A 144,179-nucleotide genomic window follows, 5' to 3' on the forward strand; every position below is an offset into this window, starting at 1 on the left:
TTACTACATATGAACATTTCCCTCATTCTTCAGTGCAACTCGGCTGCTAGTCCTACTTTCATGCAGAATCTTAAGGTCCTAGCTCATGTCCAAGGTACCAAAGCCAGCTAAAAAGTCAATAATCGATACCTAAAACTTGAATTGTACTACTTCTTACTGGCTATTACATCAACTTAGAAGCTTCATCTGTGTTCTACTATGGTGCATTTAGTGTCTCCGCACACCGCAGCACGCGACATAGCTTTGCAGACGATATGTACAACCGTTTCAGAGAGAAGAGCGGCCAATGTGACGATCGGGCTTTAAGTCGATTCGATAACAAATGAAGAAAACGGACGGATTTCTCAGGTTTTTACTACATATGAACATTTTTCACATTCTCCCGTGTAACTCGGCTGCTAGTCCTCCTTTCATGCAGAAACTTAAGGTCCTAGCTCATGTCCAAGGCACCAAAGTAAGCTAAAAAGTAAATAATCAGTACCTAAAACTTGAATTGCACTACTTCTTACTGGCTATTACATCAACTTAGAAGCTTCATCTGTGTTCTACTATGGTGCTTTTAGTGTCTCCGCACACCGCAGCACGCGACATAGCTTTGCAGACGATAAGTACAACCGTTTCAGAGAAAAGAGGGGCCAATGTGACGATCTGGCTTTAAGTCGATTCGATAACAAATGAAGAAAACGGACAGCTTTCTCAGGTTTTTACTACATATGAACACTTTTCACACTCTCCCGTGCAGCTCGGCTGCTAGTCCTCCTTTCATGCAAATCTTAACTTCCTAGCTCATGTCCAAGGCACCAAAGCCAGCTAAAAAGTAAATAATCAGTACCTAAAACTTGAATTGTACTACCCCTTACTGGCTATTACATCAACTTAGAAGCTTCATCTGTGTTCTACTATGGTGCTTTTAGTGTCTCCGCATACCGCAGCACGCGACATAGCTTTGCAGACGATAAGTACAACCGTTTCAGAGGGAAGAGCGGCCATTGTGACGATCGGGCTTTAAGTCGATTCGATAACAAATGACGAAAACTGACGTATTTCTCCGGTTTTTACTACATATGAACACTTTTCACATTGTCCCGTGCAACTCGGCTGCTAGTCCTCCTTTCATGCAGAATCTTAATGTCCTAGCTCATGTCCAAGGCACCAAAGCCAGCTAAAAAGTCAATAATCACTACATAAAACTTGAATTGTACTACTTCTTACTGGCTATTACATCAACTTAGAAGCTTCATCTGTGTTCTACTATGGTGCTTTTAGTGTCTCCGCATACCGAAGCACGCGACATAGCTTTGCAGACGATAAGTACAACCGTTTCAGAGAGAAGAGCGGCCAATGTGACGATCTGGCTTTAAATCGATTCGATAACAAATGACGAAAACGGACGGATTTCTCAGGTTTTTACAACATATGAACACTTTTCACATTCTCCCGTGCAACTCGGCTGCTAGTCCTCCTTTCATGCAGATTCGTAAGGGCCTAGCTCATTTCCAAGGCACCAAAGCCAGCTAAAAAGTCAATAATCAATACCTAAAATTTGAATTGTACTACTTCTTACTGGCTATCACATCAACTTAGAAGCTTCATCTGTGTTCTATTGTGGTGGTTTTAGTGTCTCCACATACAGCAGCATACGACATAGCTTTGCAGACGATAAGTACAACCGTTTCAGAGAGAAGAGCGGCCAATGTGACGATCGGGCTTTAAGTCGATTCGATAACAAATGACGAAAACGGACGGATTTCTCAGGTTTTTACTACATATGAACACATTTCACATTCTCCCGTGCAACGCGGCTGCTAGTCCTCCTTTCATGCAGAATCTTAAGGTCCTAGCTCATGTCCCTGGCACCAAAGCCAGCTAAAAAGTCAATAATCGATACCTAAAACTTGAATTGTACTACTTCTTACTGGCTATTACATCAACTTAGAAGGTTCATCTGTGTTCTACTATGGTGCATTTAGTGTCTCCGCACACCGCAGCACGAGACATAGCTTTGCAGACGATAAGTACAACCGTTTCAGGGATAAGATCGGCCAAGTGACGATCTGGCTTTAAGTCGATTCGATAACAAATGACGAAAACTGACGGATTTCTCAAGTTTTTACTACATATGAACACGTTTCACATTCTCCCGTGCAACTCGGCTGCTAGTCCTCCTTTCATGGAGAATCTTAAGGTCCTAGATCATGTCCAAGGCACCAAAGCCAGCAAAAAAGTAAATAATCAGTACCTAAAACTTGAATTGTACTACTCCTTACTGGCTATTACATCAACTTAGAAGCTTCATCTGTGTTCTACTATGGTGCTTTTAGTGTCTCCGCATACCGCAGCACGCGACATAGCTTTGCAGACGATAAGTACAACCGTTTCAGAGGGAAGAGCGGCCATTGTGACGATCGGGCTTTAAGTCGATTCGATAACAAATGACGAAAACGGACGGATTTCTCAGGTTTTTACTACATATGAACACGTTTCACATTCTCGCGTGCAACTCGGCAGCTAGTCCTCCCTTCATGGTGAATCTTAGGGTCCTAGATTATGTCTAAGGCACCAAAGCCAGCTAAACAGTCAATAATCGATACCTAAAACTTGAACTGTACTACTTCTTACTGGCTATTACATCAACTTAGAAGCTTCATCTGTGTTCTGCTATGGTGCTTTTAGAGTCTCCGCGTACCGCAGCACGCGAAATAGCTTTGCAGACGATAAGTACAACCGTTTCAGAGAGAAGAGCGGCCAATGTTACGATCTGGCTTTAAGTAGATTCGATAACAAATGACGAAAACGGACGATTTCTCAGGTTTTTACTGCATATGAACACTTTTTACATTCTCCCGTGCAACTCGGCTGCTAGTCCTCCTTTCATGCAGATTCTTAAGGTCCTAGCTCATGTCCAAGGCACCAAAGCCAGCTAAAAAGTCAATAATCAATACCTAAAACTTGAATTGTACTACTTCTTACTGGGTATTACATCAACTTAGAAGCTTCATCTGTGTTCTACTGTGGTGGTTTTAGTGTCTCCGCATACCGCAGCATACGACATAGCTTTGCAAACGATAAGTACAACCGTTTCAGAGAGAAGAGCGGCCAATGTGACGATCGGGCTTTAAGTCGATTCGATAACAAATGACGAAAACGAACGGATTTCTCAGGTTTCTACTACATATGAACACATTTCACATTCTCCCGTGCAACGCGGCTGCTAGTCCTCCTTCTATGCAGAATCTTAAGGTCCTAACTCATGTCCAAGGCACCAAAGCCAGCTAAAAAGTCAATAATCGATACCTAAAACTTGAATTGTACTACTTCTTACTGGCTATTACATCAACTTAGAAGCTTCATCTGTGTTCTACTATGGTGCTTTTAGTGTCTCCGCACACCGCAGCACGCGACATAGCTTTGCAGACGATAAGTACAACCGTTTCAGAGAAAAGAGGGGCCAATGTGACGATGTGGCTTTAAGTCGATTCGATAACAAATGACGAAAACGGACGGATTTCTCAGGTTTTTACTACATATGAACACATTTCACATTCCCCCGTGCAACGCGGCTGCTAGTCCTCCTTTCATGCAGAATCTTAAGGTCCTAGCTCATGTCCAAGGCACCAAAGCCAGCTAAAAAGTCAATAATGGATACCTAAAACTTGAATTGTACTACTTCTTACTGGCTATTACATCAACTTAGAAGCTTCATCTGTGTTCTACTATGGTGCATTTAGTGTCTCCGCACACCGCAGCACGCGACATAGCTTTGCAGACGATATGTACAACCGTTTCAGAGAGAAGAGCGGCCAATGTGACGATCTGGCTTTAAGTCGATTCGATAACAAATGACGAAAACGGACGGATTTCTCAGGTTTTTACTACATATGAGCATTTTTCACATTCTCCCGTGTAACTCGGCTGCTAGTCCTCCTTTCAAGCAGAAACGTAAGGTCCTAGCGCATGTCCAAGCCACCAAAGTAAGCTAAAAAGTAAATAATCAGTACCTAAAACTTGAATTGTACTACTTCTTACTGGCTATTACATCAACTTAGAAGCTTCATCTGTGTTCTACTATGGTGCTTTTAGTGTCTCCGCATACCGCAGCACGAGACATAGCTTTGCAGACGATAAGTACAACCGTTTCAGGGATAAGATCGGCCAAGTGACGATCTGGCTTTAAGTCGATTCGATAACAAATGACGAAAACTGACGGAGTTCTCAAGTTTTTACTACATATGAACACGTTTCACATTCTCCCGTGCAACTCGGCTGCTAGTCCTCCTTTCAAGGAGAATCTTAAGGTCCTAGATCATGTCCAAGGCACCAAAGCCAGCTAAACAGTCAATAATCGATACCTAAAACTTGAACTGTACTACTTCTTACTGGCTATTACATCAACTTAGAAGCTTCATCTGTGTTCTACTATGGTGCTTTTAGAGTCTCCGCGTACCGCAGCACGCGAAATAGCTTTGCAGACGATAAGTACAACCGTTTCAGAGAGAAGAGCGGCCAATGTTACGATCTGGCTTTAAGTCGATTCGATAACAAATGACGAAAACGGACGGATTTCTCAGGTTTTTACTGCATATGAACACTTTTTACATTCTCCCGTGCAACTCGGCTGCTAGTCCTCCTTTCATGCAGATTCTTAAGGTCCTAGCTCATGTCCAAGGCACCAAAGCCAGCTAAAAAGTCAATAATCAATACCTAAAACTTGAATTGTACTACTTCTTACTGGGTATTACATCAACTTAGAAGCTTCATCTGTGTTCTACTGTGGTGGTTTTAGTGTCTCCGCATACCGCAGCATACGACATAGCTTTGCAAACGATAAGTACAACCGTTTCAGAGAGAAGAGCGGCCAATGTGACGATCGGGCTTTAAGTCGATTCGATAACAAATGACGAAAACGAACGGATTTCTCAGGTTTCTACTACATATGAACACATTTCACATTCTCCCGTGCAACGCGGCTGCTAGTCCTCCTTCTATGCAGAATCTTAAGGTCCTAACTCATGTCCAAGGCACCAAAGCCAGCTAAAAAGTCAATAATCGATACCTAAAACTTGAATTGTACTACTTCTTACTGGCTATTACATCAACTTAGAAGCTTCATCTGTGTTCTACTATGGTGCTTTTAGTGTCTCCGCACACCGCAGCACGCGACATAGCTTTGCAGACGATAAGTACAACCGTTTCAGAGAAAAGAGGGGCCAATGTGACGATGTGGCTTTAAGTCGATTCGATAACAAATGACGAAAACGGACGGATTTCTCAGGTTTTTACTACATATGAACACATTTCACATTCCCCCGTGCAACGCGGCTGCTAGTCCTCCTTTCATGCAGAATCTTAAGGTCACAGCTCATGTCCAAGGCACCAAAGCCAGCTAAAAAGTCAATAATCGATACCTAAAACTTGAATTGTACTACTTCTTACTGGCTATTACATCAACTTAGAAGCTTCATCTGTGTTCTACTATGGTGCTTTTAGTGTCTCCGCATACCGCAGCACGAGACATAGCTTTGCAGACGATAAGTACAACCGTTTCAGGGATAAGATCGGCCAAGTGACGATCTGGCTTTAAGTCGATTCGATAACAAATGACGAAAACTGACGGATTTCTCAAGTTTTTACTACATATGAACACGTTTCACATTCTCCCGTGCAACTCGGCTGCTAGTCCTCCTTTCAAGGAGAATCTTAAGGTCCTAGATCATGTCCAAGGCACCAAAGCCAGCTAAACAGTCAATAATCACTACCTAAAACTTGAATTGTACTACTTCTTACTGCCTATTACATCAACTTAGAAGCTTCATCTGTGTTCTACTATGGTGGTTTTAGAGTCTCCGCGTACCGCAGCACGCGAAATAGCTTTGCAGACGATTAGTACAACCGTTTCAGAGAGAAGAGCGGCCAAGTGACGATCTGGCTTTAAGTCGATTCGATAACAAATGACGAAAACGGACGGATTTCTCAGGTTTTTACTACATATGAACACTTTTTACATTCTCCCGTGCAACTCGGCTGCTAGTCCTCCTTTCATGCAGATTCTTAAGGTCCTAGCTCATGTCCAAGGCACCAAAGCCAGCTAAAAAGTCAATAATCGATACCTAAAACTTGAATTGTAGTACTTCTTACTGGCTATTACATCAACTTAGAAGCTTCATCTGTGTTCTACTATGGTGCTTTTAGTGTCTCCGCACACCGCAGCACGCGACATAGCTTTGCAGACGATAAGTACAACCGTTTCAGAGAAAAGACTGGCCAATGTGACGATGTGGCTTTAAGTCGATTCGATAACAAATGACGAAAACGGACGGATTTCTCAGGTTTTTACTACATATGAACACATTTCACATTCCCCCGTGCAACGCGGCTGCTAGTCCTCCTTTCATGCAGAATCTTAAGGTCACAGCTCATGTCCAAGGCACCAAAGCCAGCTAAAAAGTCAATAATCGATACCTAAAACTTGAATTGTACTACTTCTTACTGGCTATTACATCAACTTAGAAGCTTCATCTGTGTTCTACTATGGTGCATTTAGTGTCTCCGCACACCGCAGCACGCGACATAGCTTTGCAGACGATATGTACAACCGTTTCAGAGAGAAGAGCGGCCAATGTGACGATCTGGCTTTAAGTCGATTCGATAACAAATGACGAAAACGGACGGATTTCTCAGGTTTTTACTACATATGAGCATTTTTCACATTCTCCCGTGTAACTCGGCTGCTAGTCCTCCTTTCAAGCAGAAACGTAAGGTCCTAGCGCATGTCCAAGCCACCAAAGTAAGCTAAAAAGTAAATAATCAGTACCTAAAACTTGAATTGTACTACTTCTTACTGGCTATTACATCAACTTAGAAGCTTCATCTGTGTTCTACTATGGTGCTTTTAGTGTCTCCGCATACCGCAGCACGAGACATAGCTTTGCAGACGATAAGTACAACCGTTTCAGGGATAAGATCGGCCAAGTGACGATCTGGCTTTAAGTCGATTCGATAACAAATGACGAAAACTGACGGATTTCTCAAGTTTTTACTACATATGAACACGTTTCACATTCTCCCGTGCAACTCGGCTGCTAGTCCTCCTTTCAAGGAGAATCTTAAGGTCCTAGATCATGTCCAAGGCACCAAAGCCAGCTAAACAGTCAATAATCACTACCTAAAACTTGAATTGTACTACTTCTTACTGCCTATTACATCAACTTAGAAGCTTCATCTGTGTTCTACTATGGTGGTTTTAGAGTCTCCGCGTACCGCAGCACGCGAAATAGCTTTGCAGACGATTAGTACAACCGTTTCAGAGAGAAGAGCGGCCAAGTGACGATCTGGCTTTAAGTCGATTCGATAACAAATGACGAAAACGGACGGATTTCTCAGGTTTTTACTACATATGAACACTTTTTACATTCTCCCGTGCAACTCGGCTGCTAGTCCCCCTTTCATGCAGATTCTTAAGGTCCTAGCTCATGTCCAAGGCACCAAAGCCAGCTAAAAAGTCAATAATCGATACCTAAAACTTGAATTGTAGTACTTCTTACTGGCTATTACATCAACTTAGAAGCTTCATCTGTGTTCTACTATGGTGCTTTTAGAGTCTCCGCGTACCGCAGCACGCGAAATAGCTTTGCAGACGATAAGTACAACCGTTTCAGAGAGAAGAGCGGCCAATGTTACGATCTGGCTTTAAGTCGATTCGATAACAAATGACGAAAACGGACGGATTTCTCAGGTTTTTACTACATATGAACACTTTTTACATTCTCCCGTGCAACTCGGCTGCTAGTCCTCCTTTCATGCAGATTCTTAAGGTCCTAGCACATGTCCAAGGCACCAAAGCCAGCTAAAAAGTCAATAATCGATACCTAAAACTTGAATTGTACTACTTCTTACTGGCTATTACATCAACTTAGAAGCTTCATCTGTGTTCTACTATGGTGCTTTTAGTGTCTCCGCACACCGCAGCACGCGACATAGCTTTGCAGACGATAAGTACAACCGTTTCAGAGAAAAGAGGGGCCAATGTGACGATGTGGCTTTAAGTCGATTCGATAACAAATGACGAAAACGGACGGATTTCTCAGGTTTTTACTACATATGAACACATTTCACATTCCCCCGTGCAACGCGGCTGCTAGTCCTCCTTTCATGCAGAATCTTAAGGTCCTAGCTCATGTCCAAGGCACCAAAGCCAGCTAAAAAGTCAATAATCGATACCTAAAACTTGAATTGTACTACTTCTTACTGGCTATTACATCAACTTAGAAGCTTCATCTGTGTTCTACTATGGTGCATTTAGTGTCTCCGCACACCGCAGCACGCGACATAGCTTTGCAGACGATATGTACAACCGTTTCAGAGAGAAGAGCGGCCAATGTGACGATCTGGCTTTAAGTCGATTCGATAACAAATGACGAAAACGGACGGATTTCTCAGGTTTTTACTACATATGAGCATTTTTCACATTCTCCCGTGTAACTCGGCTGCTAGTCCTCCTTTCAAGCAGAAACGTAAGGTCCTAGCGCATGTCCAAGCCACCAAAGTAAGCTAAAAAGTAAATAATCAGTACCTAAAACTTGAATTGTACTACTTCTTACTGGCTATTACTTCAACTTAGAAGCTTCATCTGTGTTCTACTATGGTGCTTTTAGTGTCTCCGCATACCGCAGCACGAGACATAGCTTTGCAGACGATAAGTACAACCGTTTCAGGGATAAGATCGGCCAAGTGACGATCTGGCTTTAAGTCGATTCGATAACAAATGACGAAAACTGACGGATTTCTCAAGTTTTTACTACATATGAACACGTTTCACATTCTCCCGTGCAACTCGGCTGCTAGTCCTCCTTTCAAGGAGAATCTTAAGGTCCTAGATCATGTCCAAGGCACCAAAGCCAGCTAAACAGTCAATAATCACTACCTAAAACTTGAATTGTACTACTTCTTACTGCCTATTACATCAACTTAGAAGCTTCATCTGTGTTCTACTATGGTGGTTTTAGAGTCTCCGCGTACCGCAGCACGCGAAATAGCTTTGCAGACGATTAGTACAACCGTTTCAGAGAGAAGAGCGGCCAAGTGACGATCTGGCTTTAAGTCGATTCGATAACAAATGACGAAAACGGACGGATTTCTCAGGTTTTTACTACATATGAACACTTTTTACATTCTCCCGTGCAACTCGGCTGCTAGTCCTCCTTTCATGCAGATTCTTAAGGTCCTAGCTCATGTCCAAGGCACCAAAGCCAGCTAAAAAGTCAATAATCGATACCTAAAACTTGAATTGTAGTACTTCTTACTGGCTATTACATCAACTTAGAAGCTTCATCTGTGTTCTACTATGGTGCTTTTAGAGTCTCCGCGTACCGCAGCACGCGAAATAGCTTTGCAGACGATAAGTACAACCGTTTCAGAGAGAAGAGCGGCCAATGTTACGATCTGGCTTTAAGTCGATTCGATAACAAATGACGAAAACGGACGGATTTCTCAGGTTTTTACTACATATGAACACTTTTTACATTCTCCCGTGCAACTCGGCTGCTAGTCCTCCTTTCATGCAGATTCTTAAGGTCCTAGCTCATGTCCAAGGCACCAAAGCCAGCTAAAAAGTCAATAATCGATACCTAAAACTTGAATTGTACTACTTCTTACTGGCTATTACATCAACTTAGAAGCTTCATATGTGTTCTACTGTGGTGGTTTTAGTGTCTCCGCATACCGCAGCATACGACATAGCTTTGCAAACGATAAGTACAACCGTTTCAGAGAGAAGAGCGGCCAATGTGACGATCGGGCTTTAAGTCGATTCGATAACAAATGACGAAAACGGACGGATTTCTCAGGTTTCTACTACATATGAACACGTTTCACATTCTCCCGTGCAACGCGGCTGCTAGTCCTCCTTCTATGCAGAATCTTAAGGTCCTAGCTCATGTCCAAGGCACCAAAGCCAGCTAAAAAGTCAATAACTGATACCTAAAACTTGAATTGTACTACTTCTTACTGGCTATTACATCAACTTAGAAGCTTCATCTGTGTTCTACTATGGTGCTTTTAGTGTCTCCGCACACCGCAGCACGCGACATAGCTTTGCAGACGATAAGTACAACCGTTTCAGAGAAAAGAGGGGCCAATGTGACGATCTGGCTTTAAGTTGATTCGATAACAAATGAAGAAAACGGACAGCTTTCTCAGGTTTTTACTACATATGGACACATTTCACACTCTCCCGTGCAGCTCGGCTGCTAGTCCTCCTTTCATGCAAATCTTAACTTCCTAGCTCATGTCCAAGGCACCAAAGCCAGCAAAAAAGTAAATAATCAGTACCTAAAACTTGAATTCTACTACTCCTTACTGGCTATTACATCAACTTAGAAGCTTCATCTGTGTTCTACTATGGTGCTTTTAGTGTCTCCGCATACCGCAGCACGCGACATATCTTTGCAGACGATAAGTACAACCGTTTCAGAGGGAAGAGCGGCCATTGTGACGATCGGGCTTTAAGTCGATTCGATAACAAATGACGAAAACGGACGGATTTCTCAGGTTTTTACTACATATGAACACTTTTCACATTGTCGCGTGCAACTCGGCTGCTAGTCCTCCTTTCATGCAGAATCTGAAGGTCCTAGCTCATGTCCAAGGCAACAAAGCCAGCTAAAAAGTCAATAATCAGTACCAAAAACTTGAATTTTACTACTTCTTACTTGCTATTACATTTACTTAAAAGCTTCATCTGTGTTCTACTATGGTGCTTTTCGTGTCTCCGCATACCGCAGCACGCGAAATAGCTTTGCAGACGATAAGTACAACCGTTTCAGAGAGAAGAGCGACCAATGTTACGATCTGGCTTTAAGTCGATTCGATAACAAATGACGAAAACGGACAGATTTCTCAGGTTTTTACTACATATGAACACTTTTTACATTCTCCCGTGCAACTCGGCTGCTAGTCCTCCTTTCATGCAGAATCTTAAGGTCCTAGCTCATGTCCAAGGCACCAAAGCCAGCTAAAAAGTCAATAATCAATACCTAAAACTTGAATTGTACTACTTCTTACTGGCTATTACATCAACTTAGAAGCTTCATCTGTGTTCTACTGTGGTGGTTTTAGTGTCTCCGTATACCGCAGCATACGATATAGCTTTGCAAACGATAAGTACAACCGTTTCAGAGAGAAGAGCGGCCAATGTGACGATCGGGCTTTAAGTCGATTCGATAACAAATGACGAAAACGAACGGATTTCTCAGGTTTCTACTACATATGAACACATTTCACATTCTCCCGTGCAACGCGGCTACTAGTCCTCCTTCTATGCAGAATCTTAAGGTCCTAGCCCATGTCCAAGGCACCAAAGCCAGCTAAAAAGTCAATAATCGATAGCTAAATCTTGAATTGTACTACTTCTTACTGGCTATTACATCAACTTAGAAGCTTCATCTGTGTTCTACTATGGTGCTTTTAGTGTCTCCGCACACCGCAGCACGCGACATAGCTTTGCAGACGATAAGTACAACCGTTTCAGGGATAAGAGCGGCCAAGTGACGATCTGGCTTTAAGTCGATTCGATAACAAATGACGAAAACTGACGGATTTCTCAGGTTTTTACTACATATGAACACGTTTCACATTCTCGCGTGCAACTCGGCAGCTAGTCCTCCTTTCATGGTGAATCTTAGGGTCCTAGATTGTGTCTAAGGCACCAAAGCCAGCTAAACAGTCAATAATCGATACCTAAAACTTGAATTGTACTACTTCTTACTGGCTATTACATCAACTTAGAAGCTTCATCTGTGTTCTACTATGGTGCTTTTAGAGTCTCCGCGTACCGCAGCACGCGAAATAGCTTTGCAGACGATAAGTACAACCGTTTCAGAGAGAAGAGCGGCCAATGTTACGATCTGGCTTTAAGTCGATTCGATAACAAATGACGAAAACGGACGGATTTCTCAGGTTTTTACTACATATGAACACTTTTTACATTCTCCCGTGCAACTCGGCTGCTAGTCCTCCTTTCATGCAGATTCTTAAGGTCCTAGCTCATGTCCAAGGCACCAAAGCCAGCTAAAAAGTCAATAATCAATACCTAAAACTTGAATTGTACTACTTCTTACTGGGTATTACATCAACTTAGAAGCTTCATCTGTGTTCTACTGTGGTGGTTTTAGTGTCTCCGCATACCGCAGCATACGACATAGCTTTGCAAACGATAAGTACAACCGTTTCAGAGAGAAGAGCGGCCAATGTGACGATCTGGCTTTAAGTCGATTCGATCACAAATGACGAAAACGGACGGATTTCTCAGGTTTTTACTACATATGAACACTTTTCACATTCTCCCGTGCAACTCGGCTGCTAGTCCTCCTTTCATGCTGAATCTTAAGGTCGTAGCTCATGTCCAACGCACCAAAGCCAGCTAAAAAGTCAATAATCGATACCTAAAACTTGAATTGTACTACTTCTTACTGGCTATTACATCGACTTAAAACTTCATCTGTGTTCTACTATGGTGATTTTATTGTCTCCACATACCGCAGCACGCGACATAGCTTTGCAGACGATAAGTACAACCGTTCCAGAGAGAAGAGCGGCCAATGTGACGATCGGGCTTTAAGTCGATTCGATAACAAATGACGAAAACGTACGGATTTCTCAGGTTTCTACTACATATGAACACATTTCTCATTCTCCCGTGCAACGCGGCTACTAGTCCTCCTTTCATGCAGAATCTTAAGGTCCTAGCTCATGTCCAAGGCACCAAAGCCAGCTAAAAAGTCAATAATCGATACCTAAAACTTGAATTGTACTACTTCTTACTGGCTCTTACATCAACTTAGAAGCTTCATCTGTGTTCTACTATGGTGCTTTTAGTGTCTCCGCATACCGCAGCACGCGACATAGCTTTGAAGACGATAAGTACAACCGTTACGGAGAGAAGAGCGGCCAATGTGACGATCTGGCTTTAAGTCGATTCGAAAACAAATGACGAAAACGGACGGATTTCTCAGGTTTTTACTACATATGAATACTTTTCACATTCACCCGTGCAACTCAGCTGCTAGTCCTCCTTTAAAGCAGAATCTTAAGGTCCTAGCTCATGTCCAAGGCACCAAAGCCAGCTAAAAAGTCAATAATCGATAAATAAAACTTGAATTGTACTACTTCTTACTGGCTATTACATCAACTTAGAAGCTTCATCTGTGTTCTACTATGGTGCTTTTAGAGTCTCCGCATACCGCAGCACGCGACATAGCTTTGCAGACGATAAGTACAACCGTTTCAGAGAGAAGAGCGGCCAATGTGACGATCTTTCTTTAAGTCGATTCGATAACAAATGACGAAAACGGACGGATTTCTCAGGCTTTTACTACATATGAACACTTTTCACATTCTTCCCTGCAACTCGGCTGCTAGTCCTCCTTTCATGCAGATTCTTAAGGTCCTAGCTCATGTCCAAGGCACCAAAGCCAGCTAAAAAGTCAATAATCGATACCTAAAACTTGAATTGTACTATTTCTTACTGGCTATTACATCAAATTAGAAGCTTCATCTGTGTTCTACTGTGGTGGTTTCAGTGTCTCCGCCTACCGCAGCATACGACATAGCTTTGCAGACGATAAGTACAACCGTTTCAGTGAGAAGAGCGGCCAATGTGACGATCTGGCTTTAAGTCGATTCGATAACAAATGACGAAAACGGACGGATTTCTCAGGTTTTTACTACATATGAACACTTTTCACATTCTCCCGTGCAACTCGGCTGCTAGTCCTCCTTTCATGCAGAATCTTAAGGTCCTAGCTCACGTCCAAGGCTCCAAATCCATCTAAGAAGTCAATAATCGATACCTAAAACTTGAATTGTACTACTTCTTACTGGCTATTACATCGACTTAGAAGTTTCATCTGTGTTCTACTATGGTGATTTTATTGTCTCCGCATACCGCAGCACGCGACTTAGCTTTGCAGACGATAAGTACAACCGTTTCAGAGAGAAGAGCGGCCAATGTGACGATCGGGCTTTAAGTCGATTCGATAACAAATGACGAAAACGTACGGATTTCTCAGGTTTCTACTACATATTAACACATTTCACATTCTCCCGTGGAACTCGGCTGCTAGTCCTCCTTTCATGCAGAATCTTAAGGTCCTAGCTCATGTCCAAGGCACCAAAGCCAGCTAAAAAGTCAATAATCGATACCTAAAACTTGAATTGTACTACTTCTTACTGGCTATTACATCAACTTAGAAGCTTCATCTGTGTTCTACTGTGGTGGTTTTAGTGTCTCCGCATACCGCAGCATACGATATAGCTTTGCAAACGATAAGTACAACCGTTTCAGAGAGAAGAGCGGCCAATGTGACGATCGGGCTTTAAGTCGATTCGATAACAAATGACGAAAACGAACGGATTTCTCAGGTTTCTACTACATATGAACACATTTCACATTCTCCCGTGCAACGCGGCTACTAGTCCTCCTTCTATGCAGAATCTTAAGGTCCTAGCCCATGTCCAAGGCACCAAAGCCAGCTAAAAAGTCAATAATCGATAGCTAAATCTTGAATTGTACTACTTCTTACTGGCTATTACATCAACTTAGAAGCTTCATCTGTGTTCTACTATGGTGCTTTTAGTGTCTCCGCACACCGCAGCACGCGACATAGCTTTGCAGACGATAAGTACAACCGTTTCAGGGATAAGAGCGGCCAAGTGACGATCTGGCTTTAAGTCGATTCGATAACAAATGACGAAAACTGACGGATTTCTCAGGTTTTTACTACATATGAACACGTTTCACATTCTCGCGTGCAACTCGGCAGCTAGTCCTCCTTTCATGGTGAATCTTAGGGTCCTAGATTATGTCTAAGGCACCAAAGCCAGCTAAACAGTCAATAATCGATACCTAAAACTTGAATTGTACTACTTCTTACTGGCTATTACATCAACTTAGAAGCTTCATCTGTGTTCTACTATGGTGCTTTTAGAGTCTCCGCGTACCGCAGCACGCGAAATAGCTTTGCAGACGATAAGTACAACCGTTTCAGAGAGAAGAGCGGCCAATGTTACGATCTGGCTTTAAGTCGATTCGATAACAAATGACGAAAACGGACGGATTTCTCAGGTTTTTACTACATATGAACACTTTTTACATTCTCCCGTGCAACTCGGCTGCTAGTCCTCCTTTCATGCAGATTCTTAAGGTCCTAGCTCATGTCCAAGGCACCAAAGCCAGCTAAAAAGTCAATAATCAATACCTAAAACTTGAATTGTACTACTTCTTACTGGGTATTACATCAACTTAGAAGCTTCATCTGTGTTCTACTGTGGTGGTTTTAGTGTCTCCGCATACCGCAGCATACGACATAGCTTTGCAGACGATAAGTACAACCGTTTCAGAGAGAAGAGCGGCCAATGTTACGAACTGGCTTTAAGTCGATTCGATAACAAATGACGAAAACGAACGGATTTCTCAGGTTTCTACTACATATGAACACATTTCACATTCTCCCGTGCAACGCGGCTGCTAGTCCTCCTTCTATGCAGAATCTTAAGGTCCTAACTCATGTCCAAGGCACCAAAGCCAGCTAAAAAGTCAATAATCGATGCCTAAAACTTGTATTGTACTACTTCTTACAGGCTATTACATCAACTTAGAAGCTTCATCCGTGTTCTACTATGGTGCTTTTAGTGTCTCCGCATACCGCAGCACGCGACATAGCTTTGCAGACGATAAGTACAACCGTTCCAGAGAGAAGAGCGGCCAATGTGACGATCTGGCTTTAAGTCGATTCGATCACAAATGACGAAAACGGACGGATTTCTCAGGTTTTTACTACATATGAACACTTTTCACATTCTCCCGTGCAACTCGGCTGCTAGTCCTCCTATCATGCTGAATCTTAAGGTCGTAGCTCATGTCCAACGCACCAAAGCCAGCTAAAAAGTCAATAATCGATACCTAAAACTTGAATTGTACTACTTCTTACTGGCTATTACATCGACTTAAAACTTCATCTGTGTTCTACTATGGTGATTTTATTGTCTCCACATACCGCAGCACGCGACATAGCTTTGCAGACGATAAGTACAACCGTTCCAGAGAGAAGAGCGGCCAATGTGACGATCGGGCTTTAAGTCGATTCGATAACAAATGACGAAAACGTACGGATTTCTCAGGTTTCTACTACATATGAACACATTTCTCATTCTCCCGTGCAACGCGGCTACTAGTCCTCCTTTCATGCAGAATCTTAAGGTCCTAGCTCATGTCCAAGGCACCAAAGCCAGCTAAAAAGTCAATAATCGATACCTAAAACTTGAATTGTACTACTTCTTACTGGCTCTTACATCAACTTAGAAGCTTCATCTGTGTTCTACTATGGTGCTTTTAGTGTCTCCGCATACCGCAGCACGCGACATAGCTTTGAAGACGATAAGTACAACCGTTACGGAGAGAAGAGCGGCCAATGTGACGATCTGGCTTTAAGTCGATTCGAAAACAAATGACGAAAACGGACGGATTTCTCAGGTTTTTACTACATATGAATACTTTTCACATTCACCCGTGCAACTCAGCTGCTAGTCCTCCTTTAAAGCAGAATCTTAAGGTCCTAGCTCATGTCCAAGGCACCAAAGCCAGCTAAAAAGTCAATAATCGATAAATAAAACTTGAATTGTACTACTTCTTACTGGCTATTACATCAACTTAGAAGCTTCATCTGTGTTCTACTATGGTGCTTTTAGAGTCTCCGCATACCGCAGCACGTGACATAGCTTTGCAGACGATAAGTACAACCGTTTCAGAGAGAAGAGCGGCCAATGTGACGATCTTTCTTTAAGTCGATTCGATAACAAATGACGAAAACGGACGGATTTCTCAGGCTTTTACTACATATGAACACTTTTCACATTCTTCCCTGCAACTCGGCTGCTAGTCCTCCTTTCATGCAGATTGTTAAGGTCCTAGCTCATGTCCAAGGCACCAAAGCCAGCTAAAAAGTCAATAATCGATACCTAAAACTTGAATTGTACTATTTCTTACTGGCTATTACATCAAATTAGAAGCTTCATCTGTGTTCTACTGTGGTGGTTTCAGTGTCTCCGCCTACCGCAGCATACGACATAGCTTTGCAGACGATAAGTACAACCGTTTCAGTGAGAAGAGCGGCCAATGTGACGATCTGGCTTTAAGTCGATTCGATAACAAATGACGAAAACGGACGGATTTCTCAGGTTTTTACTACATATGAACACTTTTCACATTCTCCCGTGCAACTCGGCTGCTAGTCCTCCTATCATGCAGAATCTTAAGGTCCTAGCTCACGTCCAAGGCTCCAAATCCATCTAAGAAGTCAATAATCGATACCTAAAACTTGAATTGTACTACTTCTTACTGGCTATTACATCGACTTAGAAGCTTCATCTGTGTTCTACTATGGTGATTTTATTGTCTCCGCATACCGCAGCACGCGACTTAGCTTTGCAGACGATAAGTACAACCGTTTCAGAGAGAAGAGCGGCCAATGTGACGATCGGGCTTTAAGTCGATTCGATAACAAATTACGAAAACGGACGGATTTCTCAGGTTTCTACTACATATGAACACATTTCACCTTCTCCCGTGCAACGCGGCAGCTAGTCCTCCTGTCATGCAGAATCTTAAGGTCCTAGCTCATGTCCAAGGCACCAAAGCCAGCTAAAAAGTCAATAATCGATACCTAAAACTTAAATTGTACTACTTCTTACTGGCTATTACATCAACTTAGAAGCTTCATCTGTGTTCTACTATGGTGCTTTTAGTGTCTCCACATACCGCAGCACGCGACATAGCTTTGCAGACGATAAGTACAACCGTTTCAGAGAGAAGAGCGGCCAATGTGACGATCGGGCTTTAAGTCGATTCGATAACAAATGACGAAAACGTACGGATTTCTCAGGTTTCTACTACATATTAACACATTTCACGTTCTCCCGTGCAACGCGGCTGCTATTCCTCCTATCATGCAGAATCTTAAGGTCCTAGCTCATGTCCAAGGCACCAAAGCCAGCTAAAAAGTCAATAATCGATACCTAAAACTTGAATTGTACTACTTCTTACTGGCTATTACATCAAATTAGAAGCTTCATCTGTGTTCTACTGTGGTGGTTTCAGTGTCTCCGCCTACCGCAGCACGCGACATAGCTTTGCAGACGATAAGTACAACCGTTTCAGAGAGAAGAGCGGCCAATGTGACGATCTGGCTTTAAGCCGATTCGATAACAAATGACGAAAACGGACGGATTTCTCAGGTTTTTACTACATATGAACACTTTTCACATTCTCCCGTGGAACTCGGCTGCTAGTCCTCCTTTCATGCAGAATCTTAAGGTCCTAGCTCATGTCCAAGGCACCAAAGCCAGCTAAAAAGTCAATAATCGATACCTAAAACTTGAATTGTACTACTTCTTACTGGCTATTACATCAACTTAGAAGCTTCATCTGTGTTCTACTATGGTGCTTTTAGTGTCTCCGCATACCGCATCACGCGACATAGCTTTGCAGGCGATAAGTACTACCGTTTCAGAGAGAAGAGCGGCCAAGTGACCATCGGGCTTTAAGTCGATTCGATAACAAATGACGAAAACGGACGGATTTCTCAGGTTTCTACTACATATGAACACATTTCACATTCTCCCGTGCAACGCGGCTGCTAGTCCTCCTTCTATGCAGAATCTTAAGGTCCTAGCTCATGTCCAAGGCACCAAAGCCAGCTAAAAAGTCAATAATCGATAGCTAAAACTCGAATTGTACTACTTCTTACTGGCTATTACATCAACTTAGAAGCTTCATCTGTGTTCTACTATGGTGCTTTTAGTGTCTCCGCACACCGCAGCACGCGACATAGCTTTGCAGACGATAAGTACAACCGTTTCAGGGATAAGAGCGGCCAAGTGACGATCTGGCTTTAAGTCGATTCGATAACAAATGACGAAAACTGACGGATTTCTCAGGTTTTTACTACATATGAACACGTTTCACATTCTCGCGTGCAACTCGGCAGCTAGTCCTCCTTTCATGGTGAATCTTAGGGTCCTAGATTATGTCCAAGGCACCAAAGTCAGCTAAACAGTCAATAATCGATACCTAAAACTTGAATTGTACTACTTCTTACTGGCTATTACATCAACTTAGAAGCTTCATCTGTGTTCTACTATGGTGCTTTTAGAGTCTCCGCGTACCGCAGCACGCGAAATAGCTTTGCAGACGATAAGTACAACCGAATCAGAGAGAAGAGCGGCCAATGTTACGATCTGGCTTTAAGTCGATTCGATAACAAATGACGAAAACGGACGGATTTCTCAGGTTTTTACAACATATGAACACTTTTTACATTCTCCCGTGCAACTCGGCTGCTAGTCCTCCTTTCATGCAGATTCTTAAGGTCCTAGCTCATGTCCAAGGCACCAAAGCCAGCTAAAAAGTCAATAATCGATACCTAAAACTTGAATTGTACTACTTCTTACTGGCTATTACATCAACTTAGAAGCTTCATATGTGTTCTACTGTGGTGGTTTTAGTGTCTCCGCATACCGCAGCATACGACATAGCTTTGCAAACGATAAGTACAACCGTTTCAGAGAGAAGAGCGGCCAATGTGACGATCGGGCTTTAAGTCGATTAGATAACAAATGACGAAAACGGACGGATTTCTCAGGTTTCTACTACATATGAACACGTTTCACATTCTCCCGTGCAACGCGGCTGCTAGTCCTCCTTCTATGCAGAATCTTAAGGTCCTAGCTCATGTCCAAGGCACCAAAGCCAGCTAAAAAGTCAATAACTGATACCTAAAACTTGAATTGTACTACTTCTTACTGGCTATTACATCAACTTAGAAGCTTCATCTGTGTTCTACTATGGTGCTTTTAGTGTCTCCGCACACCGCAGCACGCGACATAGCTTTGCAGACGATAAGTACAACCGCTTCAGAGAAAAGAGGGGCCAATGTGACGATCTGGCTTTAAGTTGATTCGATAACAAATGAAGAAAACGGACATCATTCTCAGGTTTTTACTACATATGAACACATTTCACACTCTCCCGTGCAGCTCGGCTGCTAGTCCTCCTTTCATGCAAATCTTAACTTCCTAGCTCATGTCCAAGGCACCAAAGCCAGCTAAAAAGTCAATAATCAGTACCAAAAACTTGAATTTTACTACTTCTTACTTGCTATTACATTTACTTAAAAGCTTCATCTGTGTTCTACTATGGTGCTTTTCGTGTCTCCGCATACCGCAGCACGCGAAATAGCTTTGCAGACGATAAGTACAACCGTTTCAGAGAGAAGAGCGACCAATGTTACGATCTGGCTTTAAGTCGATTCGATAACAAATGACGAAAACGGACGGATTTCTCAGGTTTTTACTACATATGAACACATTTCACCTTCTCCCGTGCAACGCGGCTGCTAGTCCTCCTTTCATGCAGAATCTTAAGGTCCTAGCTCATGTCCAAGGCACCAAAGCCAGCTAAAAAGTCAATAATCAATACCTAAAACTTGAATTGTACTACTTCTTACTGGCTATTACATCAACTTAGAAGCTTCATCTGTGTTCTACTGTGGTGGTTTTAGTGTCTCCGCATACCGCAGCATACGATATAGCTTTGCAAACGATAAGTACAACCGTTTCAGAGAGAAGAGCGGCCAATGTGACGATCGGGCTTTAAGTCGATTCGATAACAAATGACGAAAACGAACGGATTTCTCAGGTTTCTACTACATATGAACACATTTCACATTCTCCCGTGCAACGCGGCTACTAGTCTTCTTTCTATGCAGAATCTTAAGGTCCTAGCCCATGTCCAAGGCACCAAAGCCAGCTAAAAAGTCAATAATCGATAGCTAAATCTTGAATTGTACTACTTCTTACTGGCTATTACATCAACTTAGAAGCTTCATCTGTGTTCTACTATGGTGCTTTTAGTGTCTCCGCACACCGCAGCACGCGACATAGCTTTGCAGACGATAAGTACAACCGTTTGAGGGATAAGAGCGGCCAAGTGACGATCTGGCTTTAAGTCGATTCGATAACAAATGACGAAAACTGACGGATTTCTCAGGTTTTTACTACATATGAACACGTTTCACATTCTCGCGTGCAACTCGGCAGCTAGTCCTCCTTTCATGGTGAATCTTAGGGTCCTAGATTATGTCTAAGGCACCAAAGCCAGCTAAACAGTCAATAATCGATACCTAAAACTTGAATTGTACTACTTCTTACTGGCTATTACATCAACTTAGAAGCTTCATCTGTGTTCTACTATGGTGCTTTTAGAGTCTCCGCGTACCGCAGCACGCGAAATAGCTTTGCAGACGATAAATACAACCGTTTCAGAGAGAAGAGCAGCCAATGTTACGATCTGGCTTTAAGTCGATTCGATAACAAATGACGAAAACGGACGGATTTCTCAGGTTTTTACTACATATGAACACTTTTTACATTCTCCCGTGCAACTCGGCTGCTAGTCCTCCTTTCATGCAGATTCTTAAGGTCCTAGCTCATGTCCAAGGCACCAAAGCCAGCTAAAAAGTCAATAATCAATACCTAAAACTTGAATTGTACTACTTCTTACTGGGTATTACATCAACTTAGAAGCTTCATCTGTGTTCTACTGTGGTGGTTTTAGTGTCTCCGCATACCGCAGCATACGACATAGCTTTGCAAACGATAAGTACAACCGTTTCAGAGAGAAGAGCGGCCAATGTCACGATCGGGCTTTAAGTCGATTCGATAACAAATGACGAAAACGAACGGATTTCTCAGGTTTCTACTACATATGAACACATTTCACATTCTCCCGTGCAACGCGGCTGCTAGTCCTCCTTCTATGCAGAATCTTAAGGTCCTAACTCATGTCCAAGGCACCAAAGCCAGCTAAAAAGTCAATAATCGATACCTAAAACTTGAATTGTACTACTTCTTACTGGCTATTCCATCAACTTAGAAGCTTCATCTGTGTTCTACTATGGTGCTTTTAGTGTCTCCGCACACCGCAGCACGCGACATAGCTTTGCAGACGATAAGTACAACCGTTTCAGAGAAAAGAGGGGCCAATGTGACGATCTGGCTTTAAGTCGATTCGATAACAAATGACGAAAACGGACGGATTTCTCAGGTTTTTACTACATATGAACACATTTCACATTCCCCCGTGCAACGCGACTGCTAGTCCTCCTTTCATGCAGAATCTTAAGGTCCTAGCTCATGTCCAAGGCACCAAAGCCAGCTAAAAAGTCAATAATCGATACCTAAAACTTGAATTGTACTACTTCTTACTGGCTATTACATCAACTTAGAAGCTTCATCTGTGTTCTACTATGGTGCATTTAGTGTCTCCGCACACCGCAGCACGCGACATAGCTTTGCAGACGATATGTACAACCGTTTCAGAGAAAAGAGGGGCCAATGTGACGATGTGGCTTTAAGTCGATTCGATAACAAATGACGAAAACGGACGGATTTCTCAGGTTTTTACTACATACAAACACTTTTCACATTCTCCCGTGCAACTCGGCTGCTAGTCCTCCTTTCATGCAGAATCTTAAGGTCGTAGCTCATGTCCAACGCACCAAAGCCAGCTAAAAAGTCAATAATCGATACCTAAAACTTGAATTGTACTACTTCTTACTGGCTATTACATCGACTTAAAACTTCATCTGTGTTCTACTATGGTGATTTTATTGTCTCCACATACCGCAGCACGCGACATAGCTTTGCAGACGATAAGTACAACCGTTTCAGAGAGAAGAGCGGCCAATGTGACGATCGGGCTTTAAGTCGATTCGATAACAAATGACGAAAACGTACGGATTTCTCAGGTTTCTACTACATATGAACACATTTCTCATTCTCCCGTGCAACGCGGCTACTAGTCCTCCTTTCATGCAGAATCTTAAGGTCCTAGCTCATGTCCAAGGCACCAAAGCCAGCTAAAAAGTCAATAATCGATACCTAAAACTTGAATTGTACTACTTCTTACTGGCTCTTACATCAACTTAGAAGCTTCATCTGTGTTCTACTATGGTGCTTTTAGTGTCTCCGCATACCGCAGCACGCGACATAGCTTTGAAGACGATAAGTACAACCGTTACGGAGAGAAGAGCGGCCAATGTGACGATCTGGCTTTAAGTCGATTCGATAACAAATGACGAAAACGCACGGATTTCTTAGGTTTTTACTACATATGAATACTTTTCACATTCACCCGTGCAACTCAGCTGCTAGTCCTCCTTTAAAGCAGAATCTTAAGGTCCTAGCTCATGTCCAAGGCACCAAAGCCAGCTAAAAAGTCAATAATCGATAAATAAAACTTGAATTGTACTACTTCTTACTGGCTATTACATCAACTTAGAAGCTTCATCTGTGTTCTACTATGGTGCTTTTAGAGTCTCCGCATACCGCAGCACGCGACATAGCTTTGCAGACGATAAGTACAACCGTTTCAGAGAGAAGAGCGGCCAATGTGACGATCTGGCTTTAAGTCGATTCGATAACAAATGACGAAAACGGACGGATTTCTTAGGTTTTTACTACATATGAATACTTTTCACATTCACCCGTGCAACTCAGCTGCTAGTCCTCCTTTAAAGCAGAATCTTAAGGTCCTAGCTCATGTCCAAGGCACCAAAGCCAGCTAAAAAGTCAATAATCGATAAATAAAACTTGAATTGTACTACTTCTTACTGGCTATTACATCAACTTAGAAGCTTCATCTGTGTTCTACTATGGTGCTTTTAGAGTCTCCGCATACCGCAGCACGCGACATAGCTTTGCAGACGATAAGTACAACCGTTTCAGAGAGAAGAGCGGCCAATGTGACGATCTGGCCATAAGTCGATTCGATAACAAATGACGAAAACGGATGGTTTTCTCAGGTTTTTACTACATATGAACACTTTTCACATTCTCCCGTGCAACTCGGCTGCTAGTCCTCCTTTCATGCAGAATCTTTAGGTCCTAGCTCATGTCCAAGGCACCAAAGCCAGCTAAAAAGTCAATAATCGATACCTAAAACTTGAATTGTACTACTTCTTACTGGCTATTACATCAACTTAGAAGCTTCATCTGTGTTCTACTATGGTGCTTTTAGTGTCTCCGCATACCGCAGCACGCGACATAGCTTTGCAGACGATAAGTACAACCGTTTCAGAGAGAAGAGCGGCCAATGTGACGATCGGGCTTTAAGTCGATTCGATAACAAATGACGAAAACGGACGGATTTCTCAGGTTTCTACTACATATGAACACATTTCACATTCTCCCGTGCAACGCGGCTGCTAGTCCTCCTATCATGCAGAATCTTAATGTCCTAGCTCATGTCCAAGGCACCAAAGCCAGCTAAAAAGTAAATAATCAGTACCTAAAACTTGAATTGTACTACTTCTTACTGGCTATTACATCAACTTAGAAGCTTCATCTGTGTTCTACTATGGTGCTTTTAGAGTCTCCGCATACCGCAGCACGCGACATAGCTTTGCAGACGATAAGTACAACCGTTTCAGAGAGAAGAGCGGCCAATGTGACGATCTGGCTTTAAGTCGATTCGATAACAAATGACGAAAACGGACGGATTTCTCAGGTTTTTACTACATATGAACACTTTTCACATTCTTCCCTGCAACTCGGCTGCTAGTCCCCCTTTCATGCAGATTCTTAAGGTCCTAGCTCATGTCCAAGGCATCAAAGCCAGCTAAAAAGTCAATAATCGATACCTAAAACTTGAATTGTACTACTTCTTACTGGCTATTACATCAAATTAGAAGCTTCATCTGTGTTCTACTGTGGTGGTTTCAGTGTCTCCGCCTACCGCAGCATACGACATAGCTTTGCAGACGATAAGTACAACCGTTTCAGTGAGAAGAGCGGCCAATGTGACGATCTGGCTTTAAGTCGATTCGATAACAAATGACGAAAACGGACGGATTTCTCAGGTTTTTACTACATACGAACACTTTTCACATTCTCCCGTGCAACTCGGCTGCTAGTCCTCCTTTCATGCAGAATCTTAAGGTCCTAGATCATGTCCAAGGCTCCAAATCCATCTAAGAAGTCAATAATCGATACCTAAAACTTGAATTGTACTACTTCTTACTGGCTATTACATCGACTTAGAAGCTTCATCTGTGTTCTACTATGGTGATTTTATTGTCTCCGCATACCGCAGCACGCGACTTAGCTTTGCAGACGATAAGTACAACCGTTTCAGAGAGAAGAGCGGCCAATGTGACGATCTGGCTTTAAGTCGATTCGATAACAAATGACGAAAACGGACGGATTTCTCAGGTTTCTACTACATATGAACACATTTCACCTTCTCCCGTGCAACGCGGCTGCTAATCCTCCTTTCATGCAGAATCTTAAGGTCCTAGCTCATGTCCAAGGCACCAAAGCCAGCTAAAAAGTCAATAATCGATACCTAAAACTTGAATTGTACTACTTCTTACTGGCTATTACATCAACTTAGAAGCTTCATCTGTGTTCTACTATGGTGCTTTTAGTGTCTCCGCATACCGCAGCACGCGACATAGCTTTGCAGACGATAAGTACAACCGTTTCAGAGAGAAGAGCGGCCAATGTGACGATCGGGCTTTAAGTCGATTCGATAACAAATGACGAAAACGGACGGATTTCTCAGGTTTCTACTACATATGAACACATTTCACGTTCTCCCGTGCAACGCGGCTGCTATTCCTCCTATCATGCAGAATCTTAAGGTCCTAGCTCATGTCCAAGGCACCAAAGCCAGCTAAAAAGTCAATAATCGATACCTAAAACTTGAATTGTACTATTTCTTACTGGCTATTACATCAAATTAGAAGCTTCATCTGTGTTCTACTGTGGTGGTTTCAGTGTCTCCGCCTACCGCAGCACGCGACATAGCTTTGCAGACGATAAGTACAACCGTTTCAGAGAGAAGAGCGGCCAATGTGACGATCTGGCTTTAAGCCGATTCGATAACAAATGACGAAAACGGACGGATTTCTCAGGTTTTTACTACATATGAACACTTTTCACATTCTCCCGTGGAACTCGGCTGCTAGTCCTCCTTTCATGCAGAATCTTAAGGTCCTAGCTCATGTCCAAGGCACCAAAGCCAGCTAAAAAGTCAATAATCGATACCTAAAACTTGAATTGTACTACTTCTTACTGGCTATTACATCAACTTAGAAGCTTCATCTGTGTTCTACTATGGTGCTTTTAGTGTCTCCGCATACCGCATCACGCGACATAGCTTTGCAGGCGATAAGTACAACCGTTTCAGAGAGAAGAGCGGCCAATGTGACGATCTGGCTTTAAGTCGATTCGATAACAAATGACGAAAACGCACGAATTTCTCAGGTTTTTACTACATATGAACACTTTTCACATTCTCCCGTGCAACTCGGCTGCTAGTCCTCCTTTCATGCAGAATCTTAAGGTCCTAGCTCATGTCCAAGGCACCAAAGCCAGCTAAAAAGTCAATAATCAGCACCTAAAACTTGAATTGTACCACTTCTTACTGGCTATTACATCAACTTAGAAGCTTCATCTGTGTTCTACTATGGTGCGTTTAGTGTCTGCGCATACCGCAGCACGCCACATAGCTTTGCAGACGATAAGTACAGCCTTTTCAGAGAGAAGAGCGGCCAAGTGACGATCTGGCTTTACGGCGATTCGATAACAAATGACGAAAACGGACGGATTTCTCAGGTTGTTACTACATATGAACACTTTTCATATTGTCCCGTGCAACTCGGCTGCTAGTCCTCCTTTCATGCAGAATCTTAAGGTCCTAGCTCATGTCCAAGGCACCAAATCCATCTAAGAAGTCAATAATCGATACCTAAAACTTGAATTGTACTACTTCTTGCTGGCTATTACATCGACTTAGAAGCTTCATCTGTGTTCTACTATGGTGATTTTATTGACACCGCATACCGCAGCACGCGACTTAGCTTTGCAGACGATAAATACAACCGTTTCAGAGAGAAGAGCGGCCAATGTGACGATCTGGCTTTAAGTCGATTCGATAACAAATGACGAAAACGGACGGATTTCTCAGGTTTCTACTACATATGAACACATTTCACCTTCTCCCGTGCAACGCGGCTGCTAGTCCTCCTTTCATGCAGAATCTTAAGGTCCTAGCTCATGTCCAAGGCACCAAAGCCAGCTAAAAAGTCAATAATCGATACCTAAAACTTGAATTGTACTACTTCTTACTGGCTATTACATCAACTTAGAAGCTTCATCTGTGTTCTACTATGGTGCTTTTAGTGTCTCCGCATACCGCAGCACGCGACATAGCTTTGCAGACGATAAGTACAACCGTTTCAGAGAGAAGAGCGGCCAATGTGACGATCGGGCTTTAAGTCGATTCGATAACAAATGACGATAACGGACGGATTTCTCAGGTTTCTACTACATATGAACACATTTCACGTTCTCCCGTGCAACGCGGCTGCTATTCCTCCTATCATGCAGAATCTTAAGGTCCTAGCTCATGTCCAAGGCACCAAAGCCAGCTAAAAAGTCAATAATCGATACCTAAAACTTGAATTGTACTATTTCTTACTGGCTATTACATCAAATTAGAAGCTTCATCTGTGTTCTACTGTGGTGGTTTCAGTGTCTCCGCCTACCGCAGCACGCGACATAGCTTTGCAGACGATAAGTACAACCGTTTCAGAGAGAAGAGCGGCCAATGTGACGATCTGGCTTTAAGCCGATTCGATAACAAATGACGAAAACGGACGGATTTCTCAGGTTTTTACTACATATGAACACTTTTCACATTCTCCCGTGGAACTCGGCTGCTAGTCCTCCTTTCATGCAGAATCTTAAGGTCCTAGCTCATGTCCAAGGCACAAAAGCCAGCTAAAAAGTCAATAATCGATACCTAAAACTTGAATTGTACTACTTCTTACTGGCTATTACATCAACTTAGAAGCTTCATCTGTGTTCTACTATGGTGCTTTTAGTGTCTTCGCATACCGCATCACGCGACATAGCTTTGCAGACGATAAGTACAACCGTTTCAGAGAGAAGAGCGGCCAATGTGACGATCTGGCTTTAAGTCGATTCGATAACAAATGACGAAAACGGACGGATTTCTCAGGTTTTTACTACTTATGAACACTTTTCACATTCTTCCCTGCAACTCGGCTGCTAGTCCTCCTTTCATGCAGATTCTTAAGGTCCTAGCTCATGTCCAAGGCATCAAAGCCAGCTAAAAAGTCAATAATCGATACCTAAAACTTGAATTGTACTATTTCTTACTGGCTATTACATCAAATTAGAAGCTTCATCTGTGTTCTACTGTGGTGGTTTCAGTGTCTCCGCCTACCGCAGCATACGACATAGCTTTGCAGACGATAAGAACAACCGTTTCAGTGAGAAGAGCGGCCAATGTGACGATCTGGCTTTAAGTCGATTCGATAACAAATGACGAAAACGGACGGATTTCTCAGGTTTTTACTACATACGAACACTTTTCACATTCTCCCGTGCAACTCGGCTGCTAGTCCTCCTTTCATGCAGAATCTTAAGGTCCTAGCTCATGTCCAAGGCTCCAAATCCATCTAAGAAGTCAATAATCGATACCTAAAACTTGAATTGTACTACTTCTTACTGGCTATTACATCGACTTAGAAGCTTCATCTGTGTTCTACTATGGTGATTTTATTGTCTCCGCATACCGCAGCACGCGACTTAGCTTTGCAGACGATAAGTACAACCGTTTCAGAGAGAAGAGCGGCCAATGTGACGATCTGGCTTTAAGTCGATTCGATAACAAATGACGAAAACGGACGGATTTCTCAGGTTTCTACTACATATGAACACATTTCACCTTCTCCCGTGCAACGCGGCTGCTAGTCCTCCTTTCATGCAGAATCTTAAGGTCCTAGCTCATGTCCAAGGCACCAAAGCCAGCTAAAAAGTCAATAATCGATACCTAAAACTTGAATTGTACTACTTCTTACTGGCTATTACATCAACTTAGAAGCTTCATCTGTGTTCTACTATGGTGCTTTTAGTGTCTCCGCATACCGCAGCACGCGACATAGCTTTGCAGACGATAAGTACAACCGTTTCAGAGAGAAGAGCGGCCAATGTGACGATCGGGCTTTAAGTCGATTCGATAACAAATGACGAAAACGGACGGATTTCTCAGGTTTCTACTACATATGAACACATTTCACGTTCTCCCGTGCAACGCGGCTGCTATTCCTCCTATCATGCAGAATCTTAAGGTCCTAGCTCATGTCCAAGGCACCAAAGCCAGCTAAAAAGTCAATAATCGATACCTAAAACTTGAATTGTACTATTTCTTACTGGCTATTACATCAAATTAGAAGCTTCATCTGTGTTCTACTGTGGTGGTTTCAGTGTCTCCGCCTACCGCAGCACGCGACATAGCTTTGCAGACGATAAGTACAACCGTTTCAGAGAGAAGAGCGGCCAATGTGACGATCTGGCTTTAAGTCGATTCGATAACAAATGACGAAAACGGACGGATTTCTCAGGTTTTTACTACATATGAACACTTTTCACATTCTCCCGTGGAACTCGGCTGCTAGTCCTCCTTTCATGCAGAATCTTAAGGTCCTAGCTCATGTCCAAGGCACCAAAGCCAGCTAAAAAGTCAATAATCGATACCTAAAACTTGAATTGTACTACTTCTTACTGGCTATTACATCAACTTAGAAGCTTCATCTGTGTTCTACTGTGGTGGTTTCAGTGTCTCCGCCTACCGCAGCACGCGACATAGCTTTGCAGACGATAAGTACAACCGTTTCAGAGAGAAGAGCGGCCAATGTGACGATCTGGCTTTAAGCCGATTCGATAACAAATGACGAAAACGGACGGATTTCTCAGGTTTTTACTACATATGAACACTTTTCACATTCTCCCGTGGAACTCGGCTGCTAGTCCTCCTTTCATGCAGAATCTTAAGGTCCTAGCTCATGTCCAAGGCACAAAAGCCAGCTAAAAAGTCAATAATCGATACCTAAAACTTGAATTGTACTACTTCTTACTGGCTATTACATCAACTTAGAAGCTTCATCTGTGTTCTACTATGGTGCTTTTAGTGTCTTCGCATACCGCATCACGCGACATAGCTTTGCAGACGATAAGTACAACCGTTTCAGAGAGAAGAGCGGCCAATGTGACGATCTGGCTTTAAGCCGATTCGATAACAAATGACGAAAACGGACGGATTTCTCAGGTTTTTACTACATATGAACACTTTTCACATTCTCCCGTGGAACTCGGCTGCTAGTCCTCCTTTCATGCAGAATCTTAAGGTCCTAGCTCATGTCCAAGGCACAAAAGCCAGCTAAAAAGTCAATAATCGATACCTAAAACTTGAATTGTACTACTTCTTACTGGCTATTACATCAACTTAGAAGCTTCATCTGTGTTCTACTATGGTGCTTTTAGTGTCTTCGCATACCGCATCACGCGACATAGCTTTGCAGACGATAAGTACAACCGTTTCAGAGAGAAGAGCGGCCAATGTGACGATCTGGCTTTAAGTCGATTCGATAACAAATGACGAAAACGGACGGATTTCTCAGGTTTTTACTACATATGAACACTTTTCACATTCTTCCCTGCAACTCGGCTGCTAGTCCTCCTTTCATGCAGATTCTTAAGGTCCTAGCTCATGTCCAAGGCATCAAAGCCAGCTAAAAAGTCAATAATCGATACCTAAAACTTGAATTGTACTATTTCTTACTGGCTATTACATCAAATTAGAAGCTTCATCTGTGTTCTACTGTGGTGGTTTCAGTGTCTCCGCCTACCGCAGCATACGACATAGCTTTGCAGACGATAAGAACAACCGTTTCAGTGAGAAGAGCGGCCAATGTGACGATCTGGCTTTAAGTCGATTCGATAACAAATGACGAAAACGGACGGATTTCTCAGGTTTTTACTACATACGAACACTTTTCACATTCTCCCGTGCAACTCGGCTGCTAGTCCTCCTTTCATGCAGAATCTTAAGGTCCTAGCTCATGTCCAAGGCTCCAAATCCATCTAAGAAGTCAATAATCGATACCTAAAACTTGAATTGTACTACTTCTTACTGGCTATTACATCGACTTAGAAGCTTCATCTGTGTTCTACTATGGTGATTTTATTGTCTCCGCATACCGCAGCACGCGACTTAGCTTTGCAGACGATAAGTACAACCGTTTCAGAGAGAAGAGCGGCCAATGTGACGATCTGGCTTTAAGTCGATTCGATAACAAATGACGAAAACGGACGGATTTCTCAGGTTTCTACTACATATGAACACATTTCACCTTCTCCCGTGCAACGCGGCTGCTAGTCCTCCTTTCATGCAGAATCTTAAGGTCCTAGCTCATGTCCAAGGCACCAAAGCCAGCTAAAAAGTCAATAATCGATACCTAAAACTTGAATTGTACTACTTCTTACTGGCTATTACATCAACTTAGAAGCTTCATCTGTGTTCTACTATGGTGCTTTTAGTGTCTCCGCATACCGCAGCACGCGACATAGCTTTGCAGACGATAAGTACAACCGTTTCAGAGAGAAGAGCGGCCAATGTGACGATCGGGCTTTAAGTCGATTCGATAACAAATGACGAAAACGGACGGATTTCTCAGGTTTCTACTACATATGAACACATTTCACGTTCTCCCGTGCAACGCGGCTGCTATTCCTCCTATCATGCAGAATCTTAAGGTCCTAGCTCATGTCCAAGGCACCAAAGCCAGCTAAAAAGTCAATAATCGATACCTAAAACTTGAATTGTACTATTTCTTACTGGCTATTACATCAAATTAGAAGCTTCATCTGTGTTCTACTGTGGTGGTTTCAGTGTCTCCGCCTACCGCAGCACGCGACATAGCTTTGCAGACGATAAGTACAACCGTTTCAGAGAGAAGAGCGGCCAATGTGACGATCTGGCTTTAAGTCGATTCGATAACAAATGACGAAAACGGACGGATTTCTCAGGTTTTTACTACATATGAACACTTTTCACATTCTCCCGTGGAACTCGGCTGCTAGTCCTCCTTTCATGCAGAATCTTAAGGTCCTAGCTCATGTCCAAGGCACCAAAGCCAGCTAAAAAGTCAATAATCGATACCTAAAACTTGAATTGTACTACTTCTTACTGGCTATTACATCAACTTAGAAGCTTCATCTGTGTTCTACTATGGTGCTTTTAGTGTCTTCGCATACCGCATCACGCGACATAGCTTTGCAGACGATAAGTACAACCGTTTCAGAGAGAAGAGCGGCCAATGTGACGATCTGGCTTTAAGTCGATTCGATAACAAATGACGAAAACGGACGGATTTCTCAGGTTTTTACTACATATGAACACTTTTCACATTCTTCCCTGCAACTCGGCTGCTAGTCCTCCTTTCATGCAGATTCTTAAGGTCCTAGCTCATGTCCAAGGCATCAAAGCCAGCTAAAAAGTCAATAATCGATACCTAAAACTTGAATTGTACTATTTCTTACTGGCTATTACATCAAATTAGAAGCTTCATCTGTGTTCTACTGTGGTGGTTTCAGTGTCTCCGCCTACCGCAGCATACGACATAGCTTTGCAGACGATAAGAACAACCGTTTCAGTGAGAAGAGCGGCCAATGTGACGATCTGGCTTTAAGACGATTCGATAACAAATGACGAAAACGGACGGATTTCTCAGGTTTTTACTACATACGAACACTTTTCACATTCTCCCGTGCAACTCGGCTGCTAGTCCTCCTTTCATGCAGAATCTTAAGGTCCTAGCTCATGTCCAAGGCTCCAAATCCATCTAAGAAGTCAATAATCGATACCTAAAACTTGAATTGTACTACTTCTTACTGGCTATTACATCGACTTAGAAGCTTCATCTGTGTTCTACTATGGTGATTTTATTGTCTCCGCATACCGCAGCACGCGACTTAGCTTTGCAGACGATAAGTACAACCGTTTCAGAGAGAAGAGCGGCCAATGTGACGATCTGGCTTTAAGTCGATTCGATAACAAATGACGAAAACGGACGGATTTCTCAGGTTTCTACTACATATGAACACATTTCACGTTCTCCCGTGCAACGCGGCTGCTATTCCTCCTATCATGCAGAATCTTAAGGTCCTAGCTCATGTCCAAGGCACCAAAGCCAGCTAAAAAGTCAATAATCGATACCTAAAACTTGAATTGTACTATTTCTTACTGGCTATTACATCAAATTAGAAGCTTCATCTGTGTTCTACTGTGGTGGTTTCAGTGTCTCCGCCTACCGCAGCACGCGACATAGCTTTGCAGACGATAAGTACAACCGTTTCAGAGAGAAGAGCGGCCAATGTGACGATCTGGCTTTAAGTCGATTCGATAACAAATGACGAAAACGGACGGATTTCTCAGGTTTTTACTACATATGAACACTTTTCACATTCTCCCGTGGAACTCGGCTGCTAGTCCTCCTTTCATGCAGAATCTTAAGGTCCTAGCTCATGTCCAAGGCACCAAAGCCAGCTAAAAAGTCAATAATCGATACCTAAAACTTGAATTGTACTACTTCTTACTGGCTATTACATCAACTTAGAAGCTTCATCTGTGTTCTACTATGGTGCTTTTAGTGTCTTCGCATACCGCATCACGCGACATAGCTTTGCAGACGATAAGTACAACCGTTTCAGAGAGAAGAGCGGCCAATGTGACGATCTGGCTTTAAGTCGATTCGATAACAAATGACGAAAACGGACGGATTTCTCAGGTTTTTACTACATATGAACACTTTTCACATTCTTCCCTGCAACTCGGCTGCTAGTCCTCCTTTCATGCAGATTCTTAAGGTCCTAGCTCATGTCCAAGGCATCAAAGCCAGCTAAAAAGTCAATAATCGATACCTAAAACTTGAATTGTACTATTTCTTACTGGCTATTACATCAAATTAGAAGCTTCATCTGTGTTCTACTGTGGTGGTTTCAGTGTCTCCGCCTACCGCAGCATACGACATAGCTTTGCAGACGATAAGAACAACCGTTTCAGTGAGAAGAGCGGCCAATGTGACGATCTGGCTTTAAGTCGATTCGATAACAAATGACGAAAACGGACGGATTTCTCAGGTTTTTACTACATACGAACACTTTTCACATTCTCCCGTGCAACTCGGCTGCTAGTCCTCCTTTCATGCAGAATCTTAAGGTCCTAGCTCATGTCCAAGGCTCCAAATCCATCTAAGAAGTCAATAATCGATACCTAAAACTTGAATTGTACTACTTCTTACTGGCTATTACATCGACTTAGAAGCTTCATCTGTGTTCTACTATGGTGATTTTATTGTCTCCGCATACCGCAGCACGCGACTTAGCTTTGCAGACGATAAGTACAACCGTTTCAGAGAGAAGAGCAGCCAATGTGACGATCTGGCTTTAAGTCGATTCGATAACAAATGACGAAAACGGACGGATTTCTCAGGTTTTTACTACATATGAACACTTTTCACATTCTCCCGTGGAACTCGGCTGCTAGTCCTCCTTTCATGCAGAATCTTAAGGTCCTAGCTCATGTCCAAGGCACCAAAGCCAGCTAAAAAGTCAATAATCGATACCTAAAACTTGAATTGTACTACTTCTTACTGGCTATTACATCAACTTAGAAGCTTCATCTGTGTTCTACTATGGTGCTTTTAGTGTCTTCGCATACCGCATCACGCGACATAGCTTTGCAGACGATAAGTACAACCGTTTCAGAGAGAAGAGCGGCCAATGTGACGATCTGGCTTTAAGTCGATTCGATAACAAATGACGAAAACGGACGGATTTCTCAGGTTTTTACTACATATGAACACTTTTCACATTCTCCCGTGGAACTCGGCTGCTAGTCCTCCTTTCATGCAGAATCTTAAGGTCCTAGCTCATGTCCAAGGCACCAAAGCCAGCTAAAAAGTCAATAATCGATACCTAAAACTTGAATTGTACTACTTCTTACTGGCTATTACATCAACTTAGAAGCTTCATCTGTGTTCTACTATGGTGCTTTTAGTGTCTTCGCATACCGCATCACGCGACATAGCTTTGCAGACGATAAGTACAACCGTTTCAGAGAGAAGAGCGGCCAATGTGACGATCTGGCTTTAAGTCGATTCGATAACAAATGACGAAAACGGACGGATTTCTCAGGTTTTTACTACATATGAACACTTTTCACATTCTTCCCTGCAACTCGGCTGCTAGTCCTCCTTTCATGCAGATTCTTAAGGTCCTAGCTCATGTCCAAGGCATCAAAGCCAGCTAAAAAGTCAATAATCGATACCTAAAACTTGAATTGTACTATTTCTTACTGGCTATTACATCAAATTAGAAGCTTCATCTGTGTTCTACTGTGGTGGTTTCAGTGTCTCCGCCTACCGCAGCATACGACATAGCTTTGCAGACGATAAGAACAACCGTTTCAGTGAGAAGAGCGGCCAATGTGACGATCTGGCTTTAAGTCGATTCGATAACAAATGACGAAAACGGACGGATTTCTCAGGTTTTTACTACATACGAACACTTTTCACATTCTCCCGTGCAACTCGGCTGCTAGTCCTCCTTTCATGCAGAATCTTAAGGTCCTAGCTCATGTCCAAGGCTCCAAATCCATCTAAGAAGTCAATAATCGATACCTAAAACTTGAATTGTACTACTTCTTACTGGCTATTACATCGACTTAGAAGCTTCATCTGTGTTCTACTATGGTGATTTTATTGTCTCCGCATACCGCAGCACGCGACTTAGCTTTGCAGACGATAAGTACAACCGTTTCAGAGAGAAGAGCGGCCAATGTGACGATCTGGCTTTAAGTCGATTCGATAACAAATGACGAAAACGGACGGATTTCTCAGGTTTCTACTACATATGAACACATTTCACCTTCTCCCGTGCAACGCGGCTGCTAGTCCTCCTTTCATGCAGAATCTTAAGGTCCTAGCTCATGTCCAAGGCACCAAAGCCAGCTAAAAAGTCAATAATCGATACCTAAAACTTGAATTGTACTACTTCTTACTGGCTATTACATCAACTTAGAAGCTTCATCTGTGTTCTACTATGGTGCTTTTAGTGTCTCCGCATACCGCAGCACGCGACATAGCTTTGCAGACGATAAGTACAACCGTTTCAGAGAGAAGAGCGGCCAATGTGACGATCGGGCTTTAAGTCGATTCGATAACAAATGACGAAAACGGACGGATTTCTCAGGTTTCTACTACATATGAACACATTTCACGTTCTCCCGTGCAACGCGGCTGCTATTCCTCCTATCATGCAGAATCTTAAGGTCCTAGCTCATGTCCAAGGCACCAAAGCCAGCTAAAAAGTCAATAATCGATACCTAAAACTTGAATTGTACTATTTCTTACTGGCTATTACATCAAATTAGAAGCTTCATCTGTGTTCTACTGTGGTGGTTTCAGTGTCTCCGCCTACCGCAGCACGCGACATAGCTTTGCAGACGATAAGTACAACCGTTTCAGAGAGAAGAGCGGCCAATGTGACGATCTGGCTTTAAGTCGATTCGATAACAAATGACGAAAACGGACGGATTTCTCAGGTTTTTACTACATATGAACACTTTTCACATTCTCCCGTGGAACTCGGCTGCTAGTCCTCCTTTCATGCAGAATCTTAAGGTCCTAGCTCATGTCCAAGGCACCAAAGCCAGCTAAAAAGTCAATAATCGATACCTAAAACTTGAATTGTACTACTTCTTACTGGCTATTACATCAACTTAGAAGCTTCATCTGTGTTCTACTATGGTGCTTTTAGTGTCTCCGCATACCGCATCACGCGACATAGCTTTGCAGGCGATAAGTACAACCGTTTCAGAGAGAAGAGCGGCCAATGTGACGATCTGGCTTTAAGTCGATTCGATAACAAATGACGAAAACGCACGGATTTCTCAGGTTTTTACTACATATGAACACTTTTCACATTCTCCCGTGCAACTCGGCTGCTAGTCCTCCTTTCATGCAGAATCTTAAGGTCTTAGCTCATGTCCAAGGCACCAAAGCCAGCTAAAAAGTCAATAATCAGCACCTAAAACTTGAATTGTACTACTTCTTACTGGCTATTACATCAACTTAGAAGCTTAATCTGTGTTCTACTATGGTGCGTTTAGTGTCTGCGCATACCGCAGCACGCCACATAGCTTTGCAGACGATAAGTACAGCCGTTTCAGAGAGAAGAGCGGCCAAGTGACGATCTGGCTTTACGGCGATTCGATAACAAATGACGAAAACGGACGGATTTCTCAGGTTGTTACTACATATGAACACTTTTCATATTGTCCCGTGCAACTCGGCTGCTAGTCCTCCTTTCATGCAGAATCTTAAGGTCCTAGCTCATGTCCAAGGCACCAAAGCCAGCTAAAAAGTCAATAATCAGCACCTAAAACTTGAATTGTACTACTTCTTACTGGCTATTAAATCAACTTAGAAGCTTCATCTGTGTTCTACTATGGTGCGTTTAGTGTCTGCGCATACCGCAGCACGCCACATAGCTTTGCAGACGATAAGTACAACTGTTTCAGAGAGAAGAGCGGCCAATGTGACGATCGGGCTTTAAGTCGATTCGATAACAAATGACGAAAACGGACGGATTTCTCAGGTTTCTACTACATATGAACACATTTCACATTCTCCCGTGCAACGCGGCTGCTATTCCTCCTATCATGCAGAATCTTAAGGTCCTAGCTCATGTCCAAGGCACCAAAGCCAGCTAAAAAGTCAATAATCGATACCTAAAACTTGAATTGTACTATTTCTTACTGGCTATTACATCAAATTAGAAGCTTCATCTGTGTTCTACTGTGGTGGTTTCAGTGTCTCCGCCTACCGCAGCACGCGACATAGCTTTGCAGACGATAAGTACAACCGTTTCAGAGAGAAGAGCGGCCAATGTGACGATCTGGCTTTAAGCCGATTCGATAACAAATGACGAAAACGGACGGATTTCTCAGGTTTTTACTACATATGAACACTTTTCACATTCTCCCGTGCAACTCGGCTGCTAGTCCTCCTTTCATGCAGAATCTTAAGGTCCTAGCTCATGTCCAAGGCACCAAAGCCAGCTAAAAAGTCAATAATCGATACCTAAAACTTGAATTGTACTACTTCTTACTGGCTATTACATCAACTTAGAAGCTTCATCTGTGTTCTACTATGGTGCTTTTAGTGTCTCCGCATACCGCATCACGCGACATAGCTTTGCAGGCGATAAGTACAACCGTTTCAGAAAGAAGAGCGGCCAATGTGACGATCTGGCTTTAAGTCGATTCGATAACAAATGACGAAAACGGACGGATTTCTCAGGTTTTTACTACATATGAACACTATTCACATTCTCCCGTGCAACTCGGCTGCTAGTCCTCCTTTCATGCAGAATCTTAAGGTCCTAGCTCATGTCCAAGGCACCAAAGCCAGCTAAAAAGTCAATAATCAGTACCTAAAACTTGAATTGTACTACTTCTTACTGGCTATTACATCAACTTAGAAGCTTAATCTGTGTTCTACTATGGTGATTTTATTGACTCCGCATACCGCAGCATGCGACATAGCTTTGCAGACGATAAGTACAACCGTTTCAGAGAGAAGAGCGGCTAATGTGACGATCGGGCTTTAAGTCGATTCGATAACAAATGACGAAAACGGACGGATTTCTCAGGTTTCTACTACATATGAACACATTTCACATTCTCCCGTGCAACGCGGCTGCTAGTCCTCCTTTCATGCAGAATCTTAAGGTCCTAGCTCATGTCCAAGGCACCAAAGCCAGCTAAAAAGTCAATAATCGATACCTAAAACTTGAGTTGTACTACATCTTACTGGCTATTACATCAACTTAGAAGCTTCATCTGTGTTCTACTATGGTGCTTTTAGTGTCTCCGCATACCGCAGCACGCGACATAGCTTTGCAGACAATAAGTACAACCGTTTCAGAGAGAAGAGCGGCCAATGTGACGATCGGGCTTTAAGTCGATTCGATAACAAATGACGAAAACGGACGGATTTCTCAGGTTTCTACTACATATGAACACATTTCACCTTCTCCCGTGCAACGCGGCTGCTAGTCCTCCTTTCATGCAGAATCTTAAGGTCCTAGCTCATGTCCAATGCACCAAAGCCAGCTAAAAAGTCAATAATCGATACCTAAAACTTGAATTGTACTACTTCTTACTGGCTATTACATCAACTTAGAAGCTTCATCTGTGTTCTACTATGGTGCTTTTAGTGTCTCCGCATACCGCAGCACGCGACATAGCTTTGCAGACGATAAGTACAACCGTTTCAGAGAGAAGAGCGGCCAATGTGACGATTGGGCTTTAAGTCGATTCGATAACAAATGACGAAAACGGACGGATTTCTCAGGTTTCTACTACATATGATCACATTTCACGGTCTCCCGTGCAACGCGGCTGCTATTCCTCCTATCATGCAGAATCTTAAGGTCCTAGCTCATGTCCAAGGCACCAAAGCCAGCTAAAAAGTCAATAATCGATACCTAAATCTTGAATTGTACTATTTCTTACTGGCTATTACATCAAATTAGAAGCTTCATCTGTGTTCTACTGTGGTGGTTTCAGTGTCTCCGCCTACCGCAGCACGCACCATAGCTTTGCAGACGATAAGTACAACCGTTTCAGAGAGAAGAGCGGCCAATGTGACGATCTGGCTTTAAGCCGATTCGATAACAAATGACGAAAACGGACGGATTTCTCAGGTTTTTACTACATATGAACACTTTTCACATTCTCCCGTGCAACTCGGCTGCTAGTCCTCCTTTCATGCAGAATCTTAAGGTCCTAGCTCATGTCCAAGGCACCAAAGCCAGCTAAAAAGTCAATAATCAGTACCTAAAACTTGAATTGTACTACTTCTTACTGGCTATTACATCAACTTAGAAGCTTAATCTGTGTTCTACTATGGTGCTTTTAGTGTCTGCGCATACCGCAGCACGCCACATAGCTTTGCAGACGATAAGTACAGCCGTTTCAGAGAGAAGAGCGGCCAAGTGACGATCTGGCTTTACGGCGATTCAATAACAAATGACGAAAACGGACGGATTTCTCAGGTTGTTACTACATATGAACACTTTTCATATTGTCCCGTGCAACTCGGCTGCTAGTCCTCCTTTCATGCAGAATCTTAAGGTCCTAGCTAATGTCCAAGGCACCAAATCCATCTAAGAAGTCAATAATCGATACCTAAAACTTGAATTGTACTACTTCTTGCTGGCTATAACATCGACTTAGAAGCTTCATCTTTGTTCTACTATGGTGATTTTATTGACTCCGCATACCGCAGCACGCGACTTAGCTTTGCAGACGATAAGTACAACCGTTTCAGAGAGAAGAGCGGCCAATGTGACGATCGGGCTTTAAGTCGATTCGATAACAAATGACGAAAACGGACGGATTTCTCAGGTTTCTACTACATATGAACACATTTCACATTCTCCCGTGCAACGCGGCTGCTAGTCCTCCTTTCATGCAGAATCTTAAGGTCCTAGCTCATGTCCAAGGCACCAAAGCCAGCTAAAAAGTCAATAACCGATACCTAAAACTTGAGTTGTACTACTTCTTACTGGCTATTACATCAACTTAGAAGCTTCATCTGTGTTCTACTATGGTGCTTTTAGTGTCTCCGCATACCGCAGCACGCGACATAGCTTTGCAGACGATAAGTACAACCGTTTCAGAGAGAAGAGGGGCCAATGTGACGATCTGGCTTTAAGTCGATTCGATAACAAATGACGAAAACGGACGGATTTCTCAGGTTTTTACTACATATGAACACTTTTCACATTCTCCCGTGCAACTCGGCTGCTAGTCCTCCTTTCATTCTGAATCTTAAGGTCCTAGCTCATGTCCAAGGCACCAAAACCAGCTAAAAAGTCAATAATCGATACCTAAAACTTGAATTGTACTATATATTACTGGCTATTACATCAACTTAGAAGCTTCATCTGTGTTCTACTATGGTGCTTTTAGTGTCTCCGCATACCGCAGCACGCGACACAGCTTGTAAGACGATACGTACAACAGTTTCAGAGAGAAGAGCGGCCAATGTAACGATCTGGCTTTAAGTCGATTCGATAACAAATGACGAAAACGGACGGATTTCTCAGGTTTTTACTACATACAAACACTTTTCACATTCTCCCGTGCAACTCGGCTGCTAGTCCTCCTTTCATGCAGAATCTTAAGGTCGTAGCTCATGCCCAAGGCACCAAAGCCAGCTAAAAAGTCAATAATCGATACCTAAAACTTGAATTGTACTACTTCTTACTGGCTATTACATCAACTTAGAAGCTTCATCTGTGTTCTACTATGGTGCTTTTAGTGTCTCCGCATACCGCAGCACGCGACATAGCTTTGAAGACGATACGTACAACCGTTTCAGAGAGAAGAGCGGCCAATGTGACGATCGGGCTTTAAGTCGATTCGATAACAAATGACGAAAACGAACGGATTTCTCAGGTTTCTACTACATATGAACACATTTCACATTCTCCCGTGCAACGCGGCTGCTAGTCCTCCTTCTATGCAGAATCTTAAGGTCCTAACTCATGTCCAAGGCACCAAAGCCAGCTAAAAAGTCAATAATCGATACCTAAAACTTGAATTGTACTACTTCTTACTGGCTATTACATCGACTTAAAACTTCATCTGTGTTCTACTATGGTGATTTTATTGTCTCCACATACCGCAGCACGCGACATAGCTTTGCAGACGATAAGTACAACCGTTTCAGAGAGAAGAGCGGCCAATGTGACGATCGGGCTTTAAGTCGATTCGATAACAAATGACGAAAACGTACGGATTTCTCAGGTTTCTACTACATATGAACACATTTCTCATTCTCCCGTGCAACGCGGCTACTAGTCCTCCTTTCATGCAGAATCTTAAGGTCCTAGCTCATGTCCAAGGCACCAAAGCCAGCTAAAAAGTCAATAATCGATACCTAAAACTTGAATTGTACTACTTCTTACTGGCTCTTACATCAACTTAGAAGCTTCATCTGTGTTCTACTATGGTGCTTTTAGTGTCTCCGCATACCGCAGCACGCGACATAGCTTTGAAGACGATAAGTACAACCGTTACGGAGAGAAGAGAGGCCAATGTGACGATCTGGCTTTAAGTCGATTCGATAACAAATGACGAAAACGGACGGATTTCTCAGGTTTTTACTACATATGAATACTTTTCACATTCACCCGTGCAACTCAGCTGCTAGTCCTCCTTTAAAGCAGAATCTTAAGGTCCTAGCTCATGTCCAAGGCACCAAAGCCAGCTAAAAAGTCAATAATCGATAAATAAAACTTGAATTGTACTACTTCTTACTGGCTATTACATCAACTTAGAAGCTTCATCTGTGTTCTACTATGGTGCTTTTAGAGTCTCCGCATACCGCAGCACGCGACATAGCTTTGCAGACGATAAGTACAACCGTTTCAGAGGGAAGAGCGGCCAATGTGACGATCTGGCTTTAAGTCGATTCGATAACAAATGGCGAAAACGGACGGATTTCTCAGGTTTTTACTACATATGAACACTTTTCAGATTCTGCCCTGCAACTCGGCTGCTAGTCCTCCTTTCATGCAGATTCTTAAGGTCCTAGCTCATGTCCAAGGCATCAAAGCCAGCTAAAAAGTCAATAATCGATACCTAAAACTTGAATTGTACTACTTCTTACTGGCTATTACATCAAATTAGAAGCTTCATCTGTGTTCTACTGTGGTGGTTTCAGTGTCTCCGCCTACCGCAGCATACGACATAGCTTTGCAGACGATAAGTACAACCGTTTCAGAGAGAAGAGCGGCCAATGTGACGATCTGGCTATAAGTCGATTCGATAACAAATGACGAAAACGGATGGATTTCTCAGGTTTTTACTACATATGAACACTTTTCACATTCTCCCGTGCAACTCGGCTGCTAGTCCTCCTTTCATGCAGAATCTTTAGGTCCTAGCTCATGTCCAAGGCACCAAAGCCAGCTAAAAAGTCAATAATCGAACCTAAAACTTGAATTGTACTACTTCTTACTGGCTATTGCATCAACTTAGAAGCTTCATCTGTTTTATACTATGGTGCTTTTAGTGTCTCCGCATACCGCAGCACGCGACATAGCTTTGCAGACGATAAGTACAACCGTTTCAGAGAGAAGAGCGGCCAATGTGACGATCGGGCTTTAAGTCGATTCGATAACAAATGACGAAAACGGACGGATTTCTCAGGTTTCTACTACATATGAACACATTTCACATTCTCCCGTGCAACGCGGCTGCTAGTCCTCCTATCATGCAGAATCTTAAAGTCCTAGATCATGTCCAAGGCACCAAAGCCAGCTAAAAAGTAAATAATCAGTACCTAAAACTTGAATTGTACTACTTCTTACTGGCTATTACATCAACTTAGAAGCTTCATCTGTGTTCTACTATGGTGCTTTTAGAGTCTCCGCATACCGCAGCACGCGACATAGCTTTGCAGACGATAAGTACAACCGTTTCAGAGAGAAGAGCGGCCAATGTGACGATCTGGCTTTAAGTCGATTCGATAACAAATGACGAAAACGGACGGATTTCTCAGGTTTTTACTACATATGAACACTTTTCACATTCTTCCCTGCAACTCGGCTGCTAGTCCTCCTTTCATGCAGATTCTTAAGGTCCTAGCTCATGTCCAAGGCATCAAAGCCAGCTAAAAAGTCAATAATCGATACCTAAAACTTGAATTGTACTATTTCTTACTGGCTATTACATCAAATTAGAAGCTTCATCTGTGTTCTACTGTGGTGGTTTCAGTGTCTCCGCCTACCGCAGCATACGACATAGCTTTGCAGACGATAAGTACAACCGTTTCAGTGAGAAGAGCGGCCAATGTGACGATCTGGCTTTAAGTCGATTCGATAACAAATGACGAAAACGGACGGATTTCTCAGGTTTTTACTACATATGAACACTTTTCACATTCTCCCGTGCAACTCGGCTGCTAGTCCTCCTTTCATGCAGAATCTTAAGGTCCTAGCTCATGTCCAAGGCTCCAAATCCATCTAAGAAGTCAATAATCGATACCTAAAACGTGAATTGTACTACTTCTTACTGGCTATTACATCGACTTAGAAGCTTCATCTGTGTTCTACTATGGTGATTTTATTGTCTCCGCATACCGCAGCACGCGACTTAGCTTTGCAGACGATAAGTACAACCGTTTCAGAGAGAAGAGCGGCCAATGTGACGATCTGGCTTTAAGTCGATTCGATAACAAATGACGAAAACGGACGGATTTCTCAGGTTTCTACTACATATGAACACATTTCACCTTCTCCCGTGCAACGCGGCTGCTAGTCCTCCTTTCATGCAGAATCTTAAGGTCCTAGCTCATGTCCAAGGCACCAAAGCCAGCTAAAAAGTCAATAATCGATACCTAAAACTTGAATTGTACTACTTCTTACTGGCTATTACATCAACTTAGAAGCTTCATCTGTGTTCTACTATGGTGCTTTTAGTGTCTCCGCATACCGCAGCACGCGACATAGCTTTGCAGACGATAAGTACAACCGTTTCAGAGAGAAGAGCGGCCAATGTGTCGATCGGGCTTTAAGTCGATTCGATAACAAATGACGAAAACGGACGGATTTCTCAGGTTTCTACTACATATGAACACATTTCACGTTCTCCCGTGCAACGCGGCTGTAATTCCTCCTATCATGCAGAATCTTAAGGTCCTAGCTCATGTCCAAGGCACCAAAGCCAGCTAAAAAGTCAATAATCGATACCTAAAACTTGAATTGTACTATTTCTTACTGGCTATTACATCAAATTAGAAGCTTCATCTGTGTTCTACTGTGGTGGTTTCAGTGTCTCCGCCTACCGCAGCACGCGACATAGCTTTGCAGACGATAAGTACAACCGTTTCAGAGAGAAGAGCGGCCAATGTGACGATCTGGCTTTAAGCCGATTCGATAACAAATGACGAAAACGGACGGATTTCTCAGGTTTTTACTACATATGAACACTTTTCACATTCTCCCGTGGAACTCGGCTGCTAGTCCTCCTTTCATGCAGAATCTTAAGGTCCTAGCTCATGTCCAAGGCACCAAAGCCAGCTAAAAAGTCAATAATCGATACCTAAAACTTGAATTGTACTACTTCTTACTGGCTATTACATCAACTTAGAAGCTTCATCTGTGTTCTACTATGGTGCTTTTAGTATCTCCGCATACCGCATCACGCGACATAGCTTTGCAGGCGATAAGTACAACCGTTTCAGAGAGAAGAGCGGCCAATGTGACGATCTGGCTTTAAGTCGATTCGATAACAAATGACGAAAACGCACGGATTTCTCAGGTTTTTACTACATATGAACACTTTTCACATTCTCCCGTGCAACTCGGCTGCTAGTCCTCCTTTCATGCAGAATCTTAAGGTCCTAGCTCATGTCCAAGGCACCAAAGCCAGCTAAAAAGTCAATAATCAGCACCTAAAACTTGAATTGTACTACTTCTTACTGGCTATTACATCAACTTAGAAGCTTAATCTGTGTTCTACTATGGTGCGTTTAGTGTCTGCGCATACCGCAGCACGCCACATAGCTTTGCAGACGATAAGTACAGCCGTTTCAGAGAGAAGAGCGGCCAAGTGACGATCTGGCTTTACGGCGATTCGATAACAAATGACGAAAACGGACGGATTTCTCAGGTTGTTACTACATATGAACACTTTTCATATTGTCCCGTGCAACTCGGCTGCTAGTCCTCCTTTCATGCAGAATCTTAAGGTCCTAGCTCATGTCCAAGGCACCAAATCCATCTAAGAAGTCAATAATCGATACCTAAAACTTGAATTGTACTACTTCTTGCTGGCTATTACATCGACTTAGAAGCTTCATCTGTGTTCTACTATGGTGATTTTATTGACTCCGCATACCGCAGCACGCGACTTAGCTTTGCAGACGATAAATACAACCGTTTCAGAGAGAAGAGCGGCCAATGTGACGATCGGGCTTTAAGTCGATTCGATAACAAATGACGAAAACGGACGGATTTCTCAGGTTTCTACTACATATGAACACATTTCACATTCTCCCGTGCAACGCGGCTGCTATTCCTCCTATCATGCAGAATCTTAAGGTCCTAGCTCATGTCCAAGGCACCAAAGCCAGCTAAAAAGTCAATAATCGATACCTAAAACTTGAATTGTACTATTTCTTACTGGCTATTACATCAAATTAGAAGCTTCATCTGTGTTCTACTGTGGTGGTTTCAGTGTCTCCGCCTACCGCAGCACGCGACATAGCTTTGCAGACGATAAGTACAACCGTTTCAGAGAGAAGAGCGGCCAATTTGACGATCTGGCTTTAAGCCGATTCGATAAAATATGACGAAAACGGACGGATTTCTCAGGTTTTTACTACATATGAACACTTTTCACATTCTCCCGTGCAACTCGGCTGCTAGTCCTCCTTTCATGCAGAATCTTAAGGTCCTAGCTCATGTCCAAGGCACCAAAGCCAGCTAAAAAGTCAATAATCGATACCTAAAACTTGAATTGTACTACTTCTTACTGGCTATTACATCAACTTAGAAGCTTCATCTGTGTTCTACTATGGTGCTTTTAGTGTCTCCGCATACCGCATCACGCGACATAGCTTTGCAGGCGATAAGTACAACCGTTTCAGAGAGAAGAGCGGCCAATGTGACGATCTGGCTTTAAGTCGATTCGATAACAAATGACGAAAACGGACGGATTTCTCAGGTTTTTACTACTGAACACTATTCACATTCTCCCGTGCAATTCGGCTGCTAGTCCTCCTTTCATGCAGAATCTTAAGGTCCTAGCTCATGTCCAAGGCACCAAAGCCAGCTAAAAAGTCAATAATCAGTACCTAAAACTTGAATTGTACTACTTCTTACTGGCTATTACATCAACTTAGAAGCTTAATCTGTGTTCTACTATGGTGCTTTTAGTGTCTCCGCATACCGCAGCACGCGACATAGCTTTGCAGACGATAAGTACAACCGTTTCAGAGAGAAGAGCGGCCAATGTGACGATCTGGCTTTAAGCCGATTCGATAACAAATGACGAAAACGGACGGATTTCTCAGGTTTTTACTACATATGAACACTTTTCACATTCTCCCGTGCAACTCGGCTGCTAGTCCTCCTTTCATGCAGAATCTTAAGGTCCTAGCTCATGTCCAAGGCACCAAAGCCAGCTAAAAAGTCAATAATCGATACCTAAAACTTGAATTGTACTATTTCTTACTGGCTATTACATCAACTTAGAAGCTTCATCTGTGTTCTACTATGGTGCTTTTAGTGTCTCCGCATACCGCATCACGCGACATAGCTTTGCAGGCGATAAGTACAACCGTTTCAGAGAGAAGAGCGGCCAATGTGACGATCTGGCTTTAAGCCGATTCGATAACAAATGACGAAAACGGACGGATTTCTCAGGTTTCTACTACATATGAACACATTTCACCTTCTCCCGTGCAACGCGGCTGCTAGTCCTCCTTTCATGCAGAATCTTAAGGTCCTAGCTCATGTCCAAGGCACCAAAGCCAGCTAAAAAGTCAATAATCGATACCTAAAACTTGAATTGTACTATTTCTTACTGGCTATTACATCAAATTAGAAGCTTCATCTGTGTTCTACTGTGGTGGTTTCAGTGTCTCCGCCTACCGCAGCACGCGACATAGCTTTGCAGACGATAAGTACAACCGTTTCAGAGAGAAGAGCGGCCAATGTGACGATCTGGCTTTAAGCCGATTCGATAACAAATGACGAAAACGGACGGATTTCTCAGGTTTTTACTACATATGAACACTTTTCACATTCTCCCGTGGAACTCGGCTGCTAGTCCTCCTTTCATGCAGAATCTTAAGGTCCTAGCTCATGTCCAAGGCACCAAAGCCAGCTAAAAAGTCAATAATCGATACCTAAAACTTGAATTGTACTACTTCTTACTGGCTATTACATCAACTTAGAAGCTTCATCTGTGTTCTACTATGGTGCTTTTAGTATCTCCGCATACCGCATCACGCGACATAGCTTTGCAGGCGATAAGTACAACCGTTTCAGAGAGAAGAGCGGCCAATGTGACGATCTGGCTTTAAGTCGATTCGATAACAAATGACGAAAACGCACGGATTTCTCAGGTTTTTACTACATATGAACACTTTTCACATTCTCCCGTGCAACTCGGCTGCTAGTCCTCCTTTCATGCAGAATCTTAAGGTCCTAGCTCATGTCCAAGGCACCAAAGCCAGCTAAAAAGTCAATAATCAGCACCTAAAACTTGAATTGTACTACTTCTTACTGGCTATTACATCAACTTAGAAGCTTAATCTGTGTTCTACTATGGTGCGTTTAGTGTCTGCGCATACCGCAGCACGCCACATAGCTTTGCAGACGATAAGTACAGCCGTTTCAGAGAGAAGAGCGGCCAAGTGACGATCTGGCTTTACGGCGATTCGATAACAAATGACGAAAACGGACGGATTTCTCAGGTTGTTACTACATATGAACACTTTTCATATTGTCCCGTGCAACTCGGCTGCTAGTCCTCCTTTCAGGCAGAATCTTAAGGTCCTAGCTCATGTCCAAGGCACCAAATCCATCTAAGAATTCAATAATCGATACCTAAAACTTGAATTGTACTACTTCTTGCTGGCTATTACATCGACTTAGAAGCTTCATCTGTGTTCTACTATGGTGATTTTATTGACTCCGCATACCGCAGCACGCGACTTAGCTTTGCAGACGATAAATACAACCGTTTCAGAGAGAAGAGCGGCCAATGTGACGATCGGGCTTTAAGTCGATTCGATAACAAATGACGAAAACGGACGGATTTCTCAGGTTTCTACTACATATGAACACATTTCACATTCTCCCGTGCAACGCGGCTGCTATTCCTCCTATCATGCAGAATCTTAAGGTCCTAGCTCATGTCCAAGGCACCAAAGCCAGCTAAAAAGTCAATAATCGATACCTAAAACTTGAATTGTACTATTTCTTACTGGCTATTACATCAAATTAGAAGCTTCATCTGTGTTCTACTGTGGTGGTTTCAGTGTCTCCGCCTACCGCAGCACGCGACATAGCTTTGCAGACGATAAGTACAACCGTTTCAGAGAGAAGAGCGGCCAATTTGACGATCTGGCTTTAAGCCGATTCGATAAAATATGACGAAAACGGACGGATTTCTCAGGTTTTTACTACATATGAACACTTTTCACATTCTCCCGTGCAACTCGGCTGCTAGTCCTCCTTTCATGCAGAATCTTAAGGTCCTAGCTCATGTCCAAGGCACCAAAGCCAGCTAAAAAGTCAATAATCGATACCTAAAACTTGAATTGTACTACTTCTTACTGGCTATTACATCAACTTAGAAGCTTCATCTGTGTTCTACTATGGTGCTTTTAGTGTCTCCGCATACCGCATCACGCGACATAGCTTTGCAGGCGATAAGTACAACCGTTTCAGAGAGAAGAGCGGCCAATGTGACGATCTGGCTTTAAGTCGATTCGATAACAAATGACGAAAACGGACGGATTTCTCAGGTTTTTACTACTGAACACTATTCACATTCTCCCGTGCAACTCGGCTGCTAGTCCTCCTTTCATGCAGAATCTTAAGGTCCTAGCTCATGTCCAAGGCACCAAAGCCAGCTAAAAAGTCAATAATCAGTACCTAAAACTTGAATTGTACTACTTCTTACTGGCTATTACATCAACTTAGAAGCTTAATCTGTGTTCTACTATGGTGATTTTATTGACTCCGCATACCGCAGCATGCGACATAGCTTTGCAGACGATAAGTACAACCGTTTCAGAGAGAAGAGCGGCTAATGTGACGATCGGGCTTTAAGTCGATTCGATAACAAATGACGAAAACGGACGGATTTCTCAGGTTTCTACTATATATGAACACATTTCACATTCTCCCGTGCAACGCGGCTGCTAGTCCTCCTTTCATGCAGAATCTTCAGGTCCTAGGTCATGTCCAAGGCACCAAAGCCAGCTAAAAAGTCAATAATCGATACCTAAAACTTGAATTGTACTACTTCTTACTGGCTATTACATCAACTTAGAAGCTTCATCTGTGTTCTACTATGGTGCTTTTAGTGTCTCCGCATACCGCAGCACGCGACATAGCTTTGCAGACGATAAGTACAACCGTTTCAGAGAGAAGAGCGGCCAATGTGACGATTGGGCTTTAAGTCGATTCGATAACAAATGACGAAAACGGACGGATTTCTCAGGTTTCTACTACATATGATCACATTTCACGGTCTCCCGTGCAACGCGGCTGCTATTCCTCCTATCATGCAGAATCTTAAGGTCCTAGCTCATGTCCAAGGCACCAAAGCCAGCTAAAAAGTCAATAATCGATACCTAAAACTTGAATTGTACTACTTCTTACTGGGTATTACATCAACTTAGAAGCTTCATCTGTGTTCTACTGTGGTGGTTTCAGTGTCTCCGCCTACCGCAGCACGCGACATAGCTTTGCAGACGATAAGTACAACCGTTTCAGAGAGAAGAGCGGCCAATGTGACGATCTGGCTTTAAGCCGATTCGATAACAAATGACGGAAACGGACGGATTTCTCAGGTTTTTACTACATATGAACACTTTTCACATTCTCCCGTGTAACTCGGCTGCTAGTCCTCCTTTCATGCAGAATCTTAAGGTCCTAGCTCATGTCCAAGGCACCAAAGCAAGCTAAAAAGTCAATAATCGATACCTAAAACTTGAATTGTACTATTTCTTACTGGCTATTACATCAACTTAGAAGCTTCATCTGTGTTCTACTATGGTGCTTTTAGTGTCTCCGCATACCGCATCACGCGACATAGCTTTGCAGGCGATAAGTACAACCGTTTCAGAGAGAAGAGCGGCCAATGTGACGGTCTGGCTTTAAGTCGATTCGATAACAAATGACGAAAACGGACGGATTTCTCAGGTTTTTACTACATATGAACACTTTTCACATTCTCCCGTGCAACTCGGCTGCTAGTCCTCCTTTCATGCAGAATCTTAAGGTCCTAGCTCATGTCCAAGGCACCAAAGCCAGCTAAAAAGTCAATAATCAGCACCTAAAACTTGAATTGTACTACTTCTTACTGGCTATTACATCAACTTAGAAGCTTAATCTGTGTTCTACTATGGTGCGTTTAGTGTCTGCGCATACCGCAGCACGCCACATAGCTTTGCAGACGATAAGTACAGCCGTTTCAGAGAGAAGAGCGGCCAAGTGACGATCTGGCTTTACGGCGATTCGATAACAAATGACGAAAACGGACGGATTTCTCAGGTTGTTACTACATATGAACACTTTTCATATTGTCCCGTGCAACTCGGCTGCTAGTCCTCCTTTCAGGCAGAATCTTAAGGTCCTAGCTCATGTCCAAGGCACCAAATCCATCTAAGAATTCAATAATCGATACCTAAAACTTGAATTGTACTACTTCTTGCTGGCTATTACATCGACTTAGAAGCTTCATCTGTGTTCTACTATGGTGATTTTATTGACTCCGCATACCGCAGCACGCGACTTAGCTTTGCAGACGATAAATACAACCGTTTCAGAGAGAAGAGCGGCCAATGTGACGATCGGGCTTTAAGTCGATTCGATAACAAATGACGAAAACGGACGGATTTCTCAGGTTTCTACTACATATGAACACATTTCACATTCTCCCGTGCAACGCGGCTGCTATTCCTCCTATCATGCAGAATCTTAAGGTCCTAGCTCATGTCCAAGGCACCAAAGCCAGCTAAAAAGTCAATAATCGATACCTAAAACTTGAATTGTACTATTTCTTACTGGCTATTACATCAAATTAGAAGCTTCATCTGTGTTCTACTGTGGTGGTTTCAGTGTCTCCGCCTACCGCAGCACGCGACATAGCTTTGCAGACGATAAGTACAACCGTTTCAGAGAGAAGAGCGGCCAATTTGACGATCTGGCTTTAAGCCGATTCGATAAAATATGACGAAAACGGACGGATTTCTCAGGTTTTTACTACATATGAACACTTTTCACATTCTCCCGTGCAACTCGGCTGCTAGTCCTCCTTTCATGCAGAATCGTAAGGTCCTAGCTCATGTCCAAGGCACCAAAGCCAGCTAAAAAGTCAATAATCGATACCTAAAACTTGAATTGTACTACTTCTTACTGGCTATTACATCAACTTAGAAGCTTCATCTGTGTTCTACTATGGTGCTTTTAGTGTCTCCGCATACCGCATCACGCGACATAGCTTTGCAGGCGATAAGTACAACCGTTTCAGAGAGAAGAGCGGCCAATGTGACGATCTGGCTTTAAGTCGATTCGATAACAAATGACGAAAACGGACGGATTTCTCAGGTTTTTACTACTGAACACTATTCACATTCTCCCGTGCAACTCGGCTGCTAGTCCTCCTTTCATGCAGAATCTTAAGGTCCTAGCTCATGTCCAAGGCACCAAAGCCAGCTAAAAAGTCAATAATCAGTACCTAAAACTTGAATTGTACTACTTCTTACTGGCTATTACATCAACTTAGAAGCTTAATCTGTGTTCTACTATGGTGATTTTATTGACTCCGCATACCGCAGCATGCGACATAGCTTTGCAGACGATAAGTACAACCGTTTCAGAGAGAAGAGCGGCTAATGTGACGATCGGGCTTTAAGTCGATTCGATAACAAATGACGAAAACGGACGGATTTCTCAGGTTTCTACTATATATGAACACATTTCACATTCTCCCGTGCAACGCGGCTGCTAGTCCTCCTTTCATGCAGAATCTTAAGGTCCTAGCTCATGTCCAAGGCACCAAAGCCAGCTAAAAAGTCAATAATCGATACCTAAAACTTAAGTTGTACTACATCTTACTGACTATTACATCAACTTAGAAGCTTCATCTGTGTTCTACTATGGCGCTTTTAGTGTCTCCGCATACCGCAGCACGCGACATAGCTTTGCAGACGATAAGTACAACCGTTTCAGAGAGAAGAGCGGCCAATGTGACGATCGGGCTTTAAGTCGATTCGATAACAAATGACGAAAACGGACGGATTTCTCAGGTTTCTACTACATATGAACACATTTCACCTTCTCCCGTGCAACGCGGCTGCTAGTCCTCCTTTCATGCAGAATCTTCAGGTCCTAGGTCATGTCCAAGGCACCAAAGCCAGCTAAAAAGTCAATAATCGATACCTAAAACTTGAATTGTACTACTTCTTACTGGCTATTACATCAACTTAGAAGCTTCATCTGTGTTCTACTATGGTTCTTTTAGTGTCTCCGCATACCGCAGCACGCGACATAGCTTTGCAGACGATAAGTACAACCGTTTCAGAGAGAAGAGCGGCCAATGTGACGATTGGGCTTTAAGTCGATTCGATAACAAATGACGAAAACGGACGGATTTCTCAGGTTTCTACTACATATGATCACATTTCACGGTCTCCCGTGCAACGCGGCTGCTATTCCTCCTATCATGCAGAATCTTAAGGTCCTAGCTCATGTCCAAGGCACCAAAGCCAGCTAAAAAGTCAATAATCGATACCTAAAACTTGAATTGTACTACTTCTTACTGGGTATTACATCAACTTAGAAGCTTCATCTGTGTTCTACTGTGGTGGTTTCAGTGTCTCCGCCTACCGCAGCACGCGACATAGCTTTGCAGACGATAAGTACAACCGTTTCAGAGAGAAGAGCGGCCAATGTGACGATCTGGCTTTAAGCCGATTCGATAACAAATGACGGAAACGGACGGATTTCTCAGGTTTTTACTACATATGAACACTTTTCACATTCTCCCGTGCAACTCGGCTGCTAGTCCTCCTTTCATGCAGAATCTTAAGGTCCTAGCTCATGTCCAAGGCACCAAAGCAAGCTAAAAAGTCAATAATCGATACCTAAAACTTGAATTGTACTATTTCTTACTGGCTATTACATCAACTTAGAAGCTTCATCTGTGTTCTACTATGGTGCTTTTAGTGTCTCCGCATACCGCATCACGCGACATAGCTTTGCAGGCGATAAGTACAACCGTTTCAGAGAGAAGAGCGGCCAATGTGACGATCTGGCTTTAAGTCGATTCGATAACAAATGACGAAAACGGACGGATTTCTCAGGTTTTTACTACATATGAACACTTTTCACATTCTCCCGTGCAACTCGGCTGCTAGTCCTCCTTTCATGCAGAATCTTAAGGTCCTAGCTCATGTCCAAGGCACCAAAGCCAGCTAAAAAGTCAATAATCGATACCTAAAACTTGTATTGTACTATTTCTTACTGGCTATTACATCAACTTAGAAGCTTCATCTGTGTTCTACTATGGTGCTTTTAGTGTCTCCGCATACCGCATCACGCGACATAGCTTTGCAGGCGATAAGTACAACCGTTTCAGAGAGAAGAGCGGCCAATGTGACGATCTGGCTTTAAGTCGATTCGATAACAAATGACGAAAACGGACGGATTTCTCAGGTTTCTACTACATATGAACACATTTCACATTCTCCCGTGCAACGCGGCTGCTAGTCCTCCTTTCATGCAGAATCTTAAGGTCCTAGCTCATGTCCAAGGCACCAAAGCCAGCTAAAAAGTCAATAACCGATACCTAAAACTTGAGTTGTACTACTTCTTACTGGCTATTACATCAACTTAGAAGCTTCATCTTTGTTCTACTATGGTGATTTTATTGACTCCGCATACCGCAGCACGCGACTTAGCTTTGCAGACGATAAGTACAACCGTTTCAGAGAGAAGAGCGGCCAATGTGACGATCGGGCTTTAAGTCGATTCGATAACAAATGACGAAAACGGACGGATTTCTCAGGTTTCTACTACATATGAACACATTTCACATTCTCCCGTGCAACGCGGCTGCTAGTCCTCCTTTCATGCAGAATCTTAAGGTCCTAGCTCATGTCCAAGGCACCAAAGCCAGCTAAAAAGTCAATAATCGATACCTAAAACTTGAGTTGTACTACTTCTTATTGGCTATTACATCAACTTAGAAGCTTCATCTGTGTTCTACTATGGTGCTTTTAGTGTCTCCGCATACCGCAGCACGCGACATAGCTTTGCAGACGATAAGTACAACCGTTTCAGAGAGAAGAGCGGCCAATGTGACGATCGGGCTTTAAGTCGATTCGATAACAAATGACGAAAACGGACGTATTTCTCAGGTTTCTACTACATATGAACACATTTCACATTCTCCCGTGCAACGCGGCTGCTATTCCTCCTATCATGCAGAATCTTAAGGTCCTAGCTCATGTCCAAGGCACCAAAGCCAGCTAAAAAGTCAATAATCGATACCTAAAACTTGAATTGTACTATTTCTTACTGGCTATTACATCAAATTAGAAGCTTCATCTGTGTTCTACTGTGGTGGTTTCAGTGTCTCCGCCTACCGCAGCACGCGACATAGCTTTGCAGACGATAAGTACAACCGTTTCAGAGAGAAGAGCGGCCAATGTGACGATCTGGCTTTAAGCCGATTCGATAACAAATGACGAAAACGGACGGATTTCCCAGGTTTTTACTACATATGAACACTTTTCACATTCTCCCGTGCAACTCGGCTGCTAGTCCTCCTTTCATGCAGAATCTTAAGGTCCTAGCTCATGTCCAAGGCACCAAAGCCAGCTAAAAAGTCAATAATCGATACCTAAAACACGAATTGTACTACTTCTTACTGGCTATTACATCAACTTAGAAGCTTCATCTGTGTTCTACTATGGTGCTTTTAGTGTCTCCGCATACCGCATCACGCGACATAGCTTTGCAGGCGATAAGTACAACCGTTTCAGAGAGAAGAGCGGCCAATGTGACGATCTGGCTTTAAGTCGATTCGATAACAAATGACGAAAACGGACGGATTTCTCAGGTTTTTACTACATATGAACACTTTTCACATTCTCCCGTGCAACTCGGCTGCTAGACCTCCTTTCATGCAGAATCTTAAGGTCCTAGCTCATGTCCAAGGCACCAAAGCCAGCTAAAAAGTCAATAATCAGTACCTAAAACTTGAATTGTACTATTTCTTACTGGCTATTACATCAAATTAGAAGCTTCATCTGTGTTCTACTGTGGTGGTTTCAGTGTCTCCGCCTACCGCAGCACGCGACATAGCTTTGCAGACGATAAGTACAACCGTTTCAGAGAGAAGAGCGGCCAATGTGACGATCGGGCTTTAAGCCGATTCGATAACAAATGACGAAAACGGACGGATTTCTCAGGTTTTTACTACATATGAACACTTTTCACATTCTCCCGTGCAACTCGGCTGCTAGTCCTCCTTTCATGCAGAATCTTAAGGTCCTAGCTCATGTCCAAGCACCAAAGCCAGCTAAAAAGTCAATAATCGATACCTAAAACTTGAATTGTACTACTTCTTACTGGCTATTACATCAACTTAGAAGCTTCATCTGTGTTCTACTATGGTGCTTTTAGTGTCTCCGCATACCGCATCACGCGACATAGCTTTGCAGGCGATAAGTACAACCGTTTCAGAGAGAAGAGCGGCCAATGTGACGATCTGGCTTTAAGTCGATTCGATAACAAATGACGAAAACGGACGGATTTCTCAGGTTTTTACTACATATGAACACTTTTCACATTCTCCCGTGCAACTCGGCTGCTAGTCCTCCTTTCATGCAGAATCTTAAGGTCCTAGATCATGTCCAAGGCACCAAAGCCAGCTAAAAAGTCAATAATCAGTACCTAAAACTTGAATTGTACTACTTCTTACTGGCTATTACATCAACTTAGAAGATTAATCTGTGTTCTACTATGGTGCTTTTAGTGTCTGCGCATACCGCAGCACGCCACATAGCTTTGCAGACGATAAGTACAGCCGTTTCAGAGAGAAGAGCGGCCAAGTGACGATCTGGCTTTAAGTCGATTCGATAACAAATGACGAAAACGGACGGATTTCTCAGGTTTCTACTACATATGAACACATTTCACATTCTCCCGTGCAACGCGGCTGCTAGTCCTCCTTTCATGCAGAATCTTAAGGTCCTAGCTCATGTCCAAGGCACCAAATCCATCTAAGAAGTCAATAATCGATACCTAAAACTTGAATTGTACTACTTCTTGCTGGCTATTACATCGACTTAGAAGCTTCATCTTTGTTCTACTATGGTGATTTTATTGACTCCGCATACCGCAGCACGCGACTTAGCTTTGCAGACGATAAGTACAACCGTTTCAGAGAGAAGAGCGGCCAATGTGACGATCGGGCTTTAAGTCGATTCGATAACAAATGACGAAAACGGACGGATTTCTCAGGTTTCTACTACATATGAACACATTTCACATTCTCCCGTGCAACGCGGCTGCTAGTCCTCCTTTCATGCAGAATCTTAAGGTCCTAGCTCATGTCCAAGGCACCAAAGCCAGCTAAAAAGTCAATAATCGATACCTAAAACTTGAGTTGTACTACTTCTTACTGGCTATTACATCAACTTAGAAGCTTCATCTGTGTTCTACTATGGTGCTTTTAGTGTCTCCGCATACCGCAGCACGCGACATAGCTTTGCAGACGATAAGTACAACCGTTTCAGAGAGAAGAGCGGCCAATGTGACGATCGGGCTTTAAGTCGATTCGATAACAAATGACGAAAACGGACGTATTTCTCAGGTTTCTACTACATATGAACACATTTCACATTCTCCCGTGCAACGCGGCTGCTATTCCTCCTATCATGCAGAATCTTAAGGTCCTAGCTCATGTCCAAGGCACCAAAGCCAGCTAAAAAGTCAATAATCGATACCTAAAACTTGAATTGTACTATTTCTTACTGGCTATTACATCAAATTAGAAGCTTCATCTGTGTTCTACTGTGGTGGTTTCAGTGTCTCCGCCTACCGCAGCACGCGACATAGCTTTGCAGACGATAAGTACAACCGTTTCAGACAGAAGAGCGGCCAATGTGACGATCTGGCTTTAAGCCGATTCGATAACAAATGACGAAAACGGACTTATTTCCCAGGTTTTTACTACATATGAACACTTTTCACATTCTCCCGTGCAACTCGGCTGCTAGTCCTCCTTTCATGCAGAATCTTAAGGTCCTAGCTCATGTCCAAGGCACCAAAGCCAGCTAAAAAGTCAATAATCGATACCTAAAACATGAATTGTACTACTTCTTACTGGCTATTACATCAACTTAGAAGCTTTATCTGTGTTCTACTATGGTGCTTTTAGTGTCTCCGCATACCGCATCACGCGACATAGCTTTGCAGGCGATAAGTACAACCGTTTCAGAGAGAAGAGCGGCCAATGTGACGATCTGGCTTTAAGTCGATTCGATAACAAATGACGAAAACGGACGGATTTCTCAGGTTTTTACTACATATGAACACTTTTCACATTCTCCCGTGCAACTCGGCTGCTAGACCTCCTTTCATGCAGAATCTTAAGGTCCTAGCTCATGTCCAAGGCACCAAAGCCAGCTAAAAAGTCAATAATCAGTACCTAAAACTTGAATTGTACTATTTCTTACTGGCTATTACATCAAATTAGAAGCTTCATCTGTGTTCTACTGTGGTGGTTTCAGTGTCTCCGCCTACCGCAGCACGCGACATAGCTTTGCAGACGATAAGTACAACCGTTTCAGAGAGAAGAGCGGCCAATGTGACGATCGGGCTTTAAGCCGATTCGATAACAAATGACGAAAACGGACGGATTTCTCAGGTTTTTACTACATATGAACACTTTTCACATTCTCCCGTGCAACTCGGCTGCTAGTCCTCCTTTCATGCAGAATCTTAAGGTCCTAGCTCATGTCCAAGGCACCAAAGCCAGCTAAAAAGTCAATAATCGATACCTAAAACTTGAATTGTACTACTTCTTACTGGCTATTACATCAACTTAGAAGCTTCATCTGTGTTCTACTATGGTGCTTTTAGTGTCTCCGCATACCGCATCACGCGACATAGCTTTGCAGGCGATAAGTACAACCGTTTCAGAGAGAAGAGCGGCCAATGTGACGATCTGGCTTTAAGTCGATTCGATAACAAATGACGAAAACGGACGGATTTCTCAGGTTTTTACTACATATGAACACTTTTCACATTCTCCCCTGCAACTCGGCTGCTAGTCCTCCTTTCATGCAGAATCTTAAGGTCCTAGGTCATGTCCAAGGCACCAAAGCCAGCTAAAAAGTCAATAATCGATACCTAAAACTTTAATTGTACTACTTCTTACTGGCTATTACATCATCATAGAAGCTTCATCTGTGTTCTACTATGGTGCTTTTAGTGTCTCCGCATACCGCAGCACGCGACATAGCTTTGCAGACGATAAGTACAACCGTTTCAGAGAGAAGAGCGGCCAATGTGACGGTCTGGCTTTAAGTCGATTCGATAACAAATGACGAAAACGGACGGATTTCTCAGGTTTTTACTACATATGAACACTTTTCACATTCTCCCGTGCAACTCGGCTGCTAGTCCTCCTTTCATGCAGAATCTTAAGGTCCTAGATCATGTCCAAGGCACCAAAGCCAGCTAAAAAGTCAATAATCAGTACCTAAAACTTGAATTGTACTACTTCTTACTGGCTATTACATCAACTTAGAAGCTTAATCTGTGTTCTACTATGGTGCTTTTAGTGTCTGCGCATACCGCAGCACGCCACATAGCTTTGCAGACGATAAGTACAGCCGTTTCAGAGAGAAGAGCGGCCAATGTGACGATCTGGCTTTACGGCGATTCGATAACAAATGACGAAAACAGACGGATTTCTCAGGTTTTTACTACATATGAACACTTTTCATATTGTCCCGTGCAACTCGGCTCCTAGTCCTCCTTTCATGCAGAATCTTAAGGTCCTAGCTCATGTCCAAGGCACCAAATCCATCTAAGAAGTCAATAATCGATACCTAAAACTTGAATTGTACTACTTCTTGCTGGCTATTACATCGACTTAGAAGCTTCATCTGTGTTCTACTATGGTGATTTTATTGACTCCGCATACCGCAGCACGCGACTTAGCTTTGCAGACGATAAGTACAACCGTTTCAGAGAGAAGAGCGGCCAATGTGACGATCGGGCTTTAAGTCGATTCGATAACAAATGACGAAAACGGACGGATTTCTCAGGTTTCTACTACATATGAACACATTTCACATTCTCCCGTGCAACGCGGCTGCTAGTCCTCCTTTCATGCAGAATCTTATGGTCCTAGCTCATGTCCAAGGCACCAAAGCCAGCTAAAAAGTCAATAATCGATACCTAAAACTTGAGTTGTACTACTTCTTACTGGCTATTACATCAACTTAGAAGCTTCATCTGTTTTATACTATGGTGCTTTTAGTGTCTGCGCATACCGCAGCACGCGACATAGCCTTGCAGACGATAAGTACAACCGTTTCAGAGAGAAGAGAGGCCAATGTGACGATCGGGCTTTAAGTCGATTCGATAACAAATGACGAAAACGGACGGATTTCTCAGGTTTCTACTACATATGAACACATTTCACATTCTCCCGTGCAACGCGGCTGCTAGTCCTCCTTTCATGCAGAATCTTATGGTCCTAGCTCATGTCCAAGGCACCAAAGCCAGCTAAAAAGTCAATAATCAGTACCTAAAACTTGAATTGTACTACTTCTTACTGGCTATTACATCAACTTAGAAGCTTAATCTGTGTTCTACTATGGTGCTTTTAGTGTCTCCGCATACCGCAGCACGCCACATAACTTTGCAGGCGATAAGTACAGCCGTTTCAGAGAGAAGAGCGGCCAAGTGACGATCTGGCTTTAAGGCGATTCGATAACAATTGACGAAAACGAACGGATTTCTCAGGTTTTTACTACATATGAACACTTTTCACATTCTCCCCTGCAACTCGTCTGCTAGTCCTCCTTCCATGCAGAATCTTAAGGTCCTAGCTCATGTCCAAGGCACCAAAGCCAGCTAAAAAGTCAATAATCAGTACCCAAAACTTGAATTGTACTACTTCTTACTGGCTATTACATCAACTTAGAAGCTTAATCTGTGTTCTACTATGGTGCTTTTAGTGTCTCCGCATACCGCAGCACGCCACATAGCTTTGCAGGCGATAAGTACAGACGTTTCAGAGAGAAGAGCGGCCAAGTGACGATCTGGCTTTAAGGCGATTCGATAACAAATGACGAAAACGGACGGATTTCTCAGGTTTTTACTACATATGAACACTTTTCATATTGTCCAGTGCAACTCGGCTGCTAGTCCTCCTTTCATGCAGAATCTTAAGGTCCTAGCTCATGTCCAAGGCACCAAATCCATCTAAGAAGTCAATAATCGATACCTAAAACTTGAATTGTACTACTTCTTGCTGGCTATTACATCGACTTAGAAGCTTCATCTGTGTTCTACTATGGTGATTTTATTGACTCCGCATACCGCAGCACGCGACTTAGCTTTGCAGACGATAAGTACAACCGTTTCAGAGAGAAGAGCGGCCAATGTGACGATCGGGCTTTAAGTCGATTCGATAACAAATGACGAAAACGGACGGATTTCTCAGGTTTCTACTACATATGAACACATTTCACATTCTCCCGTGCAACGCGGCTGCTAGTCCTCCTTTCATGCAGAATCTTATGGTCCTAGCTCATGTCCAAGGCACCAAAGCCAGCTAAAAAGTCAATAATCGATACCTAAAACTTGAGTTGTACTACTTCTTACTGGCTATTACATCAACTTAGAAGCTTCATCTGTTTTATACTATGGTGCTTTTAGTGTCTGCGCATACCGCAGCACGCGACATAGCCTTGCAGACGATAAGTACAACCGTTTCAGAGAGAAGAGAGGCCAATGTGACGATCGGGCTTTAAGTCGATTCGATAACAAATGACGAAAACGGACGGATTTCTCAGGTTTCTACTACATATGAACACATTTCACATTCTCCCGTGCAACGCGGCTGCTAGTCCTCCTTTCATGCAGAATCTTATGGTCCTAGCTCATGTCCAAGGCACCAAAGCCAGCTAAAAAGTCAATAATCAGTACCTAAAACTTGAATTGTACTACTTCTTACTGGCTATTACATCAACTTAGAAGCTTAATCTGTGTTCTACTATGGTGCTTTTAGTGTCTCCGCATACCGCAGCACGCCACATAACTTTGCAGGCGATAAGTACAGCCGTTTCAGAGAGAAGAGCGGCCAAGTGACGATCTGGCTTTAAGGCGATTCGATAACAATTGACGAAAACGAACGGATTTCTCAGGTTTTTACTACATATGAACACTTTTCACATTCTCCCCTGCAACTCGTCTGCTAGTCCTCCTTCCATGCAGAATCTTAAGGTCCTAGCTCATGTCCAAGGCACCAAAGCCAGCTAAAAAGTCAATAATCAGTACCCAAAACTTGAATTGTACTACTTCTTACTGGCTATTACATCAACTTAGAAGCTTAATCTGTGTTCTACTATGGTGCTTTTAGTGTCTCCGCATACCGCAGCACGCCACATAGCTTTGCAGGCGATAAGTACAGACGTTTCAGAGAGAAGAGCGGCCAAGTGACGATCTGGCTTTAAGGCGATTCGATAACAAATGACGAAAACGGACGGATTTCTCAGGTTTTTACTACATATGAACACTTTTCATATTGTCCAGTGCAACTCGGCTGCTAGTCCTCCTTTCATGCAGAATCTTAAGGTCCTAGCTCATGTCCAAGGCACCAAAGCCATCTAAGAAGTCAATAATCGATACCTAAAACTTGAATTGTACTACTTCTTACTGGCTATTACATCGACTTAGAAGCTTCATCTGTGTTCTACTATGGTGATTTTATTGTCTCCGCATACCGCAGCACGCGACTTAGCTTTGCAGACGATAAGTACAACCGTTTCAGAGAGAAGAGCGGCCAATGTGACGATCGGGCTTTAAGCCGATTCGATAACAAATGACGAAAACGGACGGATTTCTCAGGTTTTTACTACATATGAACACTTTTCACATTCTCCCGTGCAACTCGGCTGCTAGTCCTCCTTTCATGCAGAATCTTAAGGTCCTAGCTCATGTCCAAGGCACCAAAGCCAGCTAAAAAGTCAATAATCGATACCTAAAACTTGAATTGTACTACTTCTTACTGGCTATTACATCAACTTAGAAGCTTCATCTGTGTTCTACTATGGTGCTTTTAGTGTCTCCGCATACCGCATCACGCGACATAGCTTTGCAGGCGATAAGTACAACCGTTTCAGAGAGAAGAGCGGCCAATGTGACGATCTGGCTTTAAGTCGATTCGATAACAAATGACGAAAACGGACGGATTTCTCAGGTTTTTACTACATATGAACACTTTTCACATTCTCCCCTGCAACTCGGCTGCTAGTCCTCCTTTCATGCAGAATCTTAAGGTCCTAGGTCATGTCCAAGGCACCAAAGCCAGCTAAAAAGTCAATAATCGATACCTAAAACTTTAATTGTACTACTTCTTACTGGCTATTACATCATCATAGAAGCTTCATCTGTGTTCTACTATGGTGCTTTTAGTGTCTCCGCATACCGCATCACGCGACATAGCTTTGCAGGCGATAAGTACAACCGTTTCAGAGAGAAGAGCGGCCAAGTGACGATCTGGCTTTAAGGCGATTCGATAACAATTGACGAAAACGAACGGATTTCTCAGGTTTCTACTACATATGAACACATTTCACATTCTCCCGTGCAACGCGGCTGCTAGTCCTCCTTTCATGCAGAATCTTATGGTCCTAGCTCATGTCCAAGGCACCAAAGCCAGCTAAAAAGTCAATAATCAGTACCTAAAACTTGAATTGTACTACTTCTTACTGGCTATTACATCAACTTAGAAGCTTAATCTGTGTTCTACTATGGTGCTTTTAGTGTCTCCGCATACCGCAGCACGCCACATAACTTTGCAGGCGATAAGTACAGCCGTTTCAGAGAGAAGAGCGGCCAAGTGACGATCTGGCTTTAAGGCGATTCGATAACAATTGACGAAAACGAACGGATTTCTCAGGTTTTTACTACATATGAACACTTTTCACATTCTCCCCTGCAACTCGTCTGCTAGTCCTCCTTCCATGCAGAATCTTAAGGTCCTAGCTCATGTCCAAGGCACCAAAGCCAGCTAAAAAGTCAATAATCAGTACCCAAAACTTGAATTGTACTACTTCTTACTGGCTATTACATCAACTTAGAAGCTTAATCTGTGTTCTACTATGGTGCTTTTAGTGTCTCCGCATACCGCAGCACGCCACATAGCTTTGCAGGCGATAAGTACAGACGTTTCAGAGAGAAGAGCGGCCAAGTGACGATCTGGCTTTAAGGCGATTCGATAACAAATGACGAAAACGGACGGATTTCTCAGGTTTTTACTACATATGAACACTTTTCATATTGTCCAGTGCAACTCGGCTGCTAGTCCTCCTTTCATGCAGAATCTTAAGGTCCTAGCTCATGTCCAAGGCACCAAAGCCATCTAAGAAGTCAATAATCGATACCTAAAACTTGAATTGTACTACTTCTTACTGGCTATTACATCGACTTAGAAGCTTCATCTGTGTTCTACTATGGTGATTTTATTGTCTCCGCATACCGCAGCACGCGACTTAGCTTTGCAGACGATAAGTACAACCGTTTCAGAGAGAAGAGCGGCCAATGTGACGATCGGGCTTTAAGCCGATTCGATAACAAATGACGAAAACGGACGGATTTCTCAGGTTTTTACTACATATGAACACTTTTCACATTCTCCCGTGCAACTCGGCTGCTAGTCCTCCTTTCATGCAGAATCTTAAGGTCCTAGCTCATGTCCAAGGCACCAAAGCCAGCTAAAAAGTCAATAATCGATACCTAAAACTTGAATTGTACTACTTCTTACTGGCTATTACATCAACTTAGAAGCTTCATCTGTGTTCTACTATGGTGCTTTTAGTGTCTCCGCATACCGCATCACGCGACATAGCTTTGCAGGCGATAAGTACAACCGTTTCAGAGAGAAGAGCGGCCAATGTGACGATCTGGCTTTAAGTCGATTCGATAACAAATGACGAAAACGGACGGATTTCTCAGGTTTTTACTACATATGAACACTTTTCACATTCTCCCCTGCAACTCGGCTGCTAGTCCTCCTTTCATGCAGAATCTTAAGGTCCTAGGTCATGTCCAAGGCACCAAAGCCAGCTAAAAAGTCAATAATCGATACCTAAAACTTTAATTGTACTACTTCTTACTGGCTATTACATCATCATAGAAGCTTCATCTGTGTTCTACTATGGTGCTTTTAGTGTCTCCGCATACCGCAGCACGCGACATAGCTTTGCAGACGATAAGTACAACCGTTTCAGAGAGAAGAGCGGCCAATGTGACGGTCTGGCTTTAAGTCGATTCGATAACAAAAGACGAAAACGGACGGATTTCTCAGGTTTTTACTACATATGAACACTTTTCACATTCTCCCGTGCAACTCGGCTGCTAGTCCTCCTTTCATGCAGAATCTTAAGGTCCTAGATCATGTCCAAGGCACCAAAGCCAGCTAAAAAGTCAATAATCAGTACCTAAAACTTGAATTGTACTACTTCTTACTGGCTATTACATCAACTTAGAAGCTTAATCTGTGTTCTACTATGGTGCTTTTAGTGTCTGCGCATACCGCAGCACGCCACATAGCTTTGCAGACGATAAGTACAGCCGTTTCAGAGAGAAGAGCGGCCAAGTGACGATCTGGCTTTACGGCGATTCGATAACAAATGACGAAAACAGACGGATTTCTCAGGTTTTTACTACATATGAACACTTTTCATATTGTCCCGTGCAACTCGGCTCCTAGTCCTCCTTTCATGCAGAATCTTAAGGTCCTAGCTCATGTCCAAGGCACCAAATCCATCTAAGAAGTCAATAATCGATACCTAAAACTTGAATTGTACTACTTCTTGCTGGCTATTACATCGACTTAGAAGCTTCATCTGTGTTCTACTATGGTGATCTTATTGACTCCGCATACCGCAGCACGCGACTTAGCTTTGCAGACGATAAGTACAACCGTTTCAGAGAGAAGAGCGGCCAATGTGACGATCGGGCTTTAAGTCGATTCGATAACAAATGACGAAAACGGACGGATTTCTCAGGTTTCTACTACATATGAACACATTTCACATTCTCCCGTGCAACGCGGCTGCTAGTCCTCCTTTCATGCAGAATCTTAAGGTCCTAGCTCATGTCCAAGGCACCAAAGCCAGCTAAAAAGTCAATAATCGATACCTAAAACTTGAGTTGTACTACTTCTTACTGGCTATTACATCAACTTAGAAGCTTCATCTGTTTTATACTATGGTGCTTTTAGTGTCTGCGCATACCGCAGCACGCGACATAGCCTTGCAGACGATAAGTACAACCGTTTCAGAGAGAAGAGAGGCCAATGTGACGATCGGGCTTTAAGTCGATTCGATAACAAATGACGAAAACGGACGGATTTCTCAGGTTTCTACTACATATGAACACATTTCACATTCTCCCGTGCAACGCGGCTGCTAGTCCTCCTTTCATGCAGAATCTTATGGTCCTAGCTCATGTCCAAGGCACCAAAGCCAGCTAAAAAGTCAATAATCAGTACCTAAAACTTGAATTGTACTACTTCTTACTGGCTATTACATCAACTTAGAAGCTTAATCTGTGTTCTACTATGGTGCTTTTAGTGTCTCCGCATACCGCAGCACGCCACATAACTTTGCAGGCGATAAGTACAGCCGTTTCAGAGAGAAGAGCGGCCAAGTGACGATCTGGCTTTAAGGCGATTCGATAACAATTGACGAAAACGAACGGATTTCTCAGGTTTTTACTACATATGAACACTTTTCACATTCTCCCCTGCAACTCGTCTGCTAGTCCTCCTTCCATGCAGAATCTTAAGGTCCTAGCTCATGTCCAAGGCACCAAAGCCAGCTAAAAAGTCAATAATCAGTACCCAAAACTTGAATTGTACTACTTCTTACTGGCTATTACATCAACTTAGAAGCTTAATCTGTGTTCTACTATGGTGCTTTTAGTGTCTCCGCATACCGCAGCACGCCACATAGCTTTGCAGGCGATAAGTACAGACGTTTCAGAGAGAAGAGCGGCCAAGTGACGATCTGGCTTTAAGGCGATTCGATAACAAATGACGAAAACGGACGGATTTCTCAGGTTTTTACTACATATGAACACTTTTCATATTGTCCAGTGCAACTCGGCTGCTAGTCCTCCTTTCATGCAGAATCTTAAGGTCCTAGCTCATGTCCAAGGCACCAAAGCCATCTAAGAAGTCAATAATCGATACCTAAAACTTGAATTGTACTACTTCTTACTGGCTATTACATCGACTTAGAAGCTTCATCTGTGTTCTACTATGGTGATTTTATTGTCTCCGCATACCGCAGCACGCGACTTAGCTTTGCAGACGATAAGTACAACCGTTTCAGAGAGAAGAGCGGCCAATGTGACGATCGGGCTTTAAGTCGATTCGATAACAAATGACGAAAACGGACGGATTTCTCAGGTTTCTACTACATATGAACACATTTCACATTCTCCCGTGCAACGCGGCTGCTAGTCCTCCTTTCATGCAGAATCTTAAGGTCCTAGCTCATGTCCAAGGCACCAAAGCCAGCTAAAAAGTCAATAATCAGTACCTAAAACTTGAGTTGTACTACTTCTTACTGGCTATTACATCAACTTAGAAGCTTCATCTGTTTTATACTATAGTGCTTTTAGTGTCTGCGCATACCGCAGCACGCGACATAGCTTTGCAGACGATAAGTACAACCGTTTCAGAGAGAAGAGCGGCCAATGTGACGATCTGGCTTTAAGTCGATTCGATAACAAATGACGAAAACGGACGGATTTCTCAGGTTTTTACTACATATGAACACTTTTCAAATTCTCCCGTGCAACTCGGCTGCTAGTCCTCCTTTCATGCAGAATCTTAAGGTCCTAGCTCATGTCCAAGGCACCAAGGCCAGCTAAAAAGTCAATAATCGATACCTAAAACTTGAATTGTACTACTTCTTACTGGCTATTACATCAACTTAGAAGCTTCATCTGTGTTCTACTATGGTGCTTTTAGTGTCTCCGCATACCGCATCACGCGACATAGCTTTGCAGGCGATAAGTACAACCGTTTCAGAGAGAAGAGCGGCCAATGTGACGATCTGGCTTTAAGTCGATTCGATAACAATTGACGAAAACGAACGGATTTCTCAGGTTTTTACTACATATGAACACTTTTCACATTCTCCCGTGCAACTCGGCTGCTAGTCCTCCTTTCATGCAGATTCTTAAGGTCCTAGCTCATGTCCAAGGCACCAAAGCCAGCTAAAAAGTCAATAATCGATACCTAAAACTTGAATTGTACTACTTCTTACTGGCTATTACATCAACTTACAAGCTTCATCTGTGTTCTACTATGGTGCTTTTAGTGTCTCCGCATACCGCAGCACGCGACATAGCTTTGAAGACGATAAGTACAACCGTTTCAGAGAGAAGAGCGGGCAATGTGACGATCTGGCTTTACGGCGATTCGATAACAAATGACGAAAACGGACGGATTTCTCAGGTTTTTACTACATATGAACACTTTTCACATTCTCCTATCCAACGCGGGTGCTAGTCCTCCTTTCATGCAGAATCTTAAGGTCCTAGCTCATGTCCAAGGCACCAAAGCCAGCTAAAAAGTCAATAATCGATACCTAAAACTTGAATTGTACTACTTCTTACTGGCTATTACATCATCATAGAAGCTTCATCTTTCTTCTACTATGGTGCTTTTAGTGTCTCCGCATACCGCAGCACGCGACATAGCTTTGCAGACGATAAGTACAACCGTTTCAGAGAGAAGAGCGGCCAAGTGACGATCTGGCTTTAAGTCGATTCGATAACAAATGACGAAAACGGACGGATTTCTCAGGTTTTTACTACATATGAACACTTTTCACATTCTCCCGTGCAACTCGGCTGCTAGTCCTCCTTTCATGCAGAATCTTAAGGTCCTAGCTCATGTCCAAGGCACCAAAGCCAGCTAAGAAGTCAATAATCGATACCTAAAACTTGAATTGTACTACTTCTTACTGGCTATTACATCAACTTAGAAGCTTCATCTGTGTTCTACTATGGTGCTTTTAGTGTCTCCGCATTCCGCAGCACGCGACATAGCTTTGAAGACGATAAGTACAACCGTTTCAGAGAGAAGAACGGCCAATGTGACGATCTGGCTTTAAGTCGATTCGATAACAAATGACGAAAACGGACGGATATCTCAGGTTTTTACTACATATGAACACTTTTCACATTCTCCCATGCAACTCGGCTGCTAGTCCTCCTTTCATGCAGAATCTTAAGGTCCTAGCTCATGTTCAAGGCACCAAAGCCAGCTTAAAAGTCAATAATCGATACCTAAAACTTGAATTGTACTACTTCTTACTGGCTATTACATCATCTTAGAAGCTTCATCTGTGTTCTACTATGGTGCTTTTAGTGCCTCCGCATACCGCAGCACGCGACAAAACTTTCCAGACGATAAGTACAACCGTTTCAGAGAGAAGAGCGGCCAATGTGACGATCTGGCTTTAAGTAGATTCGATAACAAATGACGAAAACGGACGGATTTCTCAGGTTTTTACTACATATGAACACTTTTCACATTCTCCCGTGCAACTCGGCTGCTAGTCCTTCTTTCATGCAGAATCTTAAGGTCCTAGCTCGTGTCCAAGGCACCAAAGCCAGCTAAAAAGTCAATAATCAGTACCTAAAACTTGAATTGTACTACTTCTTACTGTCTATTACATCGACTTAGATGCTTCATCTGTGTTCTACTATGGTGATTTTATTGTCTCCACATACCGCAGCACGCGACATAGCTTTGCAGACGATAAGTAAAACCGTTTCAGAGAGAAGAGCGGCCAATGTGACGATCGGGCTTTAAGTCGATTCGATAACAAATGACGAAAACGGACGGATTTCTCAGGTTTCTACTACATATGAACACATTTCACATTCTCCCGTGCAACGCGGCTGCTAGTCCTCCTTTCATGCAGAATCTTAAGGTCCTAGCTCATGTCCAAGGCACCACAGCCAGCTAAAAAGTCAATAATCGATACCTAAAACTTGAATTGTACTACTTCTTACTGGCTATTACATCAACTTAGAAGCTTCATCTATGTTCTACCATGGTGCTTTTAGTGTCTCCGCACAGCGCAGTACGCGACATAGGTTTGCAGACGATAAGTACAACCGTTTCAGAGAAAAGAGGGGCCAATGTGACGATCTGGCTTTAAGTCGATTCGATAACAAATGACGAAAACGGACGGATTTCTCAGGTTTTTACTACATATGAACACTTTTCACATTCTCCCGTGCAACTCGGCTGCTAGTCCTCCTTTCATGCAGAATCTTAAGGTCCTAGCTCAAGTCCAACGCACCAAAGCCAGCTATAAAGTCGATAATCGATACCTTAAACTTGAATTGTACTACTTCTTACTGGCTATTACATCATCATAGAAGCTTCATATGTGTTCTACTATGGTGATTTTATTGTCTCCTCATACAGCAGCACGCGACTTAGCTTTGCAGACGATAAGTACAACCGTTTCAGAGAGAAGAGCGGCCAATGTGACGATCGGGCTTTAAGTCGATTCGATAACAAATGACGAAAACCGACGGATTTCTCAGGTTTCTACTACATATGAACACATTTCACATTCCCCCGTGCAACGCGGCTGCTAGTCCTCCTTTCATGCAGAATCTTAAGGTCCTAGCTCACATCCAAGGCACCAAATCCATCTAAGAAGTCAATAATCGATACCTAAAACATGAATTGTACTACTTCTTGCTGGCTATTACATCGACTTAGAAGCTTCATCTGTGTTCTACTATGGTGATTTTATTGTCTCCGCATACCGCAGCACGCGACTTAGCTTTGCAGACGATAAGTACAACCGTTTCAGAGAGAAGAGCGGCCAAGTGACGATCGGGCTTTAAGTCGATTCGATAACAAATGACGAAAACGGACGGATTTCTCGGGTTTCTACTACATATGAACACATTTCACATTCTCCCGTGCAACTCGGCTGCTAGTCCTCCTTTCATGCAGAATCTTAAGGTCCTAGCTCATGTCCAACGCACCAAAGCCAGCTATAAAGTCGATAATCGATACCTTAAACTTGAATTGTACTACTTCTTACTGGCTATTACATCAACTTAGAAGCTTCATCTGTTTTATACTATGGTGCTTTTAGTGTCTGCGCATACCGCAGCACGCGACATAGCTTTGCAGACGATAAGTACAACCGTTTCAGAGAGAAGAGCGGCCAATGTGACGATCTGGCTTTAAGTCGATTCGATAACAAATGACGAAAACGGACGGATTTCTCAGGTTTTTACTACATATGCACACTTTTCACATTCTCCCGTGCAACTCGGCTGCTAGTCCTCCTTTCATGCAGAATCTTAAAGTCCTAGCTCATGCCCAAAGCACTAAAGCCAGCTAAAAAGTAAATAATCAGTACCTAAAACTTGAATTGTACTACTTCTTACAGGCTATTACATCAACTTAGAAGCTTCATCTGTGTTCTACTATGGTGCTTTTAGTGTCTCCGCATACCGCAGCACGCAACATAGCTTTGCAGACGATAAGTAGAACCGTTTCAGAGAGAAGAGCGGCCAATGTGACGATCTGCCTTTAAGTCGATTCGATAACAATTAACGAAAACGGACGGATTTCTCAGGTTTTTACTACATATGAACACTTTTCACATTCTCCCGTGCAACTCGGCTGCTAGTCCTCCTTTCATGCAGAATCTTAAGGTCCTAGCTCATGTCCAAGGCACCAAAGCCAGCTAAAAACTCAATAATCGATACCTAAAACTTGAATTGTACTACTTCTTACTGGCTATTACATCAACTTAGAAGCTTCATCTGTGTTCTACTATGGTGCTTTTAGTGTCTCCGCATACCGCAGCACGCGACATAGCTTTGCAGACGATAAGTACAACCGTTTCAGAGAGAAGAGCGGCCAATGTGACGATCGGGCTTTAAGTCGATTCGATAAGAAATGACGAAAACGGACGGATTTCTCAGGTTTCTACTACATAAGAACACATTTCACATTCTCCCATGCAACGCGGCTGCTAGTCCTCCTATCATGCAGAATCTTAAGGTCCTAGCTCATGTCCAAGGCACCAAAGCCAGCTAAAAAGTCAATAATCGATACCTAAAACTTGAATTGTACTACTTCTTACTGGCTATTACATCATCATAGAAGCTTCATCTGTATTCTACTATGGTGCTTTTAGTGTCTCCGCATACCGCAGCACGCGACATAGCTTTGCAGACGATAAGTACAACCGTTTCAGAGAGAAGAGCGGCCAATGTGACGATCTGGCTTTAAGTCGATTCGATAACAAATGACGAAAACGGACGTATTTCTCAGGTTTTTACTACATATGAACACTTTTCACATTCTCCCGTGCAACTCGGCTGGTAGTCCTCCTTTCATGCAGAATCTTAAGGTCCTATCTCATGTCCAAGGCACCAAAGCCAGCTGAAAACTCAATAATCGATACCTAAAACTTGAATTGTACTACTTCTTACTGGCTATTACATCATCATAGAAGCTTCATCTGTATTCTACTATGGTGCTTTTAGTGTCTCCGCATACCGCAGCACGCGACTTAGCTTTGCAGACGATAAGTACAACCGTTTCAGAGAGAAGAGCGGCCAATGTGACGATCTGGCTTTAACTAGATTCGATAACAAATGACGAAAACGGACGGATTTCTCAGGTTTTTACTACATATGAACACTTTTCACATTCTCCCGTGCAACTCGGCTGCTAGTCCTTCTTTCATGCAGAATCTTAAGGTCCTAGCTCGTGTCCAAGGCACCAAAGCCAGCTAAAAAGTCAATAATCAGTACCTAAAACTTGAATTGTACTACTTCTTACTGTCTATTACATCGACTTAGATGCTTCATCTGTGTTCTACTATGGTGATTTTATTGTCTCCACATACCGCAGCACGCGACATAGCTTTGCAGACGATAAGTAAAACCGTTTCAGAGAGAAGAGCGGCCAATGTGACGATCGGGCTTTAAGTCGATTCGATAACAAATGACGAAAACGGACGGATTTCTCAGGTTTCTACTACATATGAACACATTTCACATTCTCCCGTGCAACGCGGCTGCTAGTCCTCCTTTCATGCAGAATCTTAAGGTCCTAGCTCATGTCCAAGGCACCACAGCCAGCTAAAAAGTCAATAATCGATACCTAAAACTTGAATTGTACTACTTCTTACTGGCTATTACATCAACTTAGAAGCTTCATCTATGTTCTACCATGGTGCTTTTAGTGTCTCCGCACAGCGCAGTACGCGACATAGGTTTGCAGACGATAAGTACAACCGTTTCAGAGAAAAGAGGGGCCAATGTGACGATCTGGCTTTAAGTCGATTCGATAACAAATGACGAAAACGGACGGATTTCTCAGGTTTTTACTACATATGAACACTTTTCACATTCTCCCGTGCAACTCGGCTGCTAGTCCTCCTTTCATGCAGAATCTTAAGGTCCTAGCTCAAGTCCAACGCACCAAAGCCAGCTATAAAGTCGATAATCGATACCTTAAACTTGAATTGTACTACTTCTTACTGGCTATTACATCATCATAGAAGCTTCATATGTGTTCTACTATGGTGATTTTATTGTCTCCTCATACAGCAGCACGCGACTTAGCTTTGCAGACGATAAGTACAACCGTTTCAGAGAGAAGAGCGGCCAATGTGACGATCGGGCTTTAAGTCGAATCGATAACAAATGACGAAAACCGACGGATTTCTCAGGTTTCTACTACATATGAACACATTTCACATTCCCCCGTGCAACGCGGCTGCTAGTCCTCCTTTCATGCAGAATCTTAAGGTCCTAGCTCACATCCAAGGCACCAAATCCATCTAAGAGGTCAATAATCGATACCTAAAACATGAATTGTACTACTTCTTGCTGGCTATTACATCGACTTAGAAGCTTCATCTGTGGTCTACTATGGTGATTTTATTGTCTCCGCATACCGCAGCACGCGACTTAGCTTTGCAGACGATAAGTACAACCGTTTCAGAGAGAAGAGCGGCCAAGTGACGATCGGGCTTTAAATCGATTCGATAACAAATGACGAAAACGGACGGATTTCTCGGGTTTCTACTACATATGAACACATTTCACATTCTCCCGTGCAACTCGGCTGCTAGTCCTCCTTTCATGCAGAATCTTAAGGTCCTAGCTCATGTCCAACGCACCAAAGCCAGCTATAAAGTCGATAATCGATACCTTAAACTTGAATTGTACTACTTCTTACTGGCTATTACATCAACTTAGAAGCTTCATCTGTTTTATACTATGGTGCTTTTAGTGTCTGCGCATACCGCAGCACGCGACATAGCTTTGCAGACGATAAGTACAACCGTTTCAGAGAGAAGAGCGGCCAATGTGACGATCTGGCTTTAAGTCGATTCGATAACAAATGACGAAAACGGACGGATTTCTCAGGTTTTTACTACATATGCACACTTTTCACATTCTCCCGTGCAACTCGGCTGCTAGTCCTCCTTTCATGCAGAATCTTAAAGTCCTAGCTCATGCCCAAAGCACTAAAGCCAGCTAAAAAGTAAATAATCAGTACCTAAAACTTGAATTGTACTACTTCTTACAGGCTATTACATCAACTTAGAAGCTTCATCTGTGTTCTACTATGGTGCTTTTAGTGTCTCCGCATACCGCAGCACGCAACATAGCTTTGCAGACGATAAGTAGAACCGTTTCAGAGAGAAGAGCGGCCAATGTGACGATCTGCCTTTAAGTCGATTCGATAACAATTAACGAAAACGGACGGATTTCTCAGGTTTTTACTACATATGAACACTTTTCACATTCTCCCGTGCAACTCGGCTGCTAGTCCTCCTTTCATGCAGAATCTTAAGGTCCTAGCTCATGTCCAAGGCACCAAAGCCAGCTAAAAACTCAATAATCGATACCTAAAACTTGAATTGTACTACTTCTTACTGGCTATTACATCAACTTAGAAGCTTCATCTGTGTTCTACTATGGTGCTTTTAGTGTCTCCGCATACCGCAGCACGCGACATAGCTTTGCAGACGATAAGTACAACCGTTTCAGAGAGAAGAGCGGCCAATGTGACGATCGGGCTTTAAGTCGATTCGATAAGAAATGACGAAAACGGACGGATTTCTCAGGTTTCTACTACATAAGAACACATTTCACATTCTCCCATGCAACGCGGCTGCTAGTCCTCCTATCATGCAGAATCTTAAGGTCCTAGCTCATGTCCAAGGCACCAAAGCCAGCTAAAAAGTCAATAATCGATACCTAAAACTTCAGTTGTACTACTTCCTACTGGCTATTACATCAACTTAGAAGCTACATCTGTTTTATACTATGGTGCTTTTAGTGTCTCCGCATACCGCAGCACGCGACATAGCTTTGCAGACGATAAGTACAACCGTTTCAGAGAGAAGAGCGGCCAATGTGACGATCTGGCTTTAAGTCGATTCGATAACAAATGACGAAAACGGACGGATTTCTCAGGTTTTTACTGCATATGAACACTTTTCACATTCTCCCGTGCAACTCGGCTGCTAGTCCTCCTTTCATTCCGAATCTTAAGGTCCTAGCTCATGTCCAAGGCACCAAAGCCAGCTAAAAAGTCAATAATCAGTACCTAAAACTTGAATTGTACTACTTCTTACTGGCTATTACATCAACTTAGAAGCTTAATCTGTGTTCTACTATGGTGCTTTTAGTGTCTCCGCATACCGCAGCACGCCACATAGCTTTGCAGGCGATAAGTACAGCCGTTTCAGAGAGAAGAGCGGCCAAGTGACGATCTGGCTTTAAGGCGATTCGATAACAAATGACGAAAACGGACGGATTTCTCAAGTTTTTACTACATATGAACAGTTTTCATATTGTCCCGTGCAACTCGGCTGCTAGTCCTCCTTTCATGCAGAATCTTAAGGTCCTAGCTCATGTCGAAGGCACCAAATCCATCTAAGTAATAAATAATCGATACCTAAAACTTGAATTGTACTACTTCTTACTGGCTATTACATCGACTTAGAAGCTTCATCTGTGTTCTACTATGGTGATTTTATTGTCTCCGCATACCGCAGCACGCGACTTAGCTTTGCAGTCGATAAGTACAACCGTTTCAGAGAGAAGAGCGGCCAATGTGACGATCGGGCTTTAAGTCGATTCGATAACAAATGACGAAAACGGACGGATTTCTCACGTTTCTACTACATATGAACACATTTCACATTCTCCCGTGCAACGCGGATGCTAGTCCTCCTTTCATGCAAAATCTTAAGGTCCTAGCTCATGTCCAAGGCACCAAAGCCAGCTAAAAAGTCAATAATCGATACCTAAAACTTGAGTTTTACTACTTCTTACTGGCTATTACATCAACTTAGAAGCTTCATCTGTTTTATACTATGGTGCTTTTAGTGTCTGCGCATACCGCAGCACGCGACATAGCTTTGCAGACGATAAGTACAACCGTTTCAGAGAGAAGAGCGGCCAATGTGACGATCTGGCTTTAAGTCGATTCGATAACAAATGACGAAAACGGACGGATTTCTCAGGTTTTTACTACATATGAACACTTTTCACATTCTCCCGTGCAACTCGGCTGCTAGTCCTCCTTTCATGCAGAATCTTAAGGTCCTAGCTCATGCCCAAGGTACCAAAGCCAGCTAAGAAGTCAATAATCGATACCTAAAACTTGAATTGTACTACTTCTTACTGGCTATTACATCAACTTAGAAGCTTCATCTGTGTTCTACTATGGTGCTTTTAGTGTCTCCGAATACCGCAGCACGCGACATAGCTTTGCAGACGATCAGTAGAACCGTTTCAGAGAGAAGAGCGGCCAATGTGACGACCTGGCTTTAAGTCGAATCGATAACAATTGACGAAAACGGACGGATTTCTCAGGTTTTTACTACATATGAACACTTTTCACATTCTCCCCTGCAACTCGGCTGCTAGTCCTCCTTTCATGCAGATTCTTAAGGTCCTAGCTCATGTCCAAGGCACCAAAGCCAGCTAAAAAGTCAATAATCAGTACCTAAAACTTGAATTGTACTACTTCTTACAGGCTATTACATCAACTTAGAAGCTTCATCTGTGTTCTACTATGGTGCTTTTAGTGTCTCCGCATACCGCAGCACGCAACATAGCTTTGCAGACGATAAGTAGAACCGTTTCAGAGAGAAGAGCGGCCAATGTGACGATCTGCCTTTAAGTCGATTCGATAACAATTAACGAAAACGGACGGATTTCTCAGGTTTTTACTACATATGAACTCTTTTCACATTCTCCCGTGCAACTCGGCTGCTAGTCCTCCTTTCATGCAGAATCTTAAGGTCCTAGCTCATGTCCAAGGCACCAAAGCCAGCTAAAAACTCAATAATCGATACCTAAAACTTGAATTGTACTACTTCTTACTGGCTATTACATCAACTTAGAAGCTTCATCTGTGTTCTACTATGGTGCTTTTAGTGTCTCCGCATACCGCAGCACGCGACATAGCTTTGCAGACGATAAGTACAACCGTTTCAGAGAGAAGAGCGGCCAATGTGACGATCGGGCTTTAAGTCGATTCGATAAGAAATGACGAAAACGGACGGATTTCTCAGGTTTCTACTACATAAGAACACATTTCACATTCTCCCATGCAACGCGGCTGCTAGTCCTCCTATCATGCAGAATCTTAAGGTCCTAGCTCATGTCCAAGGCACCAAAGCCAGCTAAAAAGTCAATAATCGATACCTAAAACTTCAGTTGTACTACTTCCTACTGGCTATTACATCAACTTAGAAGCTACATCTGTTTTATACTATGGTGCTTTTAGTGTCTCCGCATACCGCAGCACGCGACATAGCTTTGCAGACGATAAGTACAACCGTTTCAGAGAGAAGAGCGGCCAATGTGACGATCTGGCTTTAAGTCGATTCGATAACAAATGACGAAAACGGACGGATTTCTCAGGTTTTTACTGCATATGAACACTTTTCACATTCTCCCGTGCAACTCGGCTGCTAGTCCTCCTTTCATTCCGAATCTTAAGGTCCTAGCTCATGTCCAAGGCACCAAAGCCAGCTAAAAAGTCAATAATCAGTACCTAAAACTTGAATTGTACTACTTCTTACTGGCTATTACATCAACTTAGAAGCTTAATCTGTGTTCTACTATGGTGCTTTTAGTGTCTCCGCATACCGCAGCACGCCACATAGCTTTGCAGGCGATAAGTACAGCCGTTTCAGAGAGAAGAGCGGCCAAGTGACGATCTGGCTTTAAGGCGATTCGATAACAAATGACGAAAACGGACGGATTTCTCAAGTTTTTACTACATATGAACAGTTTTCATATTGTCCCGTGCAACTCGGCTGCTAGTCCTCCTTTCATGCAGAATCTTAAGGTCCTAGCTCATGTCGAAGGCACCAAATCCATCTAAGTAATAAATAATCGATACCTAAAACTTGAATTGTACTACTTCTTACTGGCTATTACATCGACTTAGAAGCTTCATCTGTGTTCTACTATGGTGATTTTATTGTCTCCGCATACCGCAGCACGCGACTTAGCTTTGCAGTCGGTAAGTACAACCGTTTCAGAGAGAAGAGCGGCCAATGTGACGATCGGGCTTTAAGTCGATTCGATAACAAATGACGAAAACGGACGGATTTCTCACGTTTCTACTACATATGAACACATTTCACATTCTCCCGTGCAACGCGGCTGCTAGTCCTCCTTTCATGCAAAATCTTAAGGTCCTAGCTCATGTCCAAGGCACCAAAGCCAGCTAAAAAGTCAATAATCGATACCTAAAACTTGAGTTTTACTACTTCTTACTGGCTATTACATCAACTTAGAAGCTTCATCTGTTTTATACTATGGTGCTTTTAGTGTCTGCGCATACCGCAGCACGCGACATAGCTTTGCAGACGATAAGTACAACCGTTTCAGAGAGAAGAGCGGCCAATGTGACGATCTGGCTTTAAGTCGATTCGATAACAAATGACGAAAACGGACGGATTTCTCAGGTTTTTACTACCTATGAACACTTTTCACATTCTCCCGTGCAACTCGGCTGCTAGTCCTCCTTTCATGCAGAATCTTAAGGTCCTAGCTCATGTCGAAGGCACCAAATCCATCTAAGTAATAAATAATCGATACCTAAAACTTGAATTGTACTACTTCTTACTGGCTATTACATCGACTTAGAAGCTTCATCTGTGTTCTACTATGGTGATTTTATTGTCTCCGCATACCGCAGCACGCGACTTAGCTTTGCAGTCGGTAAGTACAACCGTTTCAGAGAGAAGAGCGGCCAATGTGACGATCGGGCTTTAAGTCGATTCGATAACAAATGACGAAAACGGACGGATTTCTCACGTTTCTACTACATATGAACACATTTCACATTCTCCCGTGCAACGCGGCTGCTAGTCCTCCTTTCATGCAAAATCTTAAGGTCCTAGCTCATGTCCAAGGCACCAAAGCCAGCTAAAAAGTCAATAATCGATACCTAAAACTTGAGTTTTACTACTTCTTACTGGCTATTACATCAACTTAGAAGCTTCATCTGTTTTATACTATGGTGCTTTTAGTGTCTGCGCATACCGCAGCACGCGACATAGCTTTGCAGACGATAAGTACAACCGTTTCAGAGAGAAGAGCGGCCAATGTGACGATCTGGCTTTAAGTCGATTCGATAACAAATGACGAAAACGGACGGATTTCTCAGGTTTTTACTACCTATGAACACTTTTCACATTCTCCCGTGCAACTCGGCTGCTAGTCCTCCTTTCATGCAGAATCTTAAGGTCCTAGCTCATGCCCAAGGTACCAAAGCCAGCTAAGAAGTCAATAATCGATACCTAAAACTTGAATTGTACTACTTCTTACTGGCTATTACATCAACTTAGAAGCTTCATCTGTGTTCTACTATGGTGCTTTTAGTGTCTCCGCATACCGCAGCACGCGACATAGCTTTGCAGACGATAAGTACAACCGTTTCAGAGAGAAGAGCGGCCAATGTGACGATCGGGCTTTAAGTCGATTCGATAAGAAATGACGAAAACGGACGGATTTCTCAGGTTTCTACTACATAAGAACACATTTCACATTCTCCCATGCAACGCGGCTGCTAGTCCTCCTATCATGCAGAATCTTAAGGTCCTAGCTCATGTCCAAGGCACCAAAGCCAGCTAAAAAGTCAATAATCGATACCTAAAACTTCAGTTGTACTACTTCCTACTGGCTATTACATCAACTTAGAAGCTACATCTGTTTTATACTATGGTGCTTTTAGTGTCTCCGCATACCGCAGCACGCGACATAGCTTTGCAGACGATAAGTACAACCGTTTCAGAGAGAAGAGCGGCCAATGTGACGATCTGGCTTTAAGTCGATTCGATAACAAATGACGAAAACGGACGGATTTCTCAGGTTTTTACTGCATATGAACACTTTTCACATTCTCCCGTGCAACTCGGCTGCTAGTCCTCCTTTCATTCCGAATCTTAAGGTCCTAGCTCATGTCCAAGGCACCAAAGCCAGCTAAAAAGTCAATAATCAGTACCTAAAACTTGAATTGTACTACTTCTTACTGGCTATTACATCAACTTAGAAGCTTAATCTGTGTTCTACTATGGTGCTTTTAGTGTCTCCGCATACCGCAGCACGCCACATAGCTTTGCAGGCGATAAGTACAGCCGTTTCAGAGAGAAGAGCGGCCAAGTGACGATCTGGCTTTAAGGCGATTCGATAACAAATGACGAAAACGGACGGATTTCTCAAGTTTTTACTACATATGAACAGTTTTCATATTGTCCCGTGCAACTCGGCTGCTAGTCCTCCTTTCATGCAGAATCTTAAGGTCCTAGCTCATGTCGAAGGCACCAAATCCATCTAAGTAATAAATAATCGATACCTAAAACTTGAATTGTACTACTTCTTACTGGCTATTACATCGACTTAGAAGCTTCATCTGTGTTCTACTATGGTGATTTTATTGTCTCCGCATACCGCAGCACGCGACTTAGCTTTGCAGTCGGTAAGTACAACCGTTTCAGAGAGAAGAGCGGCCAATGTGACGATCGGGCTTTAAGTCGATTCGATAACAAATGACGAAAACGGACGGATTTCTCACGTTTCTACTACATATGAACACATTTCACATTCTCCCGTGCAACGCGGCTGCTAGTCCTCCTTTCATGCAAAATCTTAAGGTCCTAGCTCATGTCCAAGGCACCAAAGCCAGCTAAAAAGTCAATAATCGATACCTAAAACTTGAGTTTTACTACTTCTTACTGGCTATTACATCAACTTAGAAGCTTCATCTGTTTTATACTATGGTGCTTTTAGTGTCTGCGCATACCGCAGCACGCGACATAGCTTTGCAGACGATAAGTACAACCGTTTCAGAGAGAAGAGCGGCCAATGTGACGATCTGGCTTTAAGTCGATTCGATAACAAATGACGAAAACGGACGGATTTCTCAGGTTTTTACTACCTATGAACACTTTTCACATTCTCCCGTGCAACTCGGCTGCTAGTCCTCCTTTCATGCAGAATCTTAAGGTCCTAGCTCATGCCCAAGGTACCAAAGCCAGCTAAGAAGTCAATAATCGATACCTAAAACTTGAATTGTACTACTTCTTACTGGCTATTACATCAACTTAGAAGCTTCATCTGTGTTCTACTATGGTGCTTTTAGTGTCTCCGAATACCGCAGCACGCGACATAGCTTTGCAGACAATCAGTAGAACCGTTTCAGAGAGAAGAGCGGCCAATGTGACGATCTGGCTTTAAGTCGAATCGATAACAATTGACGAAAACGGACGGATTTCTCAGGTTTTTACTACATATGAACACTTTTCACATTCTCCCCTGCAACTCGGCTGCTAGTCCTCCTTTCATGCAGATTCTTAAGGTCCTAGCTCATGTCCAAGGCACCAAAGCCAGCTAAAAAGTCAATAATCAGTACCTAAAACTTGAATTGTACTACTTCTTACTGGCTATTACATCAACTTAGAAGCTTAATCTGTGTTCTACTATGGTGCTTTTAGTGTCTCCGCATACCGCAGCACGCCACATAGCTTTGCAGGCGATAAGTACAGCCGTTTCAGAGAGAAGAGCGGCCAAGTGACGATCTGGCTTTAAGGCGATTCGATAACAAATGATGAAAACGGACGGATTTCTCAGGTTTTTACTACATATGAACACTTTTCATATTGTCCCGTGCAACTCGGCTGCTAGTCCTCCTTTCATGCAGAATCTTAAGGTCCTAGCTCATGTCGAAGGCACCAAATCCATCTAAGAAGTCAATAATCGATACCTAAAACTTGAATTGTACTACTTCTTACTGGTTATTACATCGACTTAGAAGCTTCATCTGTGTTCTACTAGGGTGATTTTATTGTCTCCGCATACCGCAGCACGCGACTTAGCTTTGCAGACGATAAGTACAACCGTTTCAGAGAGAAGAGCGGCCAATGTGACGATCTGGCTTTAAGTCGATTCGATAACAAATGACGAAAACGGACGTATTTCTCAGGTTTTTACTACATATGAACACTTTTCACATTCTCCCGTGCAACTCGGCTGCTAGTCCTCCTTTCATGCAGAATCTTAAGGTCCTAGCTCATGTCCAAGGCACCAAAGCCAGCTGAAAACTCAATAATCGATACCTAAAACTTGAATTGTACTACTTCTTACTGGCTATTACATCAACTTAGAAGCTTCATCTGTGTTCTACTATGGTGCTTTTAGTGTCTCCGCATACCGCAGCACGCGACATAGCTTTGCAGACGATAAGTACAACCGTTTCAGAGAGAAGAGCGGCCAATGTGACGATCGGGCTTTAAGTCGATTCGATAACAAATGACGAAAACGGACGGATTTCTTAGTTTTCTACTACATAAGAACACATTTCACATTCTCCCATGCAACGCGGCTGCTAGTCCTCCTATCATGCAGAATCTTAAGGTCCTAGCTCATGCCCAAGGCACCAAAGCCAGCTAAAAATTCAATAATCGATACCTAAAACTTCAGTTGTACTACTTCTTACTGGCTATTACATCAACTTAGAAGCTTCATCTGTTTTATACTATGGTGCTTTTAGTGTCTCCGCATACCGCAGCACGCGACATAGCTTTGCAGACGATTAATACAACCGTTTCAGAGAGAAGAGAGGCCAATGTGACGATCTGACTTTAAGTCGATTCGATAACAAATGACGAAAACGGACGGATTTCTCATGTTTTTACTACATATGAACGCTTTTCACATTCTCCCGTGCAACTCGGCTGCTAGTCCTCCTTTCATGCAGAATCTTAAGGTCCTAGCTCATGTCCAAGGCACCAAAGCCAGCTAAAAAGTCAATAATCAGTACCTAAAACTTGAATTGTACTACTTCTTACTGGCTATTACATCAACTTAGAAGCTTAATCTGTGTTCTACTATGGTGCTTTTAGTGTCTCCGCATACCGCAGCACGCCACATAGCTTTGCAGGCGATAAGTACAGCCGTTTCAGAGAGAAGAGCGGCCAAGTCACGATCTGGCTTTAAGGCGATTCGATAACAAATGACGAAAACGGACGGATTTCTCAGGTTTTTACTACATATGAACAGTTTTCATATTGTCCCGTGCAACTCGGCTGCTAGTCCTCCTTTCATGCAGAATCTTAAGGTCCTAGCTCATGTCGAAGGCACCAAATCCATCTAAGAAATCAATAATCGATACCGAGAACTTGAATTGTACTACTTCTTACTGGCTATTACATCGACTTAGAAGCTTCATCTGTGTTCTACTATGGTGATTTTATTGTCTCCGCATACCGCAGCACGCGACTTAGTTTTGCAGTCGATAAGTACAACCTTTTCAGAGAGAAGAGCGGCCAATGTGACGATCGGGCTTTAAGTCGATTCGATAACAAATGACGAAAACGGACGGATTTCTCACGTTTCTACTACATATGAACACATTTCACATTCTCCCGTGCAACGCGGCTGCTAGTCCTCCTTTCATGCAAAATCTTAAGGTCCTAGCTCATGTCCAAGGCACCAAAGCCAGCTAAAAAGTCAATAATCGATACCTAAAACTTGAGTTTTACTACTTCTTACTGGCTATTACATCAACTTAGAAGCTTCATCTGTTTTATACTATGGTGCTTTTAGTGTCTGCGCATACCGCAGCACGCGACATAGCTTTGCAGACGATAAGTACAACCGTTTCAGAGAGAAGAGCGGCCAATGTGACGATCTGGCTTTAAGTCGATTCGATAACAAATGACGAAAACGGACGGATTTCTCAGGTTTTTACTACATATGAACACTTTTCACATTCTCCCGTGCAACTCGGCTGCTAGTCCTCCTTTCATGCAGAATCTTAAGGTCCTAGCTCATGCCCAAGGTACCAAAGCCAGCTAAAAAGTCAATAATCGATACCTAAAACTTGAATTGTACTACTTCTTACTGGCTATTACATCAACTTAGAAGCTTCATCTGTGTTCTACTATGGTGCTTTTAGTGTCTCCGCATACCGCAGCACGCGACATAGCTTTGCAGACGATCAGTAGAACCGTTTCAGAGAGAAGAGCGGCCAATGTGACGATCTTGCTTTAAGTCGATTCGATAACAATTGACGAAAACGGACGGATTTCTCAGGTTTTTACTACATATGAACACTTTTCACATCCTCCCCTGCAACTCGGCTGCTAGTCCTCCTTTCATGCAGAATCTTAAGGTCCTAGCTCATGTCCAAGGCACCAAAGCCAGCTAAAAAGTCAATAATCAGTACCTAAAACTTGAATTGTACTACTTCTTACTGGCTATTACATCAACTTAGAAGCTTCATCTGTGTTCTACTATGGTGCTTTTAGTGTCTCCGCATACCGCAGCACGCGACTTAGCTTTGCAGACGATAAGTACAACCGTTTCAGAGAGAAGAGCGGCCAATGTGACGATCCGGCTTTAAGTCGATTCGATAACAAATGACGAAAACGGACGGATTTCTCAGGTTTCTACTACATATGAACACATTTCACAATCTCCCGTGCAACGCGGCTGCTAGTCCTCCTTTCATGCAGAATCTTAAGGTCCTAGCTCATGTCCAAGGCACCAAAGCCAGCTAAAAAGTCAATAATCGATACCTAAAACTTGAGTTGTACTACTTCTTACTGGCTATTACATCAACTTAGAAGCTTCATCTGTTTTATACTATGGTGCTTTTAGTGTCTCCGCATACCGCAGCACGCGACATAGCTTTGCAGACAATAAGTACAACCGTTTCAGAGAGAAGAGCGGCCAATGTGACGATCTGGCTTTAAGTCGATTCGATAACAAATGACGAAAACGGACGGATTTCTCATGTTTTTACTACATATGAACGCTTTTCACATTCTCCCGTGCAACTCGGCTGCTAGTCCTCCTTTCATGCAGAATCTTAAGGTCCTAGCTCATGTCCAAGGCACCAAAGCCAGCTAAAAAGTCAATAATCAGTACCTAAAACTTGAATTGTACTACTTCTTACTGGCTATTACATCAACTTAGAAGCTTAATCTGTGTTCTACTATGGTGCTTTTAGTGTCGCCGCATACCGCAGCACGCCACATAGCTTTGCAGGCGATAAGTACAGCCGTTTCAGAGAGAAGAGCGGCCAAGTGACGATCTGGCTTTAAGGCGATTCGATAACAAATGACGAAAACGGATGGATTTCTCAGGTTTTTACTACATATGAACACTTTTCATATTGTCCCGTGCAACTCGGCTGCTAGTTCTCCTTTCATGCAGAATCTTAAGGTCCTAGCTCATGTCGAAGGCACCAAATCCATCTAAGAAGTCAATAATCGATACCTAAAACTTGAATTGTACTACTTCTTACTGGCTATTACATCGACTTAGAAGCTTCATCTGTGTTCTACTATGGTGATTTTATTGTCTCCGCATACCGCAGCACGCGACTTAGCTTTGCAGACGATAAGTACAACCGTTTCAGAGAGAAGAGCGGCCAATGTGACGATCGGGCTTTAAGTCGATTCGATAACAAATGACGAAAACGGACGGATTTCTCAGGTTTCTACTACATATGAACACATTTCACATTCTCCCGTGCAACGCGGCTGCTAGTCCTCCTTTCATGCAGAATCTTAAGGTCCTAGCTCATGTCCAAGGCACCAAAGAAAGCTAAAAAGTCAATAATCGATACCTAAAACTTGAGTTGTACTACTTCTTACTGGCTATTACATCAACTTAGAAGCTTCATCTGTTTTATACTATGGTGCTTTTAGTGTCTGCGCATACCGCAGCACGCGACATAGCTTTGCAGACGATAAGTACAACCGTTTCAGAGAGAAGAGCGGCCAATGTGACGATCTGGCTTTAAGTCGATTCGATAACAAATGACGAAAACGGACGGATTTCTCAGGTTTTTACTACATATGAACACTTTTCACATTCTCCCGTGCAACTCGGCTGCTAGTCCTTCTTTCATGCAGAATCTTAAGGTCCTAGCTCATGTCCAAGGCACCAAAGCCAGCTAAAAAGTCAATAATCAGTACCTAAAACTTGAATTGTACTACTTCTTACTGGCTATTACATCAACTTAGAAGCTTCATCTGTGTTCTACCATGGTGCTTTTAGTGTCTCCGCACACCGCAGTAGGCGACATAGCTTTGCAGACGATAAGTACAACCGTTTCAGAGAAAAGAGGGGCCAATGTGACGATCTGGCTTTAAGTCGATTCGATAACAAATGACGAAAACGGACGTATTTCTCAGGATTTTACTACATATGAACACATTTCACATTCTCCCGCACAACGCGGCTGCTAGTCCTCCTTTCATGCAGAATCTTAAGGTCCTAGCTCATGTCGAAGGCACCAAATCCATCTAAGAAGTCAATAATCGATACCTAAAACTTGAATTGTACTACTTCTTACTGGCTATTACATCGACTTAGAAGCTTCATCTGTGTTCTACTATGGTGATTTTATTGTCTCCGCATACCGCAGCACGCGACTTAGCTTTGCAGACGATAAGTACAACCGTTACAGAGAGAAGAGCGGCCAATGTGACGATCGGGCTTTAAGTCGATTCGATAACAAATGACGAAAACGGAAGGATTTCTCAGGTTTCTACTACATATGAACACATTTCACATTCTCCCGTGCAACGCGGCTGCTAGTCCTCCTTTCATGCAGAATCTTAAGGTCCTAGCTCATGTCCAAGGCACCAAAGCCAGCTAAAAAGTCAATAATCGATACCTAAAACTTGAGTTGTACTACTTCTTACTGGCTATTACATCAACTTAGAAGCTTCATCTGTTTTATACTATGGTGCTTTTAGTGTCTGCGCATACCGCAGCACGCGACATAGCTTTGCAGACGATAAGTACAACCGTTTCAGAGAGAAGAGCGGCCAATGTGACGATCTGGCTTTAAGTCGATTCGATAACAAATGACGAAAACGGACGGATTTCTCAGGTTTTTACTACATATGAACACTTTTCACATTCTCCCGTGCAACTCGGCTGCTAGTCCTCCTTTCATGCAGAATCTTAAGGTCCTAGCTCATGCCCAAGGCACCAAAGCCAGCTAAAAAGTCAATAATCGATACCTAAAACTTGAATTGTACTACTTCTTACTGGCTATTACATCAACTTAGAAGCTTCATCTGTGTTCTACTATGGTGCTTTTAGTGTCTCCGCATACCGCAGCACGCGACATAGCTTTGCAGACGATAAGTACAACCGTTTCAGAGAGAAGAGCGGCCAATGTGACGATCTGGCTTTAAGTCGATTCGATAACAAATGACGAAAACGGACGGATTTCTCATGTTTTTACTACATATGAACGCTTTTCACATTCTCCCGTGCATCTCGGCTGCTAGTCCTCCTTTCATGCAGAATCTTAAGGTCCTAGCTCATGTCCAAGGCACCAAAGCCAGCTAAAAAGTCAATAATCAGTACCCAAAACTTGAATTGTACTACTTCTTACTGGCTATTACATCAACTTAGAAGCTTAATCTGTGTTCTACTATGCTGCTTTTAGTGTCTCCGCATACCGCAGCACGCCACATAGCTTTCCAGGCGATAAGTACAGCCGTTTCAGAGAGAAGAGCGGCCAAGTGACGATCTGGCTTTAAGGCGATTCGATAACAAATGACGAAAACGGACGGATTTCTCAGGTTTTTACTACATATGAAAACTTTTCATATTGTCCCGTGCAACTCGGCTGCTAGTCCTCCTTTCATGCAGAATCTTAAGGTCCTAGCTCATGTCGAAGGCACCAAATCCATCTAAGAAGTCAATAATCGATACCTAAAACTTGAATTGTACTACTTCTTACTGGCTATTACATCGACTTAGAAGCTTCATCTGTGTTCTACTATGGTGATTTTATTGTCTCCGCATACCGCAGCACGCGACTTAGCTTTGCAGACGATAAGTACAACCGTTTCAGAGAGAAGAGCGGCCAATGTGACGATCGGGCTTTAAGTCGATTCGATAACAAATGACGAAAACGGACGGATTTCTCAGGTTTCTACTACATATGAACACATTTCACATTCTCCCGTGCAACGCGGCTGCTAGTCCTCCTTTCATGCAGAATCTTAAGGTCCTAGCTCATGTCCAAGGCACCAAAGCCAGCTAAAAAGTCAATAATCGATACCTAAAACTTGAGTTGTACTACTTCTTACTGGCTATTACATCAACTTAGAAGCTTCATCTGTTTTATACTATGGTGCTTTTAGTGTCTGCGCATACCGCAGCACGCGACATAGCTTTGCAGACGATAAGTACAACCGTTTCAGAGAGAAGAGCGGCCAATGTGACGATCTGGCTTTAAGTCGATTCGATAACAAATGACGAAAACGGACGGATTTCTCAGGTTTTTACTACATATGAACACTGTTCACATTCTCCCGTGCAACTCGGCTGCTAGTCCTCCTTTCATGCAGAATCTTAAGGTCCTAGCTCATGCCCAATGCACCAAAGCCAGCTAAAAAGTCAATAATCGATACCTAAAACTTCAGTTGTACTACTTCTTACTGGCTATTACATCAACTTAGAAGCTTCATCTGTTTTATACTATGGTGCTTTTAGTGTCTCCGCATACCGCAGCACGCGACATAGCTTTGCAGACGATAAGTACAACCGTTTCAGAGAGAAGAGCGGCCAATGTGACGATCTGGCTTTAAGTCGATTCGATAACAAATGACGAAAACGGACGGATTTCTCAGGTTTTTACTACATATGAACACTTTTCACATTCTCCCGTGCAACTCGGCTGCTAGTCCTCCTTTCATGCAGAATCTTAAGGTCCTAGCTCATGTCCAAGGCACCAAAGCCAGCTAAAAAGTCAATAATCAGTACCTAAAACTTGAATTGTACTACTTCTTACTGGCTATTACATCAACTTAGTAGCTTAATCTGTGTTCTACTATGGTGCTTTTAGCCTCTCCGCATACCGCAGCACGCCACATAGCTTTGCAGGCGATAAGTACAGCCGTTTCAGAGAGAAGAGCGGCCAAGTGACGATCTGGCTTTAAGGCGATTCGATAACAAATGACGAAAACGGACGGATTTCTCAGGTTTTTACTACATATGAACACTTTTCATATTGTCCCGTGCAACTCGGCTGCTAGTCCTCCTTTCATGCAGAATCTTAAGGTCCTAGCTCATGTCGAAGGCACCAAATCCATCTAAGAAGTCAATAATCGATACCTAAAACTTGAATTGTACTACTTCTTACTGGCTATTACATCGACTTAGAAGCTTCATCTGTGTTCTACTATGGTGATTTTATTGTCTCCGCATACCGCAGCACGCGACTTAGCTTTGCAGACGATAAGTACAACCGGTACAGAGAGAAGAGCGGCCAATGTGACGATCGGGCTTTAAGTCGATTCGATAACAAATGACGAAAACGGACGGATTTCTCAGGTTTCTACTACATATGAACACATTTCACATTCTCCCGTGCAACGCGGCTGCTAGTCCTCCTTTCATGCAGAATCTTAAGGTCCTAGCTCATGTCCAAGGCACCAAAGCCAGCTAAAAAGTCAATAATCGATACCTAAAACTTGAGTTGTACTACTTCTTACTGGCTATTACATCAACTTAGAAGCTTCATCTGTTTTATACTATGCTGCTTTTAGTGTCTGCGCATACCGCAGCACGCGACATAGCTTTGCAGACGATAAGTACAACCGTTTCAGAGAGAAGAGCGGCCAATGTGACGATCTGGCTTTAAGTCGATTCGATAACAAATGACGAAAACGGACGGATTTCTCAGGTTTTTACTACATATGAACACTTTTCACATTCTCCCGTGCAACTCGGCTGCTAGTCCTCCTTTCATGCAGAATCTTAAGGTCCTAGCTCATGCCCAAGGCACCAAAGCCAGCTAAAAAGTCAATAATCGATACCTAAAACTTGAATTGTACTACTTCTTACTGGCTATTACATCAACTTAGAAGCTTCATCTGTGTTCTACTATGGTGCTTTTAGTGTCTCCGCATACCGCAGCACGCGACATATCTTTGCAGACGATAAGTAGAACCGTTTCAGAGAGAAGAGCGGCCAATGTGACGATCTGGCTTTAAGTCGATTCGATAACAAATGACGAAAACGGACGGATTTCTCAGGTTTTTACTACATATGAACACTTTTCACATTCTCCCGTGCAACTCGGCTGCTAGTCCTCCTTTCATGCAGAATCTTAAGGTCCTAGCTCATGTTCAAGGCACCAAAGCCAGCTAAAAAGTCAATAATCGATACCTAAAACTTGAATTGTACTACTTCTTACTGGCTATTACATCAACTTAGAAGCTTCATCTGTGTTCTACTATGGTGCTTTTAGTGTCTCCGCATACCGCAGCACGCGACATAGCTTTGCAGACGATAAGTACAACCGTTTCAGAGAGAAGAGCGGCCAATGTGACGATCTGGCTTTAAGTCGATTCGATAACAAATGACGAAAACGGACGGATTTCTCAGGTTTTTACTACATATGAACACTTTTCACATTCTCCCGTGCAACTCGGCTGCTAGTCCTCCTTTCATGCAGAATCTTAAGGTCCTAGCTCATGTCCAAGGCACCAAAGCCAGCTAAAAAGTCAATAATCAGTACCTAAAACTTGAATTGTACTATTTCTTACTGGCTATTACATCAACTTAGAAGCTTAATCTGTGTTCTACTATGGTGCTTTTAGTGTCTCCGCATACCGCAGCACGCGACATAGCTTTGCAGGCGATAAGTACAGCCGGTTCAGAGAGAAGAGCGGCCAAGTGACGATCTGGCTTTAAGGCGATTCGATAACAAATGACGAAAACGGACGGATTTCTCAGGTTTTTACCACATATGAACACTTTTCACATTCTCCCGTGCAACTCGGCTGCTAGTCCTCCTTATGATGCAGAATCTTAAGGTCCTAGCTCATGTCCAAGGCACCAAAGCCAGCTAAAAAGTCAATAATCGATACCTAAAACTTTAATTGTACTACTTCTTACTGGCTATTACATCATCTTAGAAGCTTCATCTGTGTTCTACTATGGTGCTTTTAGTGTCTCCGCATACCGCAGCACGCGACATAGCTTTGCAGACGATAAGTACAACCGTTTCAGAGAGAAGAGCGGCCAATGTGACGATCTGGCTTTAAGTCGATTCGATAACAAATGACGAAAACGGACGGATTTCTCAGGTTTCTACTACATATGAACACATTTCACCTTCTCCCGTGCAACGCGGCTGCTAGTCCTCCTTTCATGCAGAATCTTAAGGTCCTAGCTCATGTCCAAGGCACCAAAGCCAGCTAAAAAGTCAATAATCGATACCTAAAACTTGAGTTGTACTACTTCTTACTGGCTATTACATCAACTTAGAAGCTTAATCTGTGTTCTACTATGGTGCTTTTAGTGTCTCCGCATACCGCAGCACGCCACATAGCTTTGCAGGCGATAAGTACAGCCGTTTCAGAGAGAAGAGCGGCCAAGTGACGATCTGGCTTTAAGGCGATTCGATAACAAATGACGAAAACGGACGGATTTCTCAGGTTTTTACTACATATGAACACTTTTCATATTGTCCCGTGCAACTCGGCTGCTAGTCCTCCTTTCATGCAGAATCTTAAGGTCCTAGCTCATGTCGAAGGCACCAAATCCATCTAAGAAGTCAATAATCGATACCTAAAACTTGAATTGAACTACTTCTTACTGGCTATTACATCGACTTAGAAGCTTCATCTGTGTTCTACTATGGTGCTTTTAGTGTCTCCGCATACCGCAGCACGCGACATAGCTTTGCAGACGATAAGTAGAACCCTTTCAGAGAGAAGAGCGGCCAATGTGACGATCTGGCTTTAAGTCGATTCGATAACAATTGACGAAAACGAACGGATTTCTCAGGTTTTTACTACATATGAACACTTTTCACATTCTCCCGTGCAACTCGGCTGCTAGTCCTCCTTATGATGCAGAATCTTAAGGTCCTAGCTCATGTTCAAGGCACCAAAGCCAGCTAAAAAGTCAATAATCGATACCTAAAACTTTAATTGTACTACTTCTTACTGGCTATTACATCAACTTAGAAGCTTCATCTGTGTTCTACTATGGTGCATTTAGTGTCTCCGCATACCGCAGCACGCGACATAGCTTTGCAGACGATAAGTACAACCGTTTCAGAGAGAAGAGCGGCCAATGTGACGATCTGGCTTTAAGTCGATTCGATAACAAATGACGAAAACGGACGGATTTCTCAGGTTTTTACTACATATGAACACTTTTCACATTCTCCCGTGCAACTCGGCTGCTAGTCCTCCTTTCATGCAGAATCTTAAGGTCCTAGCTCATGTCCAAGGCACCAAAGCCAGCTAAAAAGTCAATAATCGATACCTAAAACTTGAATTGTACTACTTCTTACTGGCTATTACATCAACTTAGAAGCTTCATCTGTGTTCTACTATGGTGCTTTTAGTGTCTCCGCATACCGCAGCACGCGACATAGCTTTGCAGACGATAAGTAGAACCGTTTCAGAGAGAAGAGCGGCCAATGTGACGATCGGGCCTTAAGTCGATTCGATAACAAATGACGAAAACGGACGGATTTCTCAGGTTTCTACTACATAAGAACACATTTCACATTCTCCCATGCAACGCGGCTGCTAGTCCTCCTTTCACGCAGAATCTTAAGGTCCTAGCTCATGTCCAAGGCACCAAAGCCAGCTAAAAAGTCAATAATCAGTACCTAAAACTTGAATTGTACTACTTCTTACTGGCTATTACATCAACTTAGAAGCTTAATCTTTGTTCTACTATGGTGCTTTTAGTGTCTCCGCATACCGCAGCACGCCACATAGCTTTGCAGGCGATAAGTACAGCCGTTTCAGAGAGAAGAGCGGCCAAGTGACGATCTCGCTTTAAGGCGATTCGATAACAAATGACGAAAACGGACGGATTTCTCAGGTTTTTACTACATATGAACACTTTTCATAATGTCCCGTGCAACTCGGCTGCTAGTCCTCCTTTCATGCAGAATCTTAAGGTCCTAGCTCATGTCGAAGGCACCAAATCCATCTAAGAATTCAATAATCGATACCTAAAACTTGAATTGTACTACTTATTACTGGCTATTGCATCGACTTAGAAGCTTCATCTGTGTTCTACTATGGTGATTATATTGTCTCCGCATACCGCAGCACGCGACTTAGCTTTGCAGACGATAAGTACAACCGTTTCAGAGAGAAGAGCGGCCAATGTGACGATCGGGCTTTAAGTCGATACGATAACAAATGACGAAAACGGACGGATTTCTCAGGTTTCTACTACATATGAACACATTTCACCTTCTCCCGTGCAACGCGGCTGCTAGTCCTCCTTTCATGCAGAATCTTAAGGTCCTAGGTCATGTCCAAGGCACCAAAGCCAGCTAAAAAGTCAATAATCGATACCTAAAACTTGAGTTGTACTACTTCTTACTGGCTATTACATCAACTTAGAAGCTTCATCTGTTTTATACTATGGTGCTTTTAGTGTCTGCGCATACCGCAGCACGCGACATAGCTTTGCAGACGATAAGTACAACCGTTTCAGAGAGAAGAGCGGCCAATGTGACGATCTGGCTTTAAGTCGATTCGATAACAAATGACGAAAACGGACGGATTTCTCAGGTTTTTACTACATATGAACACTTTTCACATTCTCCCGTGCAACTCAAGTGCTAGTCCTCCTTTCATGCAGAATCTTAAGGTCCTAGCTCATGTCCAAGGCACCAAAGCCAGCTAAGAAGTCAATAATCGATACCTAAACTTAAATTGTACTACTTCTTACTGGCTATTACATCAACTTAGAAGCTTCATCTGTGTTCTACTATGGTGCTTTTAGTGTCTCCGCATACCGCAGCACGAACCATAGCTTTGAAGACGATAAGTACAACCGTTTCAGAGAGAAGAGCGGCCAATGTGACGATCTGGCTTTAAGTCGATTCGATAACAAATGACGAAAACGGACGGATTTCTCAGGTTTTTACTACATATGAACACTTTTCACATTCTCCCGTGCAACTCGGCTGCTAGTCCTCCTTTCATGCAGAATCTTAAGGTCCTAGCTCATGTTCAAGGCACCAAAGCCAGCTAAAAATTCAATAATCGATACCTAAAACTTGAATTGTACTACTTCTTACTGGCTATTACATCATCTTAGAAGCTTCATCTGTGTTCTACTATGGTGCTTTTAGTGTCTCCGCATACCGCAGCACGCGACAAAGCTTTCCAGACGATAAGTACAACCGTTTCAGAGAGAAGAGCGGCCAATGTGACGATCTGGCTGTAAGTCGATTCGATAACAAATGACGAAAACGGACGGATTTCTCAGGTTTCTACTACATATGAACACATTTCACATTCTCCCTTGCAACGCGGCTGCTAGTCCTCCTTTCATGCAGAATCGTAAGGTCCTAGCTCATGTCCAAGGCACCAAAGACAGCTAAAAAGTCAATAATCGATACCTAAAACTTGAATTGTACTACTTCTTACTGGCTATTACATCAACTTACAAGCTTCATTTGTGTTCTACCATGGTGCTTTTAGTGTCTCCGCACACCGCAGTACGCGACATAGCTTTGCAGACGATAAGTACAACCGTTTCAGAGAAAAGAGGGGCCAATGTGACGATCTGGCTTTAAGTCGATTCGATAACAAATGACGAAAACGGACGGATTTCTCAGGTTTTTACTACATATGAACACTTTTCACATTCTCCCATGCAACTCGGCTGCTAGTCCTCCTTTCATGCAGAATCTTAAGGTCCTAGCTCATGTCCAAGGCACCAAAGCCAGCTAAAAAGTCAATAATCGATACCTAAAACTTGAATTGTACTACTTCTTACTGGCTATTACATCATCTTAGAAGCTTCATCTGTGTTCTACTATGGTGCTTTCAGTGTCTCCGCATACCGCAGCACACGACATAGCTTTGAAGACGATAAGTACAACCGTTTCAGAGAGAAGAGCGGCCAATGTGACGATCTGGCTTTAAGTCGATTCGATAACAAATGACGAAAACGGACGGATTTCTCAGGTTTTTACTACATATGAACACTTTTCACATTCTCCCCTGCAACGCGGCTGCTAGTCCTCCTTTCATGCAGAATCTTAAGGTCCTAGCTCATGTCCAAGGCAACAAAGCCAGCTAAAAAATCAATAATCGATACCTAAAACTTGAATTGTACTACTTGTTACTGGCTATTACATCAACTTAAAAAACTTCATCTGTGTTCTACTATGGTGCTTTTAGTGTCTCCGCATACCGCAGCACGCGACATAGCTTTGAAGACGATAAGTACAACCGTTTCAGAGAGAAGAGCTGCCAATGTGACGATCTGGCTTTAAGTCGATTCGATAACAAATGACGAAATCGGACGGATTTCTCAGGTTTTTACTACATTTGAATACTTTTCATATTCTCCCGTGCAACTCGGCTGCTAGTCCTCCTTTCATGCAGAATCTTAAGGTCCTAGCTCATGTCCAAGGCACCAAAGCCAGCTAAAAAGTCAATAATCGATACCTAAAACTTGAATTGTAATACTTCTTACTGGCTATTACATCAACTTAGAAGCTGCATCTGTGTTCTACTATGGTGCTTTTAGTGTCTCCGCATACCGCATCACGCGACATAGCTTTGCAGGCGATAAGTACAACCGTTTCAGAGAGAAGAGCGGCCAATGTGACGATCTGGCTTTAAGTCGATTCGATAACAAATGACGAAAACGGACGGATTTCTCAGGTTTTTACTACATATGAACACTTTTCACATTCTCCCGTGCAACTCGGCTGTTAGTCCTCCTTTCATGCAGAATCTTAAGGTCCTAGCTCATGTCCAAGGCACCAAAGCCAGCTAAAAAGTCAATAATCGATACCTAAAACTTGAGTTGTACTACTTCTTACTGGCTATTACATCAACTTAGAAGCTTCATCTGTTTTGTACTATGGTGCTTTTAGTGTCTGCGCATACGGCAGCACGCGACATAGCTTTGCAGACGATAAGTACAACCGTTTCAGAGAGAAGAGCGGCCAATGTGACGATCTGGCTTTAAGTCGATTCGATAACAAATGACGAAAACGGACGGATTTCTCAGGTTTTTATTACATATGAACACTTTTCACATTCTCCCGTGCAACTCGGCTGCTAGTCCTCCTTTCATGCAGGATCTTGAGGTCCTAGCTCATGTCCAAGGCACCAAAGCCAGCTAAAAAGTCAATAATCGATACCTAAAACTTGAATTGTACTACTTCTTACTGGCTATTACACCAACTTAGAAGCTTCATCTGTGTTCTACTATGGTGCTTTTAGTGTCTCCGCATACCGCAGCAAGCGACATAGCTTTGCAGACGATAAGTAGAACCGTTTCAGAGAGAAGAGCGGCCAATGTGACGATCTGGCTTTAAGTCGATTCGATAACAATTGACGAAAAAGAACGGATTTCTCAGGTTTTTACTACATATGAACACTTTTCACATTCTCCCGTGCAACTCGGCTGCTAGTCCTCCTTTCATGCAGAATCTTAAGGTCCTAGCTCATGTCCAAGGCACCAAAGCCAGCTAAAAAGTCAATAATCGATACCTAAAACTTGAATTGTACTACTTCTTACTGGCTATTACATCAACATAGAAGCTTCATCTGTGTTCTACTATGGTGCTTTTAGTGTCTCCGCATACCGCAGCACGCGACATAGCTTTGCAGACGATAAGTACAACCGTTTCAGAGAGAAGAGCGGCCAATGTGACGATCGGGCTTTAAGTCGATTCGATAACAAATGACGAAAACGGACGGATTTCTCAGGTTTCTACTACATAAGAACACATTTCACATTCTCCCATGCAACGCGGCTGCTAGTCCTCCTTTCATGCAGAATCTTAAGGTCCTAGCTCATGTCCAAGGCACCAAAGCCAGCTAAAAAGTCAATAATCAGTACCTAAAACTTGAATTGTACTACTTCTTACTGGCTATTACATCAACTTAGAAGCTTAATCTGTGTTCTACTATGGTGCTTTTAGTGTCTCCGCATACCGCAGCACGCCACATAGCTTTGCAGGCGATAAGTACAGCCGTTTCAGAGAGAAGAGCGGCCAAGTGACGATCTGGCTTTAAGGCGATTCGATAACAAATGACGAAAACGGACGGATTTCTCAGGTTTTTACTACATATGAACACTTTTCATATTGTCCCGTGCAACTCGGCTGCTAGTCCTCCTTTCATGCAGAATCTTAAGGTCCTAGCTCATGTCGAAGGCACCAAATCCATCTAAGAAGTCAATAATCGATACCTAAAACTTGAATTGTACTACTTTTTACTGGCTATTGCATCGACTTAGAAGCTTCATCTGTGTTCTACTATGGTGATTTTATTGTCTCCGCATACCGCAGCACGCGACTTAGCTTTGCAGACGATAAGTACAACCGTTTCAGAGAGAAGAGCGGCCAATGTGACGATCGGGCTTTAAGTCGATTCGATAACAAATGACGAAAACGGACGGATTTCTCAGGTTTCTACTACATATGAACACATTTCACATTCTCCCGTGCAACGCGGCTGCTAGTCCTCCTTTCATGCAGAATCTTAAGGTCCTAGCTCATGTCCAAGGCAACAAAGCCAGCTAAAAAATCAATAATCGATACCTAAAACTTGAATTGTACTACTTCTTACTGGCTATTACATCAACTTAAAAAACTTCATCTGTGTTCTACTATGGTGCTTTTAGTGTCTCCGCATACCGCAGCACGCGACATAGCTTTGAAGACGATAAGTACAACCGTTTCAGAGAGAAGAGCTGCCAATGTGACGATCTGGCTTTAAGTCGATTCGATAACAAATGACGAAAACGGACGGATTTCTCAGGTTTTTACTACATTTGAATACTTTTCATATTCTCCCGTGCAACTCGGCTGCTAGTCCTCCTTTCATGCAGAATCTTAAGGTCCTAGCTCATGTCCAAGGCACCAAAGCCAGCTAAAAAGTCAATAATCGATACCTAAAACTTGAATTGTAATACTTCTTACTGGCTATTACATCAACTTAGAAGCTGCATCTGTGTTCTACTATGGTGCTTTTAGTGTCTCCGCATACCGCATCACGCGACATAGCTTTGCAGGCGATAAGTACAACCGTTTCAGAGAGAAGAGCGGCCAATGTGACGATCTGGCTTTAAGTCGATTCGATAACAAATGACGAAAACGGACGGATTTCTCAGGTTTTTACTACATATGAACACTTTTCACATTCTCCCGTGCAACTCGGCTGTTAGTCCTCCTTTCATGCAGAATCTTAAGGTCCTAGCTCATGTCCAAGGCACCAAAGCCAGCTAAAAAGTCAATAATCGATACCTAAAAATTGAGTTGTACTACTTCTTACTGGCTATTACATCAACTTAGAAGCTTCATCTGTTTTATACTATGGTGCTTTTAGTGTCTGCGCATACCGCAGCACGCGACATAGCTTTGCAGACGATAAGTAGAACCGTTTCAGAGAGAAGAGCGGCCAATGTGACGATCTGGCTTTAAGTCGATTCGATAACAATTGACGAAAACGAACGGATTTCTCAGGTTTTTACTACATATGAACACTTTTCACATTCTCCCGTGCAACTCGGCTGCTAGTCCTCCTTTCATGCAGAATCTTAAGGTCCTAGCTCATGTCCAAGGCACCAAAGCCAGCTAAAAACTCAATAATCGATACCTAAAACTTGAATTGTACTACTTCTTACTGGCTATTACATCAACATAGAAGCTTCATCTGTGTTCTACTATGGTGCTTTTAGTGTCTCCGCATACCGCAGCACGCGACATAGCTTTGCAGACGATAAGTACAACCGTTTCAGAGAGAAGAGCGGCCAATGTGACGATCGGGCTTTAAGTCGATTCGATAACAAATGACGAAAACGGACGGATTTCTCAGGTTTCTACTACATAAGAACACATTTCACATTCTCCCATGCAACGCGGCTGCTAGTCCTCCTTTCATGCAGAATCTTAAGGTCCTAGCTCATGTCGAAGGCACCAAATCCATCTAAGAAGTCAATAATCGATACCTAAAACTTGAATTGTACTACTTTTTACTGGCTATTGCATCGACTTAGAAGCTTCATCTGTGTTCTACTATGGTGATTTTATTGTCTCCGCATACCGCAGCACGCGACTTAGCTTTGCAGACGATAAGTACAACCGTTTCAGAGAGAAGAGCGGCCAATGTGACGATCGGGCTTTAAGTCGATTCGATAACAAATGACGAAAACGGACGGATTTCTCAGGTTTCTACTACATATGAACACATTTCACATTCTCCCGTGCAACGCGGCTGCTAGTCCTCCTTTCATGCAGAATCTTAAGGTCCTAGCTCATGTCCAAGGCACCAAAGCCAGCTAAAAAGTCAATAATCGATACCGAAAACTTGAGTAGTACTACTTCTTACTGGCTATTACATCAACTTAGAAGCTTCATCTGTGTTCTACTATGGTGCTTTTAGTGTCTCCGCATACCGCAGCACGCGACATAGCTTTGCAGACGATAAGTAGAACCGTTTCAGAGAGAAGAGCGGCCAATGTGACGATCTGGCTTTAAGTCGATTCGATAACAATTGTCGAAAACGAACGGATTTCTTAGGTTTTTACTACATATGAACACTTTTCACATTCTCCCCTCCAACTCGGCTGCTAGTCCTCCTTTCTTGCAGAATCTTAAGGTCCTAGCTCATGTCCAAGGCAACAAAGCCAGCTAAAAAGTCAATAATCGATACCTAAAACTTGAATTGTAATACTTCTTACTGGCTATTACATCAACTTAGAAGCTGCATCTGTGTTCTACTATGGTGCTTTTAGTGTCTCCGCATACCGCATCACGCGACATAGCTTTGCAGGCGATAAGTACAACCGTTTCAGAGAGAAGAGCGGCCAATGTGACGATCTGGCTTTAAGTCGATTCGATAACAAATGACGAAAACGGACGGATTTCTCAGGTTTTTACTACATATGAACACTTATCACATTCTCCCGTGCAACTCAAGTGCTAGTCCTCCTTTCATGCAGAATCTTAAGGTCATAGCTCATGTGCAAGGCACCAAAGCCAGCTAAGAAGTCAATAATCGATACCTAAAACTTGAATTGTACTACTTCTTACTGGCTATTACATCAACTTAGAAGCTTCATCTGTGTTCTATTATGGTGCTTTTAGTGTCTCCGCATACCGCAGCACGAACCATAGCTTTGAAGACGATAAGTACAACCGTTTCAGAGAGAAGAGCTGCCAATGTGACGATCTGGCTTTAAGTCGATTCGATAACAAATGACGAAAACGTACGGATTTCTCAGGTTTTTACTACATTTGAATACTTTTCATATTCTCCCGTGCAACTCGGCTGCTAGTCCTCCTTTCATGCAGAATCTTAAGGTCCTAGCTCATGTCCAAGGCACCAAAGCCAGCTAAAAAGTCAATAATCGATACTTAAAACTTGAATTGTAATACTTCTTACTGGCTGTTACATCAACTTAGAAGCTGCATCTGTGTTCTACTATGGTGCTTTTAGTGTCTCCGCATACCGCATCACGCGACATAGCTTTGCAGGCGATAAGTACAACCGTTTCAGAGAGAAGAGCGGCCAATGTGACGATCTGGCTTTAAGTCGATTCGATAACAAATGACGAAAACGGACGGATTTCTCAGGTTTTTACTACATATGAACACTTTTCACATTCTCCCATCCAACGCGGCTGCTAGTCCTCCTTTCATGCAGAATCTTAAGGTCCTAGCTCATCTCCAAGGCACCAAAGCCAGCTAAAAAGTCAATAATCGATACCTAAAACTTGAATTGTACTACTTCTTACTGGCTATTACATCATCATAGAAGCTTCATCTGTGTTCTACTATGGTGCTTTTAGTGTCTCCGCATACCGCAGCACGCGACATAGCTTTGCAGACGATAAGTACAAACGTTTCAGAGAGAAGAGCGGCCAATGTGACGATCGGGCTTTAAGTCGATTCGATAACAAATGACGGAAACAGACGGATTTCTCAAGTTTTTACTACATATGAACACATTTCACATTCTCCCGTGCAACGCGGCTGCTAGTCCTCATTTCATGCAGAATCTTAAGGTCCTAGCTCATGTCCAAGGCACCAAAGCCAGCTAAAAAGTAAATAATCAGTACCTAAAACTTGAATTGTACTACTTCTTACTGGCTATTACATCAACTTAGAAGCTTCATCTGTGTTCTACTATGGTGCTTTTAGTGTCTCCGCATACCGCAGCACGCGACATAGCTTTGCAGACGATAAGTAGAACCGTTTCAGAGAGAAGAGCGGCCAAGTGACGATTTGGCTTTAAGTCGATTCTATAACAAATGACGAAAACGGACGGATTTCTCAGGTTTTTACTACATATGAACACTTTTCACATTGTCCCGTGCAACTCGGCTGCTAGTCCTCCTTTCATGCAGAATCTTAAGGTCCTAGCTCATGTCCAAGGCACCAATGCCAGCTAAGAAGTCAATAATCGATACCTAAAACTTGAGTTGTACTACTTCTTACTGGCTATTACATCAACTTAGAAGCTTCATCTGTGTTCTACTATGGTGCTTTTAGTGTCTCCGCATACCGCAGCACGCGACATAGCTTTGAAGACGATAAGTACAACCGTTTCAGAGAGAAGAGCGGCCAATGTGACGATCTGGCTTTAAGTCGATTCGAAAACAAATGACGAAAACGGACGGATTTCTCAGGTTTTTACCACATATGAACACTTTTCACATTCTCCCGTGCAACTCGGCTGCTAGTCCTCCTTTCATGCAGAATCTTAAGTTCCTAGCTCATGTTCAAGGCACCAAAGCCAGCTTAAAAGTCAATAATCGATACCTAAAACTTGAATTGTACTACTTCTTACTGGCTATTACATCATCTTAGAAGCTTCATCTGTGTTCTACTATGGTGCTTTTAGTGTCTCCGCATACCGCAGCACGCGACAAAGCTTTCCAGACGATAAGTACAACCGTTTCAGAGAGAAGAGCAGCTAATGTGACGATCTGGCTTTAAGTCGATTCGATAACAAATGACGAAAACGAACGGATATCTCAGGTTTTTACTACATATGAACACTTTTCACATTCTCCCGTGCAACTCGGCTGCTAGTCCTCCTTTCATGCAGAATCTTAAGGTCCTAGCTCATTTCCAAGGCACCAAAGCCAGCTAAAAAGTCAATAATCGATACCTAAAACTTGAATTGTACTACTTCTTACTGGCTATTACATCATCATAGAAGCTTCATATGTGTTCTACTATGGTGCTTTTAGTGGCTCCGCATACCGCAGCACGCGACATAGCTTTGCAGACGATAAGTACAACCGTTTCAGAGAGAAGAGCGGCCAATGTGACGATCTGGCATTAAGTAGATTCGATAACAAATGACGAAAACGGACGGATTTCTCAGGTTTTTACTACATATGAACACTTTTCACATTCTCCCGTGCAACTCGGCTGTTAGTCCTTCTTTCATGCAGAATCTTAAGGTCCTAGCTCATGTCCAAGGCACCAAAGCCAGCTAAAAAGTCAATAATCAGTACCTAAAACTTGAATTGTACTACTTCTTACTGGCTATTACATCAACTTAGAAGCTTCATCTGTGTTCTACCATGGTGCTTTTAGTGTCTCCGCACACCGCAGTAGGCGACATAGCTTTGCAGACGATAAGTACAACCGTTTCAGAGAAAAGAGGGGCCAATGTGACGATCTGGCTTTAAGTCGATTCGATAACAAATGACGAAAACGGACGGATTTCTCAGGTTTTTACTACATATGAACACTTTTCACATTCTCCCGTGCAACTCGGCTGCTAGTCCTCCTTTCATGCAGAATCTTAAGGTCCTAGCTCATGTCCAAGGCACCAAAGCCAGCTAAAAAGTCAATAATCGATACCTAAAACTTGAATTGTACTACCTCTTACTGGCTATTACATCATCTTAGAAGCTTCATCTGTGTACTACTATGGTGCTTTCAGTGTCTCCGCATACCGCAGCACGCGACAAAGCTTTCCAGACGATAAGTACAACCGTTTCAGAGAGAAGAGCAGCCAATGTGACGATCTGGCTTTAAGTCGATTCGATAACAAATGACGAAAACGGACGTATTTCTCAGGATTTTACTACATATGAACACATTTCACATTCTCCCGTACAACGCGGCTGCTAGTCCTCCTTTCATGCAGAATCTTAAGGTCCTAGCTCATGTCCAAGGCAACAAAGCCAGCTAAAAAGTCAATAATCGATACCTAATACTTGAATTGTACTACTTCTTACTGGCTATTACATCAACTTAGAAGCTTCATCTGTGTTCTACTATGGTGCTTTTAGTGTCTCCGCATACCGCATCACGCGACATAGCTTTGCAGGCGATAAGTACAACCGTTTCTGAGAGAAGTGCGGCCAATGTGACGATCGGGCTTTAAGTCGATTCGTTAACAAATGACGAAAACGGACGGATTTCTCAGGTTTTTACTACATATGAACACATTTCACATTCTCCCGTGCATCGCGGCTTCTAGTCCTCCTTTCATGCAGAATCTTAAGGTCCTAGCTCATGTCCAAGGCACCAAAGCCAGCTAAAAAGTAAATAATCAGTACCTAAAACTTGAATTGTACTACTTCTTACTGGCTATTACATCAACTTAGAAGCTTCATCTGTGTTCTACTATGGTGCTTTTAGAGTCTCCGCATACCGCAGCACGCGACATAGCTTTGCAGACGATAAGTAGAACCGTTTCAGAGAGAAGAGCGGCCAATGTGACGATCTGGCTTTAAGTCGATTCGATAACAAATGACGAAAACGGACGGATTTCTCAGGTTTTTACTACATATGAACACTTTTCACATTCTTCCCTGCAACTCGGCTGCTATTCCTCCTTTCATGCAGATTCTTAAGGTCCTAGCTCATGTCCAAGGCATCAAAGCCAGCTAAAAAGTCAATAATCAATACCTAAAACTTGAATTGTACTACTTCTTACTGGCTATTACATCAAATTAGAAGCTTCATCTGTGTTCTACTGTGGCGGTTTCAGTGTCTCCGCCTACCGCAGCATACGACATAGATTTGCAGACGATAAGTACAACCGTTTCAGAGAGAAGAGCGGCCAATGTGACGATCTGGCTTTAAGTCGATTCGATAACAAATGACGAAAACGGACGGATTTCTCAGGTTTTTACTACATATGAACACTTTTCACATTCTCCCGTGCAACTCGGCTGCTAGTCGTCCTTTCATGCAGAATCTTAAGGTCCTAGCTCATGTCCAAGGCATCAAAGCCAGCTAAAAAGTCAATAATCGATACCTAAAACTTGAATTGTACTACTTCTTACTGGCTATTACATCAACTTAGAAGCTTCATCTGTGTTCTACTATGGTGCTTTTAGTGTCTCCGCATACCGCATCACGCGACATAGCTTTTCAGGCGATAAGTACAACCGTTTCAGAGAGAAGAGCGGCCAATGTGACGATCGGGCTTTAAGTCGATTCGATAACAAATGACGAAAACGGACGGATTTCTCAGGTTTTTACTACATATGAACACATTTCACATTCTCCCGTGCAACGCGGCTGCTAGTCCTCCTTCCATGCAGAATCTTAAGGTCCTAGCTCATGTCCAAGGCACCAAAGCCAGCTAAAAAGTAAATAATCAGTACCTAAAACTTGAATTGTACTACATCTTATTGGCTATTACATCAACTTAGAAGCTTCATCTGTGTTCTACTATGGTGCTTTTAGAGTCTCCGCATACCGCAGCACGCGACATAGCTTTGCAGACGATAAGTACAACCGTTTCAGAGAGAAGAGCGGCCAATGTGACGATCTGGCTTTAAGTCGATTCGATAACAAATGACGAAAACGGACGGATTTCTCAGGTTTTTACTACATATGAACACTTTTCACATTCTTCCCTGCAACTCGGCTGCTAGTCCTCCTTTCATGCAGAATCTTAAGGTCCTAGCTCATGTCCAAGACATCAAAGCCAGCTAAAAAGTCAATAATCGATACCTAAAACTTGAATTGTACTACTTCTTACTGGCTATTACATCAAATTAGAAGCTTCATCTGTGTTCTACTGTGGTGGTTTCAGTGTCTCCGCCTACCGCAGCATACGACATAGCTTTACAGACGATAAGTACAACCGTTTCAGAGAGAAGAGCGGCCAATGTGACGATCTGGCTTTAAGTCGATTCGATAACAAATGACGAAAACGGACGGATTTCTCAGGTTTTTACTACTTATGAACACTTTTGACATTCTCCCGTGCAACTCGGCTGCTAGTCCTCCTTTCATGCAGAATCTTAAGGTCCTAGCTCATGTCCAAGGCACCAAAGCCAGCTAAAAAGTCAATAATCGATACCTAAAACTTGAATTATACTACTTCTTACTGGCTATTACATCAACTTAGAAGCTTCATCTGTGTTCTACTATGGTGCTTTTAGTGTCTCCGCATACCGCAGCACGCGACATAGCTTTGCAGACGATAAGTACAACAGTTTCAGAGAGAAGAGCGGCCAAGTGACGATCTGGCTTTAAGGCGATTCGATAACAAATGACGAAAACGGACGGATTTCTCAGGTTTTTACTACATATGAACACTTTTCATATTGTCCCGTGCATCTCGGCTGCTAGTCCTCCTTTGATGCAGAATCTTAACATCCTAGCTCATGTCCAAGGCACCAAATCCATCTAAGAAGTCAATAATCGATACCTAAAACTTGAATTGTACTACTTCTTACTGGCTATTACATCGACTTAGAAGCTTCATCTGTGTTCTACTATGGTGATTTTATTGTCTCCGCATACCGCAGCACGCGACATAGCTTTGCAGACGATAAGTACAACCGTTTCAGAGAGAAGAGCGGCCAATGTGACGATCTGGCTTTAAGTCGATTCGATAACAAATGACGAAAACGGACGGATTTCTCAGGTTTTTACTACTTATGAACACCTTTCACATTCTCCCGTGCAACTCGGCTGCTAGTCCTCCTTTCATGCAGAATCTTAAGGTCCTAGCTCATGTCCAAGGCACCAAAGCCAGCTAAAAAGTCAATAATCAGTACCTAAAACTTGAATTGTACTACTTCTTACTGGCTATTACATCGACTTAGAAGCTTCATCTGTGTTCTACTATCGTGATTTTATTGTCTCCGTATACCGCAGCACGCGACATAGCTTTGCAGACGATAAGTACAACCGTTTCAGAGAAAAGAGGGGCCAATGTGACGATCTGGCTTTAAGTCGATTCGATAACAAATGATGAAAACGGACGGATTTCTCAGGTTTTTACTACATATGAACACATTTCACATTCTCCCGTGCAACGCGGCTGCTAGTCTTCCTTTAATGCAGAATCTTAAGGTCCTAGCTCATGTCCAAGGCACCAAAGCCAGCTAAATAGTCAATAATCGATACCTAAAACTTGAATTGTACTACTTCTTACTGGCTATTACATCAACTTAGAAGCTTCATCTGTGTTCTACCATGGTGCTTTTAGTGTCTCCGCACACCGCAGTACGCGACATAGCTTTGCAGACGATAAGTACAACCGTTTCAGAGAAAAGAGGGGCCAATGTGACGATCTGGCTTTAAGTCGATTCGATAACAAATGATGAAAACGGACGGATTTCTCAGGTTTTTACTACATATGACCACTTTTCACATTCTCCCGTGCAACTCGGCTGCTAGTCGTCCTTTCATGCAGAATCTTATGGTCCTAGCTCATGTCCAAGGCATCGAAGCCAGCTAAAAAGTCAATAATCGATACCTAAAACTTGAATTGTACTACTTCTTACTGGCTATTACATCAACTTAGAATCTTCATCTGTGTTCTACAATGGTGCTTTTAGTGTCTCCGCATACCGCATCACGCGACATAGCTTTGCAGGCGATAAGTACAACCGTTTCAGAGAGAAGAGCGGCCAATGTGACGATCGGGCTTTAAGTCGATTCGATAACAAATGACGAAAACGGACGGATTTCTCAGGTTTTTACTACATATGAACACATTTCACATTCTCCCGTGGACCGCGGCTGCTAGTCCTCCTTTCATGCAGAATCTTAAGGTCCTAGCTCATGTCCAAGGCACCAAAGCCAGCTAAAAAGTAAATAATCAGTACCTAAAACTTGAATTGTACTACTTCTTATTGGCTATTACATCAACTTAGAAGCTTCATCTGTGTTCTACTATGGTGCTTTTAGAGTCTCCGCATACCGCAGCACGCGACATAGCTTTGCAGACGATAAGTACAACCGTTTCAGAGAGAAGAGCGGCCAATGTGACGATCTGGCTTTAAGTCGATTCGATAACAAATGACGAAAACGGACGGATTTCTCAGGTTTTTACTACATATGAACACTTTTCACATTCTTCCCTGCAACTCGGCTGCTAGTCCTCCTTTCATGCAGAATCTTAAGGTCTTAGCTCATGTCCAAGACATCAAAGCCAGCTAAAAAGTCAATAATCGATACCTAAAACTTGAATTGTACTACTTCTTACTGGCTATTACATCAAATTAGAAGCTTCATCTGTGTTCTACTGTGGTGGTTTCAGTGTCTCCGCCTACCGCAGCATACGACATAGCTTTACAGACGATAAGTACAACCGTTTCAGAGAGAAGAGCGGCCAATGTGACGATCTGGCTTTAAGTCGATTCGATAACAAATGACGAAAACGGACGGATTTCTCAGGTTTTTACTACTTATGAACACTTTCCACATTCTCCCGTGCAACTCGGCTGCTAGTCCTCCTTTCATGCAGAATCTTAAGGTCCTAGCTCATGTCCAAGGCACCAAATCCATCTAAGAAGTCAATAATCGATACCTAAAACTTGAATTGTACTACTTCTTACTGGCTATTACATCGACTTAGAAGCTTCATCTGTGTCCCACTATGGTGATTTTATTGTCTCCGCATACCGCAGCACGCGACATAGCTTTGCAGACGATAAGTACAACCGTTTCAGAGAGAAGAGCGGCCAATGTGACGATCTGGCTTTAAGTCGATTCGATAACAAATGACGAAAACGGACGGATTTCTCAGGTTTTTACTACATATGAACACTTTTCACATTCTCCCGTGCAACTCGGCTGCTAGTCCTCCTTTCATGCAGAATCTTAAGGTCCTAGCTCATGTCCAAGGCACCAAAGCCAGCTGAAAACTCAATAATCGATACCTAAAACTTGAATTGTGCTACTTCTTACTGGCTATTACATCAACTTAGAAGCTTCATCTGTGTTCTACTATGGTGCTTTTAGTGTCTCCGCATACCGCAGTACGCGACATAGCTTTGAAGACGATAAGTACAACCGTTTCAGAGAGAAGAGCGGCCAATGTGACGATCTGGCTTTAAGTCGATTCGATAACAAATGACGAAAACGGACGGATCTCTCAGGTTTTTACTACTTATGAACACTTTTCACATTCTCCCCTGCAACTCGGCTGCTAGTCCTCCTTTCATGCAGAATCTTAAGGTCCTAGCTCATGTCCAAGGCACCAAAGCCAGCTAAAAAGTCAATAATCGATAGCTAAAACTTGAATTGTACTACTTCTTACTGGCTATTACATCATCTTAGAAGCTTCTTCTGTGTTCTACTATGGTGCTTTTAGTGTCTCCGCATACCGCAGCACGCGACAAAGCTTTCCAGACGATAAGTACGACCGTTTCAGAGACAAGAGCAGCCAATGTGACGATCTGGCTTTAAGTCGATTCGATAACAAATGACGAAAACGGATGGATTTCTCAGGTTTTTACTACATATGAACACTTTTCACATTGTCCCGTGCAACTCGGCTGCTAGTCCGCCTTTTGATGCAGAATCTTAAGGTCCTAGCTCATGTCCAAGGCACCAAAGCCAGCTAAAAAATCAATAATCGATACCTAAAACTTGAATTGTACTACTTCTTACTGGCTATTACATCAACTTAGAAGCTTCATCTGTGTTCTACTATGGTGCTTTTAGTGTCTCCGCATACCGCAGCACGCGACATAGCTTTGAAGACGATAAGTACAACCGTTTCAGAGAGAAGAGCGGCCAATGTGACGATCTGGCTTTAAGTCGATTCGATAACAAATGACGAAAACGGACGGATTTCTCAGGTTTTTACTACATATGAATACTTTTCACATTCTCCCCTGCAACTCGGCTGCTAGTCCTCCTTTCATGCAGAATCTTAAGGTCCTAGCTCATGTCCAAGGCACCAAAGCCAGCTAAAAAGTCAATAATCAATACCTAAAACTTGAATTGTACTACTTCTTACTGGCTAATACATCAACTTAGAAGCTTCATCTGTGTTCTACTATGGTGCATTTAGTGTCTCCGCATACCGCATCACGCGACATAGCTTTGCAGGCGATAAGTACAACCGTTTCAGAGAGAAGAGCGGCCAATGTGACGATCTGGCTTTAAGTCGATTCGATAACAAATGACGAAAACGGACGGATTTCTCAGGTTTTTACTACATATGAACACTTTTCACATTCTCCTATCCAACGCGGCTGCTAGTCCTCCTTTCATGCAGAATCTTAAGGTCCTAGCTCATGTCCAAGGCACCAAAGCCAGCTAAAAAGTCAATAATCGATACCTAAAACTTGAATTGTACTACTTCTTACTGGCTGTTACATCATCATAGAAGCTTCATCTGTGTTCTACTATGGTGCTTTTAGTGTCTCCGCATACCGCAGCGCGCGACATAGCTTTGCAGACGATAAGTACAACCGTTTCAGAGAGAAGAGCGGCCAATGTGACGATCTGGCTTTAAGTCGATTCGATAACAAATGACGAAAACGGACGGATTTCTCAGGTTTTTACTACATATGAACACTTTTCACATTCTCCCGTGCAACGCGGCTGCTAGTCCTCCTTTCATGCAGAATCTTAAGGTCCTAGCTCATGTCCAAGGCACCAAAGCCAGCTAAAAAGTCAATAAACAGTACCTAAAACTTGAATTGTACTACTTCTTACTGGCTATTACATCGACTTAGAAGCTTCATCTGTGTTCTACTATGGTGATTTTATTGTCTCCGCATACCGCAGCACGCGACATAGCTTTGCAGACGATAAGTACAACCGTTTCAGAGAGAAGAGCGGCCAATGTGACGATCGGGCCTTAAGTCGATTCGATAACAAATGACGAAAACGGACGGATTTTTCAGGTTTCTACTACATATGAACACATTTCACATTCTCCCGTGCAAAACGGCTGCTAGTCCTCCTTTCATGCAGAATCTTAAGGTCCTAGCTCATGTCCAAGGCACCAAAGCCAGCTAAAAAGTCAATAATCGATACCTAAAACTTGAATTGTACTACATCTTACTAGCTATTACATCAACTTAGAAGCTTCATCTGTGTTCTACCATGGTGCTTTTAGTGTCTCCGCACACCGCAGTACGCGACATAGCTTTGCAGACGATAAGTACAACCGTTTCAGAGAAAAGAGGGGCCAATGTGACGATCTGGCTTTAAGTCGATTCGATAACAAATGACGAAAACGGACGGATTTCTCAGGTTTTTACTACATATGAACACTTTTCACATTCTCCCGTGCAACTCGGCTGCTAGTCCTCCTTTCATGCAGAATCTTAAGGTCCTAGCTCATGTCCAAGGCACCAAAGCCAGCTAAAAAGTCAATAATCGATACCTAGAACTTGAATTGTACTACTTCTTACTGGCTATTACATCATCTTAGAAGCTTCATCTGTGTTCTACTATGGTGCTTTTAGTGTCTCCGCATACCGCAGCACGCGACAAAGCTTTCCAGACGATACGTACAACCGTTTCAGAGAAAAGAGGGGCCAATGTGACGATCTGGCTTTAAGTCGATTCGATATCAAATGACGAAATCGGACGGATTTCTCAGGTTTTTACTACATATGAACACTTTTCACATTCTCCCGTGCAACTCGGCTACTAGTCCTCCTTTCATGCAGAATCGTAAGGTCCTAGCTCATGTCCAAGGCACCAAAGCCAGCTAAAAAGTCAATAATCGATACATAAAACTTGAATTGTACTACTTCTTACTGGCTATTACATCATCATAGAAGCTTCATCTGTGTTCTACTATGGTGCTTTTAGTGTCTCCGCATACCGCAGCACGCGACATAGCTTTGCAGACGATAAGTACAACCGTTTCAGAGAGAAGAGCGGCCAATGTGACGATCGGGCTTTAAGTCGATTCGATAACAAATGACGAAAACGGACGGATTTCTCAGGTTGGTTTTTACTACATATGAACACTTTTCACATTCTCCCGTGCAACTCGGCTGCTAGTCCTTCTTTCATGCAGAATCTTAAGGTCCTAGATCATGTCCAAGGCACCAAAGCCAGATAAAAAGTCAATAATCGATACCTAAAACTTGAATTGTACTACTTCTTACTGGCTATTACATCAACTTAGAAGATTCATCTGTGTTCTACTATGGTGCTTTTAGTGTCTCCGCATACCGCAGCACGCGACATAGCTTTGAAGACGATAAGTACAACCGTTTCAGAGAGAAGAGCGGCCAATGTGACGATCTGGCTTTAAGTCGATTCGATAACAAATGACGAAAACGGACGGATTTCTCAGGTTTTTACTACATATGAATACTTTTCACATTCTCCCGTGCAACTCGGCTGCTAGTCCTCCTTTAATGCAGAATCTTAAGGTCCTAGCTCATGTCCAAGGCACCAAAGCCACCTAAAAAGTCAATAATCGATACCTAAAACTTGAATTGTACTACATCTTACTGGCTATTACATCAACTTAGAAGCTTCATCTGTATTCTACCATGTTGCTTTTAGTGTCTCCGCACACCGCAGTACGCGACATAGCTTTGCAGACGATAAGTACAACCGTTTCAGAGAAAAGAGGGGACAATGTGACGATCTGGCTTTAAGTCGATTCGATAACAAATGACGAAAACGGACGGATTTCTCAGGTTGGTTTTTACTACATATGAACACTTTTCACATTCTCCCGTGCAACTCGGCTGCTAGTCCTCCTTTAATGCAGAATCTTAAGGTCCTAGCTCGTGTCCAAGGCACCAAAGCCAGCTAAAAAGTCAATAATCGATACCTAAAACTTGAATTGTACTACATCTTACTGGCTATTACATCAACTTAGAAGCTTCATCTGTGTTCTACCATGGTGCTTTTAGTGTCTCCGCACACCGCAGTACGCGACATAGCTTTGCAGACGATAAGTACAACCGTTTCAGAGAAAAGAGGGGCCAATGTGACGATCTGGCTTTAAGTCGATTCGATATCATATGACGAAAACGGACGGATTTCTCAGGTTGTTACTACATATGAACACTTTTCACATTCTCCCGTGCAACTCGGTTGCTAGCCTCCTTTCATGCAGAATCTTAAGGTCCTAGCTCATGTCCAAGGCACCAAAGCCAGCTAAAAAGTCAATAATCAGTACCTAAAACTTGAATTGTACTACTTCTTACTGGCTATTACATCATCTTAGAAGCTTCATCTGTGTTCTACTATGGTGCTTTTAGTGTCTCCGCATACCGCAGCACGCGACACAGCTTTCCAGACGATAAGTGCAACCGTTTCAGAGAGAAGAGCAGCCAATGTGACGATCTGGCTTTAAGTCGATTCGATAACAAATGACGAAAACGGACGTATATCTCATGTTTTTACTACATATGAACACATTTCACATTCTCCCGTACAACGCGGCTGCTAGTCCTCCTTTCATGCAGAATCTTAAGGTCCTAGCTCATGTCCAAGGCACCAAAGCCAGCTAAAAAGTATATAATCGATACCTAAAACTTGAATTGTACTACTTCTTACTGGCTATTACATCAACTTAGAAGCTTCATCTGTGTTCTACTATGGTGCTTTTAGTGTCTCCGCATACCGCATCACGCGACATAGCTTTGCAGGCGATAAGTACAACCGTTTCAGAGAGAAGAGCGGCCAATGTGACGATCTGGCTTTAAGTCGATTCGATAACAAATGACGAAAACGGACGGATTTCTCAGGTTTTTACTACATATGAACACTTTTCACAATCTCCCATCCAACGCGGCTGCTAGTCCTCCATTCATGCAGAATCTTAAGGTCCTAGCTCATGTCCAAGGCACCAAAGCCAGCTAAAAAGTCAATAATCGATACCTAAAACTTGAATTGTACTACTTCTTACTGGCTATTACATCATCATAGTAGCTTCATCTGTGTTCTACTATGGTGCTTTTAGTGTCTCCGCATACCGCAGCACGCGACATAGCTTTGCAGACGATAAGTACAACCGTTTCAGAGAGAAGAGCGGCCAATGTGACGATCGGGCTTTAAGTCGATTCGATAACAAATGACGAAAACGGACGGATTTCTCAGGTTGGTTTTTACTACATATGAACACTTTTCACATTCTCCCGTGCAACTCGGCTGCTAGTCCTTCTTTCATGCAGAATCTTAAGGTCCTAGATTATGTCCAAGGCACCAAAGCCAGCTAAAAAATCAATAATCGATACCTAAAACTTGAATTGTACTACTTCTTACTGGCTATTACATCAACTTAGAAGCTTCATCTGTGTTCTACTATGGTGCTTTTAGTGTCTCCGCATACCGCAGCACGCGACATAGCTTTGAAGACGATAAGTACAACCGTTTCAGAGAGAAGAGCGGCCAATGTGACGATCTGGCTTTAAGTCGATTCGATAACAAATGACGAAAACGGACGGATTTCCCAGGTATTTACTACATATGAATACTTTTCACATTCTCCCGTGCAACTCGGCTGCTAGTCCTCCTTTAATGCAGAATCTTAAGGTCCTAGCTCATGTCCAAGGCACCAAAGCCACCTAAAAAGTCAATAATCGATACCTAAAACTTGAATTGTACTACATCTTACTGGCTATTACATCAACTTAGAAGCTCCATCTGTGTTCTACCATGGTGCTTTTAGTGTCTCCGCACACCGCAGTACGCGACATAGCATTGCAGACGATAAGTACAACCGTTTCAGAGAAAAGAGGGGACAATGTGACGATCTGGCTTTAAGTCGATTCGATAACTAATGACGAAAACGGACGGATTTCTCAGGTTTTTACTACATATGAACACTTTTCACATTCTCCCGTGCAACTCGGCTGCTAGTCCGCCTTTCATGCAGAATCTTAAGGTCCTAGCTCATGTCCAAGGCACCAAAGCCAGCTAAAAAGTCAATAAACAGTACCTAAAACTTGAATTGTACTACTTCTTATTGGCTATTACATCATCTTAGAAGCTTCATCTGTGTTCTACTATGGTGCTTTTAGTGTCTCCGCATACCGCAGCACGCGACAAAGCTTTCCAGACGATAAGGGCAACCGTTTCAGAGAGAAGAGCAGCCAATGTGACGATCTGGCTTTAAGTCGATTCGATAACAAATGACGAAAACGGACGTATATATCAGATTTTTACTACATGTGAACACAATTCACATTCTCCCGTGCAACTCGGCTGCTAGTCCTCCTTTCATGCAGAATCTTAAGGTCCTAGCTCATGCCCAAGGCACCAAAGCCAGCTAAAAAGTCAATAATCCATACCTAAAACTTGAGTTGTACTACTTCTTATTGTCTATTACATCAACTTAGAAGCTTCATCTGTGTTCTACTATGTTGATTTTAGTGTCTCCGCATACCGCAGCACGCGACATAGCTTTGCAGACGATAAGTACAACCGTTTCAGAGAGAAGAGCGGCCAATGTGACGATCTGGCTTTAAGTCGATTCGATAACAAATGACGAAAACGGACGGATATCTCAGGTTTTTACTACATATGAATACTTTTCACATTCTCCCGTGCAACTCGGCTGCTAGTCCTCCTTTAATGCAGAATCTTAAGGTCCTAGCTCATGTCCAAGGCCTCAAAGCCAGCTAAAAAGTATATAATCGATACCTAAAACTTAAATTGTACTACTTCTTACTGGCTATTACATCAACTTAGAAGCTTCATCTGTGTTCTACTATGGTGCTTTTAGTGTCTCCGCATACCTCATCACGCGATATAGCTTTCCAGACGATAAGTACAACCGTTTCAGAGAGAAGAGCGGCCAATGTGACGATCTGGCTTTAAGTCGATTCGATAACAAATGACGAAAACGGACGGATTTCTTAGGTTTTTACTACATATGAACACTTTTCACATTCTCCCATCCAACGCGGCTGCTAGTCCTCCTTTCATGTAGAATCTTAAGGTCCTAGCTCATGTCCAAGGCACCAAAGCCAGCTAAAAAGTCAATAATCGATACCTAAAACTTGAATTGTACTACTTCTTACTGGCTATTACATCATCATAGAAGCTTCATCTGTGTTCTACTATGGTGCTTTTAGTGTCTCCGCATACCGCAGCACGCGATATAGCTTTGCAGACGATAAGTACAACCGTTTCAGAGAGAAGAGCGGCCAATGTGACGATCTGGCTTTAAGTCGATTCGATAACAAATGACGAAAACGGACGGATTTCTCAGGTTTTTACTACATATGAACACCTTTCACATACTCCCGTGCATCTCGGCTGCTAGTCCTCCTTTCATGCAGAATCTTAAGGTCCTAGCTCATGCCCAAGGCACCAAAGTCAGCTAAAAAGTCAATAATCCATACCTAAAACTTGAATTGTACTACTTCTTATTGTCTATTACATGAACTTAGAAGCTTCATCTGTCTTCTACTATGTTGATTTTATTGTCTCCGCTTACCGCAGCACGCGACATAGCTTTGCAGACGATAAGTACAACCGTTTCAGAGAGAAGAGCGGGAAATGTGACGATCTGGCTTTAAGTCGATTCGATAACAAATGACGAAAACGGACGGATTTCTCAGGTTTTTACTACATATGAACACTTTTCACATTCTCCCATCCAACTCGGCTGCTAGTCCTCCTTTCATGCAGAATCTTAAGGTCCTAGCTCATGTCCAAGGCACCAAAGCCAGCTAAAAGGTCAATAATCGATAAATAAAACTTGAATTGTACTACTTCTTACTGGCTATTACATCATCTTAGAAGCTTCATCTGTGTTCTACTATGGTGCTTTTAGTGTCTCCGCATACCGCAGCACGCGACAAAGCTTTCCAGACGATAAGTACAACCGTTTCAGAGAGAAGAGCAGCCAATGTGATGATCTGGCTTTAAGTCGATTCGATAACAAATGACGAAAACGGACGGATTTCTCCTGTTTTTACTACATATGAACACTTTTCACATTGTCCTGTGCAACTCGGCTGCTAGTCCTCTTTTTGATGCAGAATCTTAAGGTCCTAGGTCATGTCCAAGGCAACAAAGCCAGCTAAAAAATCAATAATCGATACCTAAAACTTGAATTGTACTACTTCTTACTGGCTATTACATCAACTTAGAAGCTTCATCTGTGTTCTACTATGGTGCTTTTTGTGTCTCCGCATACCGCAGCACGCGACATAGCTTTGAAGACGATAAGTACAACCGTTTCAGAGAGAAGAGCGGCCGATGTGACGATCTGGCTTTAAGTCGATTCGATAACAAATGACGAAAACGGAAGGATTTCTCAGGTTTTTACTACATATGAACACTTTTCACATTCTCCTATCCAACGCGGCTGCTAGTCCTCCTTTCATGCGGAATCTTAAGGTCGTAGCTCATGTCCAAGGCACCAAAGCCAGCTAAAAAGTCAATAATCGATACCTAAAACTTGAATTGTACTACTTCTTACTGGCTATTACATCGTCATAGAAGCTTCATCTGTGTTCTACTATGGTGCTTTTAGTGTCTCCGCATACCGCAGCACGCGACATAGCTTTGCAGACGATAAGTACAACCGTTTCAGAGAGAAGAGCGGCCAATGTGACGATCTGGCTTTAAGTCGATTCGATAACAAATGACGAAAACGGACGGATTTCTCAGGTTTTTACTACATATGAACACTTTTCACATTCTCCCATCCAACTCGGCTGCTCGTCCCCCTTTCATGCAGAATCTTAAGGTCCTAGCTCATGTCCAAGGCACCAAAGCCAGCTAAAAAGTCAATAATCAGTACCTAAAACTTGAATTGTACTACTTCTTACTGGCTATTACATCGACTTAGAAGCTTCATCTGTGTTCTGCTATGGTGATTTTATTGTCTCCGCATACCGCAGCACGCGACATAGCTTTGAAGACGATACGTACAACCGTTTCAGAGAGAAGAGCGGCCAATGTGACGATCGGGCTTTAAGTCGATTCGATAACAAATGACGAAAACGGACGGATTTCTCAGGTTTCTACTACATATGAACACATTTCACATTCTCCCGTGCAACGCGGCTGCTAGTCCTCCTTTCATGCAGAATCTTAAGGTCCTAGCTCATGTCCAAGGCACCAAAGCCAGCTAAAAAGTCAATAATCGATACCTAAAACTTGAATTGTACTACTTCTTACTGGCTATTACATCAACTTAGAAGCTTCATCTGTGTTCTACCATGGTGCTTTTAGTGTCTCCGCACACCGCAGCACGCGACATAGCTTTCCAGACGATAAGTACAACCGTTTCAGAGAAAAGAGGGGCCAATGTGACGATCTGGCTTTAAGTCGATTCGATAACAAATGACGAAAACGGACGGATTTCTCAGGTTTTTACTACATATGAACACTTTTCACATTCTCCCGTGCAACTCGGCTGCTAGTCCTCCTTTCATGCAGAATCTTAAGGTCCTAGCTCATGTCCAAGGCACCAAAGCCAGCTAAAAAGTCAATAATCGATACCTAAAACTGGAATTGTACTACTTCTTACTGGCTATCACATCAACTTAGAAGCTTTATCTGTGTTCTACTATGGTGCTTTTAGTGTCTCCGCATACCGCAGCACGCGACATAGCTTTGCAGACGATAAGTACAACCGTTTCAGACAGAAGAGCGGCCAATGTGACGATCTGGCTTTAAGTCGATTCGATAACAAATGACGAAAACGGACGGATTTCTCAGGTTTTTACTACATATGAACATTTTTCACATTGTCCCGTGCAACTCGGCTGCTAGTCCTCCTTTTGATGCAGAATCTTAAGGTCTTAGCTCATGTCCAAGGCACCAAAGCCAGCTAAAAAATCAATAATCGATACCTAAAACTTGAATTGTACTTCTTCTTACTGGCTATTACATCAACTTAGAAGCTTCATCTGTGTTCTACTATGGTGCTTTTAGTGTCTCCGCATACCGCAGCACGCGACATAGCTTTGCAGACGATAAGTACAACCGTTTCAGAGAGAAGAGCGGCCAATGTGACGATCTGGCTTTAAGTCGATTCGATAACAAATGACGAAAACGGACGGATTTCTCAGGTTTTTACTACATATGAACACTTTTCACATTCTCCCATCCAACGCGGCTGCTAGTCCTCTTTTGATGCAGAATCTTAAGGTCGTAGCTCATGTCCAAGGCACCACAGCCAGCTAAAAAATCAATAATCGATACCTAAAACTTGAATTGTACTAATTCTTACTGGCTATTACATCAACTTAGAAGCATCATCTGTGTTCTACTATGGTGCTTTTAGTGTCTCCGCATACCTCATCACGCGACATAGCTTTGCAGGCGATAAGTACAACCGTTTCAGAGAGAAGAGCTCCCAATGTGACGATCTGGCTTTAAGTCGATTCGATAACAAATGACGAAAACGGACGGATTTCTCAGGTTTTTACTACATATGAACACTTTTCACATTCTCCCATCCAACTCGGCTGCTCGTCCCCCTTTCATGCAGAATCTTAAGGTCCTAGCTCATGTCCAAGGCACCAAAGCCAGCTAAAAAGTCAATAATCAGTACCTAAAACTTGAATTGTACTACTTCTTACTGGCTATTACATCGACTTAGAAGCTTCATCTGTGTTCTGCTATGGTGATTTTATTGTCTCCGCATACCGCAGCACGCGACATAGCTTTGAAGACGATACGTACAACCGTTTCAGAGAGAAGAGCGGCCAATGTGACGATCGGGCTTTAAGTCGATTCGATAACAAATGACGAAAACGGACGGATTTCTCAGGTTTCTACTACATATGAACACATTTCACATTCTCCCGTGCAACGCGGCTGCTAGTCCTCCTTTCATGCAGAATCTTAAGGTCCTAGCTCATGTCCAAGGCACCAAAGCCAGCTAAAAAGTCAATAATCGATACCTAAAACTTGAATTGTACTACTTCTTACTGGCTATTACATCAACTTAGAAGCTTCATCTGTGTTCTACCATGGTGCTTTTAGTGTCTCCGCACACCGCAGCACGCGACATAGCTTTCCAGACGATAAGTACAACCGTTTCAGAGAAAAGAGGGGCCAATGTGACGATCTGGCTTTAAGTCGATTCGATAACAAATGACGAAAACGGACGGATTTCTCAGGTTTTTACTACATATGAACACTTTTCACATTCTCCCGTGCAACTCGGCTGCTAGTCCTCCTTTCATGCAGAATCTTAAGGTCCTAGCTCATGTGCAAGGCACCAAAGCCAGCTAAAAAGTCAATAAACGATACCTAAAACTTGAATTGTACTACTTCTCACTGGCTATTACATCATCATAGAAGCTTCATCTGTGTTCTACTATGGTGCATTTAGTGTCTCCGCATACCGCAGCACGCGACATAGCTTTGCAGACGATAAGTACAATCGTTTCAGAGAAAAGAGCGGCCAATGTGACGATCTGGCTTTAAGTCGATTCGATAACAAATGACGAAAACGAACGGATTTCTCAGGTTTTTACTACATATGAACACTTTTCACATTGTCCCGTGCAACTCGGCTGCTAGTCCTCATTTTGATGCAGAATCTTAAGGTCCTAGGTCATGTCCAAGGCACCAAAGCAAGTTAAAAATCAATAATCGATACCTAAAACTTGAATTGTACTACTTCTTACTGGCTATTACATCAACTTAGAAGCTTCTTCTGTGTTCTACTATGGTGCTTTTAGTGTCTCCGCATACCGCAGCACGCGACATAGCTTTGAAGACGATAAGTACAACCGTTTCAGAGAGAAGAGCGGCCAATGTGACGATCTGGCTTTAAGTCGATTCGATAACAAATGACTAAAACGGACGGATTTCTCAGGTTTTTACTACATATGAATACTTTTCACATTCTCCCTTGCAACTCGGCTGCTAGTCCTCCATTCATGCAGAATCTTAAGGTCCTAGCTCATGTCCAAGGCACCAAAGCCAGCTAAAAAGTCAATAATCGATACCTAATACTTGAATTGTACTACTTCTTACTGGCTATTACATCAACTTAGAAGCTTCATCTGTGTTCTACTATGGTGCTTTTAGAGTCTCCGCATACCGCAGCACGCGACATAGCTTTGCAGACGATAAGTACAACCGTTTCAGAGAGAAGAGCGGCCAATGTGACGATCTGGCTTTAAGTCGATTCGATAACAAATGACGATTTCTCTGGTTTTTACTACATATGAACACTTTTCACATTCTCCTATCCAACGCGGCTGCTAGTCCTCCTTTCATGCAGAATCTTAAGGTCCTAGCTCATGTCCAAGGCACCAAAGCCAGCTAAAAAGTCAATAATCGATACCTAAAACTTGAATTGTACTACTTCTTACTGGCTATTACATCATCATAGAAGCTTCATCCGTGTTCTACTATGGTGCTTTTAGTGTCTCCGCATACCGCAGGACGCGACATAGCTTTGCAGACGATAAGTACAACCGTTTCAGAGAGAAGAGCGGCCAATGTGACGATCTGGCTTTAAGTCGATTCGATAACAAATGACGAAAACGGACGGATTTCTCAGGTTTTTACAACATATGAACTCTTTTCAAATTCTCCCGTGCAACTCGGCTGCTAGTCCTCCTTTCATGCAGAATCTTAAGGTCCTAGCTCATGTCCAAGGCACCAAAGCCAGCTAAAAAGTCAATAATCAGTACCTAAAACTTGAATTGTACTACTTCTTACTGGCTATTACATCGACTTAGAAGCTTCATCTGTGTTCTACTATGGTGATTTTATTGTCTCCGCATACCGCAGCACGCGACATAGCTTTGCAGACGATAAGTACAATCGTTTCAGAGAGAAGAGCGGCCAATGTGACGATCTGGCTTTAAGTCGATTCGATAACAAATGACGAAAACGGACGGATTTCTCAGGTTTTTACTACATATGAACACTTTTCACATTGTCCCGTGCAACTCGGCTGCTAGTCCTCATTTTGATGCAGAATCATAAGGTCCTAGGTCATGTCCAAGGCACCAAAGCCATCTAAAAAATCAATAATCGATACCTAAAACTTGAATTGTACTACTTCTTACTGGCTATTACATCAACTTAGAAGCTTCTTCTGTGTTCTACTATGGTGCTTTTAGTGTCTCCGCATACCGCAGCACGCGACATAGCTTTGAAGACGATAAGTACAACCGTTTCAGAGAGAAGAGCGGCCAATGTGACGATCTGGCTTTAAGTCGATTCGATAACAAATGACTAAAACGGACGGATTTCTCAAGTTTTTACTACATATGAATACTTTTCACATTCTCCCTTGCAACTCGGCTGCTAGTCCTCCATTCATGCAGAATCTTAAGGTCCTAGCTCATGTCCAAGGCACCAAAGCCAGCTAAAAAGTCAATAATCGATACCTAATACTTGAATTGTACTACTTCTTACTGGCTATTACATCAACTTAGAAGCTTCATCTGTGTTCTACTATGGTGCTTTTAGAGTCTCCGCATACCGCAGCACGCGACATAGCTTTGCAGACGATAAGTACAACCGTTTCAGAGAGAAGAGCGGCCAATGTGACGATCTGGCTTTAAGTCGATTCGATAACAAATGACGATTTCTCTGGTTTTTACTACATATGAACACTTTTCACATTCTCCTATCCAACGCGGCTGCTAGTCCTCCTTTCATGCAGAATCTTAAGGTCCTAGCTCATGTCCAAGGCACCAAAGCCAGCTAAAAAGTCAATAATCGATACCTAAAACTTGAATTGTACTACTTCTTACTGGCTATTACATCATCATAGAAGCTTCATCTGTGTTCTACTATGGTGCTTTTAGTGTGTCCGCATACCGCAGTACGCGACATAGCTTTGCAGACGATAAGTACAACCGTTTCAGAGAGAAGAGCGGCCAATGTGACGATCTGGCTTTAAGTCGATTCGATAACAAATGACGAAAACGGAAGGATTTCTCAGGTTTTTACAACATATGAACTCTTTTCAAATTCTCCCGAGCAACTCGGCTGCTAGTCCTCCTTTCATGCAGAATCTTAAGGTCCTAGCTCATGTCCAAGGCACCAAAGCCAGCTAAAAAGTCAATAATCAGTACCTAAAACTTGAATTGTACTACTTCTTACTGGCTATTACATCGACTTAGAAGCTTCATCTGTGTTCTACTATGGTGATTTTATTGTCTCCGCATACCGCAGCACGCGACATAGCTTTGCAGACGATAAGTACAACCGTTTCAGAGAGAAGACCGGCCAATGTGACGATCGGGCTTTAAGTCGATTCGATAACAAATGACGAAAACGGACGGATTTCTCAGGTTTTTACTACATATGAACACTTTTCACATTCTCCCGTGCAACTCGGCTGCTCGTCCCCTTTTCATGCAGAATCTTAAGGTTCTAGCTCATGTCCAAGGCACCAAAGCAGGCTAAAAAGTCAATAATCAGTACCTAAAACTTGAATTGTACTACTTCTTACTGGCTATTACATAGACCTAGAAGCTTCATCTGTGTTCTGCTATGGTGATTTTATTGTCTCCGCATACCGCAGCACGCGACATAGCTTTGAAGACGATACGTACAACCATTTCAGAGAGAAGTGCGGCCAATGTGACGATCGGGCTTTAAGTCGATTCGATAACAAATGACGAAAACGGACGGATTTCTCAGGTTTCTACTACATATGAACACATTTCACATTCTCCCGTGCAACGCGGCTGCTAGTCCTCCTTTCATGCAGAATCTTAAGGTCCTAGCTCATGTCCAAGGCACCAAAGCCAGCTAAGAAGTCAATAATCGATACCTAAAACTTGAATTGTACTACTTCTTACTGGCTATTACATCAACTTAGAAGCTTCATCTGAGTTCTACCATGGTGCTTTTAGTGTCTCCGCACACCGCAGCACGCGACATAGCTTTCCAGACGATAAGTACAACCGTTTCAGAGAAAAGAGGGGCCAATGTGACGATCTGGCTTTAAGTCGATTCGATAACAAATGACGAAAACGGAAGGATTTCTCAGGTTTTTACAACATATGAACTCTTTTCAAATTCTCCCGTGCAACTCGGCTGCTAGTCCTCCTTTCATGCAGAATCTTAAGGTCCTAGCTCATGTCCAAGGCACCAAAGCCAGCTAAAAAGTCAATAATCAGTACCTAAAACTTGAATTGTACTACTTCTTACTGGCTATTACATCGACTTAGAAGCTTCATCTGTGTTCTACTATGGTGATTTTATTGTCTCCGCATACCGCAGCACGCGACATAGCTTTGCAGACGATAAGTACAACCGTTTCAGAGAGAAGACCGGCCAATGTGACGATCGGGCTTTAAGTCGATTCGATAACAAATGACGAAAACGGACGGATTTCTCAGGTTTTTACTACATATGAACACTTTTCACATTCTCCCGTGCAACTCGGCTGCTCGTCCCCTTTTCATGCAGAATCTTAAGGTCCTAGCTCATGTCCAAGGCACCAAAGCAGGCTAAAAAGTCAATAATCAGTACCTAAAACTTGAATTGTACTACTTCTTACTGGCTATTACATAGACCTAGAAGCTTCATCTGTGTTCTGCTATGGTGATTTTATTGTCTCCGCATACCGCAGCACGCGACATAGCTTTGAAGACGATACGTACAACCATTTCAGAGAGAAGTGCGGCCAATGTGACGATCGGGCTTTAAGTCGATTCGATAACAAATGACGAAAACGGACGGATTTCTCAGGTTTCTACTACATATGAACACATTTCTCATTCTCCCGTGCAACGCGGCTGCTAGTCCTCCTTTCATGCAGAATCTTAAGGTCCTAGCTCATGTCCAAGGCACCAAAGCCAGCTAAGAAGTCAATAATCGATACCTAAAACTTGAATTGTACTACTTCTTACTGGCTATTACATCAACTTAGAAGCTTCATCTGAGTTCTACCATGGTGCTTTTAGTGTCTCCGCACACCGCAGCACGCGACATAGCTTTCCAGACGATAAGTACAACCGTTTCAGAGAAAAGAGGGGCCAATGTGACGATCTGGCTTTAAGTCGATTCGATAACAAATGACGAAAACGGACGGATTTCTCAGGTTTTTACTACATATGAACACTTTTCACATTGTCCCGTGCAACTCGGCTGCTAGTCCTCCTTTTGATGCAGAATCTTAAGGTCTTAGCTCATGTCAAAGGCACCAAAGCAAGCTAAAAAATCAATAATCGATACCTAAAACTTGAATTGTACTACTTCTTACTGGCTATTACATCAACTTAGAAGCTTCATCTGTGTTCTACTATGGTGCTTTTAGTGTCTCCGCATACCGCAGCACGCGACATAGCTTTGAAGACGATAAGTACAACCGTTTCAGAGAGAAGAGCGGGCAATGTGACGATCTGGCTTTAAGTCGATTCGATAACAAATGACGAAAACGGACGGATTTCTCAGGTTTTTACTACATATGAATCCTTTTCACATTCTCCCGTGCAACTCGGCTGCTCGTCCCCTTTTCATGCAGAATCTTAAGGTCCTAGCTCATGTCCAAGGCACCAAAGCCAGCTAAAAATTCAATAATCAGTACCTATAACTTGAATTGTACTACTTCTTACTGGCTATTACATCGACTTAGAAGCTTCATCTGTGTTCTGCTATGGTGATTTTATTGTCTCCGCATACCGCAGCACGCGACATAGCTTTGAAGACGATACGTAAAACCGTTTCAGAGAGAAGAGCGGCCAATGTGACGATCGGGCTTTAAGTCGATTCGATAACAAATGACGAAAACGGACGGATTTCTCAGGTTTCTACTACATATGAACACATATCACATTCTCACGTGCAACGCGGCTGCTAGTCCTCCTTTCATTCAGAATCTTAATTTCCTAGCTCATGTCCAAGGCACCAAAGTCAGCTAAGAAGTCAATAATCGATACCTAAAACTTGAATTGTACTACTTCTTACTGGCTATTACATCAACTTAGAAGCTTCATCTGTGTTCTACCATGGTGCTTTTAGTGTCTCCGCACACCGCAGCACGCGACATAGCTTTCCAGACGATAAGTACAACCGTTTCAGAGAGAAGAGCGGGCAATGTGACGATCTGGCTTTAAGTCGATTCGATAACAAATGACGAAAACGGACGGATTTCTCAGGTTTTTACTACATATGAATACTTTTCACATTCTCCCGTGCAACTCGGCTGCTAGTCCTCCTTTAATGCAGAATCTTAAGGTCCTAGCTCATGTCCAAGGCACCAAAGCCAGCTGAAAAGTCAATAATCGATACCTAAAACTTGAATTGTACTACTTCTTACTCTCTATTACATCAACTTAGAAGCTTCATCTGTGTTCTACTATGGTGCTTTTAGTGTCTCCGCATACCGCATCACGCGACATAGCTTTGCAGGCGATAAGTACAACCGTTTCAGAGAGAAGAGCGGCCAATGTGACGATCTGGCTTTAAGTCGATTCGATAACAAATGACGAAAACGGACGGATTTCTCAGGTTTTTACTACATATGAACACATTTCACATTCTCCCATCCAACGCGGCTGCTAGTCCTCCTTTTGATGCAGAATCTTAAGGTCGTAGCTCATGTCCAAGGCACCACAGCCAGCTAAAAAATCAATAATCGATACCTAAAACTTGAATTGTACTACTTCTTACTGGCTATTACATCAACTTAGAAGCTTCATCTGTGTTCTACTATGGTGCTTTTAGTGTCTCCGCATACCTCATCACGCGACATAGTTTTGCAGGCGATAAGTACAACCGTTTCAGAGAGAAGAGCTGCCAATGTGACGATCTGGCTTTATGTCGATTCGATAACAAATGACGAAAACGGACGGATTTCTCAGGTTTTTACTACATATGAACACTTTTCACATTCTCCCATCCAACGCGGCTACTAGTCCTCCTTTTGATGCAGAATTTAAGGTCGTAGCTCATGTCTAAGGCACCACAGCCAGATAAAAAATCAATAATCGATACCTAAAACTTGAATTGTACTACTTCTTACTGGCTATTACATCAACTTAGAAGCTTCATCTGTGTTCTAATATGGTGCGTTTAGTGTCTCCACATACCGCAGCACGCGACATAGCTTTGAAGACGATAAGTAGAACCGTTTCAGAGAGAAGAGCGGCCAATGTGACGATCTGGCTTTAAGTCGATTCGATAACAAATGACGAAAACGGACGGATTTCTCAGGTTTTTACTACATATGAACACTTTTCACATTGTCCCGTGCAACTCGGCTGCTAGTCCTCATTTTGATGCAGAATCTTAAGGTCCTAGGTCATGTCCAAGGCACCAAAGCCATCTAAAAAATCAATAATCGATACCTAAAACTTGAATTGTACTACTTCTTACTGGCTATTACATCAACTTAGAAGTTTCATCTGTGTTCTACTATGGTGCTTTTAGTGTCTCCGCATACCGCAGCACGCGACATAACTTTGAAGACGATAAGTACAACCGTTTCAGAGAGAAGAGCGGCCAATGTGACGATCTGGCTTTAAGTCGATTCGATAACAAATGACTAAAACGGACGGATTTCTCAGGTTTTTACTACATATGAATACTTTTCACATTCTCCCTCGCAACTCGGCTGCTAGTCCTCCATTCATGCAGAATCTTAAGGTCCTAGCTCATGTCCAAGGCACCAAAGCCAGCTAAAAAGTCAATAATCGATACCTAATACTTGAATTGTACTACTTCTTACTGGCTATTACATCAACTTAGAAGCTTTATCTGTGTTCTACTATGGTGCTTTTAGAGTCTCCGCATACCGCAGCACGCGACATAGCTTTGCAGACGATAAGTACAACCGTTTCAGAGAGAAGAGCGGCCAATGTGACGATCTGGCTTTAAGTCGATTCGATAACAAATGACGATTTCTCAGGTTTTTACTACATATGAACACTTTTCACATTCTCCTATCCAACGCGGCTGCTAGTCCTCCTTTCATGCAGAATCTTAAGGTCCTAGCTCATGTCCAAGGCACCAAAGCCAGCTAAAAAGTCAATAATCCATACCTAAAACTTGAATTGTACTACTTCTTACTGGCTATTACATCAACTTAGAAGCTTCATCTGTGTTCTACCATGGTGCTTTTAGTGTCTCCGCACACCGCAGCACGCGACATAGCTTTGCAGACGATAAGTACAACCGTTTCAGAGAAAAGAGGGGCCAATGTGACGATCTGGCTTTAAGTCGATTCGATAACAAATGACGAAAACGGACGGATTTCTCAGGTTTTTACTACATATGAACACTTTTCACATTCTCCCGTGCAACTCGGCTGCTAGTCCTCCTTTCATGCAGAATCTTAAGGTCCTAGCTCATGTCCAAGGCACCAAAGCCAGCTAAAAAGTCAATAATCGATACCTAAAACTGGAATTGTACTACTTCTTACTGGCTATCACATCAACTTAGAAGCTTCATCTGTGTTCTACTATGGTGCTTTTAGTGTCTCCGCATACCGCAGCACGCGACATAGCTTTGCAGACGATAAGTACAACCGTTTCAGACAGAAGAGCGGCCAATGTGACGATCTGGCTTTAAGTCGATTCGATAACAAATGACGAAAACGGACGGATTTCTCACGTTTTTACAACATATGAACTCTTTTCAAATTCTCCCGTGCAACTCGGCTGCTAGTCCTCCTTTCATGCAAAATCTTAAGGTCCCAGCTCATGTCCAAGGCACCAAAGCCAGGTAAAAAGTCAATAATCAGTACCTAAAACTTGAATTGTACTACTTCTTACTGGCTATTACATCATCATAGAAGCTTCATCTGTGTTCTACTATGGTGCTTTTAGTGTCTCCGCATACCGCAGCACGCGACATAGCTTTGCAGACGATAAGTACAACCGTTTCAGAGAGAAGAGCGGCCAATGTGACGATCTGGCTTTAAGTCGATTCGATAACAAATGACGAAAACGGACGGATTTCTCAGGTTTTTACTACATATGAACACTTTTCACATTCTCCCGTGCAACTCGGCTGCTCGTCCCCCTTTCATGCAGAATCTTAAGGTCCTAGCTCATGTCCAAGGCACCAAAGCCAGCTAAAAAGTCAATAATCAGTACCTAAAACTTGAATTGTACTACTTCTAACTGGCTATTACATCGACTAAGAAGCTTCATCTGTGTTCTGCTATGGTGATTTTATTGTCTCCGCATACCGCAGTAGGCGACATAGCTTTGAAGACGATACGTACAACCGTTTCAGAGAGAAGAGCGGCCAATGTGACGATCTGGCTTTAAGTCGATTCGATAACAAATGACGAAAACGGACGGATTTCTCAGGTTTTTACTACATATGAACACTTTTCACATTGTCCCGTGCAACTCGGATGCTAGTCCTCATTTTGATGCAGAATCTTAAAGTCCTAGGTCATGTCCAAGGCACCAAAGCCATCTAAAAAATCAATAATCGATACCTAAAACTTGAATTGTACTACTTCTTACTGGCTATTACATCAACTTAGAAGCTTCATCTGTGTTCTACTATGGTGCTTTTAGTGTCTCCGCATACCGCAGCACGCGACATAACTTTGAAGACGATAAGTACAACCGTTTCAGAGAGAAGAGCGGCCAATGTGACGATCTGGCTTTAAGTCGATTCGATAACAAATGACTAAAACGGACGGATGTCTCAGGTTTTTACTACATATGAATACTTTTCACATTCTCCCTTGCAACTCGGCTGCTAGTCCTCCATTCATGCAGAATCTTAAGGTCCCAGCTCATGTCCAAGGCACCAAAGCCAGCTAAAAAGTCAATAATCGATACCTAATACTTGAATTGTACTACTTCTTACTGGCTATTACATCAACTTAGAAGCTTCATCTGTGTTCTACTATGGTGCTTTTAGAGTCTCCGCATACCGCAGCACGCGACATAGCTTTGCAGACGATAAGTACAACCGTTTCAGAGAGAAGAGCGGCCAATGTGACGATCTGGCTTTAAGTCGATTCGATAACAAATGACTAAAACGGACGGATGTCTCAGGTTTTTACTACATATGAATACTTTTCACATTCTCCCTTGCAACTCGGCTGCTAGTCCTCCATTCATGCAGAATCTTAAGGTCCCAGCTCATGTCCAAGGCACCAAAGCCAGCTAAAAAGTCAATAATCGATACCTAAAACTTGAATTGTACTACTTCTTACTGGCTATTACATCGACTTAGAAGCTTCATCTGTGTTCTACTATGGTGCTTTTAGTGTCTCCGCATACCGCATCACGCGACATAGCTTTGCAGGCGATAAGTACAACCGTTTCAGAGAGAAGAGCGGCCAATGTGACGATCTGGCTTTAAGTCGATTCGATAACAAATGACGAAAACGGACGGATTTCTCAGGTTTTTACAACATATGAACTCTTTTCAAATTCTCCCGTGCAACTCGGCTGCTAGTCCTCCTTTCATGCAGAATCTTAAGGTCCTAGCTCATGTCCAAGGCACCAAAGCCAGCTAAAAAGTCAATAATCAGTACCTAAAACTTGAATTGTACTACTTCTTATTGGCTATTACATCATCATAGAAGCTTCATCTGTGTTCTACTATGGTGCTTTTAGTGTCTCCGCATACCGCAGCACGCGACATAGCTTTGCAGACGATAAGTACAACCGTTTCCGAGAGAAGAGCGGCCAATGTGACGATCTGGCTTTAAGTCGATTCGATAACAAATGACGAAAACGGACGGATTTCTCAGGTTTTTACAACATATGAACACTTTTCACATTCTCCCGTGCAACTCGGCTGCTCGTCCCCCTTTCATGCAGAATCTTAAGGTCCTAGCTCATGTCCAAGGCACCAAAGCCAGCTAAAAAGTCAATAATCAGTACCTAAAACTTGAATTGTACTACTTCTAACTGGCTATTACATCGACTTAGAAGCTTCATCTGTGTTCTGCTATGGTGATTTTATTGTCTCCGCATACCGCAGCACGCGACATAGCTTTGAAGACGATACGTACAACCGTTTCAGAGAGAAGAGCGGCCAATGTGACGATCTGGCTTTAAGTCGATTCGATAACAAATGACGAAAACGGAGGGATTTCTCAGGTTTTTACTACATATGAACACTTTTCACATTCTCCCGTGCAACTCGGCTGCTAGTCCTCAATTCATGCAGAATCTTAAGGTCCTAGCTCATGTCCAAGGCACTAAAGCCAGCTAAAAAGTCAATAATCGATACCTAAAACTGGAATTGTACTACTTCGTACTGGCTATCACATCAACATAGAAGCTTCATCTGTGTTCTACTATGGTGCTTTTAGTGTCTCCGCATACCGCAGCACGCGACATAGCTTTGCAGACGATAAGTACAACCGTTTCAGACAGAAGAGCGGCCAATGTGACGATCTGGCTTTAAGTCGATTCGATAACAAATGACGAAAACGGACGGATTTCTCAGGTTTTTACTACATATGAATACTTTTCACATTCTCCCGTGCAACTCGGCTGCTAGTCCTCCTTTAATGCAGAATCTTAAGGTCCTAGCTCATGTCCAAGGCACCAAAGCCAGCTGAAAAGTCAATAATCGATACCTAAAACTTGAATTGTACTACCTCTTACTGGCTATTACATCAACTTAGAAGCTTCATCTGTGTTCTACTATGGTGCTTTTAGTGTCTCCGCATACCGCATCACGCGACATAGCTTTGCAGGCGATAAGTACAACCGTTTCAGAGAGAAGAGCGGCCAATGTGACGATCTGGCTTTAAGTCGATTCGATAACAAATGACAAAAACGGACGGATTTCTCAGGTTTTTACTACATATGAACACTTTTCACATTCTCCCATCCAACGCGGCTGCTAGTCCTCCTTTTGATGCAGAATCTTAACGTCGTAGCTCATGTCCAAGGCACCACAGCCAGCTAAAAAATCTATAATCGATACCTAAAACTTGAATTGTACTACTTCTTACTGGCTATTACATCAACTTAGAAGCTTCATCTGTGTTCTACTATGGTGCTTTTAGTGTCTCCGCATACCTCATCACGCGACATAGCTTTGCGGGCGATAAGTACAACCGTTTCAGAGAGAAGAGCTGCCAATGTGACGATCTGGCTTTAAGTCGATTCGATAACAAATGACGAAAACGGACGGATTTCCAGGTTTTTACTACATATGAACATTTTCACATTCTCCCATCCAACGCGGCTGCTAGTCCTCCTTTTGATGCAGAATCTTAAGGTCGTAGCTCATGTCCAAGGCACCACAGCCAGCTAAAAAATCTATAATCGATACCTAAAACATGAACTGTACTACTTCTTACTGGCTATTACATCAACTTAGAAGCTTCATCTGTGTTCTACTATGGTGCTTTTAGTGTCTCCGCATACCTCAACACGCGACATAGCTCTGCAGGCGATAAGTACAACCGTTTCAGAGAGAAGAGCTGCCAATGTGACGATCTGGCTTTAAGTCGATTCGATAACAAATGACGAAAACGGACGGATTTCTCAGGTTTTTACTACATATGAACACTTTTCACATTCTCCCATCCAACGCGGCTGCTAGTCCTCCTTTTGATGCAGAATCTTAAGGTCGTAGCTCATGCCCAAGGCACCACAGCCAGCTAAAAAATCAATAATCGATACCTAAAACTTGAATTGTACTGCTTCTTACTGGCTATCACATCAACTTAGAAGCTTCATCTGTGTTCTACTATGGTGCTTCTAGTGTCTCCGCATACCGCAGCACGCGACATAGCTTTGCAGACGATAAGTACAACCGTTTCAGACAGAAGAGCGGCCAATGTGACGATCTGGCTTTAAGTCGATTCGATAACAAATGACGAAAACGGACGGATTTCTCAGGTTTTTACTACATATGAACACTTTTCACATTGTCCCGTGCAACTCGGCTGCTAGTCCTCCTTTTGATGCAGAGTCTTAAGGTCTTAGCTCATGTCCAAGGCACCAAAGCAAGCTAAAAAATCAATAATCGATACCTAAAACTTGAATTGTACTACTTCTTACTGGCTATTACATCAACTTAGAAGCTTCATCTGCGTTCTACTATGGTGCTTTTAGTGTCTCCGCATACCGCAGCACGCGACATAGCTTTGAAGACGATAAGTAGAACCGTTTCAGAGAGAAGAGCGGCCAATGTGACGATCTGGCTTTAAGTCGATTCGATAACAAATGACGAAAACGGACGGATTTCTCAGGTTTTTACTACATATGAACACTTTTCACATTCTCCCATCCAACGCGGCTGCTAGTCCTCCTTTTGATGCAGAATCTTAAGGCCGTAGCTCATGTCCAAGGCACCACAGCCTGCTAAAAAATCTATAATCGATACCTAAAACTTGAATTGTACTACTTCTTACTGGCTATTACATCAACTTAGAAGCTTCATCTGTGTTCTACTATGGTGCTTTTAGTGTCTCCGCATACCTCATCACGCGACATAGCTCTGCAGGCGAATAATACAACCGTTTCAGAGAGAAGAGCTGCCAATGTGACGATCTGGCTTTAAGTCGATTCGATAACAAATGACGAAAACGGACGGATTTCTCAGGTTTTTACTACATATGAACACTTTTCACATTCTCCCATCCAACGCGGCTGCTAGTCCTCCTTTTGATGCAGAATCTTAAGGTCGTAGCTCATGCCCAAGGCACCACAGCCAGCTAAAAAATCAATAATCGATACCTAAAACTTGAATTGTACTACTTCTTACTGGCTATTACATCAACTTAGAAGCTTCATCTGTGTTCTACTATGGTGCTTTTAGTGTCTCCGCATACCGCAGCACGCGACATAGCTTTGAAGACGATAAGTAGAACCGTTTCAGAGAGAAGAGCGGCCAATGTGACGATCTGGCTTTAAGTCGATTCGATAACAAATGACGAAAACGGACGGATTTCTCAGGTTTTTACTACATATGAATACTTTTCACATTCTCTCGTGCAATTCGGCTGCTAGTCCTCCTTTAATGCAGAATCTTATGGTCCTAGCTCATGTGCAAGGCGCCAAAGCCAGCTAAAAAGTCAATAATCGATACCTAAAACTTGAATTGTACTACTTCTTACTGGCTATTACATCAACTTAGAAGCTTCATCTGTGTTCTACTATGGTGCTTTTAGTGTCTAGGCATACCTCATTACGCGACATAGCTTTGCAGGCGATAAGTACAACCGTTTCAGAGAGAAGAGCTGCCAATGTGACGATCTGGCTTTAAGTCGATTCGATAACAAATGACGAAAACGGACGGATTTCTCAGGTTTTTACTACATATGAACACTTTTCACATTCTCCCATCCAACGCGGCTGCTAGTCCTCCTTTCATGCAGAATCTTAAGGTCCTAGCTCATGTCCAAGGCACCAAAGCCAGCTAAAAAGTCAATAAACGATACCTAAAACTTGAATTGTACTACTTCTCACTGGCTATTACATCATCATAGAAGCTTCATCTGTGTTCTACTATGGTGCTTTTAGTGTCTCCGCATACCGCAGGACGCGACATAGCTTTGCAGACGATAAGTACAACCGTTTCAGAGGGAAGAGCGGCCAATGTGACGATCTGGCTTTAAGTCGATTCGATAACAAATGACGAAAACGGACGGATTTCTCAGGTTTTTACAACATATGAACTCTTTTCAAATTCTCCCGTGCAACTCGGCTGCTAGTCGTCCTTTCATGCAGAATCTTAAGGTCCTAGCTCATGTCCAAGGCACCAAAGCCAGCTAAAAATTCAATAATCGATACCTAAAACTTGAATTGTACTACTTCTTACTGGCTATTACATCATCATAGTAGCTTCATTTGTGTTCTACTATGGTGCTTTTAGTGTCTCCGCATACCGCAGGACGCGACATAGCTTTGCAGACGATAAGTACAACCGTTTCAGAGGGAAGAGCGGCCAATGTGACGATCTGGCTTTAAGTCGATTCGATAACAAATGACGAAAACGGACGGATTTCTCAGGTTTTTACAACATATGAACTCTTTTCAAATTCTCCCGTGCAACTCGGCTGCTAGTCGTCCTTTCATGCAGAATCTTAAGGTCCTAGCTCATGTCCAAGGCACCAAAGCCAGCTAAAAAGTCAATAATCAGTACCTAAAACTTGAATTGTACTACTTCTTACTGGCTATTACATCGACTTAGAAGCTTCATCTGTGTTCTACTATGGTGATTTTATTGTCTCCGCATATCGCAGCACGCGACATAGCTTTGCAGACGATAAGTACAACCGTTTCAGAGAGAAGACCGGCCAATGTGACGATCTGGCTTTAAGTCGATTCGATAACAAATGACGAAAACGGACGGAATTCTCAGGTTTCTACTACATATGAACACATTTCACATTCTCCCGTGCAACGCGGCTGCTAGTCCTCCTTTCATGCAGAATCTTAAGGTCCTAGCTCATGTCCAAGGCACCAAAGCCAGCTAAAAAGTCAATAATCCATACCTAAAACTTGAATTGTACTACTTCTTACTGGCTATTACATCATCATAGTAGCTTCATTTGTGTTCTACTATGGTGCTTTTAGTGTCTCCGCATACCGCAGGACGCGACATAGCTTTGCAGACGATAAGTACAACCGTTTCAGAGGGAAGAGCGGCCAATGTGACGATCTGGCTTTAAGTCGATTCGATAACAAATGACGAAAACGGACGGATTTCTCAGGTTTTTACAACATATGAACTCTTTTCAAATTCTCCCGTGCAACTCGGCTGCTAGTCGTCCTTTCATGCAGAATCTTAAGGTCCTAGCTCATGTCCAAGGCACCAAAGCCAGCTAAAAAGTCAATAATCAGTACCTAAAACTTGAATTGTACTACTTCTTACTGGCTATTACATCGACTTAGAAGCTTCATCTGTGTTCTACTATGGTGATATTATTGTCTCCGCATATCGCAGCACGCGACATAGCTTTGCAGACGATAAGTACAACCGTTTCAGAGAGAAGACCGGCCAATGTGACGATCAGACTTTAAGTCGATTCGATAACAAATGACGAAAACGGACGGAATTCTCAGGTTTCTACTACATATGAACACATTTCACATTCTCCCGTGCAACGCGGCTGCTAGTCCTCCTTTCATGCAGAATCTTAAGGTCCTAGCTCATGTCCAAGGCACCAAAGCCAGCTAAAAAGTCAATAATCCATACCTAAAACTTGAATTGTACTACTTCTTACTGGCTATTACATCAACTTAGAAGCTTCATCTGTGTTCTACCATGGTGCTTTTAGTGTCTCCGCACACCGCAGCACGCGACATAGCTTTGCAGACGATAAGTACAACCGTTTCAGAGAAAAGAGTGGCCAATGTGACGATCTGGCTTTAAGTCGATACGATAACAAATGACGAAAACGGACGGATTTCTCAGGTTTTTACTACATATGAACACTTTTCACATTCTCCCGTGCAACTCGGCTGCTAGTCCTCCTTTCATGCAGAATCTTAAGGTCCTAGCTCATGTCCAAGGCACCAAAGCCAGCTAAAAAGTCAATAATCGATACCTAAAACTGGAATTGTACTACTTCTTACTGGCTATCACATCAACTTAGAAGCTTCATCTGTGTTCTACTATGGTGCTTTTAGTGTCTCCGCATACCGCAGCACGCGACATAGCTTTGCAGACGATAAGTACAACCGTTTCAGAGAGAAGACCGGCCAATGTGACGATCAGACTTTAAGTCGATTCGATAACAAATGACGAAAACGGACGGAATTCTCAGGTTTCTACTACATATGAACACTTTTCACATTGTCCCGTGCAACTCGGCTGCTAGTCCTCCTTTTGATGCAGAATCTTAAGGTCTTAGCTCATGTCCAAGGCACCAAAGCCAGCTAAAAAATCAATAATCGATACCTAAAACTTGAATTGTACTACTTCTTACTAGCTATTACATCAACTTAGAAGCTTCATCTGTGTTCTACTATGGTGCTTTTAGTGTCTCCGCATACCGCAGCACGCGACATAGCTTTGAAGACGATAAGTACAACCGTTTCAGAGAGAAGAGCGGCCAATGTGACGACCTGGCTTTAAGTCGATTCGATAACAAATGACGAAAACGGACGGATTTCTCAGGTTTTTACTACATATGAATACTTTTCACATTCTCCCGTGCAATTCGGCTGCTAGTCCTCCTTTAATGCAGAATCTTAAGGTCCTAGCTCATGTGCAAGGCACCAAAGCCAGCTAAAAAGTCAATAATCCATACCTAAAACTTGAATTGTACTACTTCTTACTGGCTATTACATCAACTTAGAAGCTTCATCTGTGTTCTACTATGGTGCTTTTGGTGTCTCCGCATACCTCATCACTTGACATAGCTTTGCAGGCGATAAGTACAAACGTTTCAGAGAGAAGAGCTGCCAATGTGACGATCTGGCTTTAAGTCGATTCGATAACAAATGACGAAAACGGACGGATTTCTCAGGTTTTTACTACATATGAACACTTTTCACATTATCCCATCCAACGCGGCTGCTAGTCCTCCTTTCATGCAGAATCTTAAGGTCCTAGCTCATGTCCAAGGCACCAAAGCCAGCTAAAAATTCAATAATCGATACCTAAAACTTGAATTGTACTACTTCTTACTGGCTATTACATCAACTCAGAAGCTTCATCTGTGTTCTACTATGGTGCTTTTAGTGTCTCCGCATACCGCAGCACGCGACATAGCTTTGAAGACGATAAGTACAAACGTTTCAGAGAGAAGAGCGCCCAATGTGACGATCTGGCTTTAAGTCGATTCGATAACAAATGACTAAAACGGACGGATTTCTCAGGTTTTTACTACATATGAATACTTTTCACATTCTCCCTTGCAACTCGGCTGCTAGTCCTCCATTTATGCAGAATCTTAAGGTCCTAGCTCATGTCCAAGGCACCAAAGCCAGCTAAAAAGTCAATAATCGATACCTAATACTTGAATTGTACTACTTCTTACTGGCTATTACATCAACTTAGAAGCTTCATCTGTGTTCTACTATGGTGCTTTTAGTGTCTCCGCATACCGCAGCACGCGACATAGCTTTGCAGACGATAAGTACAACCGTTTCAGAGAGAAGAGCGGCCAATGTGACGATCTGGCTTTAAGTCGATTCGATAACAAATGACGAAAACGGACTGATTTCTCAGGTTTTTACTACATATGAACACTTTCACATTCTCCCATCCAACGCGGCTGCTAGTCCTCCTTTCATGCAGAATCTTAAGGTCCTAGCTCATGTCCAAGGCACCAAAGCCAGCTAAAAAGTCAATAATCAGTACCTAAAACTTGAATTGTACTACTTCTTGCTGGCTATTACATCGACTTAGAAGCTTCATCTGTGTTCTACTATGGTGATTTTATTGTCTCCGCATACCGCAGCACGCGACATAGCTTTGCAGACGATAAGTACAACCGTTTCAGAGAAAAGAGGGGCTAATGTGACGATCTGGCTTTAAGTCGATTCGATAACAAATGACGAAAACGGACGGATTTCTCAGGTTTTTACTACATATGAACACATTTCACATTCTCCCGTGCAACGCGGCTGCTAGTCCTCCTTTCATGCAGAATCTTAAGGTCCTAGCTCATGTCCAAGGCACCAAAGCCAGCTAAAAAGTCAATAATCGATACCTAAAACTTGAATTGTACTACTTCTTACTGGCTATTACATCAACTTAGAAGCTTCATCTGTGTTCTACCATGGTGCTTTTAGTGTCTCCGCACACCGCAGCACGCGACATAGCTTTGCAGACGATAAGTACAACCGTTTCAGAGAAAAGAGGGGCCAATGTGACGATCTGGCTTTAAGTCGATTCGATAACAAATGACGAAAACGGACGGAATTCTCAGGTTTCTACTACATATGAACACTTTTCACATTGTCCCGTGCAACTCGGCTGCTAGTCCTCCTTTTGATGCAGAATCTTAAGGTCTTAGCTCATGTCCAAGGCACCAAAGCCAGCTAAAAAATCAATAATCGATACCTAAAACTTGAATTGTACTACTTCTTACTAGCTATTACATCAACTTAGAAGCTTCATCTGTGTTCTACTATGGTGCTTTTAGTGTCTCCGCATACCGCAGCACGCGACATAGCTTTGCAGACGATAAGTACAACCGTTTCAGAGAGAAGACCGGCCAATGTGACGATCAGACTTTAAGTCGATTCGATAACAAATGACGAAAACGGACGGAATTCTCAGGTTTCTACTACATATGAACACATTTCACATTCTCCCGTGCAACGCGGCTGCTAGTCCTCCTTTCATGCAGAATCTTAAGGTCCTAGCTCATGTCCAAGGCACCAAAGCCAGCTAAAAAGTCAATAATCCATACCTAAAACTTGAATTGTACTACTTCTTACTGGCTATTACATCAACTTAGAAGCTTCATCTGTGTTCTACCATGGTGCTTTTAGTGTCTCCGCACACCGCAGCACGCGACATAGCTTTGCAGACGATAAGTACAACCGTTTCAGAGAAAAGAGTGGCCAATGTGACGATCTGGCTTTAAGTCGATACGATAACAAATGACGAAAACGGACGGATTTCTCAGGTTTTTACTACATATGAACACTTTTCACATTCTCCCGTGCAACTCGGCTGCTAGTCCTCCTTTCATGCAGAATCTTAAGGTCCTAGCTCATGTCCAAGGCACCAAAGCCAGCTAAAAAGTCAATAATCGATACCTAAAACTGGAATTGTACTACTTCTTACTGGCTATCACATCAACTTAGAAGCTTCATCTGTGTTCTACTATGGTGCTTTTAGTGTCTCCGCATACCGCAGCACGCGACATAGCTTTGCAGACGATAAGTACAACCGTTTCAGAGAGAAGACCGGCCAATGTGACGATCAGACTTTAAGTCGATTCGATAACAAATGACGAAAACGGACGGAATTCTCAGGTTTCTACTACATATGAACACTTTTCACATTGTCCCGTGCAACTCGGCTGCTAGTCCTCCTTTTGATGCAGAATCTTAAGGTCTTAGCTCATGTCCAAGGCACCAAAGCCAGCTAAAAAATCAATAATCGATACCTAAAACTTGAATTGTACTACTTCTTACTAGCTATTACATCAACTTAGAAGCTTCATCTGTGTTCTACTATGGTGCTTTTAGTGTCTCCGCATACCGCAGCACGCGACATAGCTTTGAAGACGATAAGTACAACCGTTTCAGAGAGAAGAGCGGCCAATGTGACGACCTGGCTTTAAGTCGATTCGATAACAAATGACGAAAACGGACGGATTTCTCAGGTTTTTACTACATATGAATACTTTTCACATTCTCCCGTGCAATTCGGCTGCTAGTCCTCCTTTAATGCAGAATCTTAAGGTCCTAGCTCATGTGCAAGGCACCAAAGCCAGCTAAAAAGTCAATAATCCATACCTAAAACTTGAATTGTACTACTTCTTACTGGCTATTACATCAACTTAGAAGCTTCATCTGTGTTCTACTATGGTGCTTTTGGTGTCTCCGCATACCTCATCACTTGACATAGCTTTGCAGGCGATAAGTACAAACGTTTCAGAGAGAAGAGCTGCCAATGTGACGATCTGGCTTTAAGTCGATTCGATAACAAATGACGAAAACGGACGGATTTCTCAGGTTTTTACTACATATGAACACTTTTCACATTATCCCATCCAACGCGGCTGCTAGTCCTCCTTTCATGCAGAATCTTAAGGTCCTAGCTCATGTCCAAGGCACCAAAGCCAGCTAAAAATTCAATAATCGATACCTAAAACTTGAATTGTACTACTTCTTACTGGCTATTACATCAACTCAGAAGCTTCATCTGTGTTCTACTATGGTGCTTTTAGTGTCTCCGCATACCGCAGCACGCGACATAGCTTTGAAGACGATAAGTACAAACGTTTCAGAGAGAAGAGCGCCCAATGTGACGATCTGGCTTTAAGTCGATTCGATAACAAATGACTAAAACGGACGGATTTCTCAGGTTTTTACTACATATGAATACTTTTCACATTCTCCCTTGCAACTCGGCTGCTAGTCCTCCATTTATGCAGAATCTTAAGGTCCTAGCTCATGTCCAAGGCACCAAAGCCAGCTAAAAAGTCAATAATCGATACCTAATACTTGAATTGTACTACTTCTTACTGGCTATTACATCAACTTAGAAGCTTCATCTGTGTTCTACTATGGTGCTTTTAGTGTCTCCGCATACCGCAGCACGCGACATAGCTTTGCAGACGATAAGTACAACCGTTTCAGAGAGAAGAGCGGCCAATGTGACGATCTGGCTTTAAGTCGATTCGATAACAAATGACGAAAACGGACTGATTTCTCAGGTTTTTACTACATATGAACACTTTCACATTCTCCCATCCAACGCGGCTGCTAGTCCTCCTTTCATGCAGAATCTTAAGGTCCTAGCTCATGTCCAAGGCACCAAAGCCAGCTAAAAAGTCAATAATCAGTACCTAAAACTTGAATTGTACTACTTCTTGCTGGCTATTACATCGACTTAGAAGCTTCATCTGTGTTCTACTATGGTGATTTTATTGTCTCCGCATACCGCAGCACGCGACATAGCTTTGCAGACGATAAGTACAACCGTTTCAGAGAAAAGAGGGGCTAATGTGACGATCTGGCTTTAAGTCGATTCGATAACAAATGACGAAAACGGACGGATTTCTCAGGTTTTTACTACATATGAACACATTTCACATTCTCCCGTGCAACGCGGCTGCTAGTCCTCCTTTCATGCAGAATCTTAAGGTCCTAGCTCATGTCCAAGGCACCAAAGCCAGCTAAAAAGTCAATAATCGATACCTAAAACTTGAATTGTACTACTTCTTACTGGCTATTACATCAACTTAGAAGCTTCATCTGTGTTCTACCATGGTGCTTTTAGTGTCTCCGCACACCGCAGCACGCGACATAGCTTTGCAGACGATAAGTACAACCGTTTCAGAGAAAAGAGGGGCCAATGTGACGATCTGGCTTTAAGTCGATTCGATAACAAATGACGAAAACGGACGGATTTCTCAGGTATTTACTACATATGAACACTTTTCACATTCTCCCGTGCAACTCGGCTGAAAGTCCTCCTTTCATGCAGAATCCTAAGGTCCTAGCTCATGTCCAAGGCACCAAAGCCAGCTAAAAAGTCAATAATCGATACCTAAAACTTGAATTGTACTACTTCTTACTGGCTATTAAATCATCTTAGAAGCTTCATCTGTGTTCTACTATGGTGCTTGTAGTGTCTCCGCATACCGCTGCACGCGAAAATGCTTTCCAGGCGATAAGTACAACCGTTTCAGAGAGAAGAGCAGCCAATGTGACGATCTGGCTTTAAGTCGATTCGATAACAAATGACGAAAACGGACGGATTTCTCAGGTTTTTACTACATATGAACACTTTTCACATTCTCCCGTACAACGCGGCTGCTAGTCCTCCTTTCATGCAGAATCTTAAGGTCGTAGCTCATGTCAAGGCACCACAGCCAGCTAAAAAATCAATAATCGATACCTAAAACTTGAATTGTACTACTTCTTACTGGCTATTACATCAACTTAGAAGCTTCATCTGTGTTCTACCATGGTGCTTTTAGTGTCTCCGCACACCGCAGCACGCGACATAGCTTTGCAGACGATAAGTACAACCGTTTCAGAGAAAAGAGGGGCCAATGTGACGATCTGGCTTTAAGTCGATTCGATAACAAATGACGAAAACGGACGGATTTCTCAGGTTTTTACTACATATGAATACTTTTCACATTCTCCCGTGCAACTCGGCTGCTAGTCCTCCTTTAATGCAGAATCATAAGGTCCTAGCTCATGTCCAAGGCACCAAAGCCAGCTAAAAAGTCAATAATCGATACCGAAAACTTGAATTGTATTACTTCTTACTGGCTATTACATCAAATTAGAAGCTTCATCTGTGTTCAATTGTGGTGGTTTTAGTGTCTCCGCCTACCGCAGCATACGACATAGCTTTGCAGACGATAAGTACAACCGTTTCAGAGAGAAGAGCGGCCAATGTGACGATCTGGCTTTAAGTCGATTCGATAACAAATGACGAAAACGGACGGATTTCTCAGGTTTTTACTACATATGAACACTTTTCACATTATCCCGTGCAACTCGGCTGCTAATCCTCCTTTCATGCAGAATCATAAGGTCCTAGCTCATGTCCAAGGCATCAAAGCCAGCTTAAAAGTCAATAATCAATACCTAAACTTGAATTGTACTACTTCTTACTGGCTATTACATCAAATTAGAAGTTTCATCTGTGTTCTACTGTGGTGGTTTTAGTGTCTCCGCCTACCGCAGCATACGACATAGCTTTGCAGACGATAAGTACAACCGTTTCAGAGAGAAGAGCGGCCAATGTGACGATCTGGCTTTAAGTCGATTCGATAACAAATGACGAAAACGGACGGATTTCTCAGGTTTTTACTACATATGAACACTTTTCACATTCTCCCGTGCAACTCGGCTGCTAGTCCTCCTTTAATGCAGAATCTTAAGGTCCTAGCTCATGTCCAAGGCACCAAAGCCAGCTAAAAAGTCAATAATCGATACCGAAAACTTGAATTGTATTACTTCTTACTGGCTATTACATCAACTTAGAAGCTTCATCTGTGTTCTACTATGGTGCTTTTAGTGTCTCCGCATACCTCATCACGTGACATAGCTTTGCAGGCGATAAGTACAACCGTTTCAGAGAGAAGAGCTGCCAATGTGACGATCTGGCTTTAAGTCGATTCGATAACAAATGACGAAAACGGACGGATTTCTCAGGTTTTTACTACATATGAACAGTTTTCACATTCTCCCATCCAACGCGGCTGCTAGTCCTCCTTTCATGCAGAATCTTAAGGTCCTAGCTCATGTCCAAGGCACCAAAGCCAGCTAAAAAGTCAATAATCGATACCTAAAACTTGAATTGTACTACTTCTTACTGGCTATTACATCATCATAGAAGCTTCATCTGTGTTCTACTATGGTGCTTTTAGTGTCTCCGCATACCGCAGGACGCGACATAGCTTTGCAGACGATAAGTACAACCGTTTCAGAGAGAAGAGCGGCCAATGTGACGATCTGGCTTTAAGTCGATTCGATAACAAATGACGAAAACGGACGGATTTCTCAGGTTTTTACTACATATGAACTCTTTTCAAATTCTCCCGTGCAACTCGGCTGCTAGTCCTCCTTTCATGCAGAATCTTAAGGTCCTAGCTCATGTCCAAGGCACCAAAGCCAGCTAAAAAGTCAATAATCAGTACCTAAAACTTGAATTGTACTACTTCTTACTGGCTATTACATCGACTTAGAAGCTTCATCTGTGTTCTACTATGGTGATTTTATTGTCTCCGCATACCGCAGCACGCGACATAGCTTTGCAGACGATAAGTACAACCGTTTCAGAGAGAAGACCGGCC

The sequence above is a fragment of the Schistocerca gregaria genome, unplaced genomic scaffold (assembly GCF_023897955.1).
Source record: "Schistocerca gregaria isolate iqSchGreg1 unplaced genomic scaffold, iqSchGreg1.2 ptg000244l, whole genome shotgun sequence".
Lineage (NCBI taxonomy): Eukaryota > Metazoa > Arthropoda > Insecta > Orthoptera > Acrididae > Schistocerca > Schistocerca gregaria.